The 144,179-nt window shown below is 38.1% G+C and overlaps 4 protein-coding genes and 1 long non-coding RNA gene across 12 annotated transcripts; 2 read left to right on the top strand and 3 right to left on the bottom strand.

The window, feature by feature from the left end:
• Positions 1-40,232: 40,232 nt before the first annotated feature.
• On the bottom strand, positions 40,233-56,601 carry MAT2B (methionine adenosyltransferase 2 non-catalytic beta subunit). Of its 2 annotated transcripts, none has more exons than XM_003810910.6 (7): positions 56,131-56,601; positions 47,353-47,547; positions 45,880-45,994; positions 45,555-45,707; positions 42,851-43,044; positions 41,885-41,998; positions 40,233-41,363 (listed from the first exon to the last, which is right to left on the bottom strand). In XM_003810910.6, exons 1-7 carry the CDS (start codon positions 56,158-56,160, stop codon positions 41,193-41,195), a joined length of 972 nt encoding a protein of 323 aa, XP_003810958.1. In that variant the 5' UTR covers positions 56,161-56,601; the 3' UTR covers positions 40,233-41,192. The 2 variants fall into 2 exon arrangements, with proteins under 2 accessions (XP_003810958.1, XP_003810957.1); XM_003810909.5 differs by lacking the exon at positions 56,131-56,601 and adding an exon at positions 53,805-54,025.
• A 10,506-nt stretch (positions 56,602-67,107) lies between these two features.
• Positions 67,108-98,858, bottom strand: HMMR (hyaluronan mediated motility receptor). Of its 5 annotated transcripts, none has more exons than XM_055112848.1 (18): positions 98,614-98,858; positions 95,034-95,132; positions 94,185-94,264; positions 91,243-91,290; positions 89,166-89,354; positions 87,756-87,842; positions 87,559-87,659; positions 85,751-85,825; positions 85,446-85,624; positions 84,798-84,946; positions 83,333-83,547; positions 80,207-80,323; positions 76,218-76,364; positions 75,834-75,986; positions 75,639-75,738; positions 74,766-74,942; positions 68,497-68,659; positions 67,108-67,937 (listed from the first exon to the last, which is right to left on the bottom strand). In XM_055112848.1, exons 1-18 carry the CDS (start codon positions 98,618-98,620, stop codon positions 67,885-67,887), a joined length of 2,139 nt encoding a protein of 712 aa, XP_054968823.1. In that variant the 5' UTR covers positions 98,621-98,858; the 3' UTR covers positions 67,108-67,884. The 5 variants fall into 5 exon arrangements, with proteins under 5 accessions (XP_054968823.1, XP_003810951.1, XP_054968824.1 ...); XM_003810903.4 differs by having other exon boundaries at positions 98,259-98,853; XM_055112849.1 differs by having other exon boundaries at positions 91,243-91,287; positions 98,614-98,715.
• An 89-nt stretch (positions 98,859-98,947) lies between these two features.
• On the top strand, positions 98,948-109,849 carry NUDCD2 (NudC domain containing 2). Its single transcript, XM_003810907.7, has 4 exons — positions 98,948-99,143; positions 101,395-101,443; positions 101,943-102,094; positions 105,014-109,849. Exons 1-4 carry the CDS (start codon positions 98,955-98,957, stop codon positions 105,095-105,097), a joined length of 474 nt encoding a protein of 157 aa, XP_003810955.3. The 5' UTR covers positions 98,948-98,954; the 3' UTR covers positions 105,098-109,849.
• On the bottom strand, positions 107,760-121,661 carry CCNG1 (cyclin G1). 3 transcript variants are annotated; one of them, XR_010112242.1, is made up of 9 exons: positions 121,127-121,654; positions 119,399-119,662; positions 117,582-117,835; positions 116,948-117,026; positions 116,769-116,867; positions 116,348-116,542; positions 115,000-115,251; positions 113,061-113,138; positions 107,760-112,373 (listed from the first exon to the last, which is right to left on the bottom strand). XR_010112242.1 is itself a non-coding variant. In XM_034960923.4 (8 exons), the coding sequence occupies exons 2-8, from the start codon at positions 119,660-119,662 to the stop codon at positions 115,185-115,187; spliced, it is 909 nt and encodes a 302-aa protein (XP_034816814.1). In that variant the 5' UTR covers positions 121,127-121,361; the 3' UTR covers positions 113,900-115,184. The 3 variants fall into 3 exon arrangements, 1 of the variants encoding a protein (XP_034816814.1); XR_010112241.1 differs by lacking the exons at positions 107,760-112,373; positions 113,061-113,138 and adding an exon at positions 113,900-114,582 and having other exon boundaries at positions 121,127-121,661; XM_034960923.4 differs by lacking the exons at positions 107,760-112,373; positions 113,061-113,138 and having other exon boundaries at positions 113,900-115,251; positions 116,348-116,368; positions 116,418-116,542; positions 121,127-121,361.
• Positions 121,655-138,597, top strand: LOC129397828 (uncharacterized). Its single transcript, XR_008625471.2, has 3 exons — positions 121,655-121,746; positions 130,260-130,352; positions 133,370-138,597. It is a non-coding gene; the product is annotated as an uncharacterized LOC129397828 (long non-coding RNA).
• The last annotated feature ends 5,582 nt before the right edge of the window (positions 138,598-144,179 follow it).

Here is a 144,179-nt window from a genome sequence, read left to right as displayed (position 1 = left end):
CCACTGCTTGGTAGATAACAAATAGAATTGAAAACATATGGTCACACAAAATTTTGTATATAAAAGTTTATAAAAGCACTATTCATAATAGTCAAAGTGGAGAAACAACCCAATCTTCCATCAACAGGTAAATGGATAAAGAAAATGCTGTATGTCCATATAATGGAATATTATTCAGCCATAAAAAGTAATGAAGTACCAGCCAGGCATGGTGGCTCACACCTGTAATCCTAGCACTTTGGGAGGCCAAGGCGGGTGGATCACCTGAGGTCAGGAGTTCAAGACCAGCCTGGCCAACATGGCAAAACCCTGTCTCTACTAAAAATACAAAAAATAGCTGGGCGAGTTGGTGGGCACCTGTAATCCCAGCTACTTGGGAGGTGGAGACAGGAGAATCTCTTGAACCCAGGAGGTGGAGGTAGCAGTAAGCCGAGATCATGCACCATTGCACTCCAGCCTGGGCAACACAGTGAGACTCTGTCCAAAAAAAAAAAAAAAAAGATGATAAAGTACCTACACATGCCTCAACATGGATGGACCTTAAAAACAATTTTTTAAGCAAAAGAAGACCACATATTATATGATTCAATTTGTATAAAATGTCCAAAATAGGTAAATCTACACATACAGAAAGTAGGTTAATGATTGCCTAGGGCCAGAGGGTAGGTGGTGTAGGAGGATAGGAGGTGACAGCTAAAGGGCATGGAATTTCTCTTTGCGCTGAGGAAAATATTCTGGAATGACATAGTGGTTGTAACTGCACAACTTTTTGACTATACTAACAAACCACTGGATTGTATACTTTAAAAGGGTATGTGAATCGTATCTCCACAAAAAATAAGTAAGGCTTGGTCACCATAGACCCAGTTCAAACAACACAGAAGTACGTAAAGGGTGAGAGCAGGTGTCTATATCTCTTTCCCTGATACAACCATGATTAAGTTCTTGTCTCCCTACTTCAAAGCTACTCTTGCATATTCTTCTTTGTGATGCTTCGACTGGGACTTCACACCTCACATTTCTTTTTTTTTTTTTTCCCCAACTTTTATTTTAGGTTCAGGGGGTACATATGCAGGTTTGTTACATGGGTAAATTGTGTGTTGCTAGAGTTTGGTGTGCAAATGACTTCGTCACCCAGGTAGTGAGCGTAGTACCTGATAGGTAGTTTTTCAGTCTTCATGCTCCTCTTACCCTCCACCCTCAAGTAAGCTCCAGTGTTTATTGCTCCCCTCTTTGTGTCACTTACCCCTCCCATTTCTGACTAGAGGGAGATTGGAGGACAGGAAGGGAGAGGAACATTTCACCTGCAGTTTGCTTGCTGTTTCTGTCAGTATCACCCCAGCAATGGTACTGAGCCTGAGGAGTGCAGTTAGTTTCACTTCCAGCCTCCAGGTTTTTTAAGCACTCCCAGAACCATTTCTGTGGAGCTCCTTCGAAAGGTACCAGCCAAAACTAGGCAATGCTCTCTCCTCAGAGAGCTGAGCCCTCCTCTGAGGCACTGATGACCCCTGGCCACATCCTTTGCTTCTCGTTCTTAGGTGAAGTAGCTGTGTCCCACAGTTACTGTCTCTGTGATACCTCAGTATTCCCTTCTTGCTTTTTCAGCAATCTAACCTTGTAAGCAATTCTCCATGTTAGATTCCTCACATTGAGATTTTTATATGGTTTCTTTTTGCTTAATTGCATCCTGACTAATAAAGCCCATCTCACACACACACACACACACACACACTCCCTCACACAAAACATTCTTCTTTTTAAATTCATATTGAAATATTACCTACCATTTTTCTTTATCTAATGGGATACTATGTTACAACATAACCTTTTTATATTGTAAGCATCTTTATCAATGTACTTCCACATAATTTTGAATGCAGTTAGTATATCCTTTTTATGGTAATTGGATCCATTCTATCTTCTCACGTGATGTTCATTGCTCTAAATTTGTCTAAAGTATATTGGTCTTTTGAGGAACTTTAATTGCATTGAATTCTAATTAAATTCATTTATTTATTGAGCACCTACTCTGTGAAAACATTAAACTGAGTGTTTGGGGGATATAATGATAAGTTAGACATGGCCGTGTTCTAGAGGAGCTTGAATTTAGTAAGGAGAGAGGAAACAAAGCTAAGAGGATACAATTGGATTTTCCAAGATAGTTACAATTTTAAGTAATCTGTCCTTTTCCCTCGCATACACTAATTCTCATAACCAAGTTTTTGTTTTTGAAGACAAAGTTGCAATAATCACAAATCTCCACCCAGTTGCTACTGCGCAATTCTTTATCCTGCTGCTCATTGGCCCCATGAAAAGAAGGATTCTATTCAGAGTTCATAACGGTTTTGAGATAGGAAGAATTTCTGGCAATACATCAAAGTTTAATTCTCTTCCAGGTAAAATGGTCACAGTTCCAAGGAGATATAAAATTTATCAAACTGAAGAATAAATAGTAAAATAATTATACCCAATATTATACTGGTATTCAGAGAATTACCTCAACCAAACTCAACTTTGACCTCATTGGAACTTAGGTAGACACTCACTGAGGCACCAGAAGGCATTTTCTTAGACATCCTAACAAGGTCATTTTCCTTGCATATATTTTACTCAAGGGAAATATACAAACCCTACATTTCATGTACAACTGCGCCCAGGGGCCCAGAATAATTTATTAATGACATTTCCTTTAAATAAGGAAATGTCTTATTTCCTTTGTAAGTCCATAATATATTCAAAAGGGAAAGAAAGGAAAGACAGGAAAAACAAATAAATTCAGTGGACATCCCTGAAGGTTGCTAGAGCACCAACTTATTACTTTGAAATTTTATAATAAAAAGAAAAAAAACAGTGAGCATATACTATGCCTATCTAGGGTAAATAAACTTCAAGGCAATGAAAATAACCTTAGTGAAGGATAGAAACATTTACATTCAGAGGAATTCCAGCTAATAAATGGAGAAAAAATTGATAGAAAACAAAAATCACTATTTCTCAACCTTTAATAAAATAACCAGACCAGGCAATGGCCACTGTATTTGTTTCCTGGGACTGCTATAACAAACCAACACAAACTGGGTGGCTTAAAACAACACAGATGCATTCTGTCGCAGCTCTGGAGGCTGGATGTCCAAAATCAAGGTGTCAGCAGGGCTGTGCTCCTTCTGAGACTCTAGATAGAATCCTGTCTTGTCTCTCTCGGCCCTGTCGATGGTCCCATCAATCCTTGGTATTCCTTGGCTTTTGTCTGTGTCATCCCAGCCCTGCCTCTGTCATCATGTGATCCTCTCCCCATGTGTTTCCATCTCCACCTGGTGTTCCCCTCTTCTTATAAGGATGCCAGTTATATTAGATTCAGGCCCACCATAATAACTTCATCTTAACTTGATTATATATGCAACAATCTTATTTCTAAATAAAATCAGATTCTCAGTTACCAGGGTTTAGAATTTCAATCTATCTATTTAGAGGGGATACAATTCAACTCATAACAATCATCCAGTCATCAAGAGATGATAAAAATAAATAAATAAAATGTTGATGGGAAACTTTACATTGAAAGGATAAGAACACCACCACCTGAATCCTGATTGATATTACTATTACAAAAAGCTTAACAGTGAAACATTACATATTACGTGATGTGATGAAACATAAACTACATGGCACACTATATTTTCTCTAAAAACAAAAAATGAAATGATGCAGAAACTAATGTGCCTTTAGTTCTACCTTCTTACTTACAAAGACTAAAGAACAAGTCAATGAACTAAAAGAACAAGTCAATCCTCACCTTGAGGAAGCATTGACCAAGTTTAGAATGTAAGACTTTTCTATGGGATAATTACCTTGTTTCTTCAATAAGCAAATACACAGAGGAAAAAAAGGAAGAGGGAGTGATCTAGGAGTAAAAAAGCTAAAAGAAAATTGAGATTTCAGAATCAAAAAACAATAAATAGATCACATCTGGAAACCAAGGCAATAAACAGAGGAATTATTTAGAAAAAAATGTGTAATAATGAAAACAATTTCAATATTCATTGAATATTAGATAATACGAAGAACATGTTAATTCTTTTATTTTTTATTTATTTATTTATTTTTTTTGAGACAGAGTCTCGCTCTTGCTGTCCAGGCTGGAGTGCAATGGTACGACCTAGGCTCACTGCAACCTCTGCCCTCCAGGTTCAAGCGATTCTCCTGCCTCAGCCTCCCAAGTAGCTGGGATTACAGGCACGCATCACCAAGCCTGACTAACTTTTTGTATTTTTAGTAGAGACGGGGTTTCACCATGTTGGCCCGGCTGGTCTCGAACTCCTGACATCAGGTGATCCCACCTCAGCCTCCCAAACTGCTGAGATTACAGGCATGAGCCACCATGCCTGGCTAGAACATGTTAATTCTACAAAGTCTTACTATGAAAGAATGTCCCTTTTTGAGATCCTGAAGTATTCAGTTATTTGCTGACAGGATATATAATATTTACTTTAAAATGCCCCATACAATGGGCACTCATTACTGCATGAGTGAATGAATGAATGGATAAATGCACCAGGACTGCTATGCCCCTCACCTGTGGATTGGATCACTCTGCTTTGAATGTCAAAAGGCCACGTCCAGGTGACACCTACAGATTCCCTCTCACAAAAATCAGCATTTCAGAAACAGGCTCAATTCCTGAAAATGTCACAACTCTTTGACCATTTTGTGTCCACATCTTAAACTGGCAGAAGGATGAGCAGGAGGTGAAGGGCAGCCATTTCCCAAGCACCTGCTTTATGGCAGCCACCATGATGGCACATTAGCACCTATTGTCTCAGATAATCTTAAAACATTCATATGAGACAAGTACCAGTTTAATCTTCATTTTACAAGAGAGGAAATTAAAGCTTGAAGGATGAAGTGACTTGACCAGGTGCACAAAGATAATACTGGCTGAGCAGTTGTTTGAACAGAAATCTGTCTCCCTTCTGACCCTATAATTGTATGAATGATGCAGGAAGATGAACTAGGGGGCTTCTTGGTCAAGAATGTGCTTCATTATCATAAGAATAAAAACATAACACCAAAAAAGTGTCAGGAAACTTTCAATAAAATTCAGCACATAGAACACACACATTATCTCCTCTCTCTTCTAAAATCTCATATATCAATAGTAAAGGAATTGAAAAAGAAAAAGGTGCAAATTCAGGAAAAGGAACAGAAGAGAAAATGAAAATAAAATTTTGGGATCTGGAAAACAGATTAAGTGGAAATTGATTTAGCAGACCTAGAAAACAGAATTTTCTAAACTGGCAGTAGTGAGATTAAAGAAGAAATGCATTGACACATCAGAACCCAAAATGCACAGGAGCCTGTGGCATTTGATACCTCATGGAACATAGAGTAATAATGAGACTAAAAAACTAGAAAAGTAAATTAGCCAGGTGTGGTGGCGCACACGTTTAGTCCCAGCTACTAGGGAGGCTGAGATATGAGAATCATTTCAACCCAGGAGGCGAAGGTTACAGTGAGCCAAGATTGCACCACTGCACTCCAGCCTAGGCAACAGTGCGAGACCCTGTCTCAAAAAAAAAAAAAAAACAGAAAACTAGAAAAGTGATAGAGTCTATTTCATAAGTAGTTAGATACACAGATTCCCTCCTCCACTCTGCACAGAGGGCCAGGGAAGACAAAACAGAACCTAAGGCAATGATCCTCAACCAAAAACAGGGAAATTCAGAGAAAGCTTACATACCAAAACTTGAGATATCCAGCCTTTCTTCCCTGCCTGACCCCAGAATGTTGACACTCCAAATTATATCCTCTGGGTAGAACATGGCAAAAGACTTCTCTGACTAGCTAAAGTTGAAAAACCCAACAATACTGATATTTGGGGTACCCTAATAAGATTGCTGATGAAGTCACCCTGGAGTGATGCTCACACTTGACAATACCCACTCTCTCTCTCAGTTTCTAATCTTTTATGCCGTGTACTTGAAAATGAGCAGACTTGTATGATTCCAGCCATGTAACATTCTGGAAAAGGCAAAATCATACAGATAGACAGTAAAAAGATCAATGGTCACCAGGGGCCGGGGGAAGGGATGGATAATGCATGGAGCACAGACAATTTTGAGAGCAGGGAAACCATTCTTTTTTCTTGCTGGTTTTTTTGAGACAGGGGTCTCACTCTGTCACTCAGTCTGGAGTGCAGTGGCGCAATCTTGGCTCACTGCAACCTCCGCCTCCCAGGTTCAAGCTATTCTCCTACCTCAGCCTCCTGAGTTGCTGGGATTACAGGCACCCGCCACCATGCCCAGCTAATTTTTGTGTTTTTAGCAGAGACTGGGTTTCACCATGTTGGCTCGACTGGTCTTGAACTCCTGACCTCAAGTGATCTGCCCACCTCAGCCTCCCAAACTGCTGGGATTACAGGCATGAGCCACCGCACCTGGCAATTCTTTATGATACTATGATAGTGGATATATGTCATTACGCATTTTACAAAATTGTACAATATCAAGAGTGAATCCTAATGTAAACTTTGTGTGACAATGATGTTTCAATGTAAGTTCATCAACTGTAACAAATGTACCACCCTGCTGCCTGTCAATAGTAGGGGAGGCTGTGTGTGGATGGAAGGGCTGGATATCATTGTACTTTCTGCTCCATTTTGCTATGAACTTGAAACTGCTCTAAAAAATAATCTATTTTTTAAAAATGAACAGAAAGCCAAGGATCACCAGATATTTGAGGGAATCTAACAAGAAAGAAGAAAATAAGCAGACCAACAGAACACACTCACAATGTGCACACACACATATGCAACATGAAAAAAGACTATATAGAAAATGAAAATTTCAAGTGAAACAGTTTCATGAATATCTTCAGCAAGCTAATGGGAATGAAGCACAAGCAGGATATCGTTTTTAATTTAAAGTTAATAGATAAGGCTGTTAAGAACATGACAGCAGAAATAAAAATCTAAACAGCAGAATTGAAAGAGCTGAGGAAATCTCTCAGAAATCAGAGAAAAAAGACAAAGAAATGAAAATAAAGTGAAGATAAGAAAATTAGAAAGCCCATTCAAGTGAAAACTGATAATTATTTTAATATTTTTCAGAACAAAAGGACTTAAGTTTCCAGATGGAAGAGCTCATGAAATACCAGGCATGATGAATAAAAATAGAACTATACCAAAGGCCTCTCTGACTTTCTACCAAAATGTAAACTCCACAAGAACTTACAACATGTAGAAGTACTTACAACATGTTGGGGACCTGCCAAGAAAACACAGAAGCCAGCCTGCTGGATTCCTACTGGCCAAATCTGGGCATAATTTGAGCATCAAAAAAAAAATTGATAGTAATGGATTATAAACCAGCAAATAAAATAAGAATCCATGAGCCTATACCAATATTAATAAATGTTTATAGGTGAGCGATTAAATGAAGGTCCCAGGAATGAGGGCTTTGGTGCCAGAATTTTGTTAAATAAAGGAAAATGAAAAGCTTTTTCTTATAGTAGAATGCCAGCTAATAAATGGGTATGAATTATGAAGTTAGAAAATCACCATTCTGCAGCTGTCCAAGCAATAGGAGATGCTAAAACTAGTGGGTAGAAGGTCAAGGAGGAATAGGATACATACATATTCTCAAACACTGCCTGACAAATTGTCAATTACAAAGGGCAAAATAATAACTTTACAGTAGAGAAACTTGGCAGACACACCCTCAACTTTAACTAAGGGATCAAAGTTAACATCAGCAGTAATGGAACCAACGGATAGCATGAGTCTCCAGATACGATACACAGAAAGGGCAAACACCAACTGGTATTCCTGCCAAAAATGAATAACCTGAATCTAATTTTGAGGAAGCACTGGAGAAACCCAAACTGAAGGACATTCTACAAAATAATGGCCTATGCTCCTCATGTTGATACCAAGAAAGATATAGAAAAGTAGCTGATCAGATTAAAGAATAAAGATACATGACAAATAAATACAGTGCAATATCCTACAAGTATTTTCAAAGCTTATAATTTTATCAAAATAAAGTTACCCACGCCTGAAAAAACTTGTGTATGGAATTAATGGAGGCGTCAAGAGGGAGAAAGGGTTATGGTGTGACTTGGCTCTGGATTCCAAGGTGGGCTTTCAACCCTTTAGAGTTGTTCTAATCCCCCTTTCCTCTTTCTAGAAGTGTTCATATTCAAAGTCTGTGTATTTATAACCTGTTTGTAACCTCATATAAGAGACAGTTTGCAGGCAGTCAAAAAGTGGGCTTAACTCTTATTGGAAATATTCAAGCCTCAGAAAATAGATATTTTGGTTCTGATTTGGTGGAATAAACAAGTGTGCTGAAAACAGCAGCAACAATCCAAAAAGCAAACAACTGGGAAGTGACTAAGTAGATTGTGATATATCCACAGCTTGAAATAGTATGCCTTAACAAAAGGTATGTTCAAAGATTAACTATTTTCATGGTTAAATGTTTATGACAGCATGTTGAGTAAAATAAGGTACAGAGAAACCGATACACAGGAACCCAATATGCATGCATGTTTGTATATGTGTCTGTTGATTATGGTGTGTAGATGGGCAAGAACATAATGTACATTGCCCTCTAGTCTGTATGTGACATAGTGGTTTCTAGGAAGTTAGGATAACACTACCTATTTCTTAATGGGTGCAAAGTACTCAGTACACGGCAGATGCTCTATCGATATTATTACTAAAACAAAGACCAGAGGAAAGTAAGCCAAAATGTTAATAATAACTATTTCTGCATGATAAAATCATGAGTTTGTGTGTGACGTGTGTGTGATTTGCTTTGTAATTTTTTTCCTGTTTTCTACAATGAGTATCCATGAGATTATTATTATTATCATTATTATTATTATTATTAGGAAAAACTAAATTTTTATCTCCTGCCCCTACTAGTTTCACCTGGAAGCTAAAGGAACAATAACTGACTGGACATAAATATTCAATTCTAGGCATCCAGAGAGAGTTCTTTCTTTTCCTTCTTTTTTTTTCTTTTTCTTTTCTTTTTTTTTTTTTTTCTATTTTTGAGACAAGGTCTCTGTTGCCTAGGCTAAAGCACAGTGGCACAATCATAGCTCACTGCAGCCTCAACCTCCTCGGCCTTGGCTCAAGGGATCCTCCTGCCACCATTTCCAACTAATTCTTTTAATTTTTGTAGAGAAAAGGTCTCCCTATATTAGCCAGGCTGATCTCGAACTCCTGGGCTCAAGTGATCCTCCTGCCTCAGCTTCCCAAAGTGTTGGCATTACAGGTGTGAGCAACCTCAGAGAAAATTCCATAACTGAACAAATAGACTTGAATTCACTGACAGCAATAACATTTATATCCAGAGAGAGCACAGTTGTTCCCTTACGAAGGCTGAAACATTTGACATATATAGTAAAGAGTGAGGCAGGCTATAAAAAATATGTGTGGACTTGCCTAAGTTTCTCAAAGAGCACAAGGAAGACAGAGTAAATCCTTGACAAAACTGGTCTTTAGATATGCATTAAATACAAAGTTCGGAAACATGTGTTTAACGTGGCTGGGGATTAACGCTGAGGAACAGGAGGTTTGGTTGTTAAAGAATATACTTCTTGCTTAACCTGCTAAAGGAAGCTTCTGGGAACCCAAACAGCCACACTATGCTGTGGAAACCCTCCAGGTTTGACTCCAGACATCTCACATATCTAGATGGAAAGGTATCAAAAAGCTCCTGAATGGAGACCACGGTCCTGTTTTAATATGGATGGTCAGGTCTGAGGCTCTGTTAGCACTTCTGAAAGGTCTCATCTCAGTTTATCATTTCCCTCCTTACCCATTTCAGGGACATTACCTAGAAAGATTTTTATACTTACAAAGACCTCTTCCAGAAAGACTCCACACACAAAATCCCTCAGAATTGATCCAATCTTTTTTTTTAACCCACAAAAAATTTAAACATGCCACACTAAGGAAATAAATTCTACAGCGGTCAGACTTACCAAGTTTTGAACTTGCACTTCCTAAGTCCTTTTCCATAAAGATAGGGCTGAAAGGATATTTACCTCTAACATGGGTATATTCATAACGCCTGATAGTTCACTTTATTCTGACTTTACTCTGGCTGAGGAACTGGTTACATAAGAATCAAAATAACTTCTTCTGATTACTAAATAAATGTGTAATGAAAATAGGCAAAAGCCATCTGGGTCTACACAAGCCAATCCTAGGTATCATTATTGTTCCCTTTAAGCTTGCATAGGTTTGAATTACAGAAAAATAATGAGAAAATTCTTTGAGATGTTTAGCTATGCTGCTTAGAAACATATAAAGGATCATGGAGATTTCATCTTTGGTACTAATAGAAAAGAACTTCCATTGGAAAGCGAAATGCTTTTATGTTTTAATGCTCTCTAAAATGACCAGAAAGTCACTCCAAAATGTACTTCTGAAAAAGTGTCAGATTTTTATTGACCTCGTGGGAGACAGATTTCTGGTTAATTAGAAGCTCATCTGTGAACAGATATCTGAAAGTCCAGTGAGAAACCATAACAACTTTTTGGAGGGGTTTCTCTTCATCTGTTGTCTGACAGAGCAGTCAGATAGCAGTGGGATCCATCCGTTTTTCTTAAGAGATAAAATTTCAGCTTTTGCCACTCACATTCAGTGAGCCCGAGCCTCCGGAAGGGTTGGCTTTTGCTGGCCTCCTTTATTGATTAGCTTGAAACCAGAAATGCGTAATAAATATCATTGTGCTCAATTCGAAAAAAGAAACTAAATACTCAACACTGCCCGTCCCGATATAAACCCTTCATCGATTAAAAAAAAAAAAGGAAAGGAAAAGGATAAGATTACAACAAAAGAAAAACCACAAAAACGATCAGCACCAAGGCAAAGGCAGGGCCATTGTAAACAAAATGACCCCTTTAGAAAGGAAGCCTGATGTTCTCCACCTAACTTAGAAATTATCAGGCATCAAATTATAATCAGATAATCTTTTCATGTGGTAGATAAAAGAGGAAACCAGAAAGACCATCAGTGACTGACGGAGATGCGTGCAGGGATTGAAGGTGAAGAGGGGCCCTCAAGCTCCTCCCCTTGGTCTACCATGCGTGACCTCAGCCTGTGACCCAGATTTTGCTGACAGTTATAACGTTTGTAATATAACGAATATCCTTCCAGTTAATAGTAATAAGTCTAGACCTATTTAACTGATTCTTATCTCCACTTGCTATTGTATTATATATTTATTTTTATTTGTATATTGCCCATGGGCTCCATCAGAATAAAACCCATGGAAGACAAGGTTTGTGTCTCAATCACCTCCACTTCTTCAATATTTGCCAAAGACAAGAATTAATGAATAGAATACAAGGGGTTGGGATTGCTGCATTTGCTTTCAGCGAGCCCCTAAATATGAAATGAGAACTTAATTGGTCTGGAGGGAGGAAAATGTAACAACTACTATAATCAGAACATTATCCCTTAATTGTCAGGCAAGAGCTAGGAAATGCCATCTGGTATAAGATAAAGAAATCTTGTTGGAAACCATCAAAGGATACTACATTCTATCATCAATGACCACAGATATAAACCATAACATCGATACAATAAGAAGCTATTCAGTCATTTTAAAAAATCAGATCACAGAATATAGTTTAAGGTAGAAAAATAGTGACTGTATATTAGGTGAACATGGCAGGTAGAAAATGCGGAGTTTGGTTCTGTTTATTTAATAATCTGAAATCCCACACTGATATATACTCAGTAACTATCATCAGATTAATTTGGTGTGATTACATATCTTTGCACTCAGCGGTGATTTTAGAGGTGTCTGCATTAGATATGTATTAATTTCATAACTAGAAAGGAGCTCAATGAAGTTCTAGAAAAAAGACTGCCCCACCCCAAAGCTCACAATTGGGCCACAGGACTACATTTACTGCCCATATTTATGTCACCTACCCTTTAGAGAGAGTAAGAGTAAATTTAAGACTAATTATTTTTAGAAAACAGATTCTTTAAAAAAACAAGTCTGGCTGGGCACAGTAGCTCACGCCTGTAATCCCAACATTTTGGGAGGCTGAGGCAGGCAGATCACGAGGTCAAGAGATCAAGACCATCCTGGCCAACAAGGTGAAACTCTGCCTCTACTAAAAATACAAAAATTAACTGGGTGTGGTGGTGCACACCTGTAGTCCCAGCTACTTGGGAGGCTGAGGCAGGAGAATTGCTTGAACCTGGGAGGCGGAGGTTGCAGTGAGCCAAGACCACACCACCACACTCCAGCCTGGCGACAGAGCGAGACTCCATCAAAAGAAAAAAAACCAACAACAAAAAACCAACAAGCAAACAAAAAAACATCTGGGCACAGTGGCTCACACTTATAATCCCACCACTTTGGGAGGCCGAGGCAGGCGGATCACTTGAGGTCAGGAGTTCGAGACCAGCCTGACCAACATGGTGAAACCCCATCTCTACTAAAACTAAAAAAATTAGCTGGGTGTGATAGCGCATTCCTGTAATCCCAGCTACTCCAGAGGCTGAGGCGAGGGAATTACTTGAACCCAGGAAGCAGAGGTTGCAGTGAGCGAAGATCACACCACTGCACTCCAGCCTGGGCAACAGAGCAAGACTCCATCTAAAAACAACAATAACAAGAAAAAGAAAGATTAATTCAGGCCGGGTGCAGTGGCTCATGCCTGTAATCCCAGCACTTTGGGAGGCCGAGGTGGGTGGATCACCTGAGGTCAGGAGTTCAAGACCAGCCTGGTCAACATGGTGAAACCCTGGGTCTACTAAAAATACAAAAATTAGCCAGGTATGGTGGCGGGCGACTGTAATCCCAGTTACTAGGGAGGCTGAAGCAGGAGAATCACCTGAACCCGGGAGGTGAAAGTAGAGGTTGCAGTGAGCGGAGATAGCGCCACTGCACTCCAGCCTGGGCGACAGAGCGAGACTCTGTGTCACACACACAGAACAAAAAGCAAGTTTACCTCTTAACCTAGACTGTCAAGCTCCCTAGGAACCAACCAAAAGCAGCCTGGCTGTTCATCCTCAGACCCTGATCGTTTTCTCTCCCTTTGGATTCCTCTCCTCTTTTGCATGTAGCAGAGTCTTTCTTCCCTGGCTCCCATCTGTCCAGCATGGAGCTCTGTGCTCCTCTCAGGTGCAAAAGGAAGGCTCCTATCACAGGCAGGATAAAGTCCCTGTTAGGACCTTGGAGCTCCCCAGAAACTGAGGTTCAAACTGAAAATTAAACATCTCTGGACAGCTGCCACTTATGAATGCATGATACACAGGGTTACCTCAAGGACAGTGTGATCATCTCAAACTTTGATGTGCTGGGTGGGGTTGGGGAGAAGCTTCTGGAGCATGTCCTCTCAAACTAAACAAACATAAGATTTATCTGCAGAGCTGGCTGAATGAGAAGTTTCCAAGACCTTGCTCCCAAGTTTCTATTTCAGTAGACCATTTTTAATATGCTCATTGAATAGGTTTCTAAGGCAATTCTGCTGCAGATGGTTCACAGATCACACCCTGAGAATACAATTTTCAAACTTTATCTAATTACACAGTGCAGACACTGAGGCCTAAGCTTCACCCCATCTCTGGTTGAACTGAAGTCAGGAGGTTTGCCTCTAGCTGGCTATATAAAAAAAAAAAAATGAAGTGATAAAGTAGATTTTCTGAGCATTTGGAATTTAAATCCCGATTTCTGCTTTTAGGAATGTGACTGCGTTCTCACCTGGGAACTTTAGGCAACGCTGTTTTGCATTTATAGTTTATTTTGCTCAGTAATTATTCACAAAGTGTTTTATAGGGTCTATTTGGTCTCAGCAGCTTGATCATAAACTCCTGGGATAGTTGGAAGGCTTTAAATATTTCTTCAAACACATGGAAAGAAAGAAATTGTGCTTAGCACAGTGTTTTTTTATACAAGTGCATCCAAGGTCACAGGTGCATATTTTCTACTGCCTCACTCAGCTCTAAACCTAGAATATGACTCTTCCTACATTGGTCACCAGGAGTAGGAATTTCAGCTGGAGGATATGCACTTTTCAAGTAAGGAAGCTTATATTTTATTACCAGGGGAAGTGTTGTTTATTATCCGGGGAAGCAGTAGTTTTCAACATGTGGTCCACAACCAGCATAATTAAGAAAGTCACCTTGTCAAAAATGCAAATTCTCAGGCCTCTCTTGGACCTATTGCATGAGGAACTCTGAGGAAGAGGCCAGCCAGATGGGTTTTAACAAGTTCCAGGTGATTCCAGTGCACGCTAGAGTTTAAGCGATTCTTCTGCCTCAGCTTCCTGAGTAGCTGGGATTACAGGCACACACCACCATGGCCCGCTAATTTTTGTATTTTTAATAGAGACAGGGTTTCACCATGTTGGCCAGGCTGGTCTCGAACTCTGGACCTCAAATGATCCGCCTGCCTCAGCCTCCCAAAGTGCTGGAATTACAGGCGTGAGCCACCACAACTGGCCGTATGTTGCCTTTTACAAGGTGTTTTGTCTCATTTGATGTCATGGCATCCCCTAACTTCCCTGAAATGAAAATTAAGTATTGTTATCTTTCTATTTCACAGCTAAAGTTAGTAAGTTCTGAGATGACCTAGGGCAAATCATGTGAGTACCAAAAGCTGCCTCAATTCTGTATCCCTTCCCTCTAACAAACAGCAATTCCTTCTTTCATTAAAATAATTTTCCCTGTTCCCCCACCTTGCTTTGCAAAGATTGGAGTCAATGTTACCTTACAGAGGCCCTTGCTAGTTTGCTTGTTGTCTGCGTATCTCTTTTTTCATTCACAAATTAACAGCTTGTCCTCATATTAACCAGATGGATGGCTGCACCTGGTTAATTGGAATTCTAAGATGGATAAATAGATTAAAGAGCAGGCGGCCGGAGTGCTCCACTGCTGGCCAGACATAATTAAGAAAGGGGAGTGAACAAGTTCTACTGGGACGTCAGTGAGGAACAGGCCCAGTTGACTGATTTCTTAGAACTGCTTCAATTGCTAAATTATGAAAAGCACTTGCCACGGCATTGGGACAATGTTGGCACTCAGCTGCTGAGAGGGCTCAGATGCTGCTCTTTTCCTATGATGTCCATCACTTGAATCAAGTTTCTCAGAGTGTGTCTATTGACCACCTGTCTCAGAATCATCTGGATGTTTATTAAAAATGCAGATTTCAGGACCTCATTCAGGACCCACTAACTTGAAGTTAGTGGGTCTTTCTTTCTTTTATCTCTCTCTTTCTTTCTCTCTTTCTTTCTTTTTCCTTCCTTCCTTCCCTCTCTCCCTCCCTCCCTTCTTTCTTTTCTCTTTTCTTTTCTTTCTTTCTTTCTTTTCTTTCTCTCTTTTTCAGTGGTGATAGTAACTAGGAATCTGTACTGTTAACAACCTCTCTCTAAAATTGGGAACTACTGACTTATTGCTATCCTCAAATATGCAGAATTTCCAGAATCATCTTTAGAAACTGCACAAGTCCACACTCTGTGAACAACAACTCTGGTAGAGTCCTTAGCTACCAAAACTTCCAGCAATCAAATTTCCAACACCCCCAAAATCCTAGATAAAGCAGAGTCTATGACAGAAGCATTGAAGATTTTGTCTTGGAAGCCTCTGGAGACACTTATAGACATGTAAATTCTCGGCCTCAGCTCAGACCTACAGAACCAGAAACTCTGGGGATGAGGTACCCGCCAGATGAATTCAAGGACACATACTACAATTTGAGGACCACTGCTTGAGACCCATGCTGCTCAAACTTCTGTGCACATATGAATTACCTGGGGATCTTGTTTAAATGCAAATTCTGTTCCTATAGGTTTGGGGAGCAAATATCTCCCAAGTGATATTGATGCTGCTGATTCACAGACCACACTTTAAGTAGCAAAACTGTAGGTTATTTTTTACCTAATGCTATGAGCAAATATTCATATTTTTAAAACAAGAAGGCGACAAAGCCAATCCACGGGCCCGGGCCAAAATAGTTGGCTAATCAGCATGCTCTAGGCATAGAAAGTGAAGCTGCTAAAATACCAGCTGTTGGCTTTGAGTTTTGAATACTAAGGATGCATTTGTACTGATTGTCTCACATGCCATCCTCCAAAACTCTGATAACTAAGATCACAAACTTTTATGTGGCTGGGAAAGGAAATAAAAAAATGGCTTAGCAGGGATTGAACTCTGTCTTTTGCTCAACTTAGAAACATTGTTACCAGCCAGCTACCAGGCCCTGATAAATTGAGCTAAACTGTCTCTAGAGTGGCACTGTCTTGTGTAGACAGCTCTGGTTGGGAATTAGGGAGTCCTACTTGTACTCACAGCTCTGCCAAGGAATGTCAAACCTTGAGCATGTCACATCATATCAGTTCACTGGGTTTGATTTCCTTATTTATTGAGTGATGGTTTGTGCCTCTCCCTAAAAGTCTATGGTTCTAGGACCCATTCAGTCCTTCCCACTATTATATTTGCTGTATTGCTTCTGGTGCCTTAAGACTGCTTACCCTTTGTGAGTTCAGTAAAAGCACCATTTTGTTTCTTTGAATCAGCCTCAATTGCAAGTCCAGGGATCACAAGCCTTGACAACATGTGTATGAATTCAGGTGCTACATGGTTTCTGAGCTTGTACTTTTCACCTTTACCTTGGTATGTTTTCAATTATTCATCATTGATGGTACATCTCACTAAAATTACTAATTTGAAATACGGTCACATACAGGATTAGTTTGCCTGGCTGTCAAGGGTTTACTAAGTAGACCATGTCTGCTGAGATGAGGTACGTATAAATTAGAGAGTGAGGATTTGCTTAGAATAGGGACCTGCCAGAATAATTTGTGCAATAAAGACTTCGAATAGCTAGTAGGGTTATAGAATTTCTCTAGTGTAATTAGGAGAGGCATTGTTGTGTAATGAAGAAAATTAATTAGAACTAAATGTTTAGGGAATGTGTGGTTAGGTAACCAAAGGCATATTTGCAGCCTAATTGTTTTTTGGCAGCTGGAGGCATTTTATACCCTTTCATGATGTTTAGTTAATGGATATTTTAACATGCCCTACTGTTTGCTTTTCCTTAAATTTAAACTACTTCAATATAGAAAAACAGTTCATCAAAGATTTAAACCAAGTACATATCCCATTGGAAAAATGCCTCTGTTGTCTGGTTTATTTGATCATACTGTCTGTCAAATGTTAATTATTTTTACAGGAAGTGCATATTGAGGCTAATTGCAGTGCCCTGCTGTACCATATAATTACTGAGTCCTACTTGTATGCTTATAAAACACAAATACTGAAACATTTCCTAATATTGTGCCATTATTTCTCCTAGCCTGGACCCAGCTTTCAAGTATTCTGCCTCAAGTCTTCTCCAGAACCAGGTAAAGATTTGAAAATATGGTAAATTTCAAAATAAGGATTACTTATCCAGTTGTTTGTTTTTACAATACGCATAAGATTTTGAAGTCATGCAGATATTTGTTCAAATCCTTGCTCTTTTATTGATTGTGTGATTCTGGAAAAGTTATTTAAGCTACCTAAGACTTAGTTTCATGCCTGACACTATAGCATTGTTGTAAAATAACAAGGTAAGTGTGTTTATTAAATTAGGGCTTTTTTTTGTTTCAGATGAGAGAAATCCAACCTAAAATAACTAAAAATGACAAGACAGGGAAATAACTTTATATTTGGAATAATTTAAATCTCAGAAAAACTGCAAAAATATCATACAGAACTTTAAATACCCTTCATCCAGATTTCCCAAATATAATCAACTTGGTAACTGTCATAAAATGATTAAAGCCAAGGAATTAACATTGATAAAATACTCTTAATCTACAGACTGGATTCAGATTTTGGCAATTGTCCTAATAATGTCTTTTTACTTTTCTTTTATTTCTTTTATTTATTTATTTATTTATTTGATACAGGGTCTCCCTCTGTTGCCCAGGCTGGAGTGCAATGATGCAATCTCAGCTTACTGCAACCTCCACATCCCGGGCTCAAATGATCCTCCTGCCTCAGCCTCCCAAGTAGCTGGGACTACAGGCATGTGCCACCATGCTTGGCTAATGTTTGTATTTTTTGTAGGGACGGGGTTTTGCCATATTGCCCAGGCTGGTCTTGAACTCCCAGACTCAAGCGATCCACCTGCCTCAGCCTCCCAAAGTGCTAGGATTACAGGCATGAGCCACTGTGCCCAGCCAACAATGTCTTTTTTTCAAGTGCAGAATTCTACATTGCATTTAAGCTTAGTATCTCTTTAGTCTTTTTCAATCTGGAATAGTTCCTCAGTCTTTGTGTTTCTTAACCTTGAAACGCTTGAAGAATACTAACCAGCTATTGTATAGAAGTATCTCAATTTGAGTTTGTCTGATATTTTCTCATGATAAAGATTGAGATTATTCATTTTTAGGAAGAATACCACGGAAGTTACGTTGCAACCTCAGTGCATTATATCAATAGACACACGTCAATATGTCTCATTGCTCGGGACGTGAGCTTTGATCACTCAGTCAAGGTGATATTTACAAGGTTTCTCTACTGAAGAATTACTTTTCCTTTGTAAATAGTATTTTGTGGGATGATATGTTGAAACCATGCAAATATGCTATTTCTCATCATACTTCCACCCACTAATTTTAGCGTCTATCAATAATTATTGCCTGCAATAATTATTACTGTGGTGTTTAGCAAATGGTGAGTTTCTATTTCCACCATGCATCCTACATGTATTTACTGGAATTCTACAGTAAGGAAGAGCTGTTCCATCTCTCTGATTTGTTCAATTATTTCTCTATATCACTATGGACTCACACATATTTATTCTATGTACTATAATCCATTATTATTATTTTATATTTTTTACTAAACTTATTCCAGATTTGGCCATTGGGAGATCCTTCAAGTTAATTCCTGTGTCCCTCTGACACGCCTCCATTATTTTTTGAATAACTTCCTCATTCTCTGGCACCTATGCTCATCTTGTAACTCCAGCCCTGGAATGAGCCCTTTCTCCAAGGAGACTCATGTGATTGGAAAGTTCAAGGCAGTGAATCAAAGGGTTCAAGTGATTTCATTAAGAGTTCAAATCTTTTTCTCAAACTCTTGACTCTGCTTGTCTCAGCTTCATTCTTAGGCAAAAGCCTGCATATGGTGGCTAAGATGGCAACTAATCATTGCCCTTACTACTATTTTTCCTAAGAAAATAAAGAGAAAATGCCTTTCCTTTTGCAAAAGTCTCAAGGAAAAGTCAAATTTACACAACTTGGGTCATATGCCTGTCCTGATTCAATTATTTTGGCCAGGAAACTTGGGTATTCTGCCCCTAGGTGAGTATAATATGACCACCCTTGGACAGGGCACAGAAGAGGAGTTCAGTCTATAGGAACCACATGGCACAGGTTTTCCTCAAGAAAAGTGGGCTTTAATATGATATAGATGGGCTTCCACGTGTATATCTTACAAAGTCCTTTGCTTAGTATAGCACATAGTGAACACTAAGCAATGACTTTTCCACCTACTCATCACATCGCCACCAACCCAAGGCAGACAATACAAGGGTGAAATAAAATTCATATAACTGAAATTGGTTACTTGTTGGCAATGCTGCCAAAAGGTTTTTGAAGTAAAAAGACCAGTATAGCATTATAGTGTGGGTGTCTAAACCCTTATCTACAACAAAAGTTTACCTCAAATGTCCCAGAACTACTATTCTAGTAATTGTATGTGGGTGGATGTGCACGTATATGTGTGCATGCATATGTATAACATTCAGATCCACAGTTTTCAAAGACTTAGAGGTAGTGTGGCAGAACAAAAATAATATGGGCTTTGGATACAACCAGATCTCAGTTCCATCTTTGCTACTTACTGTGTAACTAGGGTGTTATTTAGTTTCCCTGAGTTTGTTTCACCAGTGAAATATAGAATACCTACGTCACGTACATGAGGATTCAATGACATAATGCATAGATAGCACTTGACACAATAGTTAAATGCATTAAAAATTTTTAGAATAAAATATAGGTAACTAAACTGGCATGGATTTTGTTTTTCTTCAACAATAATACAGGCATCTCAGAATTTCTAAAACAGCATTATAAGCATCAGCTCTTATGGTATTAAAAATGGAAATTGCCAGTTAAAGTTTGCTGAGCATGTTATTTTCTTTTTTATGATGCTTTTAAACATACAAGCAAAGAAACAATAACAACAGTAAAAACAAGAGTGAAGAAAAGGAAAAAAACAACAGACTGAAAAGGTAATTACAGAATGGGAGAAAATGTTTGTAAAGCATACATCAGATAAGGGGTTAATTTCCAAAATATACAAAGAATTATTATAAGTTGATAGCAAAAAAAAAAAAAACTAGTCATGATTTTTAGATGGGTTTAAAACTTGAATAGATAGTTCTCCAAATAAGACATGCAAATGGCCAATAGGTATATGAAAAGATGCTCAAGATCACTAATCATCAGGGAAATACAAAGAAAACCCATCACGAGATATCACCTCACACCTATTAGAATAGCTAAGCTCAAAAAACAAAAGACAACTGATGTTGGATAAGATGTGGAAAAATTGGAACCCTTGTACATTATTAGCAAGAAAGCAAAATGATGCAACCACCATGAAAAACAGTATAGAGATTCCTCAAAAAATTAAAAATAGAACTACCATATGATCCAGCAATTCAACTTTGGATATTTATCCAAAAGAATTGAAATCAGGATCTCAAATAGATATTAGCACTCCCATGTTCATTGCAGCACTATTCACAATAGCTAAGCCAGGGAAACGATCTAACTGTCCATCAACAGAAGAATGGATAAAGAAAATGTGGTATATACATACAGTCAATTATTATTCAGCTTAAAAAAGAGGAAATCCTGCAATATGAGGTAACATGGATAGATCCTGAGGACATTTTGCTAAGTGAAATAAGCCAGTCACAGAAAAACAAATCTGCATGATTCCATTTATAAGAGCAATCTAAAGTAGTGCAACTCATGTAACAGAGAGTAGAATGACAGCTGCCAGAGGCTAGAAGGAAGGGGAAATAGGAGTTGCTTATCAATGGCCATAAAGTCTGTTATACAGGATGAATAAGTTCTAGATATCTGCTGTACAACATTATCCCTATAATTAATAATACTGAATTGTACACTCAGAAATTTATGAAGAGGTTAGACTTCATGCCAAGTATTCTTACCACAATAAAATAAAATAAAATCAGCAAGTAGACTAAGGAAGCCAAAGCCCCAGTTTCACATGTGAATGGAGCAGTGGGGCAGGGATTACATCTACTGTTATGGCAGCCACGACACAAAAGGGCACCACTTTATTAAAAATCACTCCCACAATTGCTCCATACTCAGAACACTTTCAGTGCTTTCTTAGCACTTGTTTATGTTGTTATGACTGTGACTTCATAAGGCTGCTTTTTAAAATAAATAAGCCAGAATATAAATCCAACTAAATGTCATCTCCTTCAAAATAGTCACAGAGAAAAGACCTATACTTGTTTCAATGATATCCCAAACATCTATGTCAAAATCTTCAGTTACTAACACTTTCTCCCTTAAGAGCCATTTTTTTAATGAATTAAAATTCATTTAAGTCAAGATTGAGAAGGTGAATGATCAGATTCAATGTACCTGTTTGGGCTGACAACAATAAGGTAATAATAAAAGAAAATAACTGATTTTCACATGACATACTATGAGGCTATTAAAAAGAATGGAGCAAAAACATTCCATGCTCATGAATAGGAAGAATCAATATTGTGAAAATGGCCATACTGCCCAAAGCAATTTATAGATTCAGTGCTATTCCCATTAAACTACCATTGACGTTCTTCATAGAATTAGAAAAAAACTACTTTAAAATTCATATGGAACCAAAAAAGAGCCTGTATAGCCAAGACAATCCTAAGCAAAAAGAACAAAGCTGGAGGCAACACACTACCCAACTTCACACTATACTACAAGGCTACAGTAACCAAAACAGCATAGTACTGGTACAAAAACAGACACATAGACAAATGGAACAGAATAGAGAACTCGGAAATAAAACTGCACATCTACAACCATCTGATCCTTGACAAAGCTGACAAAAACAAGCAATGAGGAAAGGATTTCTTATTTAATAAATGGTGCTGGGAGGACTGACTAGCCATATGCAGAAAATTGAAACTGGACCCCTTTCTTACACCTTACACAAAAATTAACTCAAGATGGATTAAAGGCCAGGTGCAGTGGCTCACACCTATAATCCCATCACTTGGGGAGGCTGAGGCAAGCAGATCACTTGAGGTCAGGAGTTCGAGACCAGCTGGAGCAACATGGCAAAACCTCTTCTCTACAAAAATACAAAAATTAGCTGGGTGAGGTGACACACACCTGTAGTTCTAGCTACTTGAGGCAGGAGAATCACTTGAATCCAGGAGGCAGATGTTTCAGTGAGCCAAGATTGCACTGCTACACTCTAGCCTGGGCAACAGAGCGACTCCGTCTCAAAAAAAAAAAAAAAAAAAAAAAAACCTGGGAAGAAATCTAGATAATACCATTCAGGACATAGGCACGGGCAAAGATTTCATGACTAAAACACCAAAAGCAATTGCAACAAAAGCCAAAATTGACAAATGGGATCTAATTAAACTAAAGAGCTTCTGCACAGCAAAAGAAACTATCATCAGAGCGAACAGACAACCTACAGAATGGGAGATAATTTACAAGAAAAAAACATTAAATAGTGGGCAAAGGACATGATCAGACACTCCTCAAAAAAAGACATTTATGCAGCCAACAGACATATTAAAAAAAAAAGCTCATCACTGATCAGAAATGCAAATCAAAACCACAATGAGATAACACCTCACACCAGTCAGAATGGTGATTATCAAAAAGTCAAGAAACAACAGATGGCTGGCAAGACTATGGAGAAATAGAAACGTTTTTACACTGTTGGTGGGAATGTAAATTAGTTCAACCTTGGTGGAAGACAGTGTGGTGATTTCTCAAAGACCTAGAAACAGAAATATCATTTGACCCAGCAATCCCATTATTGGGTATATACCCAAAGGAATATAAATATTCTACTATAAAGATACATGCACATGTATGTTCATTATAACACTCTTCACAGTTGCAAAGACATAGAATCAACTGAAATGCCCATCAATGATAGACTGGATAAAGAAAAATGTGGTACATATACACCATGGAATACTATGCAGCCATAAAAAGGAACAAGATCATGTCCTCTGCAGGAACATAGATGGAGCTGGAGCCATTACCCTCAACAAACTAACACAAGAACAGAAAACCAAATACCATGTTTCCACTTATAAGTAGGAGCTGAACAATGAGAATACATGGACACAGGAAGAGGAACAACACATACTGGGGCCTGTGGGGGGTGGGGGAGGTGCGGCAGGGGGAGGGAGAGCATCAGGATAAAGAGCTAATGCATGCTGGGCTTAATATCTGGGTGATGGGTTGATAGGTGCAGCAAACCACCATGACACATGTTTACCTATGTGACAAACCTGCACATCCTGCACATGTATCCCAGAGCTAAAATAAAATAATAATGGAGCAGATACATATGTACAGCTATAAAATGACCTACAAAACATACTATCCAATGAAAAAGGCAAGGAATACAACAGTATGTACAACATCCTTTCAACTGTATTTTTAAAATGGAATATGTACATAAATACATGCTTAATTTATGCATCGACTATATCTATAAAAAAACTAAATAACTGGTAGTTTGCAAATAGCCATTCCAAAAATATTAATATGTTTGTATAGCATTTGTGTATGTTTTATTCTTAGCTCTTATTCGATTTCAAGATCCTTAAGGATGAAGATCAGACTTGATTTTTTCTTGATATTTCCAAATGCACAGGAAAGCACACAGAGTAGATAATAAATAAATGCCTGTGTATTAACATGCCCAAATTTACATGGGGAAAAGTCAAGTAAAGTAGGGGGTGTAGAGCAAAAATATTAGTTCAAGCTGATGATAAAAATGATGTGAGGGCTTATTCGAGGAAGGGCTCATTTGTTGAATACAACAAACTTTTCATATCCTTCTCATCACATATCAATAAGTGTACCTGAAACTTGGCAATACCTTGTGATTCTAATTGCTGTTGAGATAAGTGTAACAGAAAAGATAAAGCTTTCCATTTTGTCCCCAGAAAGTGGGTACCTCATCATGTTTATCCTGCAGCCCAATCTTGCACACAGCCATCTGCAGTTATATTTGCCATTGTAAAATTAACAGCCCATGTGGTTCCTAGAAAACATCCAGGTTGAAAAGGGAACTTCTCACTACGTGGTGTGCAGTCAGAAACAGCTGGCTCCATGGCCAGGGAGGATTCTACTGCCACCACTGCCGAGGCATTTGCCATGGGTCATTGCCATTCTTGGAGCACCAGACTGGCCCATCAGCTCTTCGTGATACGATACAAACCCACAAGCAGGTGGTTGCTGCTCCACTTCATTTCTTCATTCAAAACATTTCCTGAAGATCATTTCACTTACAAGAACATGTAAGTGAAATATAAAAGATCCAGATCAAAAATAAGTACACCCAAGAACATGTGACTTGGTCCAATTTCAGAGATGTAACTCTTCCTAGATGGACTGTAGTACTGAAAAGTCCACCAACCTGAAAAGTCACGATATCTGAGATTACCTTAGAAGCAACATATTAAATATCTTCTTCAACACACAAAAATTAGTTAATTTCATTTGCAAATTATGAAGCTGAGAACATTGAGGGAGAGAAAGAATTATCTGACACTTTTTTCTTTTTTTAGAGACAGGCTAGAGTGCAGTGGCAGTTGGCAGGCAACACCACACCGGCTAATTATTTTGTAGAGACCGAGTCTCACTTTGTTGCCAAGGCTGGTGTCAAACTTAGCCTCCAAAAGTGCTGGGATTACAGGTGTGAGTTACCACACCCTGCCTTAGCTGACATTTTAAATTTTATCAAGCACCTACCATGGTCATGGACTTTGACAGGGGTTATCTCAGTTTTCTTCACAGAAATATCTCTGTTTTACTGTTGAGGAAACTAAAGCTCAGTCAAGTTGCTAAACTTGCCCAAGCTCAAACTTCCAGGGTGTTTATATGTAAATGTCAGGATTTGCATTCAAACTCAGATCTCTGTGACCTTAAAGCTGATACTCTCCCAATTACAAGAGCCAGTGAAAAACAGGGGTAAGCAGTGTGAACTCTGGAGCCAGGTCACCTGGGCATGAATCCTGACTCCACCACCTGACATCAAGGAGCCATTTATCATCACTGTGTCTCATGTCTTCCACCTGTGAAATGGGCACAGTAATAATATGCAATAGGGTTATTTTTATCACAAATGTATCACAATTTATACAAGTACAGCACTTAGAAATGTACTTAGTAGGCACTATTATTATATCAAATGATAACTGAGCAAATCAAGAAAAACATACTTTGGTGAGAGATAAAAAGGAATATGATCAAGTTATAAAGCAGAGGAAGGTAGATGGACATAACAGAAATAATCGGGAGGTTTCAGAGTATGTACCTGTGATGATATTTGTGGATGAAAATTGGAAAAAGCTCACCAAGAGAGAACACGGACTGATGAAAGTGGAAGAGAACATTAATGAAGACTAACTTAGAAATCGGAGTCATCCATCGAAGGCACACCTCCCGAGGAAATCTCAACTGCACAATCCCTACTACACCCCAATTCAGCAGGAAGCAGTGAGAGCAGTTGTCGGCCAACCTCCCCAACAACAATTGGGTTTTCCTGTTGAGAGAGAGGACTGAGAGACAGGACTAGCTGGATTTCCTAGGCCAACTAAGAATCCCTAAGCCTAGCTGGGAAGGTGACCGCTTCCACCTTTAAACACGGGGCTTGCAACTTAGCTCACACCCGACCAATCAGAGAGCTCACTAAAATGCTAATTAGGCAAAAACAGGAGGTAAAGAAATAGGCAATCATCTATTGCCTGAGAGCACAGCGGAAGGGACAAGGATCGGGATATAAACCCAGGCATTCCAGCCGGCAACGGCAACCCTCTTTGGGTCTCCTCCCTTTGTATGGGAGCTCTGTTTTCACTCTATTTCACTCTATTAAATCTTGCAAGCTGAAAAAAAAAAACAACAACAACAAACGGAGTCATCCTGTGGATAGGAATACTCTGAAGTTTGCTTTTTTACTGGCTTTGTTGTTGTTGTTGTTCCCCAGTCTTTAAACAGAAAAGACATCACTTTGTTAAACTGTCTCAAAAGGAATTGTTTTGAGAATTTGTGTTTAAAGTCAAGTCTATACAATTTGAACTCCTGTGAGGGATTTATTCCACCTTCCTCAGCTCAGGCAAAGGCTTCAGGAAACAAAGCACCAACTTTGATTCCTAAATGAGCATCAGTCCCCGTGGTTCAGTTACTCAAAGCTTCCCGCAGCACTGGGCCTAATAGTTCATGCTGCACAGCTGGGTTCTGAGCCTGGGGCTCCCAATGACTTTTAAGAGAGCTTCATGATTGGTTTGCTTCCATGGGATTTGAATCAAGATAAAAAATGAGCCCAAGGTTATTTGGAAACAGTTCATATTTAAGAGACCTTCAAACACTTCACAAATAAAAAGTGGTCCATAAATATTGTATAATAACCCTATAATAACTTCCCACTTGCTAATGTTTATCATGGGGGAGAAAATTAGCAATGAGCTCATCCATACTTCAAAAGTTAGGAAATTGAGGAAAAAAATCCAAGTAGTTTAGAAGAGTTGAAATCAGTTTACTCACAGGGGAGTAGTAGTTCATAAGGGAAGGAAATTGCATTTGAACTTTCCAGCAATGTGATAAAAGTACTCTATCTAGATGATACCTCATTCTGACTAAGTATCTCCAGCCTCCAGCACCCAATCCACCAACCCCTGCCCTGAGAAACTTATTATCTGTGATCCATGGAGCCTGCATTGTTCTGTAGTTACAGGGATGGGGTTATGCAGATAGAAGATTATCTGTCTATCTTTAATACATAAAGTAGAAACAAACGCAACACTCTCAGTGACACTTAACAACTAGAATGTCTTTCCAATTACCATCCATCACCATCTTTTTGTGGCATTTGTGCTAACCCTTACCCTTCATCCTGGCGCAGAGATGCCCTTTAGGACACACTCTACATCAGCCAGCCAAATCGGCCATTTTTCATTGCAGACCTGCTGGCTGAAAAATCAGCATTTACAAAGCAGCTTGTGATGCAGTGAAGAGCCCAGACAGAAATGTAATAAACAATGTTTTGAATTACATTTTGGACATTTAAAAATGCTCTGGGCTCAATTTCAAAAGGCATTTGCATTTGTAATGAAAAAAAAAAATCCATCAGTGAGCTTCCAGTCTCAGGTTAACAGGCCCTTTTATGTTGTAAATTTTTTGCAGGAGCAATTACAAATTGTACACAGATTCATTATTTCTTGAGTACTTTATCAGGACATTTTCCCATACATCTAATTTGTCCTGTCTGAAATGTAACTTGACATAAGGGATTTTCTTAATTGCTTTTGAAGCCCTTCCAAGATAATCAACTGCTTTTTGGAGCATGATAAAAGACAGTAGACAATATTGCCAGTCTGTCTTTGGATCATAAGCTGAAGTTTTTGGGTAAGAGATAGCAAAGAAAGGCAACATTTGCCTTTTAAACTATTCAGTAGCTCCATTTTAATTTGCTTTTCATTTGAATGACTTGTCAGTGTCTAAGAATAGCAAAAAGAAGTTGCTCCATTTTTATCTGCCCTATTGTAATGGCTGTCACCTTGGGGGTAGATGCAGTCAATATTTACAAAAGGATTAAAGTATAATCTTTATTATTTTGAATAATCTTAACCAAAGATTAAGTAAGTAAAGATAAAACCAAAACTAAAATAACCCAATTTTTGGAGGAGAAGGTGTACTATACAAAGCCAGTTGTGTTTCTACTATCTTCCTTTAAGAGATTTAAGCAAATAATACGTATTCATTTTGGGAGAATGCTTTTACCTTGAATTTTCAAGCTGCCAATTCTAAATAACTTCATTTTTTAGTTACAGAACAAACTGCATTTACTGCACATGTAGGCAGGATGATGTTCCCCCACAGATGTTCATACTCTAATCCCCAGAACCTTTCATGGCAAAATGGACTTTGTAGATGTGATTAAGGTAATGGACCTTGAAATAGGGAAATTGTTCTGGATTATCAGGAAGTACCCAATCTAATCACAAGCATCCTTACGATTAGAGACTATATCCACGCTGTTTTCAGAGTGGTATGGGATAGAAAAGTTGGAGAGATTTGATGTAAGGACCTGACCTGCTGCTGCTGGCTTTTAAGGTTGAGGACAGGGCCGCAAGCCAAGGAAGGTGATTACCTCCAAAAGGTGGGAAGAGCCTTCAGTTTATAATCTGCATGAAAACAATGACCTCAGTCCCACAGACTCAAGGAACTGAATTCCACCAACAATCCAAATAAGCTGAAAACTTATGCTCCCCTAGATGCTCTAGAAAGAAGTGCAGCCTACAGATACCTTGATTTTAGCCCACTAAGACCTGTGTCAGATTTCAATCTTTATTTACAAATTAATAAAGATTGTACTTTAATCCTTTGGTAAATATTAACTGCATCTACCCCCTTACACTTACTGACCTACAGAACTGTAAGATATTTGAGTTGTTTAAACCACTCCATTTGTGGCAATTTATTAAAGCCACACAAAAAATTAATACACTGTCTACAGCATAATGTCCTATTTTCATGCCCAGATCATCCTTAAAGTGCCCAAATACTAGAGATCTAATACCAATTTTACTACACTTAGCATTTAGTCAGCACCACCTTATGGAATGGAAATTCAAATACTGCTTGCTAAAATCCAATTAAACTATATCTTACAAATGGAAAATATAAAGACTGCAGGCTCGCTTCAGGAAGCTAACATTATTAACTTAAGAACACTGATTGGAACATTGGGTAAAGGATGAAAATTACTAGCTTTGTTTTAGGTCAACAATGTTAATATGCCATGCTGATCCTTAATCATCCCCCAAGAATTGCTGTTGGCAGGAATCAGAAAATTGATTTTTCTCAATTTTAAAGCTTAGATTTGAGAGTCTGTAATAAGAAGTCCACAGGAGTTCAAGGAATATTTAGATCTTTTCAACTAAAAGATACTCCAAAAATGATAGGAATTATTACTAATAACAGCATCATTTTTTCCAGGCGAAGGCAGCCAGTATTAGTAGCCAAAAATGAAATGGCTAGTTTTGTGCTTCATTTGTATTAAATGATGACCATATCTAAGATACTTGTGTTCCAGTTGTAGTTAATTAACTTTCCCAAAGACATAATGGCAAAGAGCAGCAATTCAAGTAAGCCAGAAGATCACACACTGCTATGTAAGGTGTCAAACTAAAGAAAACTGAGAGTTTCAGCTCATAAAGTGGGTTAGGAGGTTCAAGATCCAAGCCTGTAAAGTCAATAATGGTATGGGGTTCTATAATAAGATAGTGCATTGAATACATGTATCAAATTTTGTTTTCCTCTCAAAATCCCAAGGAAAAATTTTTTTTAAAAAAAGACCTAACACAACAAGGACAGAGAGAACAAGAAAGGTGACAACAGAACAAAATTTTGGAAGCTGAAAAGCAAGGGAACTAATGGTAAGAGATTTAACCTACCCAAAAGAGCTGAATTTTGGCTAGAAGTGGATTGAGAACTAAACTAACTTACTCTGAAAATCCTCAAAAGGCTTGGGATCAGATACCTCTGAAATCTTGGGTAAAGGGGAAGGGACAGAGTAAAGAAGAAAAAGTGAAGTTAGATTCCCAGACACCCTCCCCAACAGCTCCTGATGACTGGACATCTGTTCCCTGGAGAGACCAACACAGATAGGTTCTATTTTCTCCCCTCCCTGCCCCTCCTTTTTTTCCCCAGACAGGGTCTTGGTCTGTTGCCCAGGCTGGAATGCAGTGGCGCCATCTTTACTCACTGCAGCCTCGACCTCGACCTCCCAGGCTCAAGCGATCCTCCCCACTTCAGCTTCCTGAGTAGCTGGGACTACACAGCACCACCGCACTTGGGTAATTTTTAATTTTTTTGTAGAGACAGCGTCTCACTATGTTGCCTAGGTTAGTTTCAAACTCCTGGGCTCAAGTGATCCTCCTGCCTCAGCCTCCGAATGTGCTCAGATTACAGATGTGAGCCACTGAGCCTGGACAGAGGTGGGTTCTAGACTGAGGTGTGTGTGTTGGGGAGTAAATGGGCAGGTACTATGCTGAAAATAGGAGGATTAAGTGAACATATGAAGGCTGAATGCTAATTGCAGCAACTTCAAACTGTGTGGGAACTCTAATATAATCTAGCAAGGAGTTCAAAATTGTTTGCCCTATTATCATGGGACTAGGCCTCTACTGGATGAATATCACACTCTTAAGAAAGCCTATTTTATAACAGGTAAACTTGATTCTAACAATGAGCCTCTACATTACTAATTATGTGATCACCCTAAGTAGGAAGTGGATGGTATGAGAGGAGCCCTGAGTGCTAGCTCAGATGGCTTAAAGACATGATAGTGATGTGGTGAGCTCTCTGTTTCCCCTAGCATCACTTCTCTGTGATAAAACTTTCACATGTCCGGGTGCAGTGGTTCACACCTGTAATCCCAGCACTTTGGGAGGCCGAGGCAGGTGGATCACCTGAGGTCAGGAGTTCCAGACCAGCCTGGCCAATATGGTGAAACCTCATCTCTACTAAAAATACAAAAATTAGCTGGGCATGGTGGCAGGCACCTGTAATCTCAGCTACTCGGGAGGCTGAGGCAGGAGAATTACTTGAACCCAGGAGGCGGAGGTTGCAGTGAGCTGAGATCGTGCCATTGCACTCCAGCCTGAGTGACCGAGTGAAACTCCGTCTCAAAAAAAAAAAAGTTCACCTTGATGCACTCTCATTTAATAGCTTAACAGTAGGGATCTCAGCCTGCTTCTTCCATGCACTTACCAGGCCATGGGCAGTCAGACTTTTGCCCTCCACTCAGAAGACTGGAAGAAGCCCTAGAAGTCTAATCTCCCAGGAAGAAAAACCTAAAAATATAATGACAATAGGAGTTTCCCAACTAAAGGAAACCACTTACATTGGTACCAGAATAGTGGTTTTCCACTGGGGTGAAAAAACAGACCAAAAAGAAAGCAGTATGGAGGAAACAGATATCCCGAAGACAAAAATAAAAAACAACAAAAAACTCCACGTAACGAAAACAAAATTACCATTGATATTTCTGAGATATATGAGAACCCATACATCCATGAAACATGATAATGATGCAATTTTTTTTTTAAAAAAAGGAAGCATACAGAGAACAAAGAAAAGCTATTAGGAATTAAGAAGATTGTAGCAAAAAAGAATTTAGTAGAAGAATTTGTAGGGGTATTAAAAAGTCAAAGCAGCCAGGCGGGGTGGCTCACACCTGTAATCCCAGCACTTTGGGAGGCCAAGGCAAGTGGATCACGATGTCAGAACTTCAAGACCAGCCTGGCCAATATGACGAAACCCCGTCTCTACTAAAAATACAAAAATTAGCTGGGCGTGGTGGCGCACGCCTATAGTCCCAACTGCTCGGGAGGCTGAGGCAGGAGAATTGCTTGAACCCGGGAAGTGGAGGTTGCAGTGAGCTGAGATCACGCCACCGCACTCCATCCTGGGCGACCAAGCGAGACTCCATCTCAAAAAAAAAAAAAAAAGTCAAAGCAACCTCTCAGAATGTAAAAAGACAAAGCTGAAAAATTGTGAAGAAAATATGAAAATCAAAGAATCCATGTATTAGTTTCTTATTGATGCTATCTCATATTGCGTAAATAACATGAGTTTACTGTCTTACTGTTCTGGAGGTCATTAGCCTGAAATGGGTTTCACTGGGCCAAACCCAAGGTGTTGCCGGGGTCATGCCCTCTCCAGAGGATCTAGGGGTGAATCTGTTTTCTTGCCTTTCTAGCTTCTAGAGGAGGCCCAAATTCCTTGGCTTGTGACTGCTTCCTTGCATCACTCTGACCTCTTGCTTCCATCATCACATCTCCTACTTCTTTGAATTCCTGCCTCCTTCTTAAAAGGACTCTTGTTACATTGGACACACCAGGATAACCTCCTCATCTCAAGATTTTTAAATTTAATCACATGCTGTAAGAGTCACAGGTTCTAGGGATTTGGACATGGACATCTTGGGGAAGGGGAGGGGGTCATTATTCAGCCTACTACAGTCAGAATAGGAGATGTGATATCTATAAAGTAGAATGAAAAAGAAAATAGGAGAAAAATAGCAGTGAAATAGTGAAGGATTTAAGTTTAAAGATTGAAGGAACCTACCAAGTACAAGGCAAAACGAATGAAAAGAGAACTACAACAAGGGGCACCACTGTAAAATTTCAGAACACTAGAGACACAGAGAAGATCTGACAAGCTTCCAGAGAAGAGAGGAAAACATACAAAGGACAAGGAATCATGATGTCTTTGAACTTCACAAAATCAACAGTGGAAGCACAAACAAAATGGAACAATGCATTCAAAATTCCAGGGAAAAATGATTTCCCAGCTAAAATTATATACCCAGGCACTCACAGTCGAGCCTTCACATTTGTATCTGTTATTGAACCTTTCTCAGGAAGCTACTGAAAGATGTGCAGCCAAAACTAGAAAGCACAACAAAGTGAAAGAAATGAAACACAGGTAACAGGAGACCCAACCCAGAAGAGACAAAGGAAATTCTGGAACAATAGTGAAGAGAGATGGGAAATATAAGACAAGAGGTCCAGAATGGCAAAATGACTTACAAGAGTAAGTTGAGGGCTGTTATCACTAAGAGGGTTTCTGCAATTGTACCACCTTTTTTCCTTAAGTCTTAGAATGCCAGGATGAGCCTGGACCAGCTTCTTATTTTTTCCTTCTCTGCTCTCCATGCTGTGATGACTGGAATATATGAGGAATACATCCTTATTTTACCTTCCAAGCATAAGCCTGAGAGTCAAACGTGGGGATGATTAGCTCAGAAACCGAAAATACTGGGTAACTCCATTCCCCTTACCACATTCTTACTGACCACCCCATCCCTGGCTCAAAGTACCATCCTGTGGTAGATCTAATTTTCCCAAGACTTACTCATGCCTTTGCCCACTGGATCCTAAGGAGCTCTGTAAACTCTCTGGAAAACTGAAGCCAAAGACATTCAGTTAATCATCTCCCGGGAACTGTCACTTAGCAGTAGAAATAGTGTGCTTTTCCCCTAGCTAGATGTGTGCTTGTGCCTATTTTTCAAACTAAATAATGTATAGGAGATACATACAGAGATTGTAAATAACCATAAGGATAATCAAGAGTCTGATACAAAAGTTAGGATACCAGCCAGGCGTGGTGGCTTACGCCTGTAATCCCAGCACTTTGAGAGGCTGAGATGGGTGGATCACCTGAGGTCAGGAGTTCAAGACCAGCCTGGCCAACATGGTGAAACCCCTTCTCTACTAAAAATACAAAAATTAGCCAGGTGTGGTGGTGCACACCTGTAGTCCTGGCTACTCAGAAGGCTGAGGCAGGAGAATTGCTTGAACCCATGAGGCGGAGGTTGCAGTGAGCCAAGGTAGTGCCACTGCACTCCAGCCTGGGTGAGCCTCCATCTCAAAAAAAAAAAAAAAAACCAAAAAAAAAAAAACCCCCAAAAAAACACATCACACCCATTAGGATGGCACTATCAGAAAAACAGATCAAAAATAGAATTACCGTGTGATCCAACAATTCCACTTCTGGGTATATATCCAAAAGCACTAAAAGCAGAATCTCTTGAAGAGAGATTTGCCACCTATGTTCATTGCAGCATTATTCACAATAGCCAAGAGGTGAAAGCAAACCAAATGTCCACCAACAGATGAATGGATAAGCAAAATGTGATATTTACATACAATGGAATATTGTTCAGCCTTAAAAAAATCCGACATATGCTACAACATAGATGAACCTTAAGAACGTTACTGCTAATTGAAATAAACCAGTCACAAGTCAAATACTGTATGAAATACTGTAAGATTCCACTCAAATGAGTTATCTAGTGTAGTCAAATTCACAGAGAAGAATGCTAGTTAGAGATGCAGGGGGAGAGAAAAGGGGCAGTTGTTAATGGCTACAAAGTTTTAATTTTGCAAGATGAAGAGTTCTGGAAATGGGATGCATAACAATGTGAATGTACTTAATGCTACTGAACCGTGTGCTTCAAAGTGGTTAAGGTGGTAAAGTTTATGATATGTATATTTTACTACAATTTTTTTAAAGTAGAAAAAAGTCAGGATAATTGTTACCTCTGGGGAAAAAGTGATACTATTATGGTTAATGTTATGTATTAACTTGGCTGGGCCATGGGCTGCCCAGATATTTTGTCAATCATTCTGGGTGTCTGTGAAGATGTTTTGGATATGATTCATACTTAAATTGGTGAATTCTGACTAAAGCATATTGCCTTCTGATATGGTTTGTGTCCCCACCCACACCTCATCTTGTAGTTCCCATAATCCCCATGTGTCATTGGAGTGACCCAGTGGGAGGTAATTGAATCTTGGGGGTGGTCACCCTCATGCTGTTTTCATGATAGTGAGTTCTCATGACATCTGATGGTTTTATAAGGGGCTTTTCCCCTTTGCTTACCGTTTTTCCTTCCTGCCACCATGTGAAGAAGAACATATTTGCTTCCCCTTCTGCCATGATTGTAAGTTTCCTGAGGCCTCCCCAGCCATGCTGAACTATGAGTCAATTAAACCTCTTTTCTTTATAAATTACCCAGTCTTGGGTATGTCTTTATTAGCAGCATGAGAATGGACTAATACATCTTTCATAATGTCAGTGGGCCTCATCTAATCAGTTGAATGCCTGAGTAGAATAAAAAGATTGATCTTCCCCAAGCAACAGAGAATTCTCTAGCAGTCTTCAGACCACCTGCAACATCAACTCTTCCTGGTTCTGCAGCAGATTGCCTTTCAACTCAAACTGGAACATTGGCTCTCCTGGGTCTTCAGTCTACCGGCCACAAGCTGAGCACAGTGGTGGATGTCTCTAGTCCTATCTACTTAAGAGGCTGAGATGAGAAGGTTGCTTGAGGCTACGAGTTCCAGGATGTAGTGGCTATGACTGCACCCATGAATAGCCACTGCACTCGAGCCTGGGCAACATACCAAGAGCCCCATCTCTTAAAAAAGAAAAATATAACACAGACACACACGCACACACATATCCTATTGTTTCTTTTCTCTAGAGAAAAAATTACGCCTAATACAGAAACAATAGGGGGAAAGCATTTGCAGAGCTTCTAAGGTACTTGTAATGTTCTTAACCTGAGTGGCAGGTACACAGGACTTTATCATTATTCTTCAAACTGCACATACATTTAATGTACTTTGTTGTATGCACTATTCTTTTCACAATTAAAAACATTTTTTAAAAAATCTAAGGTTGGGATGCAACCAGTCTATTCACCAAAGTTCACATCTTTTTCACAAGTCTTCAAGATTTTAAATAAAATAAATAATCTGGGTCTGATAACACTGTCTGTAGGCAGAGAGTGTGTTAAATTGGTTTGGCAGACTTAAGTGGGTCATAGATCATAGATCTGTAATGGGTCATTAAGAAAAATTCAGAATGTTTTGGGGTTAACATTATGAAAGATGACTGTCCCTCATGCTGCTTAGAGAAATGTTATCCAACTACATAGACATTGGTGTCATCTTATTTGGTGTCATATCATATGGCATCTATTTTTTCCTCTTCCTTTCTTGACCTCTAGTTTCAGGGTGAATTGTAACTATAGACGAACACTTCTGAAGGCCAGAACCATCATCCCTCTTTCAACTTTCCAAGGACCTTATGTGTTCTAAGCACACAAAGCCTGGGGGTGACACTGTATAAGGAAAATAAAAAATTATTTCCAGCCCTCCTATATGCCAAAGTGTTTGACTTATCCTGAATAATTTTTAGCATCTCACATTAAAACATTTTAAAGGCCATATATCAATTTTTCATTTCAAAGGGAATATTTTTTAAATCTATAACAAACTGGGGGGAAACTGAAATTGTTCAATAATATGTAGCATGTATATATGTCAAAAATTAGAATTGAAATGGGGACCATGGATAGCAAAGTAACTGTAGACACAGCTGGGAAATTTCATGGCCATCTTTCAATGTAAATCACTTGCAAGTAAATACATGGAGTGAATGTATTCAATTTCCAGAGATACATTTATATGTATACAAATTCAAGTATTCTGGCTATTTCTGTAGCAAAATACAGAAAAGAACTTTCAGAAGTCCTTAGGTAAAACAAGTTACAAAAATAATTTTCTTTGAAATATTTTTAAATGCATTTACAATCTAGAAAATACTTAAAAATCACAAAGAAAAACCACTGGTAATCTTATTTATGAGAGAAAACTCCTAATATCTTACAGCTGAAAGTGAAGGTAATATTACAAGACCACCATTTCTCCCCCATACCCCAACCCTTAGGCATTTGTTAAGTCCACAGCTACATGTGCTAGTATCTCTGTTCCAAGTATTTCCATGACAGACCTGTGAAATAGGTGGTATTCTTTTCATTTAACCCTAAAAATTACTTCAAGCTCCGAAAGGAAAAGCAACTTGCTGCTAGCAAGTGGAAAAATCACGTTTGAATCTAGAGTTGTTTCTTTGCACTAAACATAATACTTCCTTCAAGTAAAAAAATTATCTTGACTAGCCTACCCTTGAATTAAAACCTACTGCACAAAAAAAATTACAAAAAAGCCTACTGCTATATTTAATGTTGATGAGATGATTTGGCTGCCAAAGGGGTATAATTAGCTTATATTCCAATACAGATACCTAACTTACAATGGGGTTACATCCTGATGAATCCTTCGTAAATTTAAAATATCCTGAGTCAAAAATGCATTTAATACACATAAACCCACTGAATATCACAGCTTAGCCTAGCCTACCTTAAATATGCTCAGAACACTTACATTAGCCTACAGTTGGGCAACATCTAACACAAAGCCTATCTTATAGCAAAGTGTTAAATATCTCATGTAATTTATTAAATACTATACTGAAAGTGAAAAATGGAATGGTTGTATGGGTACTTGAAGTATGGTTTCTATTGAATGTGATTACTTTCACACCATTGCAGTCAAAAAATCTGCTGAACCATTGTAAGTCAGGGACCATCTATTCACCAATAAATTGTGATTTCCCTCATTGATACAATGGAATAAATGCAGCCAAAAAAAGAACTAGTTCCTTCTCTTTGGTGCTCTGCTGGTACATAGTGGCACATGTGATTCTTGGTGCAGTGCTCCATGGGTCGGGAGGATCCTTGACCAGGTACAGTGGTCCCTGCAGTCACTGGCATCAGGGCCAGGTCACATGGGTCTGGGAATGCTCAGCTGGCTTGGAGGCCTATGTAAAGTGGAGAACAGAGGAAGGCTTGGCTAGTGTCATCAGAATGATTCTTATGGATGAATGAAGCAAATGAATAAATAGAATAATGAGGGCTGAGGCTGGGTGCAGTGGCTCACGCCTGTAACCCCAGCACTTTGGGAGGCCGAGGCGGACTGATCACGAGGTCAGGAGATCGAGATCATCCTGGCTAACACAGTGAAACGTCATCTCTACTAAAAATACAAAAAAAAAAATTAGCTGGGTGTGGTGGCGGGTGCCTGTGGTCCCAGCCACTTGGGAGGCTGAAGCAGGAGAATGGCACGAACCTGGGAGGCGGAGCTTGCAGTGAGCTGAGATCATGCCACTGCACCTCCAGCCTGGGTGACAGAGAGAGACTCCATCTCAAAAAAAAAAAAAAAAAAAATTCGGGCTGAGCACTGTGGCTCATGTCTGTAGTCCCAGCACTTTGGGAGACCAAGGTGAGTGGATTGCTTGAGCTCAAGACTTTGAGAGCAGCCTGGGCAACATAGCAAAACTAAAAATACAAAAATTAGCTGGGTATGGTGGTACATGCCTGTAGTCCCAGCTACTCAGGAGGCTGAGGTGGGAGAATCACTTGAACCCGGGAGGTGGAGGCTGCAGTGAGCTGAGATTGTGCCACTGCACTCCAGCCTGGGTAAGAGTGACACCCTGTCTCAAAAAAAAGAACTGAGAACTCGGTTGCTGTCAGAGAAAGGTGCTTCAAACATGGGAAGAGCCAAAATAAACCCTGTGGAACAAGACTGTAACTGGAGCTATCGATGTCAACTTATGGTTTCTTATACAGAGAAATGTCAAAAATGTCAAGCTCATGAAAGACAAACACTGAGGAACTGTTCCATATTGAAGCTAAAGCAACATGGCGACACACACAAGTAATCTTGGACTGCATAGACCTATAAAGGACAACTGGAACAACTGATGAAATCTGAATGGGATCTTATGAAATTGAATGGTAATTTCTTTATTGTGATTACATTACAGGGTATATAGGCATGTATCCTTATTTTTAGAAAATATACACTGAGGTTTATATACTAAGTGGGTGATGAAGCATCGTATCTTCAACCTACTCTTCAATAGTTCAGGAAATAAAAATAGTATACATATGTAGTGTGCATGAAAATGATAGGGTAAATGTGCTAAATGCTGACAACTGGGGAATCTGGAAAGGGAAATACAGGCATTATTTATGCTATCATGGCAAATAATGAAATTTTTAAATGAAGTTTTTAAAAAAGGACATTTTTGGCCAGGCACGGTGGCTCATACCTGAAATCCCAGCACTTTGGGAGACTGAGGTGGGCGGCTCACGAGGTCAGGAGATCGAGACCATCCTGGCCAACATGGTGAAACCCCCATCTCTACTAAACATACAAAAATTAGCTGGGTGTAGTGGCGCTGCCTATAATCCTAGCTACTTGGGAGGCTGAGGCAGGGAGTCGGAGGTTGCAGCGAGCCGAGATCGCACCACTGCACTCCAGCCTGAAGACAGCGCAAGACTCCGTCTCAAAAAAAAAAAAAAAGGACATTCTTTATATTATACAACAAATTCCAAATGAAAAAAAGGTCAGAGAATTTTATGTTATTCTTTGTGAGGGCGGATGGTGAGAGTATGGACACGTGAGTTTTTTGATTATATTCTCCTATATGCAGAGTGCCTCTAGAAACATATGCAAGGAACTGATCTACATCCATTTCTTTCACAGTTGAAAAACGGGTGGCTAGAGAAGAATAACACTTTTTACTCTCCGAAACTTAATTATGCACTATATGAAATGTAGTAACTTAAAATATAAAACAAAATGCTTTAATTTAGTGGTTGCCAAATGCAATGCCAGACTGGCAACCTTAGAACCACCTGGGAAACATTTAAAAATAAATTAATAGGCCTCAATTCCCAAAATTTATTTCAGTAAGCCCAGGGTAGGACTCAGGTATCAGTAAAATTTCCCCAGTTAATTTCCTCAGCCTACTCAACATGAAGATAAGAATAAAGAACTTGATTATGATCCAGGCCAGGTGCAGTGGCTCACGCCTGTAGTGCCAGCACTTTGGGAGGCCGAGGAGGGTGGACTGCTTGAGGGCAGGAGTTTGAGACCAGCCTAGCCAACATGACAAAACCTCATTTCTACTAAAAATACAAAACTCAGCTGGGCGTGGTGGCGGGTGCCTGTAATCCCAGCTACTCGAGTGGCTGAGGGAGGAGAATTGCTTGAACCCAGGAGGCGGAGGTTGCAGTGAGCTGAGAATGCACCACTGTACTCCAGCCTATGCGACAGAGCGAGACCTTGTCTAACAACAACAACAAAAAACTTTATGATAATCTACTTCCACTTAATGAGTAGTAAATACATTTTCCCTTCCTTGAGATTTTCTTAATAACATTCTTTTCTCTAGGCTACTTTAAGAATACAGTATGTAATACACAGAAGATAGAAATATGTTAAATGACTATGTTTATCAGTAAGGCTTTGGTCAACAGCAGGTTTTTACTAATTAAGTATTTGGGGAGTCCAGAGTTATAGTGGATTTTAGACTGTGCAAGGTTGATACCCCAAACCCACACCGTTCAAGGGTCAACTGTATAATGTAACAAGATTATATAGCTATTAATTTTTAGTTAAAAACAAATCCATTCGCACAAATAGATACAGTAACTGTAACATTCTAGGATGGGGTGGTAAGTTAACATTCTGGATCAAGTGTTAATTTTATTGTGTTTTATTTCAATACATATTAAACTATATTCTTTTGTATGTATCAGATGTTACATCAGAAGAATGTAATTTTTAAAAATTAAAGCAACAAAAGAACAATTAGTTTAGAAGTTTGGTCCTTACATTTAAAAAAAGAAGTAAGTACAAGAAAACTAAGCATTACATGCCAGCAGTACATATTTATTATTATTCATGAATGGTGAAAAGACTTACAAGGCCCATTATTATGAGTATAACCACACATATGAAATATCACTTAGCGGCAACATGGGATGAAAAGGACAGTTATATATTTATATTAAAAAAATACACGTTTGCATTCAATGTTTGCCTAGAAAAAAAATACATGTACACACGCTCTTTCAAGTGCTCCCCATAAACTGCTATAAAAGCAGGAGGCATCAAGCTGTAGAAGTTCCAATATACATAACATGTTGAAATATCTCAAGCATAAAAACTGTACGTAACTTGCAAAAATAAAGTTCCTTTCTTCAAACATTTTGATCTGAGCTCAGGCAAAGCAAATAATGAACACCAATGATTTTTATACTATTTCACACAATTTAAAATAATCAACATGAAAAGGTCAACAGCTTCAAAAATCCTGAAAATATGGAGGTTACGAGAATGAACAATTTCATCTGAAAAGTCTACAGCAGATCTGCTTCATCCTGACTCTCAAATATTTAAGGATCATAATTTACTATACTCAAACTCCAAGTTTAGCCAGGACAAACAAAATGATAAAAAGAAAAATTACTGCAAACAGGGCATGACTGCCCTTTAGTTTCTTTAGACAATTTCACTAGTGCAAGAGCATCATTTACCTGAAAGATCCTAAGAGTCACAATTAAAGTACTCATACAAAACTATTTCCTTTGTTCTTTAAAAAGTGCCACATACTATACTTTTCATTTAAAAAAAAAAAAAGAACCCAACACAAATAAACTAATGAAAGACCGTTTGTCTCCATCTCTTGTCAATGAGGAAAGGCCAAAGTGATTCTTTGATTCCAATTCGAAATGGTGTTCGTTGGCCAATGCCCAAGGTCTCCAATTTGGAGCAGTCAAGCTGAGCATTTCTTGGACGTTGTGCTCCTAGGACAGGGCTGTCAGTAATCTTTAAAGAAAGATAAACACAAGAAAATCAAAAGTAAGTGAAAGGCTATATTTTGAGGGCTTTGTTCCCCCTGACCTTTTTTTAAATATGTATATATTTTTAAACAGAGATGAGATCTCCCTCCATTGCCCAGGCTAGTCTCAAATTCCTGGGCTCAAGGGATCCTCCTGCGTCAGCCTCCCAAAGTGTTGGGATTACAGGCATGAGCCATTGTGCCTGGCCATTTTGAGGTTTTATATTTGCTACTTATTTTTGCTCTTAGTGTAAGAAATCTGATTTGATCATCCCTGGAAAAATAAACCAAATGCCTGTCATGATCAAGACAATAATACATTTTCTACAAACTTCAATACTCATGATCTTCTCTACAGATGATAATCTAGAGAAAAGTAGCACTATGAACAGCCAGCATACAAGCAAAGTTCACTTTGATTAGTACTGAGAAATGAAGTTACCCAACACAGCAATAATATATACCATAGCAATGGATCTAAAGAAGGTTTTTACAGCCATGTACTTACAGGTCTTAAGTGACTGCTGGGGAGGTTGAAGGCATCTGCAATTGCACATGCCATTTCATACTTAGTCATCTGTTCATTGCCAGACCAGTGAAAGGTTCCCTTAATTGATGGATCCTAAGAACGATGACACAATAAATTCAATAGTTTCAACTTTTTGAGCTGAGTAGAATAATAGGTTTGACCAAAAAGCTTACTTAAAATAAGGTCCAGGAACTAAAAGGCAACCCTCTTTTTCTGGAAAGGTCTCCACAAGATATCTAAAATCAAATTCCTACTAATACTCTTAGCAAAACACTTAAAAGAGCAATTTCTAGAATTTAAACCTTAAGAATTTTTAAAATCAAAAAAAGCCTCCAATTTTACTTAATTAGTGGGAATGTAAAAAAGCATTACAAATTTTTATGAAAACAGTACAATTTAATGAGTATTTTTAATTATCCCAAGCTACAACAAAAACTTAATAGAACCATTTTTCAAGTTGAGCTAAACTTTCTTAAATATTGTCATGTTATATATTACAAAATATAATTCTCATATATTAAAAAACTGTGGTCATCCTATTAATATTCTAAACTAAATCAGTCTCATCTTTCTTTGTATGGATATTATATTTAATACCAACTTTTTCAAATGTGCTGGGATTACAGGTGTGAGCCATCACGCCCAGCCCTCAAAGAGTACCTTCTTAAAAGACCTTAGATGATTATTTTGAAGTTTCCTAACACTTTGCAATAAAAGAAATGATGGGATCTATAGTACATAAGAAATAAATTCAAACAGAAGAGCATAATATTTTTATTCTTCATGAATACAGTGTATATGTAAACTACTTTTGTTTGGTCTCCTAGTTTTAAAAAAGCACTTTTGGCTTTCACTCAGTAACACTCCAAGTACAGCTATGAAAGTTCAAGCATGGAAAAGACAAAGCGGACCTTCGCTAAGACAGGACTCAGGAATCCTTCTTACCAGCATTCTCTTCTCTGCCAGCTGCCGGCACACAGTGGCCACATCTTTGACATGTGTGGGGAACCTCTGCTGCCAGTGATCCATGTTTGCTGACTTGTTGCTGAACTGCACTTTATCAAACATAACAGTCACAGCACTTTCTTCAAGCTTTTCAACTTCTCCATACAGAATAGGAATCCTCAAAACAGCAGCTCCTAGAGAAGAATAAAAGCAAATAATTTAAAGCTGACTGATTCTTAAATTTTGATGTAAGATACAAGGGTGTGGATTTAAATAATATCAAAGTAGAAACCTTGCCTTTTAATTAAAATATACCAAAATGACACAGCTCACTTGTGACAATGCAATGTAAAAATATTCAAGGCCAGGCACAGTGACTCATGCCTAGAATGCTAGCACTTTGGGAGGCCAAGGCAGAAGGATCGCTTGAAGCCAGGAGTTCAAGATCAGCCCGGGCATCATAGCAAAACTCCGTCTCTACAAAAAATTAAAATGAAAATTAGCTGGGCATGGTGGCACATGCCTGTAGTCCCAGCTACTTGGGAGGCTGAGTAAGGCAAAAGGATCTCTTGAGCCTGAAGTTCAAGGTTGCAATGAGCTATGACTGCACCACTGTACTCCAGCCTGGGCAACAGAGTGAGACCCTGCCTCAAAAATAAAATTAAAAACAGTCAAAGGCTGAGTGCGGTGGGGCTCATGACTGTAATTCCAGCACTTGGGAGTCCAAGGCAGGAGGACTACTTGAGCCCAGGAGTTCGAGACCAGCGTGGACAACACAGTGAGACCTCGTCTCTACAAAATGTAAAAAAATTAGCCGTTCGTGGTGGGAGGACTGCTTAAGCCAAGGAGGTCAAGGCTATAGTGAGCTGTGTTCACCCTACTGCACTCCAGCCCAGGCGACTGAGACCCTGTCTCAAAAAAAAAAAAAAAAGAAAAAGGCAAAACCACATTTGTTAAGTATCTTCTGTCATTTGGACTAGTTTTTTTAATATATATAAATCCTACATTAATATGATCATTAAAAATAAAACTTATCATGACAACTGAATGCAATGAATAGTCTTTGACTGGATGCTAGATTAAAAAATAAAAGCAATAAAGGACATTTTTGGCATAAATGAGAAAATTCCTAAATAGATTTGTATTTGATTACAGTACCATATTAATGTTAAGTTTCCAAATGTATGATAACTGCACTGTAATTATGTGAAGAACATTCTTCTTGTTAGAAGATAAAGGTGAAGTATTTGGAGATGAAATTCAACTAATTATCAATGTGTCTGGCAAAAGCAAACATATAAAACAAATGTGACAAAACATTAACAATTTGTGAATCTATGTGAAGGGTATATGAGTGTTCACATTAGTTTTACAACCACTCATTAATATTTAGATTTTATAATGGTCCCTGCTGATGGTATACAATAGTTAACACTTTAACTGCAAATCAAACATTTTCTTTGAAATTATATGACAAGAGAACTTAGATACTGCCATGGTTTGAATGTTTTTGTCCTCTCCAAAAATTCATGTTGAAACTTAATCCACGAAGCAACAGTGTTGGGAGGTGGGGCATTTTGGGAGGTGTTTAGGTGGTCATCAGCACTCTGCTCTTATGAATGGATTAATGCCATTATAAAAGGGCTTGAAGGAAGGAGCACATCCCTTTCTGCTCTTCTGCCGTGAGAACACAGCATTCCTCCCCTCCAGAGGACCAGAAAGACCCTCACCTTGATCTTGGACTTCTCAGCCTCTAGAACTGTGTGAAAGAAATTTCTGTTCTTTATAAATTACTGAGTTGTTGGTATTCTGTTATAGCAGCACGAAATAAACTAAGACAAATGTATTCAAGGATGATTTCAACAGAATAATTTATAATACAAGAAAACTTTTTAAAAAACTAAACGTCCATTAGTAAGGTATTCTATGCTAGGGCTGCTTCTCAAGGCCATAGTGCAGTCTAAGGCAGTAGTTTCAGTGCAGGGGACCATTAAATTCAGTACTATGCAGCCACCGATAGGAGTAAGACATCCCAGAGTAGGCTCCACGTGTACTGAAATGCAAAGATGTTGAGGGAAAAAAAAACAGGTTGTGAAACAACATGCATACATTTTTCGAAAATATATAAAAATGCTTCCACACTTAACCATATTTGGTGTTTATCTCCCTGAGGCAGCATTTATGAGAACTTTTGTTCTTAGTAATTTTACATTTTTTCTAAGGAGTGTATACTTTTTATATATGGAGATGTGTGTTATACACAAACTCACATACAGGAAAAAAGAAACACCATAATAGAATGTTAATACATACAACATACATATAACAGAATACATAAAAACAAAATACATACACATATAACACAGTAACATACATATAACAGAATACATAAACAGAATATCTCACTCTAAGAGAAATTATACTGCCCTGTTTTTTGAAAATGAGTTACAAAAGCTTGTATTACCTGACTTGTTTTCTATGTGTAAAGATGAATATGTAAACACTGATAGTGGAAACTGTCTTGAAGGATTCACAAAGTAGTTATCTCTTAGAATTTTTTATTTTCTTTATTAACTATATTCTAATTTTTCTCTAATGATTCATATTCATTGACTTTTTAAATTTAAAAACATATATATGTGTATGTATAAATGATTTTTAAAGTCTTCAAAAACAATCAGGGGCTAAAGAGATTAGGTCTTACCTAGATTGTTCTCTAGGACAGCCTTTTCTCCATCTAATTTTGTTTTGCCATACAAATTTAGGGGAGCTGGTATGTCTTCCTCTCTGTAAGGTGGATTTGTTCCATCAAATACATAATCTGAGCTAATGTAGATGAGAAATGCTCCAACAGCAGCTACAAAAAAAGAAGCCAAATCTATTAAATGTTTACATGACATTACTCTTTCATGGAATTTAGAATGGTTTTTCATGATACATAAAAACAAATAACCATCTACAAAACTTTAATTTCTACAAACTCAGCAATCACTTAATATTTTATGAAAATTTTATAAAGTCATCATTACCTGCTTCCTTTGCTAAATTCCCAGAAGCATCCACATTAAGTTGAGAGGCAGCATCTGGCTGATTTTCTACAACATCTGGTCTTCTCTCTGCTGCACAATGTACTATAACATGGGGCTAGAAGTTAAGCATTGATGTATTTTTAACTCAAAATAAAATGAAAGAGGTATTACAGCCTTCTTAAAGTTAATTCAGAGAAAAATGTGCAGTAAGTCAATATTCTTTCAACTAAGAATAAATCATTGTAATTTCTAATATAGTTTTGTCATGCTGCTTCTTTTCCCCGCAAGGTTCAAACTTAAAATATTTATAGGCACTGAAAAGAGTATTTCATAATATGCAGACACAAACCAGGAAAAAAACTGTCAACAACTGTATTTCTACTCTGGTGTGATGGTTCATGCATGTAATCCCAACACTTTGGGAGGCTGAGGTGAGACAATGCTTGAGGCCAGGAGTTCAAGATAAGACTAGGCAACATAGTGGTTGGTACTCAATCTCTACAAAAAAATTTAAAAATCAGCCAGTCGTGGTGGCATGAGCCTGTAGTTCTAACTGTTGTGGAGGCCGAGGCAGAAGGATCACTTGAGCCAAGGAATTCAAGGCTACAGTGGGCTGTGATCGATCTACCGTACTTCACCCTGGGCTACAGAGTGAGACCCTGTCTGAAAATAAAACAACCATGTTTCTAGGCTGGGCGCGGTGGCTCAAATCTGTAATCCCAGCACTTTGGAAGGCTGAGGTGGGTGGATCACGTGAGGTCAGGAGTTCAAGACCAGCCTGGCCAACATGGTGAAACCCCATCTCTACTAGAAATACAACAATTAGCCAGGTGTGGTTGCGCACGCCTGTAGTCTCAGGTACTCAGGAAGCTTAGGCAGGAGAATTGCTTGAACCCTGGGAGGCGGAGGCTGCAGTGAGCTCAACTGCACCACTGCACTCCAGCCTGGGCAACAAACCAAGATTAAGTCTCAAAAACAAGAACAAAACAGAAGTGTTTCTAAATCAAAACAAGTTTTATCCCCCAATTTGGACAAGAGGAAAGAGCTGTCATTTATGCAATTAACATGATTTAAATATCTAATAAATCCATGTCAAAGGGAGAATAGTATCAATGATACCGAAAACCTCTCTGAGCCTGCTTCCTCAGCTCTGAAATGAAAATAACTATTTTGCAGTGTTGTGAGGTTTACAGTAACATTTGAAAACCATTTGCAGAGAAAGTATTACTTAGAAGGCAATCTATAAACATAAGCATTTTATAAAATGTCTCATATTTGTCTTTGTCAGCGTGTCAAAATTTAACTTTAAGGTTTACATATACCACGTCATGCTAAATGAAAAAAATGCTACTGCATAATACAGCTTTAGAGCTTTCAAACATAGTAATTTCCTTGAGAGCAAGGATAGTTTCTGTATCATCCAGACAATTCTTAGTATTGTTCATGTATATCTTAAAATAACCTAAATCATACCTGAAAATCATGAATGATGTGATGAACTGCATTAGAATCCAATAGATTAACCTGTTCAAATTTTGGTCTTGCTCTTCTGAAACCACAGCCAACAGCATGCCAATTATTCTGCTGAAATTCTTTGTGTACAGCTCTGCCAAGAAGCCCAGTGGCACCAGTAACCAGAACCCTCCTATTAGGGATGTTAACTTCCTCCTAAAAGGTGAAGTCGGAAAGAAAGAGTTACTAACTTTGAAAACAGTTCTCTTAAATATATTAGGCACCATCGTTGTTCCCTAAATGTCTTAATTCTACGTATTTTGACTCATGTCCCATATCTGCAAGCCAATTCTAAAGTTAAGTTAGGGTCGGGCACCAGGCTCACGCCTGTAATTCCAACACTTTGGGAATGCGAGGCAGGCAGCTCCGCTGAGCCCAGGAACTTGAGACCAGCCTGGGTAACATAATGAGACCCATCTCAATACAAAAAAAAAGTAAAAATATACTTTGTATTTATAAAAATAAATTTTTAAAATAAGAAAAGCAGAAAACACAACTTAAAAATGTAATAAATAAAGTTAGAACAATGATTAATCAAACCATATAAAAAACTGTATCACTTAAGAAAAAGCTTTTGCCAGGCATGGTGGCCCATGCCTTTAATCCCAGCACTTTGCGAGGCCAAGGCAGGTGGATCACTTGAGCCCAGGAGTTCGAGACCAGCCTAGGCAACATGGTGAAACCCCGTCCTTCCAAAAACAAAAAACAAAAAACAAAAAAGCAAAAATTAGCTGAGCTACAGGTGGTGCATGCCTGTAGTCCTAGCTACTTGGGAGGCTGGGGTGGGAGGATCATGAGCCTGGGAGGCCAAGGTTGTAATAAGCAGAGATCATGACATGCACTCCAGTCTGGGGGACAGAGTGAGACCCTGTTTCAAAAAAAAAATTTTTTTAATTAAAAAAGTTATAATAATCTTACCCAAGGAAAGGAACACAAGATGATATGCAAGGAATTATGTAGATTTATATTTCCTATGTTAACAGAAAATCCTATTTTTATGATTGATAATACCCAAATGAGTTAGTAAACAGCAACTTTTTTTATACTTTTGCTCCAAGTACCTAAATAGTAAATAACAACATTACATTCTTCAGTTTATAAGACTTTACAATTTGTCTTGCTCCTATAGATACAACTGAGGGTGCTCTTTGGGTCTCTAGAGAGAAATGTGTTTTAAGTTTACCTATTTTAAGGCCTGATTAGTATTTGCGTCAAATCTGCCAATATATTTACAAGCTGACATTTCTGGTCTTCAGATTTTAATCCCAAATGTTCTTTCAAGTCTCAATGATTTATCATATTTTGATGGACCCAAGGTAGAGAATTAATCAACATTTCAAAGGAATATATGAGGAGGAAAAAAAACTTGGTCCTTACAACACTTAAATGCTTTCTAAGTTTAACCAAATTGGTAAATGTTCCTTAGTTAACCCAAAATTTACCTACATAGAAGAGTTAAAATTGGCCAAGTGCAGTGATTCATGCCTGTAATCGCAGCACTTTGGGAGGCCGAGCTGGGCAGATCACCTGAGGTCAGGAGTTCAAGACCAGCCTGGCCAACATGGTGAAACCCCATCTCTTCTAAAAATACAAAAAAATTAGCCAGGCGTGGTTGCGGGTGCCTATAATCCCAGCTACTCGGGAGGCGAGGCGGGAGAATTGCTTGAACCCAGGAGGCGGAGGTTGCAATGAGCCAAGATGGCACCACTGCACTCCAGCCTGGGTAACAAGAGCAAGACTACATCTCAAAAAAAAAAAAAAAAAAGCTAAAACTAATAAACACAAAGGATAAGAAAAAATATTTTAAGCTCATCTGTGTTGCTACTGTGAAACAAATAAATTCTTACACACAGAAATGAAAAAGAACCACTATTTAGGAAAAAATTTAAATTCTATGTTTCCAAGCATAGTTCCAAAAATGTCCCTTCTTCCCAAGATGGGTAACACCAAGTTTCCAACCAGGATCTTGAATAAAGTCAACTTTTACTATTAAAAACAAACCAGTTATTTTATCTCAAGAGTTGTTATAATCACCTAATTCTGGGCTGTCAAAATCTTTAAATACATATACAATAACCAAAGACCTTTTAAAGCCCTTAGCTCAATTAAATTACTTAGCCGAATACATACATTTTTTTTAAAAGACACCAAAATCAAGTATTTCTAGCAATCAAAAACGTAAAATGAAAAGACTAACAGGGAAAGATAGTATAAAGGTAAATTCTTAGGATTATTTTTCCTTAGTTCAACCAATTTCAAGACATTTTAAAAGTTGAAAGCAATTTCATTCAGGCTGTGTTGCAAAACTTGGCTCTAAACCAACTGATCTATGAAAACAAGGATTTCAGCCAACAAAATATTTTCTTTGAAATTTGGCAAGAAAACAGCTCTACAAAGATTGAACTGTAAAGAGAAAACATGCCAAGTCTAGTACAGATACAATCAGAGAAAACAATTTACACAGGATAAATACGGTAAAGATTCCTGAAAAAATACTCTAAAAGAGAGATAATTTGGTTTCTTCTGAGTTTCTCACTTTTTACTTCACTCTACGGAAGCAAAGGAACAGGTAACAGTTCCTAAGGTCAGTGGTTCTCAAGCTTCAGCGTGGATCAGAATCACCTGGAGGGCTTTTAGATCACAAAGGTCTGGGCTGGGGCTGGATAATTTGCATTCCCAACAAGTTCCAACAAGTGATGCTGATCATCGTGATTTGGAGACCGCACTTAGAGGACCAGTGTACTCTTGAACTCCAGGAAAGTTCAAAGCTTTCATAAAAATCCGTTTCTCTTACACAAGCAAAACAAAAAGTGCCATCTACCTTTCTCAAAATGACAACAGTATCTTTCCCCCTTAAAAAAGAAAACTTGAAATAGAAGCCAAAGCATTATACAATCCACAAAAGTTACTAAACAATGAATTAAGATCTGTGTACTTCACTGATTCTGTGAAGTACACTTGTTTCATTTTAACATCTGTTAAATGAATTTAAAAAAAAATCTTATGAATCGTCACAGTTTTGCAGTATTTTCTGCTAACTTAATGCAACTTAAGTAAGAGCCCAGATGATCTTCTTATAATTAAGAGCTTCTTGGAGTTGATGCAGTATTAAGTATAGAGAAGAACAAGGCTCTTTAGGGAATATAATACCTTAACGTAAAAAAGGAAGTGGAGTTGTATGAGAAAATGCAACTTTATATCCTTATACCCCTGGGTTACTATGTAAGGCCTCCAGTACGCCCGGCCTATAACATGTTAATTTTCAAATAGAATGTTGCGCAGTATCATTTCCATTTCAGTAAATGCTTGCACTTCAGATCGTCACTCTTAATAAAAATCTTGAGCACTGACACCTGACTGCTGGGTACTGTACACTGTTTCATATTTTTTTCTAGCTAATTTTAGGTAATCTCAGCTACTCGGGAGGCTGAGGCAGGAGAATCGCTAGAACCCAGGAGGCGGAGGTTGTAGTGAGCCGAGATCGCACAACTGCACTCCAGCCTGGGGGACACGAGCTAGACTTCATCTCAAAACAAACAAACAAACAAAAAACCAAAAAAAAGAAAACTAACATGTTATATAAGTATACAATCATAGTTGTTTTTGTTTTTTTAATAGCAGTTTGAGGCCGGGTGCCAGGGCTCACGCCTGTAATCCCAGCACTTTGGGAGGCCAAGGTGGACCAACCACTTGAGGTCAGGGGTTCAAAACCAGCCTGGCCAACATGGTGAAACGCTGTCTCTACCAAAAATAGAAAAACTAGTCGGGCATGGTGGTGGGCGCCTATAATCTCAGCTACTTGGGAGGCTGAGGCAGGAGAATCGCTTGAACCCTGGAGGCAGAGGTTGCAGTGAGCAGAGATTGAGCCACTGCACTTCAGACTGGGTGAAAGAGCAAGAGGAAAAAAAAGAAAACAAAAAAACCCAGCAGCTTGTTAGAAGAGATATTATTTCCCAAGAGAGTAACAAGAAGTCCAGTGTTAATTGTTTTGTCTATAGTAAAAGAGAAAAAGCTGGAACCAGAACCTGAGTCTTGCTTCTCTGGTCAAGTCAAATACACTGCATTTTGTCTCAATCCTGTGAACTAATATTTGGTTTCATGAATGATTAAAGTTTTATCTGTTCTGCCACAAATTGGTGTTTAGAAGTTATTCTATCTCTATTGATCTAATTCCTCATTGGTAAATGGGGAAGGCATTTAGACAAAATGACTAAGGCTCTTTCAGCTTTAAAGTTCTACATTTCTAACATTTTCCATATTATCCCTACCACGAGGAGTCCGAATAGTTCCGTTTACTTAAATAAGGTAACTTTTCCTCTGAATATGCATTACTCCGAAATTTAAAATATGCCAAACAAATATCTCTGTTTTTGAGCTTCTATATAAGCAATACTCTGCCTTTTACACTGTTTTGTTGAGGCTTTTTGGCTCGTTCTTTAGAAAAAGAAATATCCCTCTAAAAACTACTTTGGACCTGCACTCCATAAATTATTTTAGTTGTGCACAAGGAAGAAATGTCTAAACACTTTAAGAAAGTCAGAATGAAAGAATAAAATGCTATCTAGTTCACTCAAGGCACAATAAAGAGTTGATAATACTTTGCCTGAAGTCTACTTTTTCTCAATTTTTATTATATGGGGGAAAGTAGATCTAATATCAGTTGAAGTTACTCTAAACGTATCTGCCTCTTATTGTCTAAACTCTGAAGTACGGAATTCAATCACTCCAAGGGACCAGATTTATGGACACCAAAAAAACATTTCTTGAAAAATTAAGTACATATAAATAAATGTTCTTATTATCCTATCTAATCGAATGATACCAAACTGTATAGGTAATGGGAGATATATGGCTCCTTCCAAATGGTCCAACACAGTACTCTGGGACAGTGATTTCTACTTTAGCACACCTGCATTAATGTCTACTAAAAATGTTCTAGAAAAGTAAAGAATGGAATACTATTAGTATGTGGTTTTCCTAAATTTCAGTGGTAAATACCTTGTCGTTTTTGGAAACTTTAAAACTTGGCACAGTTCCATGTTTAATTTTTTAATTCCCCAGAAACAGACCCTTAAGTAAACATTACTGGGCTTTACTTTTTAAGATTCTCTGACTACTTAGGTGGGATTGGTCTAACTCCTACTGCGACGCTACTGTGCTCCACAGACAGTATTACTAACAAGAACCACTCCAGGCTGCTTCTCTAACATTAACTATGAGACAGTTCTCGTTCTCATGAGTCGGTAAGCTTTAATTCTACAGGTTTTGAGAGCAGTAAGTCTGTGCCAAGCTCTTCGTTGTTTCATTTTTAATGAAGGAAAACACGAAAAGCTATTTTCATTTTTATACTGAACTTCTTTTTGTGAAAGTAGATTAAGCTTTATATGCACACGTACACATACAAATGCATACATATAAATGTAAACGTATGTAACATGCACTCAGCACGGTCTGGAGGACCTAGGAACATAGAGGTTTAATAGACCATTTATCCTAACTTTACCCTCAAAGAACCAAAGTGATTTGAAAACCCTAAGTAAATTTGGAAGCATGAAAACTTTGCATTAACAGAAACAGCCATCTCCTATATTCTCTACTCTCTCCAAAAGACATGGTCTGGGCATTAGTAGTGTTCTTATCCCCAGGGTTGGATATGTTCTGTGGACAGATTAATGCTGGAGGCCCTTAAGTGGAATGGAGCAGGATGGGACGGGGGCGCGGGGGGCACCAGAGATGGATCTTCCAATCATCACCATAATCTTCCTTCAGGGAAACTCCGTAGTGGTTCAAAGCCCAAGACAGTCACACAAACCTGTATCTGAATTCCAGGCTCCAACCTTACGGAATGAACCTGGGCCAATGTCTCACCCTCTATGCCCGTTTTCTCGTCTACAAAATGAGGCAATAACAAGTATCTCACAGTGGAGGATTAAAGTAATGCCCGTCAAGTGCATAACATAGTGCTGAGAACGTAAGAGTTCAATAAGTTGTCATCTCCAGCACTGTTATTTGTGAGAAGTCACCTTTTCCTGTTCTTTCTCAAACCTACGAACTTGTAAGATCGAGAAATACGAACCAAAGATGAATAAACGGGGAAAACCAAAATCAAAACAAACAATTCTGAAAAACCTCTTCGTCCTCAGGAGCAGAGACAGAACTCGAAAGTAAAACCTCCACCTACTTGCTTCCTGCCGCAGTGGCTGGAAGAAAAAAACACTGACCCGTGTGCGCTGAGATAAACAAACTCGGTGGCGCCCCCCTCGGATCCGGGGCTGGGAGGGTGGCGGTGAGACCACTCCCGGCCGGAGGCTCTGACCCGGGTGGAATACGCCTGGAAAGCCGCCCGAGCCCCGGTGGCTCGTCCCCCTCGGCGCCCCCGCTCCCACCGGAGACGCCCAGGCCGACTCCCTCACCTCCACCAGCCGGCAGCTCCCGGGAACAAAGTGTATAGAGAGCTCTTTCTCCCGCCCCACCATGCCCGCCGTCTTCAAGCCGCAGCCTCAGCGGCCGCCACCTCCTCCAACCCAGGATCGACGCGGGCCTCAGCTCAGACGCCCTCGGCCCGCCTCCCCTAGGCCCAGAACGACCCCGCTCGCCGCTTCCGGCTTCCGCTGCCATAGCCGCGCCCGTTGATTGGCCACGCTCCGCCGACGCCCCAAAAAGAGGGCGGGTACGCGCGATCCGCCCCCAGCCCACGCGCCGATGCTTAAAGCGACACACAAAAGAAAGGCCCTGACCTTAGGCAGTGAATTCAGGTTTTGTTTCGGAGATTTTATTTGTGTGCTTTTTATTCTACTTTTTTTCTTTTTTTTCTTGACTCGGGAAAAGATTGAAGTGGATCGCCTTGAGTTTCAAGTTTGCAGACTGCGCAGTGTATGAGGATCGACTGAGCAATATAAAAAGTCGAATAAAAAGCATTTTAAAGTCATGGGGGCGGGGGCGGAGGTGGGTAGAGCATAATGGACACATCTCTAGAGCCCTAGGTGGGAATTTTGAAAGATTTAGAAAAAGACAAGGAATAAAAATAAAAGGGTTGGCGTCTGAGCCATTTGTCTTCCTGGGATGCTTAAAAAAAGAAAAAACCTGTGTGTGAGATTTCAAAAATGTAGAACTATTTTTAACTAATTAAAAATAAAAAGTTGTGGGGGGAAGGAAGATGAACTACTTAGGTACCTCTTCAAAACGCAGATCCTTGGACTTTACCCATAATTACAGAACAAGAAACGAGCCCGGGGTCCGACTTCTTAATGGGTTTAACCAGAATCAAGCCCACCCTTTAAGAAACACCGCCTCGGGGATTGCAGGATTGGGCCACACGAGCCCAGCCTTGGTGAGCACCGAGAATTTAAGCAGCAGCGTGTAAGGCTGGGCGTTCTACCACCTTTTAAAAGTTAATCAGCCCTAAGTGCTGATGCCGACTTACTTCCCCTTCCAGTTAAAAACCGCAAAAAGTCCTCAGCCAGGCTGGACGCCTGTGAAATTGATGCAGAAAGTAAACCCTGGCACAGGCCGTGTAGGATTTGCCAACTTTGCACCGAACAGTCCAAGGGTTCTTGTGTGCCCAGGATAGCAAGCTCTAAACGTCGTCCACAAACGTGACCACTGTCTGGATTTTCCTAGGGCCTTTCCCCGACTCCTAAACCTTTTTGGTTTATTTTCAAACTAAAGACTAAGCAGCCTTTTAAAGAAGTTTTCCACGTCAGAACACCATGACTTTCCTTCCTCCCCAACCCCCAACAAAAACTCATTTCCTTATTCGTGTAAACATAAAGTTTCTCTAGAACAGTAATCGAAGACAGCCTGAGGTTTCTTATGTTCCGATTTTTTTTTTTTTAAACACAGGCTACTACTGTTCATCAGTTTGGCTTTATTTAGGGAATCCTTGAGGACTGCCCCAGCGCTAAACAAGCATAATCAGGGGACAACAAAGAAGAGGGCGGGAAGAGGGCCGGGGGAGCAGCCAAGATCATCTTACTACTTCTCTCTTAAAAACTGGGAATTCGGTTTAAAGTTTCTAGTCGCAACACGTGATGTAATCTTACCTTTCTATGGGAGAAAAGAAAATTAATTCTTCATTCTTCAACGTGAAGCAGGTTTAAGGGCAAGCATATGCAATTAGCATTCTGATTCTCAGAGCAGCCTAGTCTTGAGGAACAGAAAGAATTTAACTTGGCTACTTTTGAAAATCTGACTTGTACTTTCCCCGTAAAAGTTGGGTACAGTTCTAGGGGCATATGTTTGGATATGGTTTTTAATCATTTTCTTTAATGATGGTAGGGTCTATGCGAATCAAACGCCATTCTTAACATAGACAATATACAACTTGGTGTGGTGGCTAAGTCTATACATTTAAAGAGAGCAGCCTGAAACTAAAAGTTATGTTAGCAGATTCAATTCATACAAAGACAAAGAACATCTGGAAAGGAACACACTACAGATAAAATCCTTATTTATGTAGAAACTTTATATACATAATTGCATTTAAAATGGTAAATGAAGCTGCAATTCTCTATTGTCAGCCAGTGAGACTTAGCTGAGCCCTTCATAACCAGGTTCTCCGGGTCAGTAACTAAAGTTGGCTTATTCTTCCATGTCCCGAGGTTATGTTTTAAGGAAATGAATGACACCCGCTTCTGTTTTCTTTACACAACGATTCTGGTTTTAGCAGGCGTTCACTGGAATGCTTTTAAAGCATCTCTTACTCTAGAATGCTTCATTTCTTGAATTGCTAGTTCTTACCTGCTCCATGTCCTCTGGCATTTCAGGCATGACTCCAGAATTATTTCAGGAGAGCAGATACGGGATGGGTCTTAGCCTCTGCCTTCTCTTGCTGGGTCTTTGTTCGCTTCTGCCTGCAGAGAGCGCAGGCACGCCAAAACGTGAGGAGCAGCTTCACTTGACCTTTTAAATTAGCATTTTGATTCCAATCCCGGAATCTCGTGCAGTTTTCCACATGGCAGTAAGCTGGTAGCTGATTCCCCGTGGTAGTCTCGAAAATACCCAATGAGAAGTTTCATGTTTAATTGCCAGTCAAGCCTGGGTCTATTTGCAAAACTATTTGGTAGAACTAACTACTTAACAAAAACAAAAACAAAAACCCAACAACTTCCTGTCAAGATTCCTTGTAGTTTTCTTTTGCAAAAGAAGAGTGAGCCACACTTTTGGAAAGCACACAGATGATGCAGTTGATTCCTGTTCTAAAAGGCACAGTTTTCTATCATTTTATTTAGTTACACCTTATTGCAACAGATTATGTTTAGTAAAATTCTCCAGTGCTTTCCCTTCCCAGTGCTTTTAATTATTTCAAAGGAGAGTAAAAGGCAGTGGTGGTAACAGCACGCAAGAAGTAAAATGCAACGGATCATTTCCGTTAATACTATGCTGCCCTCTGAGAAAATGGTAGATGGAGTGAGCGGCCTTAAGTTTCACAAAGCATTAAGGACTTCTAGATAAGTGATTTCCAAACCTGCCTGCACCACAGAACCTAAGGAACGAAATCATTCTCTGGGAGCGAAGCCCAGTAATCTGTTTTCGAAGACTTTCAAGGGTGATGAATGTGCTCAGTGAGCTTTGCACCGCTATTCTGAATTATGGCTCCGTACCAATTTAAGAACATCAAAAATTGCCATTCAAATTGAACTAAAAAAATCATCTAACTTTTAATGTTACATTCATTTAGAGCACACAGCGCATGGTAAACTCTAAGAGGCATTCAGAGAAATCTATTAATATAAATTATGAAGAATTGTTGTGTGTGTGTTTGCATTTGTGAACAAATGTGAACCTGAAAAAGCCAGTCCTTCAAGATGGATCCCAAGTGGCTAACTGGGCATAATTTATTTATTTTTATTATTTCAAGACAGGGTCTCCCTCTGTCACCCACGTTGGAGAGCAGTGGTGCCATCACAGCTCACTGCAGCCTCGAACTCCTGGGCCCCACGTAATTCTACAGCCTCAGCCTCCCAAGCAGCTCCATAGATAAGGAGTGAATATTCGCCTTGGCCATTCCTGGATTCCTTAGCTCCAGACTCCAAGCACACATTCTTTAGATGTCCTCCATAGATAGAAGTGAATATTCGCCTTGGCCATTCCCGGATTCCTTAGCTCCAAGCACACATTCTTCTTAGACCACAGGGTATTCTCAGGGTATGCTTAAAGTTATTGCTGTCAGGTGCATCTGCCATACAACGCTATTTATTTATTATTTTTAAGACAGACTCTCGCTCTGCTGCCCAGGCTGGAATGTAGTGACATGATCTCGGCTCACTGCAACCTCCGCCTCCTGGGTTCAAGCAATTCTCCTTCCTCAGCCTCCTGAGTAGCTAGGATTACAGGTGTATGCCACCACACCCGGCTAATTTTTGTATTTTTAGTAGAGACGGTGTTTCACCATGTTGGTCAGGCTGGTCTCGAACTCCTGACCTCAAGTGATCCGCCTGCCTCAGCCTCCCAAGGTGCTGGGATTACAGGCATGAGCCACAGCGCCCAGTTCAGACAACACTTTAAAAAGGAAGATATAAGAATAGCCGATAAGTACATAAAAAGATGCTCAACATTAGAGAAGCAAATTAAAACCACATCAAGATACCATTACATACCTAACAGAATGGCCAAAGTTAAAGACTGAAAGCATCAAATGATAATATAAGGCAGGCAAATTTTACTTCCACCTTTTCAGGGTTTTCTGGCTAGACTTAAGAATTAAATTAAGGTAGATCAACATACAAGACTATTTTATACAAACTTAATGTGGCATGGGCCCTTCCAAAGGAAGTGAAGACCCAAAGATGGAGTTAGAGTTGCAATTAAATACCAAATTAGACAGAATACTAAATTGTGAAAAAGTAAATTTTTGAGGCTAGAAGATCAGTTATTTTAATAAGGTTGGTACAGAATTATCTTGGCATTAACTTCCTGTCTTTGGTGATAGGAATGTTACTTTACTTCTGGTACGGGAGGGCATCACTCATGTGAGAATTTCATCTGCTTTTAAGAAACAGAAGAAAGGTCACAGTGATCTTCTTGTGCCTGCTGTTTTTTAAGCATCTTCAACTTAAAATAGTCAAAATGCCAGTATGGCATATTTTGGAGTAGTATATTCTCAACTCCTTCACTAACAAGCATTTTGAATGACTAGAATGCTCTTTTATTGCTAGAGGGAGTATAAAATGATACAACCACTTTAGAAAACTGGCAGTTTTTATAAGGTTACATGTATGCCTCAGAGAAATAAGAACAATAAGAAAAAAAAAGGAAGAAAATAAAATAAAAAGTTAAACATACACCTATTCTGGCCAGGCGCAGTGGCTCATGCCTGTAATCCCAGCACTTTGGGAGGCTGGGACAGGTGGATCATGAGGTCAGGAGTGAGAGACCAGCCTGACCAACATGAAGAAACCCCGTCTCTACTGAAAAAAATACAAAAATTAGTGGGTGTGGTGGCGTGTGCCTGTAATCCCAGCTACTCAGGAGGCTGAGGCAGGAGAATCGCTTGAACCCGGGAGGCGTAGGTTGCAGTGAGCCGAGATCGTGCCACTGCACTCACGCCTGGGTGACAGAGAGAGACTCCATCTCAAAAACAAACAAACAAACAAACAAACAAAAAACATACACCTATTCCATGACCCAGTAATTCTACTTCTAGGTGCTTACCCAAGAGAAATAAAACATATATTTATAAAGACTCACACAAGAATATTCATAGCAGCTTAATTCAACACAGATTAAAACTGGAAACAACATAAACATCCATCAGCAGATGAATGGGTAAACAAATAGTGGTGTATCTATACTGTGGAATATTACTTAGCTATACAAAGAAATGAACTATGTAAATGAATCTCAAAGTCATTATGATGAGTAAAAGAAACTAAATACAAAAGAGTATGATTTTACTTATGTGAAATTCTAAAATAGATTAAATTAATTTATTGTTATCTTGTCTCCCAAACCTAATCTTCCTCTTAACCTCCCAAGTTTGTCTGAAAGATACTATTACACTAATTAACTCAGCTAGATTCAAGTATGCATATGAAAATTTATTAGGGGATAAAGATAGTAAATTTAAAATGGATCATTAAAAAAATAAGGCTGTCAATGCTTTGTGTGGAAACTGAAAAAAAATAAGGCTGGATTCTAATTCACTTATACTAAAATAAGTACTTTACAAATTTAAAAAGTTGAACTATTATTGTTTCATTTATCATGGTTAAACAAAAGTTAAACTAAAAAAGTGGAACAAAAGCATTAGAAGAGTATATATAAAATAATCTTGATGTGAGGAAACCTTTTATAACCATATTATGGCATTTAGAAACCAAAAGGGAAAATATCAATAAATTAAACTGCATAGATTTTTGTAAAAAGCTGCACAACAACAATAATGATAATTAACAAAGCCAAAAGACAAACTGAAGGAAAATAAGATCAAACGTAAAAAGCAATTCGTTGTTAATAAAAGTCAAAAGGCAAAAACACACAGGACAACATGCTGGAACTTACCAGTAGTCAAGAAAATGAAAATTAAACTTGACAATATTTTAAATTAACAGATTGAAAAATATTTAAAGACTAAAGCTTTTTATTAAAAATTAATATTTTTTGTCTGCTTTGTTAACTATGGTATTTATTTGTCAAGATTGGCTAGTTTTACACTAAGGTAACAAATCCAAGATCACCGTGCTTAACCTTAGAAAGTTTTTACTTCCCACTCAGGCTATACATCAGAGAAGTCAGCCAGATCTCTGCATCACAATTTCCCAGAGAGCAGGTCCAAGGAGCTTCCTCCCTTCAGTGGTTTCAAAAATATATGATAAGAGAACATTCCAGGCAGATGAATCAAGTGCACAGAAGATAGGCCTACTCAGCCTGATGTGCTCAAGCATCTGCAAGGACTCCAGTGTGGCTAAAAAGAATAAAATAGGGAAAGCTGGGCCAGGTGGCTCACACCTGTAATCCCAACACTTTGGGAGGCTGAGGCATGTAGATTGCTTGAGCCCAGGAGTTTGAGACCAGCCTGGGCAACATGATGAAACCCCATCTTCATAAAAAAAAAAAAAAAATGCAAAAGAATTAGCCGAGCATAGTGGCACATAGCTGTAGTCCCAGCTGCTTGGGAGGCTGAAGTGGGAGGATCACTTGAGCTTGGGAGGTTGAGGCTGCAGTGAGCCAAGAAGTGTACCACTGCACTTCGGTCTGGGTGACAGAGCAAGACCCTGTCTCAAATAAATAAATAAATAAATAAAAGGAGAAGGAGAAGGAGAAGGAAAAAAGCCAGAGAGGGAAGCGAGTGGAAGTGTGAGATTGTAGATCTGTTAGGACCATTAGGGCCACTGGAAAGACTTACTTCGGCTTTCACTTTTGGCATATCCAGACATCTGCTTGCACTACCACAGACTGAATAATCCTTTAAAGACAGATCAGGTTATTTTACTACTTGCTTACAACCTTTCAGTAACTTCCCATCTACAAGGCCCTGCAGGATCTGTGCCGCATCTTTGACTCTACCTTCCTTGTCTGCCTTTCTCCTCAAATAGTATACACCCCAATCTTATTTAAACCGTCATGTTTTCCTCTCTCACAGTATCCTATACCTTTATTTTTTTACCATTAAAAAAGTGTGTGTGACCATTATTTACTTCACATCTATCACCTTTCACTTAAAAACGCAAGGGGCAAAGTCTTGTTCTCCTCTGTGTATCAGCACCAAATTCAGTCCCTGGCACTGGATGAATATTTTATAAATATTTTTGAATATATAAATGAATGAATAAATGAAATGCAGTATAATCAAAATCAAAAGCATGACTTATAAGTGAATCTATTTTATCCTCAGACCACTAAATTCTTAAGTGTGTAAATACATGAAGATAATACTTTTTAAAATTGTTTCTCCCAGAAAAGAGAATTGATTTTAAACAATTTAAATCAGTGGGCTATGTGTATATAATTATTCACTTGTTAAAGATAATTAGTTTGGCTTTCACTCTTTTTCTTGAAAACTACAAAGTCCTAATGGATGAAGAGACAATAGGTTGGAAAATGGATGAATGTTACTGTGGCTAGAGATGAAGAGACAAGGTGTTGACCCCACCCTCTTTGTTGTAACAGTTTCTGGAAAATCTATTTGTCGAAATTTGCTTTGTGATGGGAGCTTAGATGACTCCTAATTTAAAGGACTAATGAATAAGCTAGTGTTGGAGTCTCAAGTAAAACCTTCATAAGGATAGATGTCTTGGGGTCCAGCTTCACCCACAAATAGGTTCTGGGGCCTAGTTTCATATTTTCACCACCTCTGTCATCCTTCTCACCCTGTTTTAGGGGGTGTTCACATAGAAGTCATGAACAGCAGCAAGAAGAGGATCTGAAAGAATGATACTGAGGAAGGAGGCAGGGCATCCTGTCCTCTGTCCTCTCTTGTCAACAGTGTGAAACACGAACAAGTATTCAAGGTTAAAAGTTATTGTAGATCAATAGGGCATGAGTTAGACTAGACAGGGTGTTCAGTTCCCAAACCCAGTGTGATGTTTAATTGTTATGTTTCATTTTATACATCAACTTGACTAGATCATAGGTTGACCGTGGGCACTACTTCAGGGGCTGTCTGTGAGGGTGTTTCTGAATGAGGTTAATATTTGAATTAGTGGATGCACTAAAGCTGATTGAGGGTCCATTGAAGGCTGAGTAGAACAAAAAACAAAGGAAGGGAGAATTAATCCCTTCTTCCTGACTGTTTGAGCTGGAACATCAGTCTTTTGCTGACTTTGGACTGAGACTTACACCTTCTGCTATGATGGTTCTCAGGCTTTCAAGCTTGTACTGAACAACACCTGCTTTCCTGGGTCTCCAGCCTGCAAATGGCAGGTTGCAAGCCTTCTCAGCCTTCATAATCATGTCAGCCAATTCCTCATAGTAAATCAACTTTTCTATGTATCTCTTACTGGTTCTATTTCTCTGGAGAACTGTGACTAATACAGATTTTGGTACCAAGAGTTGTTCTGGAGGGACAGAATGTTAAGGATGAGTTTCCTGATGGTTCCAGGGTTTTGGGGATTGGTACTCTGATCTTATTAAATGTGTTAATGATTCTTTCCAGTTAGTAAAGTGAGCACCTGAGTGCATAGCATGATCTGGCAATAGAAATACACAAAATAATTGCATTGGCCACTTCTAATCAGCCAGTTATAAGAGGCAAGGAGCTGGCTAACTGTGTATATGATTTTTTTTTTTTGATTTTTGGAAAACTAATTGTTGATGGCTGTTATGAAACCTTTGTTCTTGTCTTCTTAGTCTAAAAGAACTTAAGAGACACAGAGTGGAGAAGTTGCAGCATTAAACAATTCATTGCAAAGGAAAAAGAATATTTTGAAAGTTAAGTGCACAATAGATAGTACATCCTTAGAGAGTGGATTCAGTACAGGCCGCTGGTAAGGATGAGATCACAAAGACTGGCACTAGGGAGACTCCCTTTCTGGGAGTCTTACATGATTAATCATAAGGGGGTGGGAAGAGGTGTTACTAGTAAGCATGTTCTGGGTGGTCCTCTGGGTGCACAAGAGCAGTAGCTGTACATGCTTGTTCATATATCGCATGTCTCATTAGCATCTTAAATCTCCACCCAGCAGTGGGTTTTTTACTATTATAATGAACAAAGGGTCAGGCTGAGGATAGGTAAAATCAAAATGTATATGCTATCTACAGGGAAATTTCCTACTGAAGATAGCTTTGCTTGAATTAGCTTGACTACAATGTGAATGCTGGGGCTTATTTTGTTGAAGTATGTGGTGCAGTAAGCCACAGTTGCTGCATACCAAGGGCATGTTTACTTCCTTGACTACCTATTCTGCCTCATAATGAGTATAATGAGGACAGTTGGTTGTTTCTAATGTCACTGGATAAAGTGGTGCAAAAAAAGGTGAGTGTAGGGATTTTTATTCCCAGCTCAAGTGCTCCATAAATAATCTGAAAGCTTCTATGTGCACCCTGAAGAAAACCCTATCTCCTGTAGCCCCAGAGCTGAGACTGTTGAAAATCAAACACAGCATCTCATCCTGTGACTGGCTGAATTACAACACAAATTAGAATTCCAGCCTTGCAGAGTGACTATTGTTAAAATGAGGGCACTTACTGAAAAAAAAAATGGGATTCTGTAAATTAGGATTGGGACATATGGGAAGACCTTGATGAAGCTGGGGACATTAAGCCCCTAAATTCTGATGAGTCTTCTTTGCTAGTGGAGAGGCTTCTCAACCCCATTGGAAGCAGCTTCTCCATTTCCAGTGATAGTACCCTCCAACCTGTCTGTGATGATTAACACTGCATTGCCTGAGGAAATTGTAATGGCCTCCTTTGAGGCAGTTGATATGCAAGACAATGTCGGTTCTCCTCCAGACCCAACTCCACCACCCTTCTTTGCTTCTAGACCTGAAACTAGACAGGAACAAAGTGTTACCCATGAAGAGATGTGCTATACTCCAAAGAGTTACTCAAAGTCTCTAATTTATACAGACAAAAACCTGGGAACATATGTCGGAATGGATAACAAAGGTGTTGGAAAATGATGGAAGGAACATAAAGTTGGATCAGGTCAAATTTATTGACATGGGCTCACTAAGCCAAGATTCTGCATTTAACATTGCAGCTTGGGGAGTTAGAAAGGGTGCTCACAGTTTGATTGGCTTACTAAAACATGGAAAAGATGAATTGGAAGTGCTGGACATGCCTTGGTTTAATCTAGAGGATGGGATTAAAAGGTTTAGGAATATTGGGAAATTAGATTTTTCACTTAAGAACTACTCATCCACACTGGGAAGGTCAAGAAAGCATACCTTTCACCAATACTATGAGAAAGAAATTTGCGAGGAGAGCTCCAGCATCTTTTTCAGAACTCTGTGATGGCTCTTCTCTGTAGGCCAGAGCTCACTGAAGTCACTGAACTGGAAAACCTAAATATAATGGAAGTAAAGGATCCCAGGGTGGCACGGGTCAAGTAATGGGACTCAACCACCAAAGGCAAGGTGAAGTGGTTATCATAATGACAGAGCCAAAGGAACAATTAGAATAATCTCACTTGTAGACCTATGCTTTGACTAGTTGATCATGGTTTTCCTAGACGTGAAATAGATAGGAAGCCTACTGAAGTCTTACTTGATCTGTATAAGCAGAAAACTTCTAAGTCAAGTGACGAAAGTTGAACTCGAATCATAAAAACAGAATCGTGGTCCCTTAATTCCCAAACTTGAGCCACTTTATAGAGCCCAAAACCCTTTGATTGAAGGGGAGGACCTCAAGGGGACCCTGGTCCATAACCAAATGTTTATACTGTTAGTCTTTCTCCTAGTCCTCCGCAAAGGGATGTACAACCTTTACCAACGTAACTGTGCATTAGAAAAAGGGAATAATCAGATCTTTTGTGAACTAGTGGACACTGGCTCTCTGAAGTGACACTAATTTCAGGAGATCCAAAGTGCTACTGTCAGGGTAGCAGCTTATGGAGGTCAGGTGATCAGCAGAGTTTTAGCTTAGTTCCATCTCACAATGGGCCCAGTGAATTCCTGAACCTATCCTGTGGTTATCCCCTAGTTCTAGAATGTATAATTAGAATACAGTCAGCAGCTGACAGAATCCACACATTGGTTTCCTTACCTATGGAGTGAGGGCTATTATGGTGGAAAGGGCCAAGTAGAAGCCACTAGAACTATCTGTACTTAGGAAAATAGTAAACCAAAAGCAATGCTCAATTCCTATAGGGACTGAAGAGATTAGTGCCACCATAAGTACTTGAAGGAAGGCGGGGTGGTGATTCCTACCATATCTCCATTCAACTCGCCTATTTAGCCTGGGCAGAAGACAGATGGATTATCACAAACTTAACTAGGTGGTGACTCCAATTGCAGCTACAGTACCAGATGTATTGCTTGAGCAAATTAACACAACTCCTGGTTCCTGGTATGCAGCTACCTGGTATGATCTGGCAAATGCCTTTTTCTCCATCCCTGTCTATAAGGCCGACCAGAAGCAGTTTGCTTTTAGCTAGCAAGGCTAGAAATGCACCTTCATGTCCTACCTCAGGGCATATCAACTCACCAGCCCTGTCCTAATTTTGTTCACAGGAATCTTGATTGCCTTTTCTTTCCACATCACATTGGTCCATTACATTGACGATATTATGCTCACTGGACCTAATGAGTGAGACATAGCAACTACTCCAGACCTATTGGTAAGACATTTGCATGTCAGAAGTGGGAAGTAAATCCAACAAAAATTCAAAGGCTTTTTCATGTCTCAGTAAAATTTCTAGGGGTCCAGTGGTATGAGGCATGTTGAGATACCCCTTCTAAGGTAAGTTTTTGCATCTGCCCCCTCCTACAACCAGAAGAGGCATGACATGCGGCAGGCCTCTTTGGATTTTGAAGACGTTTCCTCATTTGAGTTTGTTACTCTGGCCCATTTACTGAGTGACTTGAAAAGCTGCTAGTTTGGAGAAGGACTCAGAATAGGAAAAGGTTCTGCAATAGGTCCAGGCTATTGTGTAAGCTGCTTTGTTGCTTGGGACATATGAACTTGCAGATCCAATGGTATTTGAAGTGTCAGTGGCAGATAGAGATGCTGTTGGAACCTTTGGCAGGCCCACATAGATGAATCTCAGTGCAGACCCTTAGTATTTTGAAGAAAGACCTGTTATCCTATGCAGATAACTACTCTTTTGAGAAACAGCTCTGGGCCTACTGCTGGGCTTCAGTAGGGACTGAATGCTTACCGTGGTCAATTAAGTTACCATGCGACCTGAGCTGCCCATCATGAGCTGGGTGTTATCTGACCCACAAGCCATAATGCTGGGTGTGGACAGCAGGAGTACATCATCAAAGAACGTGTTATGTATGTGACTGGGCCCAGGCAGGACCTGAAGGCAAAAGCAAGTTACATGAAGAAGTGACCCAAATGCCCATGGTCCCCGTTCCTGCTACCTTGCCTTTTTTCTCCCAAGCTCATGGAGAGTTCCCTATGATGAGTTGACAGGAAGAAACAACATGGGCCTAGTTTATAGATGGTTCTGTGTGATATGTAGGCATCACCTGAAAGTGGATAGCCACAGTACACCAGCCCTTCTCTGGGACATCCCTGAAGGATAGTGGTAAAAAGAAATCCTCCCAGTGGGCAGAACTTTGGGCAGTGCACCTGGTTGTTCATCTTGTTACCCCATGTTGGCTAAAAGTAGGAGTCCTGAAGCATTTTATTATTTATTTATATATTTTTTAGAGGTGAGGTATCACTATGTTGCTCAGGCTGGTCTTGAATTCCTCCCGCCTCAGCCTCCCAAAGTGTTGGGATTATAGGCGTGAGCCACTGGGCCCAGCCCATTAAACCATTTTATTTTATTAGACAATTTTTCTAATTTCTACGTTTCTTCTGAACTTAATTTAAAATACTGTATTTTAAAATTCAACCATGTATTAAGATCTAATAAAATAATAAAAAGCAATTCTGACTGATAGTCCCTGTTGGGCCATCAGTGAGAACACATTATAAAAAAGGTAGCTTATAAATATCATACCAATGATATGTGCAAAACAGGCATTTTAGAGAGAGATTTACCACTTTCTAAACAGTATCTTTTGTGATTCTGGGGACAAGGTGGTGTGGGTAGGGTAGAGATGATAAATGCATCTTACATAGAAGCATGAATGTAACTTCATAAAATACAAGCTGAAAAATTAATTGGTTAAATGACTTACTGTGTAATTTTATTTCATATTACACAAATGTTAATCAAATGCTGAGTAGACATGCAGATGACAAGCAGTATATGACAAACTCTGAAGAAACAGTTACATGTAGAGTTTCTCAGATTTTTAGTGTATCTAAGAATTAACTGAAGAGTTTGTTAAGAATGCAGGCTTAAAGGCCAATCCACAGATTATAATTTCATACAAATAGGATGGAGCCTAAGAACCTGTAAGTTATTAAACAACTGATTAAAAATAGAGAGGTTTCTATGAAGTTAGGCTTGTCCTTATTTCTTATTTGAACTGGACAAGTAGAAGGATAATAGGTAGGACCAAGTGAGCATTATCAGAATCAAAGTAGAGGCAATAACAAGCCAAGGTGTTTTAGCCTAGCTAAAGAAGCTCAGACTAGAAAAGACCTCCAGGATCAAGCTGAAGAATCTGGGGTTTAGACTCTTGAAACTAAGGTTTCAGAACAGGAGGATAATAATATGATACTGACTTTTAAGTTGATGAGATGTATTCTAAGCTGGAAAGCCAGCGAAAGGGTTCAGAATGAGGTGATAAAGGTGAGCATTAGGGAGGAGGTATTTGCAAGAAAAAATAAAATGTCAAAAGACACTTTGGTAAAAAATGTTCCTTTCACATATTTAAGGATTGGCAGTTAAAATTAAATACAACATTATAAAATACCCATGTCAAATATAATAACAGCAACATCAATAACAACAAGACGAATGAAATAATCTTCAACAGGTTTTTCAGATGTTTACTCCCATGATTCTTGACACTCCATAGGAGTTCGGTAACAGTTTGTATTGCCTAGAAGAATTATTGAAAAGAAGGATTAGTAATCTAGATTAAAATGAATTTATCCATCATTATAAACTAAAAACAGGCCTTGTATCTTCTTTAAGGCAGATGAAGCAATATATTCTGTAAGATAATTTTTAGATTTATCATTTCAACCAACTTTAATTTATTGTGAAAGACAAACATTCACAGTCAAGAAATAAGAAATTTACTTCTCTAAAACTACAAATCAGAAAATGATTAAGGACCTAAGAGACATTTAGGTTACAATGCTAAGGGTATTATAGAGGGAGTAATTTGGGGTGTGTGGACAGGGACAAAATAGTCATGCAAAGCTTCAAGGAAGATTTGAGATTTGCCTTGAAGAACAGGCAGAATCCAGGTATACAGAAAAGAAAGCATAGAAGGAGGAAAAAAACAGTCATTGTACACAACAATCTCAGTAAGAACTGCTTTTATCAGAAGGTGTCAACAAATTTTCACAGTTCATAAAATGGATGACTTGTTAAATGCTATAAAAGCAAATCCAAAGGAAGAGGACACTTTTATACATTTATTCATGTCTTACCTTCTTTTAATGGGGTCTTCAGGGCAAAATTTTCTTTACTTTCATGATGAAAAGCCTTTGAAGGATCAAAGTGTTTGATACCTAGGACTTTATTCAATTCCTCTTGAAGTTTTGTCTCACTTTGTTTTTTTTTAGCAAGCTGACAGCGGAGTTTTGATACTTCCTAGGTAAAAAGAAATAATAGGTAATAAACAATGATTAAAGAGTATGTCAGTGAAATGTGTTACCAATGTTGCGGGCAAATTCCAAAGTTGTTTATGTATTATCACACTCAACAGCAAAAATCACTACTAGACACAGGCTTTAAGACTGAATTACAAAATGACATGAAACAGCTGTGACAAAGGAGATACAGTCTTTTAAATCTCCTCAGCTACAAAGCTATTTTTCTGATAAAAGTTCAACTCAAAAGTAATTGCTGAGATGGACTTCTGGCATGACAGCATGAAAGTTCTGCTGACCTGCTCCCTAGTGAAACTAAAAGTTATAAAATGTTAACCAGTTGAAGCCTCTGAAAATTGACCTAAGGGAAAAACAGCAAATGAAGAAACATCTATTCAAGAAAATCTGCAAAAATTTGGTGAAAAAGAGAGTCTGCAGTATTTAAGCCAAAACTCCTTCCCCTCTTCCCACTCCCAGCTTAGCAAGGCAAAGTCCACGCCAGACGGCTACAGCCAAAAGCACAGGGCCCTCTTTTCCCCCAACTCCGAGTCAGAAGCTTCCCTCCCAGGAGGACCAGGACATCAGAGTTTCTCATTTTGTCCCCAGCTCCCTGTGGCTGCGGTTATATCCTGGACAAATGCAATTGTGAGGTGGGGGATCCCTTCCTCCACTCAGCCCCATTCATGGAACAGGGGCTCACCTTGGGCACAGTGTGTTGAAAATGCTGGGCCCCGATGACTCTTTCTCTGGCTCATGAGGGGGATGGTTCTACACCAGGAGGTTACTCAAGAGGGCCTGAGGCTATTCCTCATCTCTTCCCCACAAGTCCACTGAAAACTCAGCTCCTAGGGCAGAGGATGTCACTCAGAGAGAAAACTGCCATTGTCCCCAATTTCAGCTCTAGTCCTGGCTCAGGGATATTGTCGGGGGAGGGGGAAAGGAGGGCGGAAAAGACAAGTAGGCCATAAAACAGGTAGCTCCTCATTTCTTTTCAAAGGAACTGACTTCACCTGCAACAGAGCTTGGAGAAGCTGAAGCCTAAGGGTGCTCTAAAGCAGGGGTCCCCAACCTCCGGGCTATAGACCAATACCCATCCAAGGCCTGTTAGGAACCCGGCTGCAGAGCAGGAGGTAAGTGGTGAGCCAGGAAGCATAAGCATTACCCCCTGAGCTCCCCCTCCTGGCAGATCAGCTGCGGCATTAGATTCTCACAGCAGTGTGAACCCTATTGTGAAATGCACATGTGAGGGATCTAGGTTGCATGCTCCTTATGAGAATCTAATGCCTCATGATCTGAGGTGGAACACTTTAATCCTGAAACCATCCACATAAACCCATCACAAGCTGGGTGATCCGGTCTGTGGAAAAACTGCCTTCCACAAAACTGGTCCCTGGTGCCAAAAAGGTTGGGGAACCATTAAAGAACAGTGGTGGTTATAGTGAGAGAGAATTGGGAGGAGATTTAAGATACAGGCTGAACAGTAGACTAGTTAGTTTGCAGGAGAAAACTAGGGAATATGACAGCTGGGACGAGCCCTTCTGTAGTCAGAATAAATATCCAGCACTGCTCTCGTATGCAATCCCTACAAAGGAGCCAGAATTTGATTGGATTAGTTTATAGAGCAATTTATGCCCTAAGGCATTGTTGCAAATAATCAAGCAAGGAGCCAGCATCTACTGGAGTTTACAGCCACTATGTTCACGGAAAGAGAGGAAGGCAGCCCTACCAAAGCAAGTGTCATCCCAGGGTAATTGTAGGCACACCTAAAACTGTACCTCCCTGAACAGCAACATCAGAGGCACAATACTGTTGGGGTCTGGGGAGGTAGTGGGATATGTTTCACTAAAATAATTGAGCCACTCATTAAGCAAACAAGCAAATAAAAAGCCCCAAAAAGGAGGGGGAGCTGTACCCAGAAATGCTACAATATATGATCTAAAAATTTACTTTCCAATGAAAAATTACAAGGCATGCCAATAAACAGAAAAGTATAACCTATACATTTGGACACAAGGAGAAAAAATATCTGAGAGTAATCGGATGTTGGATTTTCCAGCCATTAAACAAGGGCTGAAAAACCACCTATTGAGTACTATCCTTACTGCCTGGCTGACGGGACCTGTCATACCCTAAACCTCAGTATCATGCAATGCACCCATGTAACAAATCTGCATATGTACCCCCACATCTAAAATAAAAGATGAAATTATAAAAAAGAAAAGTTCTTGGCCAGGTGCAGTGGCTCAAGCCTATAATCCCAGCATTTTGAGGCCAAAGCTGGTAGATTCCTTGAGCCCAGGAGCTCCAGACCAGCCTGGGCAACATGGCAAAACTCTGTCTCTACAAAAAGTAGAAAAATTAGCCGGGTGTGGTGGCGCACGCCTGTAGTCCCAGCTACTTGGGAGGCTGAGGTGGGAGGATCACCTGAGCCCAGGGAGGTTGAGGCTGCAGTGAGCCGTGATTGCATCACTGCACTCCAGCCTGGTGACAGAGTGAGATCCTGTCTCTAAAAAAACCCAAAAACCAAACAAAAAAATAAAGTTCTTTCTCCACTAAAAATTTAAAAAAAGAAAGAAACTTAAAAAAAAAAAGACTCAAATTACTAGAACCAGAAATAAAGAGAAGCCATTACTACTGACCTTACAGAAATAAAAAAAAGATTACAAAGGAATACTATGAACAATTATATACCAACAAATTAGGCACATTTATAGAAAGACATAAACTACTCAAGAAGAAAACCGAATCAAGAAGAAAGAGATAATCTGAATAAGCCTATATCAAGTAAAGATATTGAATTAGTAACCAAAAAATATTCACAAGAAAAACCAAGGTCCAGATGGCTTCACCAATAAATTCTACCACACATTCAATGAAGAATTAATACCAATTATTCAAAAACCATTCCACATAGAAAAGAGGGAACATTTCTCACTCATTTTATGATGTCACCATTACCCTGATACCAAAATGAGACAGACATTAAAAAAACAAAAACAAAGCAAAGAAAACCTACAGACCAGTATCTCTTAGCAACCCCTCAGCAACATATAAAAATAATTATATGCCATAACCAAGTGAGATTTATCTCAGAAGGTTAGATTAATATCTAAAAATCAATTAATAAAATACATCATATCAACAGAATAAAAAAATTACATGATAATCTCAATAGAAATAGAAGAAGCACTCGATAGAATTCATTACCCTTTCATATAAAAATGCTCAACAAACTAGGAAACAGAAGGGAACTTCCTCAACTTGATAAAGAGCATCTATGACAAATCGACATCTTTGTTTTTTTTAGATTGTTTTGCTGTTGTCTCCCAGGCTCAATGGCTCCATCTCGGTTCACTGCAACCTCTGTCTTCTGGGTTCAAGCGATTCTCCTACCCAAGTAGCTGGGATTACAGGCGCCCGCCGCCACACCTAGCTAACTTTTGTATTTTTAGTAGAGACGAGGTTTCACCATGTTGGCCAGGCTGGTCTCATACTCCTGACCTCAGGTGATCCACCTGCCTTGGCCTCCCAGAGTGCTGGGACTACAGGCGTAAGCCACCTCGGCTGGCCAACAAATCAACATCTAATAATGTCACGCTATATACATCATACAGGTAACATCATATATCATGGAGAAAGACTGAATGCTTTCCCCCTAGATCAGGAACAAAGCAAGGCTGTCCATCCATTTTCATTACTTCTAAATTCAACACTGTATTATACTACAGGTTTTAGCCAGAGATATTAGACAAGAAAAAGAAATAAAAGGCATCCAGATTGGAAAATAAGTAAAACTATCTCTATTTGCAAAAGACATGATCTATAAGAACATCCTAAGGAATCCACTAAAAAACTATTAGAACTAAAATGAGTTTAGCAAGGGTGCAGGATACAAGATAAATATATTAAAATCAATTGTATTTCTATACATTGGCAATCAACAATCCAAAAATGAAATTAACAATTTCATTTACAAAACATCAAAAAGAATAAAATAGCAATAAATTTAACAAAAGAAGTGGAAAACTTATACTCTGAAAACTATAAAACATTGTTGAAAGAAATTAAATGAGATCTAAATAATTGGAAAAATATCCCATATTCATATATTAGAAGACTTAACCTAGTGAAGATAATAATATGTCCCAAACTGATCTATAGATTCAATGCAATTCCCATCAGAATCCTAGCTGGTTTCTTTGTAGAAAAACTGATTCCAAAATTAATATAGAATTGCAAGAGGTCCAGAATAGACAAAACCATATTGAAAAATACAAAGAGGACTCACACTTCCTGATTTCAAAACTTACTACAAAACAACAGTAATCAAGACAGTGTGGTGGCACAAGGATAGACGTATAGATCAATGGAAGACAGTTGAGAGTCTAGAAATAAATCCATACATGTACAGTCTAAATGATTTTTTAATTGGATGCTAACTCTATTAACTGGAGGCAAGAATATTCTCTTTAAAAAATAGTGTGGGGACTATTGCATGTCCACATGCTAAAGAATGAAGCTGGACCCTTACCTCACACCACATACAAAAATTAACTCAAAATCAATCAATAATCTAAATGTAAGAGCTAAAACTATAAATCTCTTAGAAGAAAACACAGGGGTAAATCTTCCTGACCTTGAATTTGGCAGAGGAGATAGATACCAAGGAACGAACAAACAAAAAAATAGACACACTGGATGTCATAAAAGTTTTTTGGGTCAAAGGACATCATCAAGAAAGTGAAAAGACAATGCACAGAATGGGAGAAGATATTTGCAAATAATACATAAGAGACTTGTGTCCAGAATAGATGAAGAATTCTCACAATAATAAAAAGACTAATAATCCAATTTAAAAATGAGCAGAGTATAAACAGACATTTCTTTCATGAAGATATACAAATGGCCAGTAAGCACACGAAAAGATGACCAACATCATTACCAATTAAGAAAATGCAAGTTAAGTTAATGAGATACCACTTCATACCCACTACAATGGCTAGGATAAAGAAGTCAGATAATAACAAATGTTGGTAAGAATGTGGAGAAATTGGAACCCTCGTACACTGCCTGTAGAATATAGATTGGTATGAGCCACTTTTGAATACAGCCTGACCTTTCTATGGCCATACCACCCTGAACGCACCCGATCTCATCTGAATGTAGTCTGATACTTCCTGAAATGATTAAATGTAGAGTTATCAAATGATCTGGCAATTTCCCTCCTATTATTTCCCAGGGAAATAAAAACAAATGTCCATACAAAAACTTGTACATGAATGTTTATGGTAGCATTATTCATAATAGCCAAAAATGTGCAAACAAGTGTTTATCAACTGACAAACGAATAAATAAAATGTGGTATACCCACATAATGAATTATTAGGCTATAAAAAAAATAAAGTACTCTCCATGCTACAACACAGGTGAATCTCGAAAATATTATGCTAATTGACTGAAAGAAGCCAGTAACAAAAGGCCACATATTATTTGAATCCATGAATATGCCAGGTCCACAACAGGGAAATCAACAGAGACAGAAAGTAGATTAGTGGTTTCTTAGGGCTGAAGGGTGGGGTGGGGTGAGGAGATAGGAGAGTGTTAGGGAAAGGATAACAAGGTTTCATTTTGAGGTGATGAAAATGTCCTAAAATTGACTATGGTGATGGTTGCACAAATCTGTGAGTATACTAAAAAACACTGAATTGTCCACTTTCAGCGGGTGGATTGTATGGGTTGTCAATTATATCTCAATACATATGTTAAAAAATTTAAATGCCCAAATATTTTTGAACACTGCTTCTCTTTATGGTTTTACATCAAGGAGTTTGCAGTTTTGCAAATGGAAATAGATATGTAAAGCTTAATGAATTCATCCAATTACTCAAGTAATTTTCAATATATTAAGAAAGTAGCTAGAAAACTTTAGAACATTGAATGCCCATCTGGTCAACACTCTAAAATAAATCCACTAAATCACAGCTCAATTTTCCTCTATAAACAGTTATTTTTTTCTGATACCAAAGATATTCATTTTATTTAAGTATTATAGTTAGAATAACCCCCACTCCAATATCTTTAATAAAATGAAAAGTCATTTTACAAACCGATTTGAGTTGGCTATTTTCATCTTTCAACTTCACAACATGCTTGATTTTTTGTTTCAAATTCTGATGACCCAATAATTTAGCATATGAATCTCTTATTTTATTTAGCTGTTCCTGAGCTGCACCATGTTCATTCAACAATGCCTGTTTTTCTGCTTCAAAAGCATCTAGTTGTAGCTGAAAAAGATTTTTTAAATAAAGACTTAAAACAGTTTGATCTTACTAGTTTCATATAAACCATAAACACTAAAGAAAATTAAAAACACAAATGAAAATAAGGTATGTTCACATATTCTCAGGGCTCTCCATAGATTCTCTACGAAAATCTTTTAAACTTTGTATTTTTCATTTTAAAGATCATTAAAACAGAGGAAAAGAAACAAGGTAAAAAAGCCAGCTGGCCAGTTTTATCTGTATCAGTTAGATTACCACATTATAACCAATACTGTACTTCTAAGTTCCAAAATCAGCATTTATTCTTTTTTCTTTTAAAAGATCAGTATATTGAGAAACAATGAGTATTTGCAATAAGTCATATCACAAATTAAAATAGGTTAATTATCAAAAGCTCATACCAGGCAAGCCCTCTGAGCCAAACTTTTAAGTTCCACATTACAAAGTTTTTTTTTAAACCACAAAGGGTCCATTGAAAAAATTATGTCAATTAAATTTGTCAATTATACTTCAATAATGTGGGAAAAAATTATGCATAATTTAATAAAATGTATAAACCTTTAATAGTGAGCTAAATTGGCACTGTAAGTGCAGAGCAAAATGATCTTGCAGAAAACCTGAGTCACTGTCCTCACTATAATAGGGAACAATGTGAGTCCCTAAAATAAACACAAGTAAGTTTACTCCTAACTGACAAACCTGAAAAGGTTTTGTTTTATTATATAGTTCTTCATAGAGGAGACGCCACTTGTTAATTTCTTCAGTTAATTCTGCTGTTGTATTTTCTTTTTCAGCTTTTCTGCATGGAAGAATTAAATTGAGAAAAACATAGTTATTTAAAAAATAACATCGTAACTGAGTTAACAAGGCACTCAGGTTCTAATCATAGATTACCTTCCTTCTTCATCTTCCAGCTGTTTTCTAAAGTCTTCCTCCTGTTGCTTGAGTTGGTTCTGCAAATCAGTTATTTTTTGAAGAAAAGAAACTGTGATTTCTTTAATTTCTGTTTCCTTTAGTGCTGACTTGGTCTGCAGATCTAGAAGCATCCTTTGGTTTGAGAGAGAAGAGGTCACTAAACATTTTATAGCCACTTTCATTAATTTTTCCTTTTTTTTTTTTTAAACCTCAAGGAACTCTTCAAGAAGTGTCATTTTTTAACTGAGTAAATTCTTAATTTGCAGTATAAGATGGCCAAAAGCAAGTCAAGGGACAGTTACTAGCTGGCTTTCAACATTAAATTGTCTTAATGGTTCTAAGGCCATTATTTGCTCTATATACCTTACATATTCTTGATTTGAGCTCTCAGTTGCCAAAATCTGATGCTGAACATCCTCTGCATTTTTTCCAGCCTTGGCCACTTTTTCCTGTAATGATGAGTTCTCCAGCTTAAGATCTTCTATCTCACTGGCTGTTAACGCTTTATAGCTTATTAAAAAGAAAAAAAGTCAAAGTAGTTTTCTAACTATTGCGTATGACAATCATAACTGATTAGTTTACACTTTATATACTTCTAAGTAAAACTAAAAAGTTTTTAATGTATTCATGCATTTAACACAGGTAAGAATTCAGTGTTCTGAGGCAAGTACTAATGAGTTTACATGGCATCTGCTGTGTATTCAAAGAAAAAAAAATCAAGTGCCTACTAGGTGCAGGAAGTATGCATACAGAGATGGAAAAGAAATCAACTACCAAGCATGAAAATTACTCACAATTCAAAAAATAAGAAGTGAGACTAGAGCCTAATGAGTAAGAAAGGCTGGAGCAGAAGCTGGTGGCATGAGGGTCATCACCGCAGGGCACAGTGGGCTTACCTGGCGGACAGACGGGAACCATTAAAGGTGTCCAAGTAGGCTAGGCATGGTGGCTCATGCCTGTAATCCCAGCACTCTGGGAGGCCGAGACGGGTGGATCACCTGAGGTCAGGAGTTCGAGACCAGCATGACCAACATGGTTAAACCCCATCACTACTAAAAACACAAAAAATTAGCCAAGCGTGGTGGTGGACACCTGTAATCTCAGCTACTCGGGAGGCTGAGGCAGGAGAATCACTTGAACCTGGGAGGGGGAGGTTGCAGTGACCTGAGATAGTGCCATTGCACTCCAGCCTGGGCAACAAGAGCGAAACTCCGACTCAAAATAAACAAATAAATAAAATAAAAAGGTGTTTAATTAAATGTGTAGCTCACTCTAGAGCTATGAGGAAGATGGATTAGGGCAGGGGAAAGAATGGAAAATTGAAGGATCAACTTGAAAACAAATTTATCAGCCCAGGTTGAGTGATAAAGGAGGCTTAGACTAAGGAGCTGGCAATGGAAAGACACAAGATCTCTTTTGGAAGCAGAGTAGAAAAATTCAAGAGATAGACTGAATATTGGGGGTAAGGAAGAGAGAATGATGAAGGATGACTCTAAGATTTATAGAATGAAAAGCTGGGAAGATGATGTCACTGATTACAATAAAAACAATGAGAGACTAGTGGTAGAAAGCAATGGAAGGATCAAGAGTTGGTTTGGACAGGTTAATATTAAAAGACAGTGTGATATCTACTTGAAGATGTCAAGTGGGTAACTGGATATGTGAATATGGAGCTGTAAAGAAAGGTCTGGTTTGATGAAATAAATTTTAATGCCACGAGTATATGGATAGTGACTAAAATCACAGAATAGACAAAAACCTCCTGAAGCACTATTCTTCAAACTAACGAGAAGGGAAATTCCTTTACAGGATTGATATTAGCAATAAATATATATATATATATATAATTTACATATATTTATATAATTTATATGTTCTGATACAATAAAAATTATAAATAAAACATATACACTTATAAATTATTTATCTATGTGTCTGTCATAATGTATCACATGTGGGAACAGATCACTGGGGAAACAAGGTACAATTTAATGAATTAAATTAAACTAGGCAGTTGGTTGTCCATAGGGAAAACAAAAAATGAATTTGATCCCTATATTGCTACACACACAGAAATCAGTTCTAGGTGGAAAAATGGAAAGTGAAATTTTAAGACTTTTAGAAGAAAACTGGTTGAATATCTTTACACCTTGAGATAGAAAGAAGTTCTTAAATGAGAAGCAAAAGTACCCACATACAGATAAATATTTTAACCATATTGAAATCAAGAATTTCCACTCATCAGAAGAAACCAAAAAGAAAATAAAAAAATAAGCTAAACTGGCAGAAGATACCTGTAACCCATATGGCTGATAAAGGAAACCTCTACAAATCAATGAGGAAAAGATGATAACCCTATAGACAAATAAACAAAAGTCATAAACAAGCATTTTATGGAAAAGGAAAGATGAATTATCCACAATAAGAAGCCATTTTACACCAAGTACACTGTCAAAGTTTAAGAAGTCTAACAAGCTTTGGCAAAGAAGATAAATGGAAACTTATACAACACTAGTGGGAGTGTAGATTCTTACTCCCACATTGGAAAGTGATTTGATATTAAGTTTTAGAGTTGAACATTCATATACCTTTGGCTTTAGAGAAATTCTTACATACATGTATTCTTATAGTCACAAAATAACTAATAATAACTAACCAAATGGGAAACAACTCAAAGTCCAAAGAATGAATAAATAAGTTGTGGTATATTCATACAATAAAATACTCATAGCAGTGACTATCAACAAACCATAGCCTCAGACAACACAATTCAATCCTGAAAACACACATAATGCAGAATGAAAAAATAAGTCCCAGGAAACGGCATATACTATGATGACATTTTTTGGTAAAGTTCAAGGAGAAGGAAAATTACATAATGCATTATTTGTATGGATATACGTGTCATAAAATTATAATACACAGGGGGAAAAAAGCAAGGAAATAATTAGTGTAGACTTCGGGACAGTGTTATCTGTCCCATTTTCATGGGATGGCAGAGGAACTTACATATGGATACTAAGTTGTTGAAAATCTTTTGGCTTACTGGTTGTCTTTTATAGGTTCATGCATGTCAGTTTTATCTTCAAGCTCTACAGTTTATGTACATGTTATGCATTCTTTTGTATTTATTAAATAAAAGAAAGGAAACTCTCCCCCAAAATGAGCTAAAGTAAATGTGATAAATAAAAATGTTAACATTAATATATAGGTATTCATTATATTGGCCTTTGTAATTTGTAGTTCCACCCAAAATAAACTTTTTATTTAAGGAGAAAATAAGTAGAAGGCATGGGAGGTGAGGAAGTGGATATAGAGACAATCTTCTCTGTCAAGAGAAGAAAAAGGAGGAGAAGGAAAAGGACTGAAAAGGAGTAGAATTTGGGGTTAAGAAGGGAATGACTGGTGGTGTTAGACAGCTACAAAAGGAAGTTAGGGTGAGAGAAGTATTTAAAACAATTTATGTATTTTATTTATTTTTCGTTTGTTTTTGAGACAGTCTTGCTCTGTCACCCAGGCTGGAGTGCAGTGGTGTGATCTTAGCTCAGTGCAGCCTGGAACTCCTGGGCTCAGGTGATCCTCCTGCCCTCAGCCTCCCAAGTAGCATGTGCCACAATGCCTGGCTAATTCTTAATATTTTTTTTTGTAGAAACAAGGTCTTACTCTATTGCCCAGGCTGGTCTCAAACTCCTGACCTCAAGCAATCCTCCTGCCTTGGTCTCCCAAAGCACTGGGATTACTGGTATGAGCCACAGTGGCCAGCTAATTAATATATTTTACAGACAGATGTACATTAACATGTTTTAATATTGATTGGAAAAATTCCAGTAAAAAGGTTTCAAATTATGAGAAAACAAAATGATAGAATTAGGTCACTGAAGATTAAAAGACTAGGACATTTCATCTGTAATAGGTGGGAAGATAGGATGAGTATAAATGTGGGTCTCTTTATAGGTTTAGCAAGAGATAAAAACTTCTGAATTCTTTATGAAAATGATAACATCAAGAGAGTAGGGCAGAAGCACCAAATGCTTCTAAGTGCATGACTTGATCCTCCCACCTCAGCTTATGCAGTGGCTAGGACTACAGGCATATGCTGCCGCACCTGGCTCAGCGCATAAAAGTTGAAGTGGATGGTGAGAAAGGGGAATTTCTATAAATTATAAAGGGGAATTATATAAATATAATAAGATTACCAGATAATGCTAAATGCCCACTTATGGTTGGTGATTATGGAATTTAAACTAATATGAATCATCCTTTGTGTGACTGCTTTGCTCACATATTTCCTGGGGTAAACACCCCTTTCTGCACACATCATATTTAAGAGTGCAGGCTCCCAAGAAAAATACCTTTCAAATTGAGCAGTAACATCTTCAAGGCTTTGCACCATAGTGTCATACTTTTCCTGCAAAAGCAGGGTGGCCTGGGTATGAGCAGCACTACTTTTCTCCAGTTCAGCCTCCTTCCTAAGAAAAAGAAATAATTGAAAGATAAAATGCCACCTACAATTACTACCCTAAGAAAGAAAATAGTATTTACCTTTGAAACTGTGAATCATATAGCTCATATCTTCACCACTGCATTACCTGCTAAATAGCTCAGATCCTAATTTATGACTTACCTCGAAAGCATGCTTTTTATGCATTTTTCTACTAGCTTCAACTTATCTTTCCTGCTTATTTTACTTTAAAAATTTGGGTGAAGAAGGTAGTAGGATATAAAAGACTATAAAACCAAATCTTAAGATACTAGCCAGGACTAAAGACTGCAAAAGATTACCAGTCAAAAAACATCTGGATTGAATAAAGTTTCATTCCCTCCATTTAGATACTTGAGAAATACCATGAACAATTAAAGCCACTTCATTTTAAATTACAGAGTTACAAGACTTTGTGGATTTATTCTGATTATATGAATAACCCACATAATACTCTATTACTGAAAGACTTAATAACTTCTTTAATGGATTATTTTGCATAGATAGAATGGGTTTTAAGTCATTTTTATATACATATGCTATTAAATCTCAGGGATATTTTGGAAATAATATATTTCCAAAGTGGTGATAAAATTTTTAGATATGCATATGAGCTTATGAGAGATCTTTTAAAGAATATAAAGAACTAAAAATTGTAAATAAGCATTGTGTACTTATAGACTAAGTTGGACACTGAGATAAGAAAAATAGCTGATCAAATTCATTCTGTAACAAGTGTCGGATTTCAAAAATATACACACCACAGCAAGAGCAATCAAATATGACTAAAGAGTTTATAATAAAAATATTTTCTTCCCTGTCCCCTAGAGGAATTATTTTCAATTCTTAGTTTGTTTTTCTCTTAAGCTTGAAATTTCCAGGCTAGAAGGGATCTTAGAGACCATCTAATAAAACTCTTTTATATCTAATGAAGTAGAAAATCAAAGAAACTAAGATTGTTTTGCTCAGAATCAACCAGCTAGCTAACAGAATTAGTAATAAAAATCCTTATCTCTTGACCATTGGACCACAGTTTTTTTGAGTTGGAATAAAAAATTATCTCAATTTTCTTTCCTCTCTGAAAATGACATTATCTTATTTTCCCAAGATTCCTGTTCCCTGAGATTGGCTGTAGTATAGAACAACACCCCTAATTACAATTTTGTATTGTTCCCCCAAAAGCAGGGATATGAAAAACCTTGCTGTTCATTTGCATCACTAATCATAAGAAAACAGAAAAGATTAATAACAAAAGTATCCACTGAGACAGATACACAGGTGTGAGATATATTACAATAATACAAACTCATATCTAGCCCACAGTCCTTTGACAACAAGTGTTTTAATGATCAGATCCCAAGGATTTAAATATTTGCAATTTGAACTCAAGAATCAAACCAGACTTTTTAATTTAAATAAATGTAGTAGTGTTTGTCACTAACCTGTGTTTCTGAACTATGAAATATGAATATGTAGGCTAAGGAATAGTTTCTCTTAATAAATAAAAAATTAGCAATTACTATGGACAAAACAAAACAAAATGAAATAAATAAGTGTATGGGAGAAGGAAACATAATGTGGCAGAAATTATAAGGAACTAGAGTCCGGGAAAAAAGTGAGATTTCAGTTTTTCTTTTGTTTTTGGGACACAGTCTCTCTCTGTCGCCCAGGCTGGAGTGCAGTGGTGCGATGTCAGCTCACCACAACCTCCGCCTCCTGGGTTCAAGCAATTCTCCTGCCTCAGCCTCCTGAATAGCTGGGATTACAGGCGTGCGCCACGATGCCAGGCTAATTTACTATGTATTTTTAGTAGAGATGGGGTTTCACCATGTTGGCCAGGCTGGTCTCCAACTCCTGACCTTGTGATCTCGCTGCCTTGGCCTCCCAAAGTGGTGGGATTACAGGTGTGAGCCACCGCACCCAGCCAAGATTTCAGTCTTTCTACTGTAAATAAGAGATTTCTTACTTTTGAATGTTTCCCAGTTATAATTATTTTTTCTCATTTGCTTTTTATCAGTTATTGATTGAGGTGGCATCTTGTGCTACGCTGCCCAGGCTAGAGTGCCATGGCTATTAACAGGTATAATCATTGAGCATTACAGCCTCAAACTCCTGGGCTCTAAAGATCCTCCCATCTCAGCCTCCTGAGTAGCTGGGACTTTAGGCATGTGCCATTGTGCCAGCCTGCTTTGCATTTCGATTGCTATTTCTGAAGTGTTTGTGCTCCCTGAAAAATGTAATTAAAGGTATAACTTACACTATGTAAGTGCATAGACAAAAATGGGAATGCTATTTATTAATGGGAGGGATTCTTTATTTTTTCCCCCAAGTTCATTATTGTGTTTTGTTTGTTTTTGAGACAGAGTCTCGCTCTGTTGCTCAGGCTAGAGTGCAGTGACGTGATCACGGCTAACTGCAGCCTTAATCTCGTGGGCTCAAGTGATTCTCCTCCCACAACTTTCTAAGTAGCTGGGACTACAGGCACACACCACCGTGCCCAGCTAGTTTTTTTTTTAATTTTTAGTAGAGACGAGGTCTCACTATATTGCACAGGCTGGTCTCAAACTCCTGAGCTCAAGCAGTCCTCTCACCTTGGCATCCCAAAGTACGGGAATTGCAGGCATGAGCCACCACATCCAGCCCTGAGTTCATTATTGTTCTAATGCTGATGTTCAATAAATTTCAGAAATTATCAGAGTAGTAAAGAAGTGTAAAACTTTTGTCATTTGTTTATTTAAACTCTCTTTGGCCTTAAAAAACGGGGGCAAAACCTTTAACTTTTAACTTAAAAGAGGGGGCTGTCTTACTTGTTTGCATGTACGTTTTGTGTTCACATTCTGTGTCTACTACTTAATTGTAAAATAATTAATAATTACTACTTAATTATAAAATAATTCCAACCTAACACGCTCACGATTGATAAGAGAATACTAAAAAAAGTACTCAAAATAAATACATCTGAAGTCATATATAAACATGAGATCCTATTAATACAAACCCTTTCAGCTTTTCTTCTAGGAGTTTTAATTCTTCAGCCCTAGATTTTGCTTCCTCTTCCAATTGCTTGACCAGCCTTTCAGCTTGTTCCTCCTTTTGCTGTAATTTATCAAGCTCATCCAGTGCTTGCTTTAATTCTTCCTCAAACAGATTCTTCTCTTTAACCATTTCCTCTTGAAAAGAACAGAGCTTCTGATGAAGACTCAAAGATAATTCCTATATCCAAACAGAAAACCACCAAAATAATTTGGAATGGCATTGTGAGGTTGTACTAGGAGACAAAAAAAAGTACAGATAAAGAAGGATGAAACCTAAATTCAACAGATTCAAGGAAACTTAAAACAATATAGAAATAGCATATTTGTTTTCATAGATTATTTCCTATACGTTGTTAACATTGTGGCAAATATCATCTTAGGCTTTTTTCTATGCAACGCACATGCAGAAACTTCTTAAACTAAAATTATATTTTATATATATATATCTGTTTTACAACTGGCTTTGATATTAACATAATTTTTCACATATTATGTAAAAAGTGTGTGGTGATTTCCATATTACATAAAATTATTTTTTAAGCTATACAATATACAAATACATCACCATTGTGAAATAATTCTAACATTACAAATGATGTTAATATTATCTTTGACGACTTCCCCCCCTAATTTTAGTTTTCCCATTGCAGAGACAGCTACTAGTTTGGAATATATATGCCTTCTGGTATTTTTCTTTACACTTATATATACATAAACATCTGGGGAGGGATATAAATGATATATACTCTGTTGCTGAAATCTTTCCAGGTCAGTGTATATAGATCTACTCAATTCCTTTAGCTGTTGTAGGTTGTCCAACACTATAATATTTCACATCAGTGCATGTAAGTACCTGTTGGCTTAACTCTCACCAGTATTTTGTGTTATCAAATGTTTTAATTTGTGCCAATTTTGTAAGTGAAAAAAATATTATTTCTACTTCCTTGGTTACTACTAAGGTGGAGTATCTTTCTATATTTACAGGCCAGAATTTCTCCTTCTCTGTTTCCATCCTATGCCCATAATTTTTCAGTGGACTTTCTTTCTTCTCACTGATATGTAAAATGTTCTATAAATAATCTGGATTTTAAAAATTGCTTTGTTTCTTCTGTAATTAGACAGTCTTTTACAAGGTAAGTGTAAATGTTTATATAGCCTAAATAACACAAGAATGAGCCAGAAAATTTTTTAAAAATTCCCTATTTTGCTGTATCTGTTGTCATTTTCCCACATTATTCATAACCCTAGGGTGAACATGTAGTGAAAATACGTAGCTAAATCCTCAGCATATCCATGATTATGTCCTCAGGATAAGACTCTAAAGATAGAATTGGTAGATCAAAGGATATACACAATTTAAAGGTGTTCAGAGACAGGGAAATGTATGACACAAAATGAACAGTTTAAAAAAATATGGTGGTAAATTACTTTCTCTTGTTGCAGAAGTGAATCAATTTGTAATTCTTTTTGTTGAAGCTTTTCACGTTCCTGTTGTTCAAGAATAAACTTCTGTTTTAAGTTTTGCATCTCTGCATTTAGATTTTCGTTGTGTTCTCTATTCCTGTTGACATGGTCTTCTAGAAAACGCAAAACATCAAGAATACTGGAATTAGATAAGAACATTAAGACTGACAAACCTGGACTCCCATAATATTCCATTACGCTGCTTTTAGCATGGTATTTCCAAAGAAGAAAACAAAACTGTGAACTTTGTATCATTACTCTATGTAATATATACTATGTGCTAAATAATAAAACCCACAAATCTTGTTCTGTGTTATCTACTGATTGTTAAATAGCCACCTAGTGGAAAAGTCAAGAATTATATGACTGTATATATTTCAATCAAGACAGGTAATATGCTGTATTGAAATAAACAGAAAACAAACATTATAAGAGTAAAATATTCTAAAATGCAGTACAGGTTTTTGCTGTTGTATAGCTATATAGCTAATTATATTTAAAATGTTAGTATAGCTAATTATATTTAAAAGGTTGTTTTAGCATAGTAGTATTTTTCCTAAATGTTGTATGTAACACTTATCTAAACAAAGTAACTATAAAACACTGTAATACCTTTTTCTTTTTCAAGCAGCTGACATTTCGCATTTAGATCTTCTACTTGTTTAGATAATATAACAATATTCTCCTCAAGAGACTGCTTAAGGCTTAAAATTTCATCATTCTTCTCCTTCAAATTTTCTTCTAACTGGGCAATATCTAGCTTGTATTTTTCCACTTGATCTGAAGCACAACTGCATTAAAACAAATTATCTTAAAAAGCACATCTATTTAGGCACAGGGGAAAATAACAGAAAAATGATGAAAATGACTCAGTATTAAAAAAATAAGGTTCAATTTAAAGCTACTGCTCATATTACCTAATTTCTTCGATGTATTCCAAGAGTTTTTCTGTTTCAGATTTTTCATCAATCTTTTCTTTCTCTATTGAAACACTAAAACAAAAATTGCATATGTTAATACATTCTAGTTTCGTTATTTAATAATCTTACATAATGCTTATGTACCAGATACTGCTGTATCAGGCAGGCTGACTACAGAGTCCTAACTCTTAACTATTATTTTATGTAATTTCTCAAATTCACAATTTACATCAAAATAGAAGACTAAAATTTTTATTTAAGTGAGAAAGTTTTCTGAATATATACTGACAAAAAAACCTATGATGACGAGAACCGTCATTACAGTATCCCAAGTGTTAGAAATAATATTTTTTTTGTGGTCTTCCTGGTTTCCTCACCCACCCAACATACTAAATAGCATTTTGTGCGCCCATAAAGCTTTTGTCCCAGACTACCTGGTCTTCAATTACGTATCTGTTTACCTCCACCAAACTGTCCAATGCAAGAAATGGACAAAAGACTTCAATAGACACCTTGCAAAAGGTGATATGCACATAAAATGGTCAATAAGCACATAAAAATATGGTCAACATTCATGGTAACAAATTAAAATCACAAAGGAGATACCACTTCCTACCTAGTAGAAAGGCTAAAATCAAACAGACTGACAACATTAAATGTTGGTGAGAATCTGGAACAACTGAAACTATCATACATTGCCAGGGGGTGTATAAAAATGGCAAAAACACTTCTGAGTTTTAAAAAACATTATATATACACTACCCTATTACCCAAGAATTCTACTCCTAGAAATTTCTCTGAGAAATAAAAAGGTGTCCATAAAAAAACATAAAACATGTTCACAGCAGTCTTTTTAATGGCAGAAACTGGCAACAGCCCAAATAATGATCAAAAGGAGAAGAGTAAAGAGATGGAGGTATATTCATAAGGTGAACCACTACTCAGAAATAAAATAGGAAAAATTACAGTATACAGAACAGTTTGGATGAATCTTGAAAAATTACATCAAACAAAAGAAGCAACACACACACATGCTCTTTCTCTTTTGCATGTCCTAAAAAAAGGCAAAACTGGCCAGGTATAGTGGCCCATGTCTATAACTCCAGCACTCTGGAAGGCCAGGGTGGTATCACTTGAGTCCAGGAGTATGAGACCAGCCTGAGTAACAAAGCAATGCCCCATCTCTAAAAAAAAAAAAAAAAAAAAAAAAAAAAAAAAAAAAGATAATAATAAATAAAAAAAGGCAAAGCTAATTTATGATGATGTAAGTGAGAAAGTAGTTATGGGGATGGGGACATGACATAGGCAGTAGTGGGGGGACAAGAAGGGGTATGAAGGAACTTTCTGAAGGGATGAAAATGTTCTCTATCTTGTTTGGTAGTGGTTACGTAGGTGTATACAATTGATAAAGTCACCAAACTGAATACTTACTATCCACACATTTTATTATATGTATATTAAAGCTCAAAATCAAAGGCTAGGATTGTGCATAAATCACAACTTCCTATACCAGTGTTTCTCAATTTCAATCTAATGACCACTTTCATAAGATCATGAAATCTTTCCTCATCATTAATAATACAGAAGATGTACAAAAGTAATGCACTCATACAACTTTGTAGCACAACATGTTTGAGAATGATTAGGGATCATTCTAGTTTAAAAAGAGAAATAGGGCAACTGGAGGGAGGCAATGAGATAAGTACTAAGAGAAGGTTGAAGTCTCAGTAAACAATAATTTGTGAAGAGACTCAAATCAAGAATTGCTTCCACTTAACAATTTCTCTTCACATTTACTCACTTACAGTTTTCCCTCCAGTTGGGCTATTTTCCCTTGAGACTCTTCGAGACTCCTTTGGGTGACCTGCAGCTTCATCTCCATGCCTTCTTGCTTAGCCATCATACCCTACACAACAAAGATACCTGTTTTAGGAAATGAGAAAGTTATACTGATCCCCAGATCCAGACACAGCAAACCTGCCAAAGGCAGGTTTCCACTCACCCTCATCTTTGTTTCTCTTTTGTTTCTAAGTTTCATCAACTCCAAGCTTAGAATTCTCAAATTCTTCTGGTTACCATTTTCAGAAAACTAAATACAACAAACACGTAAAAAATTCAGAAATATTTTCTGCTAAGACATATTTAAAATACACAAATATTGATTTTTCTACCTATCACTGGGGTTATGTTTTTGACTTTAATATACTTTGGTAGAGAGAACAGTCTTTGACCTACACCATAATTACTGATTGATTTAATTTTTTTTCCCTTTTCTTTTTAAGAGATCAAGTCTCGCTCTGCTGTCCAGGCTAGAGTGGAGTGGCATGATCATAGCTCGCTATAATCTCAAACTCCTGGGCTCAATCAATCCTCCTGCCTCATCTTCCTGAGTAGCTGGGATTACCGGTGTGCACCACCACCATGCCTAGCTAATTTTTCAATTTGTTTATAGAGATGGGGTCTTGATATGTTGCCCAGGCTGGTCTCAAACTCCTGGCCTCAAGAAATTCTCCAGCCCTCAGCCTTCCAAAATGCTGGAAATACAGGCATGAGCCACTGTACCAGTCTACGGTTCTTATCCCTCTTTTCCTTAATGTGACTTGCTGGTTTATTTTTATTTTATTTTTATAAGACAGAGTCTCACTCTGTCACCCAGGCTGGAGTGCCGTGTTGCTCACTGCAACTTCCACCTACTGAGTTCAAGCGATTCTCATGCCTCAGCCTCCTGAGTAGCTGGAATTACGGGTGTACGCCACCATACCTGACTAATTTTTGTATTTTTAGTAAAGATGGGGTTTCGCCATGTTAGGCTAGACTAGTCTCAAAATCCTGACCTCAGGTGATCCATCCGTCTCAGCTTCCCAAAGCGCTGGAATTACAGGTGTGAGCCACTGTGCCTGGCCTGTTGGTTCATTTTTGAAAGGCTGTTTGGGTGGTCACTTACCTCTATATGCTGGAAAGTCCATTGCAAGACTCTAAAGCAAGTCCCTGAGAAAGGATTTCTTGAAACATGTTTGCTTAACAAAATGAATCTGAATCGCCTGGTGTACGTTGTTTTGTTTTGTTTTGTTTTTTGAGACGGAGTTTCACTCTCTTGCCTAGGCTGAAGTGCAATGGCGCCATCTCAGCTCACTGCAACCTCCACCTCCTGGGTTCAGCGATTCTTCTGCCTCAGCCTCCCGAGTAGCTGAGATAACAGGCGCCCGCCAATACGCCTAGCTAATTTTTCTATTTTTAGTAGAGACAGGGTTTCTCCATGTTGGTCAGACTGGTCTCGAACTCCCGACCTCAGGTGATCCACCCGCCTTGGCCTCCCAAAATGCTGGGATTACAGGCGTGAGCCACCATGCCCGGCCCTAAAAAACGTGTTTATATTTATTCAATTGTAAATGTTATCATGAGGCTCAGATACCTTAGATTTTAGTAGTTCATTAGTCCTGGTCAATTCAATAAGTTGTTTTTCCAGTGTAGCATTATTTGCAGAGAGAGATGTTTTTTCCCTGAATGCAGCATTTAGCCTTGCTTCCATCTTTTCCAACTCAGTTTCCAGATCCTGGATCCGCCTGTCCTGGGCGCCACGTTCCTGTAGAAGAACACGAATCTGGACAAAAACAAGGTGATAATAAATGATTCACTGATAGAATGCCAACATAAGGAGATGCTACCAATAATCACCCCTAAAGTTTCTGGAAAAATCTCTGATTTTGACATTATGCTTGTAGATATTCTAATGTTACTAGCTATTTGAATAATCATATTTACCTATGATACATCTTAAAAGTCTTAATGCATTTTAAGAACATAAGAACTTTAGTTGCCATAAGTTCCAAGTACAATTAAGCTATCTATTCACTTTTTTTTTTTTTTTTTTGAGATGGAGTCTTGCTCTGTGCTCTGTTGCCCAGGCTGGAGTGCAGTGGCACGATCTCGGCTTACTGCAAGCTCCGCCTCCTGGGTTCAAGCGATTCTCCTGCCTCAGCCTCCCGAGTAGCTGGGACTACCGGCACGGGCCACCACACCCGGCTAATTTTTTGTATTTTTAATAGAGTCGGGGTTTCACCATATTAGCCAGGATGGTCTCGATCTCCTGACCTCGTGATCCACCCGCCTCGGCCTCCCAAAGTGCTGGGATTACAGGTGTAAGCCACCACACCCGGCTGCTATTTATTCACTTTTAAGGTATTTCCACCTATAATAGTTATTTTCTCTAGCTTCAATTACACAAATTCAAATTAGCTTAAAATGCTAAATGTTTTTTATTTCAAGAAGGCAGAGCTGGGCTTCTGAGGAGAATGCACTAGGCATTGGCAAGCCATCATTCTTGCTGCTATTACCAGATTAAAAAAACAAAAAACAAAAAAAAACCCAAACCAATATTTGTCAACAGAAAATGTGGAAGCCAAAAGACAATGAAATGATATTTTTAATATAATGGGGGCGAACCTGCCACCCTAAAATTCTATACCCAATGAAGTCACTGGTGTAAATTATTAGTTCTAATCCTGGCTCTACCACTCACTTACCAGCTATCTCACTGAGACTCAGTGATTATTCCTGTAAGTATCAACCCCTACATGTACCCTCAGTAAAATGATAGCTAACATTATTAGAATAAATAAAAAAGAATCAGAGCAACTGAGCAGACATTTACAGTTACTCTGACATACTCTTGGTCGAAAGCCAACATTCGACTGTAATCAAATGAAAGATTTTAATATATTGAAAGAATATATCCATGAGGAAAAGAGTTGGTCAGCAATGGAAACAGAAAAAAAAGACTGCAGAGAAGCAAAGTTCACAGTGAGCTGCTTAGCATTGCTAGGAAAGTAAATGGGTTCTTTAGGTTAGTACTGTTCAATAGAAATTTCTGTCATGGTGGAAATGCCCTGTCCAGTATGGTAGCTGCCAATCACATGTGGCTATTGAGCACTTGAAATGTGATTATTGCAACTGAGGAATTGAGTTCTTATTTAATTTAGATCGTCACATGTGGTGAGTAGCTACCATATCAAACAGCACAGTTCTATGTTATTTCACCCATGAGGAAGGCCTGTACCTATTGTGCAGAGCAATGCATCGAGTTAGCCTAACTTCATCACAGTCTAACCAGCTAGGATTGCATGCTCACTAAGAAATCCTCTAGCTATGTTGTGTTAACATAAGTTAGCATACAGGAAGACTGTGAACGATGGATAGATATAAATATTTGATCCACATATATAATTGTAATCAACTGACATAATGATTTTTCAGTTATCAGTTTTTCATTAAGTGGGTTATCTTTAATCTTGGCGTTGCCAGCATACCACATTAACATAGCCCGGATAGAGCTGTGAAATACTTTAAGAACTGTTTTCCTGTAGGCACTGTTCTGGATGGCATGTTTGCCTCACTGCAGGACTCCTCACACTGCAACAGAATCCTTATCTCTTAAATCTGTGTAACTCTCTATCATGTGTACTTTTCACTAAGTTTAAAGCACTGCTTACCTCTTTCTCTAATATCTTCAAATCTTTATCATTCTTTTGAGATTCCTTCTGTTTAAAAGCCAAAAAAACTTATAAGCAAATTTAGATGTCACAGATATCACAGCCAAATTTGTTTTTCAGTTACCAGAAAAGATGAAGGGATCCAAACAGTTAGTTTCTATTTTAAACATTACACTGAGACTGTTAAAAATTGTGTAGGCCACTCATCTGATAAATAAAAGATTCTAAAAATCTCAAGACATTTTAGGTTTAGAAGTTTTCAACCCAATAAATCAGGATTTTCCTAATCAGCCCAGTGAAAAGAACAGGTGGAACTTTATGAATAAAGCTACTGACTGCCTCCCTCTAATGTTAAACAGCAACACATCTTGAATATTTAATTATGCTATCTCAGAAAGAATCTTACAAAGAGAAATCGACTTAAACTTTGATACCCGAAGAGGAAAATATACAGATGCAAAGAAATAAAAACTGAAACAGCATAAGCTCTGATTCTAATTTTCTCATTGGCTTTATTCTAAATAAGACATATAATTTTCACACTATATCTTTTTATATCCAACAGACTTTCTGACACAATGGCTAGAAAAAGAATATCTTTTCCATCTAAAAATGGAAGAAAGGCATCAACGCCTTGAATGAAATCTGTTTCAGATGTTTCTAAGTGGGGCAGGAGGTGGGGGTGACATCAGTGTCATGTTTATTAATTTCACACTCCATGAAATTTTTTATGGGGAAGGACTATTATTTTGGGGCTCCATACAAACTTGTATGTAATTTAGTTTTCTAAGGGGCTTTATAAATTACAAAATTACAGAACAGTTTCTTCAAGAAATTTAAGTCAAACCGCTTACATCAATTTCTAAGAAAAGAGTGTCTATAATAGTCCTGCCCAATAAAAATAATGCAAGCCACCTATGCATTTAAATTTTTCTAGTAGTGTGTTTAAAAAGTAAAAATCTTAATATATTTTATTTAACCCAACATATCAAATATATTTTTTCAGCATGTCATTGGTATAAAATTATCAATGAGATGTTTTATATTTTTGTACTAAGTCTTTAAAGTTTTCTTTGTATTCTACACTTATAGCACGTCTTAATTCAATGCTAAATTTTCATCAGAAACGTTTATGTATATTTAATTTCATAAAACATCGAGAGGAGAAAGTAAATTCACATACTCAAGTTGTTCCAAAAATATTTAAAAGCGTTCCACTAACAAAATCGAGTATGTCTTTAAATATGTATTAATTAAAATTAAATATTAAAAACTTAGTTCTTTAATAGCACTAGCCACATTTCAGTAGCTCAACAGACACACGTGGCTATGCTTCCATACTGAACAACATAGCTCTATATTACCGAATATGAGGCTTAGGCAACTGCCAAATGAATGAACAACCTAAGCCTTTTTCCAACTCTGAATATTTTTCACATCAAAAAACCTATTAATTTGTACAACTTTTTTACTTTATTTTTATCTTTGAGATAGGTCTCGCTCTGCTGCCCAGGCTGGAGTGCAGTGGTGCAATCTTGGCTCACTGCAACCTCTGCCTCCCTAGGTTCAAGCAGTTCTCCTGCCTCAGCCTCCCGAGTAGCTGGGATTACAGGTACGTGCCACCACACACGGCTAATTTTCTTGTATTTTTAGTAGAGACGGGGTTTCACCATGTGGGTCAGGCTGGTCTCGAACTCTTGACCTCAAGCAATCCACCTGCTTCAGCCTCCCAAAGTGCTGGGCTTACAAGCGTGAGCCACTGTGCCCAGCTGTCTTTTTTTTTGGGGGGTGGAGACTGAGTCTCATTCTGTTGCCCAGGCTGGAGTACAGTGGCACCACCTTGGCTGACTGCAACCTCTGCCTCCCAGGTTCAAGCAATTCTCCTGCCTCAGCTTCACAAGTAGCTGGGACTACAGGCACGTGCCACCATGTCCAGCACATTCTTGTATTTTTTAGTAGAGATGGGGTTTCACTACATGTTGGCCAGGCTGGTCTCAAACTCCTGACATCAAGTGATCCACCTGCCTTGCCTCCCAAAGTGCTGGGATTATAGGCATGAACCACTGTGAGCCCCCCGGCTGTCTTTTAAAAAGTATTATATGGCGGCTGGGTGTGGTGGCCAGCACCTGTAATCCCAGCACTTTGGGAGGCCAAAGTGGGCTGATCACCTGAGGTCAGGAATTCAAGACCAGCCTGCCCAACTGGCTAATATGGTTAAACCTCATCTTTAGTAAAAACACAAAAAGTAACTGGGCGTGGTGGGGCGTGCCTGTAATCCCAGCTACTGGGGAGGCTGAGGCAGGAGAATCGCTTGAGCCTGTGGGGACAGAGGCTGCAGTAAGCTGAGATGGCACCACTGCACTTTAGCCTGGGTGACAGAGTGAGACTCCATCTCAAAAAAATAAAATAAAATAAAATAAAAAAGTATTATGCAGCTTGCCTGTTTATAAACTTATGAAAAGAGTAATAGTAGCTCTTGCACAAGCCACAAGACTATTAAGAATTTAATCTCTCACCACTCCTTAACAGTTTCTCAGTAGCAAACCTCTCTTAGATATTGGCATTTTTTCCCCCTTTTCTTCAAAAACACTTACCCTTCCCCACAAACAAATACACAAAAACAAAACAACTCAAATGGTGGTACTTAATAAATCAAAGCATCACATAATTTTGAAATGTTTACTAGGTAATAAACAATTTAAACATAGAAGTGATTGAGAATTGAAGACCATTATAACTGTGAACTAAGGGCACATTTAAACATAATGACCTAGGCAGAAATGTAAAACTTGCTAGAGTTCTAATGATAACTCATTTCATTAATTTACAGATTTACTTATAACCTTGATTCATACACTTAACCCATTCTAATCAAATACAATACTTTCAGATGTTTTTGATGATACACTTGATAAACCAGGTGGCATATAAAAGCTCCTCACCTTTGATTCTGAAGACTTAACTTTTCTAGCTGAAGCAGGCAAGGTAGTATCTTTGTCAACATTAAGATTTTGTTTAGATTCTACAGAAAAATGAATTGTACAGATCATGGTTGATGTCAATGTGTTTTAACTACACACAAAACACAATTTCCACATTTTTTTGTTTTTCTCTTTTTGTTTGTTTTTGTTTTTTGAGACAGTCTCACTGTCACCCAGCCTGGACTGCAGTTGGTGTCATCTCAGCCCACTGCAACCTCTGCCTCCCAGTTTCAAGCAATTCTCCCACTTCCCTCCCTAGTAGCTGGAACCACAGGCGCACCCCACCACACCTGGCTAATTTCTGTATTTTTAGTAGAGATGGGGTTTCACCATGTTGGCCAGGCTTGTCTCGAACTCCTGAACTCACGTGATCCACCCACCTTGGCCTCACAGAGTGCCAGGATTACGAGCACGAGCCACCTTGCCCGGCCCCAAATTTCTAACTACAACTTTTGATGAAACAATATATTCTTTCCTTAGTTGTACATTTTCAAATAATTACTCATACAATTTTTTTACACATCTAACACCTTTCTGATTTTCCTAATATTCCCTGACAAGTCAAGGTAATTACCAAAAGGGAAGCTACATATCAATATGAGTATCTTGCTTAATTTTCCTGGTTATATAACAATGTAATGACGACAGCATTATTCTGTACTTGACCCTTTCATAAATCCATCAAATAAAATTTAAATATAGTTCTAGCTTCACATTTTAAAAAATGCTATAACATCTTTAAATATTGTTATACATAACTTTAAAACTTATAAGATCACATAACCATTGTTCTTTGGTGATCTATATTACCTTTTTGTTGTTTAAATCTTTGTGATTTCTGAAAGGATACTGGTCCTTTCAATACTTCTAAAGTTTTAACATCATAAGCACCTGGAGATGGTGCACAACCTAGAGGAAATGGAAAACATTAATATATTATCTAATGTTACTTATGATCTTAAGTTAAAACATGTCATAATAAAGTGAATATAAATGTAAAAATGTCATTAACAAACTGCTTTTTTTTAAATGTAAAAAATTGCATCCATTTGATATTATAAAGAAGGCCTCTCTATGAAGAACAATATCATCTTGCCCTTTATATCAACCGGGTCAAAGGAACACAGGCAACTGAGCAAACAACAGTTTTGAGATGAACTTCATATATTACAGGCAATATATGGCTTTCTCACTAAGGATTGAATATAGCAAATAAAACACTTGGTGTCAACTCTACTCGAAGAGAGTCACAAAGATAACTACTATCAGTTTCTAGAAATAAAGTAATTAAAATTGTCTATCCCTCAATGTTTAGCCTAGAATAAAAATTTATAGTGATAATCCATCTCTGGCTAATATCAATACATCAGACCTATTAAAGATGTCAACTGCAATTCAAACACACGGAAGAAAAGCAACCACACTAGAGCAACTAGAATTTTTTGAGCACTTACTAAATGCCAGGCATTATGCTAAGCATTTTACAGATGTTATTTTATTTAATCCTCACAAGAACCCTGTGTGATAATTTATAGATAAACAATGTGAGGCTTAGGAAATTCAAAAAGCCAATGTTACGCAAAGTACAAATTGTACTAGACTATATTTGTATGTTCCAGAAGTTTATACTGCATAATTTCACTTAACTAAAGTCCCAGATTTGAAGGCATTTCTGAGTAAATACACATAGCAGACTTGAGATGGGGCCTTTAGGACTTAAAGTAATTAAAATACTATTAGCCTAAAGCTTTAGCTGATTGGGAACAAATAGATTAATACTATTCTCTGAAAAGCTATTTACTTCAGTCTAGAGTCTCATGCAAATAAATAGGAAGAGCAAGGAGCTTGGACCATTCCCAGGCAACTACTGCTGTCCCCTAAATGTTTGTCAAACAGTAGACAGGAACTCATGATTTTTTTTTTTTTTTTTTTTTTTTTGAGACGGAGTCTTGCTCTGTTGTCTAGGCTGGAGTGTAGTGGCGCCATCTTGGCTCACTGAAACCTTTGCCTCCTGGGTTCAAGCGATTCTCCTGCCTCAGCCTCCCGAGTAGCTGGATTACAGGCTCCCACCACCACGCCCAGCTAGTTTTTTGTATTTTTACTAGAGACAGGGTTTCACCATGTTGGCCAGGCTGGTCTTGAACTCCTGACCTCAGTTGATCTCTCTGCCTCGGCCTCCCAAAGTGCTGGGATTACAGGTGTGAACCACCAGGCCCAGCCCCATGAGTAGATCTTGATTAGCATTATTTAAAAAGTAAAAACAATAGAAAAAGTCAGCATGACTCATATGCTGCAAAGTTAAGCATTGTTTTGTGAAACTTTTCTTTCATATCTATGTGTAGAGATATAAAAATACATCTTAGGTTGAAATATAAATTTTGGGGTTTTTTTTGCTTTTTTTTTTTGAAACAGAGTCTCGCACTGTCACCCAGGCTGGAGTACTGGAATATGAAAAATCACCACAGTGCCTCATACACATTAAGCATCAAATGAATAATTAGTATTATTCCTGTAACTGTGAGCCTGAAATACTATATCTTTGATAAAGCCAGTTTAACCTACTATAATGCAAACAACAACAAAAACAAAAAAACCTTAAAGCCACTCTACTGACAAAACTTAAGAGTAGGTCCTTTGATTACTCAGGAAATCATATGGTCCTTGAATCTTTTAACTAAGAAAATAAGTTTGTGCTGATTCACTTGCTCATTTGGCCTTCCTTTGTGAGTAGTTGTGAGTATTTTCATTCACACGTTGGCTGACAGAACTTAGAGATGTAATGAGTAACCACGAAATAGTGTATGATAGTGAATAAATCATGAGCTTTAATATTTAGCTCTACCACTTACTGATTGTGCAAGTTACAAAACCTCTGTTTTCTCATCTGTAAAATGAGGTCAATATCAGTACCTTCCTCACTTGGCTTTTGGAAGGAATAAACAAGATCTAGTAGCACAGTCCCAGCATACAGCATTTTTTTTTTCTGTAAGACAGAGTCTTGCTCTGTCGCCCAGGCTGGAGTGCAGTGGCGCGATCTCGGCTCACCGCAAGCTCCGCCTCCCGGGTTCACGCCATTCTCCTGCCTCAGCCTGTAGTCAGCTGGGACTACAGGCGCCCGCCACCGCACCCGGCTAATTTTTTTTTTGTATTTTTAGTACAGACGGGGTTTCACGGTGGTCTCGATCTCCTGACCTCGTGATCCACCTGCCTCGGCCTCCCAAAGTGCTGGGATTACAGGCGTGAGCCGCCGCGCCCGGCCGCATACAGCATCTTAAATGATGAGTGCCTACCAAACACAGCTAAGGCTTCCTGGTTACTGTGCTGTGCATTGCGGTGTTAAGAGCACACGATGGCGGCTGGGTTCATATTCCAGTCCGGTCACTTTGGTAATGTAGCACTGAGCAAATTTTAGTCTCAGTCTTTTTATCAATAAAATAATAATAGGATTACCCCTTAGAGTTGGTGGGAAATTAACATAACTAATAATCGATGTAAAGCCTTAGTACGGTGCTTGAGGTATAAGTGGTCAATATCACCCATAACTTCATTGTTTGTTTTCAATAAGTGCTGCTGCTCTAATTTTACACCCATAAACTGCCTTTACTAATCTTCCTTCTTTTATGCCCAAATGGAATACACAAAAGAAATGCACAAGTTCAGACTAAATGTAATACTCCAGTGTTCTTATCAGTGAGGCCCTCTCGGACTTGAAACTCAAATAGCTACCAACGTCTCGGGTCCATTCCCTACGCCCTGCTGTAGTTTCTCCATTACCGCTGTTTATTGACGGTATTCCCCGCCTGAATGTAAGCCCCACGGGGCGGAGACTGTTTCACTCACTGCGGTATCCTTAGCATCCTGATTAGTGCTTGGCATGTAACAGATGCTTAGAGCATATTTGAGAAAAATCAATCAACTGAATCAGCCCCAGCCCGACCCTAAAATCGCCTCCTGCTTGCCTCCCAAGAAGGGAGCTGAAAGAGGCAAAGGGCATTAGGGCGTCTCCCGTCCCCCAGCTCTTTCCCCCTTACGCACCAGAAGGGTCATTGAATCGTTTCAGGGGCGCCTTAGGAAAGGACATGTTGACGGTCAGCTCCAGAAACTGAAGGTGACTGGCACTCCTCGACAACTGAATGCGGATTATCATTCCCTACCGGTTTCAAATTCAAATCTCCCCACATTCCCCACCCACCCCGGCGTTAGCCAATTGGAAAGCCAAACCCCTGGGCACACCAATCCCGCACATGAACACGAAGAAAGAATGCTGGGTTCTGATTGCGTCCAATTAGCTGGCCTGTGAGTTTAGGCTGCCATCCAATAGGAGACCGTTACTGTTCCCCGCCCCACCCACCCACCCACCCAGTCATTCCCGGAGTTACTCAATTGTAACCTAGCATTTGCGCAAGCGCACTTCACTCCGGAGACGTTAGAAAGTGCATTTTGGCGTCACTTAGGTGACGGTGTAGTGAGTTCCGGCTTCACTGGTTCCAATTCTGTCCCATTGTTCGTTGCATGTGAACTTTTCTGGATTTCAATTCTTTCATCCGGGGCCTGCCGGTGCCGTAAATGGCCATTCAAAGGGAAAAACGAACACGCACACCAAGGCGCCAGCTTGCGTTCCTGCGCATGCGCAGTGACCCGAGCGGAGAGGCCGAGGCGTAGCCTAAGCGTGGGATTCCGCGCGTGCGCTCGGCTCCGCCTGGTGCGGCTGCGGCCGGGAGGGACTACACTATGTCGGCCCCGTTTGAGGAGCGGAGTGGGGTGGTACCGTGCGGGACCCCGTGGGGCCAGTGGTACCAGACCCTGGAGGAAGTGTTCATTGAAGTTCAGGTGCCGCCAGGCACGCGCGCCCAGGATATCCAGTGCGGCCTCCAGAGCCGGCATGTGGCGCTGTCGGTGGGCGGCCGCGAGATCCTCAAGGTAGCGGCAGCTCGGGGCTTGTGTTCAGTTTCCTCTTCCCAGACGCCCCCAGCCCCGTTTACCTGAACGACTGTTGGGTGTCCCGACGGCTCCTGTGGCTGGCAGAAAGAGAAAGAGGATAACATTGACCAGGTTTGGGTCTGGTCAGAGCCCCCGCCTCCTCAGGGCAGGTGCTGAGTTGTGGAAATTTGAGGGGCCCATTTTCCTGTTGAGTTTTCAAACTAAGTCAGACTGCTGCTTCTGCTTCTCTGACGGGCTTCAGCTGGGAACAGATTAACTAGGTTGCTAAAGGAACAAATATTTCTTCCGTGCACTGAAGACAGGCAGGAAGACAACAGATAACGTACCTGCAGTGGAGAGGTTAAGCTCCTGTACGGAGGCGTAATTCATAAATAGATAAATATAGGAAAGGACAACAAAGAAAATAGGGATAGAATAACGGGCAGAGAATTAAGAGATGATGTCAGGTGATTAGTTTTCTCATCTAAAAGCTTGAAAATCCTGCATGTTTGTGGAGTGGTCAAGCAGGTGGTGAAGAGGTGTGTGCATAAAATAAGTAGTACTTGTATTTCTTTTCACCAATGCTCTTTGGATCTGGACCCGCTTTTTCTTTGTTAAGTGTATAGTTAAATTAACAGGTTGAAATTAGGTTTAGTTCTCAGGTTAGATGCCCAAGATGTTTGATGGCAGTGTAATATGGTGAAGGGAGACTACTTGTTTCCTAGTTTTGGTAAACTTGGGCGAGAGATTGTTCAGTGTCTCTATACCTTCCTTATCCGCAAGATAAGGTAGTTATAGTACCCTTCACATAGGATTGTTTTGAGCATAACATGGTATTCATGTGTATGAAGAGCTTGGAGTATTCACTGGTATGTAATAAGTTCATACTATACGTTAGCTATTAGCTATTATATATATTACAGTATATGGAGGTGCTTTGAGTGCCTCAAGATTCGTGTGAAAGACATTATGTCAGCTTGGATCTCAGTTACTTTTCTGAATTGTACAATTCATAGTTTCCTCAACAATGGTTTTAGATTACGATTTAAATTTATTTTAGTAAATCCAGTAACTTTCTGAATTTAGCAGTAACTGCTGAATTTGGGATTTCTGGTGTGCGTATAGACCAGTGGGATTTTTTTCCCACTAATTTTGACATATTTTAAAATGTGGGCTTTTCCTAGTGACATTTAATTTCACTTTCTATAACTTAAATTTGGCAACAAATTAAAATGGATTTGAGTTTAGGCATTCTCTCTTTAAAAAAAAAAAAAATTATTTATTGAGACAGGGTCCCTGTCTCCCATGCTGGGGTGCAGGGGTGAGATTGTAGCTCACAGCAGCCACAAACCCATGGGGTCAAGCAATCCACGTTGGCCTCCAAAGTCCTGGGATTACAGGCCTGAGCCACTGGGCCTGGTGCAGTCTCTTTTAAATTTATATTTTGTTTATTTTTTTTAAAAACATGAGTTTGTGAACAGTTAGTCACAACTAATCTATCAAATCTGGAATACATAAAGTTTTTTTAATGCCGATTGCCCAACAAAAAGATTAAAACGTTTTTAAAAGTTTACTTTAAAAACAACATTTTGCCGGGTGCGGTAGCTCATGCCTGTAATCCTGGCACTTTGGAAGGCCTAGGCGGGCGGATCACAAGGTCAGGAGTTCGAGACCAGCCTGGCTAACACGGGGAAACCCCATCTCTACTAAAAATACAAAAATTAGCCGGGCGTGGTGGCGGGCGCCTGTAGTCCTAGCTACTAGGGAGGTTGAGGCAGGAGAATCGCTTGAACCCTGGAGGTGGAGGTTGCAGTGAGCCAGATCGTGCCACTGCAGCCTGGGCGACAGAGCGAAACTCTGTCTCAACAACAACAACAACAAAAAAAACCCACAGCATTTTTTAGTTTTAGCAGATCCCTTCTTGTGGTTAATTTAAATTGGTAGAATTAAAGCATTTCAGATATTAATTTCACATTTGGCCAGTGGTATTACTGTATCTTCTAAAAATTAAGGAGCCCTCATCTTTCTTTAGAGAGCTCTGTGTTCTTTGCCATAGTAAATATCCCTTGCAGTGTAAACTAGTTTCCATTTTACCTGCTGGGAGAAAATTTAGGGTTGTGCACCTATAAATGTCATGGTGAAGTGGTGGTATAAGATGTGGATTAGGTAGGAAAGTAGGTAAATCTTAATCATGAAAACTTTATAAAAATTAAATTCTGTATTTTTAGCACCTTATATTTTTATTTTTCAGGGCAAACTATTTGATTCTACAATAGCTGATGAGGGAACATGGACTTTGGGTAAGGGTAATTACTATAATTCATCAAATTAAAATAATTTTGTCTTGATATATTTTCCCCTTTTGTATTAGGTCTTTTTTTGTCTTTGCAGCTTTGAAAGATAAAGCAATAGAAATGTGTTGAAAACCGTTGTATGTCAAAGTTACCTAGTAGGGGGAGAAAAGATTAGTTAGTTGTTTTTGGAAATATAAAATTTAATGAAGAACTTCTTGAGACCACCCTGGCCAACATGGCAAAACCCCGTTTATACTAAAAATACAAAAGTTAGCCAGGCATGGTGGTGCATGCCTGTATTCCCAGCTAGTCGGGAGGCTGAGGCAGGAGAATCACTTGAACCCGGGGGGCGGAGGTTTCAGTGAGCCGAGATCAAGCCGCTGCACTCCAGCCTGGTGAGAGTGATACTGTCTCAAAAAAAAAAAAAAAACCCAACTTGATGAAGAACTCTAATTTATTTGTGCGTGTGTGTGTGTGTGTGTGTGTGTGTGTGTGTGTTTTTTAGAGGACAGAAAAATGGTTCGTATTGTTCTTACAAAGACAAAGAGAGATGCAGCAAATTGTTGGACTTCTCTACTAGAATCTGAATATGCAGCGGATCCTTGGGTGCAAGACCAAATGCAGAGAAAGCTTACATTAGAGAGATTCCAAAAAGAAGTAAGTCAGATGAAGTGTATGAGTATGTGTAATTAAATATATAAAAATCATCAAATAAATATTATTTGAAATTAAAACTCAAATGTCATTATGAAAAGTTACAAACATTTTCTAGAAGAATTTTTAAAGTGAATTGTTAGAAAAATGGCCTTTCTTGTATGGATTTGATTTTTCGAAAGATTTTCTTGAGAGGAATTTATTTGTATTGCTGTGATTTGTGAGTTTAAGCTTACTTTTATGTACATCAGTAATGCATGAATAAACTCTTACTATAGTTGAATCAATATAGACTTACCTAGTGTAAAAAGTGAAAGGCCCCTTCACCACCATTCTCCCCATTCCATGCATCTATCTCATTTTCATCTCATATGTTGGCTATTGCTTGTTTTGTTTTTTAGCATAAATGGAGGATCACACTGTGTGTATTGTTCTTCTTGTTGCTTTTTTATTTAATAATATGCTGTGGGTCTCTTTCTCTACTAATACATAGGTATAAAACTCACTCTTTTTAACTGCTTCAGAGGATTCTGTAGTTTGGATGTGTCATCATTATTTGGCTGTTTGCCTTTGATATGATTTAGATTTGTTCATTTTTCTCTATTTTAAACAAAGCTGTGCTTTCATCTCTGTGAAACTACTCAAGTGTTCTAAGATATCTTTAAGATAAATATCTAGGAGAGGAATTGCTAGATTGCAACACTTGATAATGTACGTCTTTATGATAATGATTTCCAGATGTATACCTCTAGCCTAGACTTTTTTTCTGAATTTAGGACCTGCATACCCAGTTGCCTATTCAACATCTCCACCTGGCTATCTAATGTATATTAAGCTCAACATGTCCAAGTTGAACACCCTAACATCCTTCCATATTTGTTTTTACCTGTAGCCTTCTCATCTCAGTTGATGAAAACTAGTAGTTCAGGTCAAAAAAAATTGGGACTCATCTTTGATTCTTACATCTTTCTCATACCCTATCCAATGTATTAGGAAATCTTACTGATGCTACCTTCCAAATATATTTAGAATTTGGCCACTTTCACCACCAACTCTACCACCATTCTGATCTGGACCACCTCTAATGTCTTGCCTGGATTACTCTAATAAGGTTCTAATTGGTCTTCTCACTTTTACTCTTGCCATAGTCTTCTCAAAATAGCAGTTAGAGCAGTTCTTTTTTTTTTTTTTTTTTCTGAGATGGAGTCTCACTGTCGCCTGGCTGGAGTGCGTGGTGCGATCTCTGCTGACTGCAAGCTCCGCCTCCCGGGTTCCCGCCAGTCTCCTGCCTCAGCCTCCCGAGTAGCTGGGACTGTAGGCTCCCGCCACCACGCACGGCTAATTTTTTTGTATTTTTAGTAGAGGTGGGGTTTCACCGTGTTGGCCAGGATGGTCTCAATTTCTTGACCTCGTGATCCGCCCGCCTCGGCCTCCCAAAGTGCTGGGATTACAGGCGTGAACCACCGCGCCCAGCCAGTTAGAGCAGTTCTTTTAAAATCCAAGTCACATCATGCCACTTCTCAGAACTCTGCAAGTCATTTCTCTATCTCTTAAAGGGCCCTTTCTGATCAGTTATTCCATCATCTCCCTGATTACCTGCTCCCTTACAGCTATCCCTCTTAGTGATTCTGCTTTTGCCATACTGGCCTGTTTGCTGTTCCTTAAAGAACATGTCAGCCCATCCCTTTGCTATCCTGACTGCAATGCTCTTCTCCCACAGTTTGGCTGACTTTTATGTTTTCATATCATTGCTCAATGAAGCATACTTTGATCATCCCATTTAAATATAATTTTATTTCCCTTATCCTGTTTTTTTTTTTTTTTCTGTGTCACTTACCAACTTTTAACACTACATCAGCGGTTGGCAAACTACAGCCCTTGGGCCAAATTTGGCCCACTACCTGTTTTATAGCTTTTCTACGATACATATATGCTCATTTGTTTGTATATTGTCTTTCAGACAGTTGAGTATTTGTGACAGAGACTATGTGGACTGCAAAGCCTAACATATTTACTACCTAGTTTTTAAAAAGTCTGCCAGCCCCTGTACTGGTTGATTTATGGTTTGTCTCCTCCTGCTAGAATGTTAAGTTCTACTAGAGCAGGGATTTTTGTTTTTTTTCGCTCTTGAATTCTACATACCTCTAATGGTCTCCCAAACAAGTAGGAGCTCAACAAATGTTTGTTGGATAAACAAAATAGCCCACCAAAAAGACTAAGGCCTGACATAGTACTTCACGGGACTGTTGTGAGGGTTAAATATCTTATATATGTATAGCTCTTAGAAATTTGTGTGGCATATAGAAAGCTCTCAAAAAATGCTAGCTATAGGCTGGGCGCCTGGCTCACGCCTGTAATCCCAGCACTTTGGGAGGCTGAGGCAGGCGGATCACCGGAGGTTGGGAGTTCAAGACGAGCCTGACCAACATGGAGAAACCCCGTGTCTACTAAAAATACAAAATTAGCTGGGCGTGGTGGTGCATGCCTGTAATCCCAGCTACTTGGGAGGCTGAGGCAGGAGAATCGCTTGAACCTGGGAGGCAGAGATTATGGTGAGCTGAGGTCGCACCATTGCACTCCCACCTGGGCAACAAGAGTGAAACTCCGTCTCAAAAAAAAAAAAATAAATAAATAAAATAAAAATGCTAGCTATTAAATATAACTACAGACTTTTATTGAAGTATATGTTTCCCCATACACTTGCCAACATTGTAGTATACATATGATGTCTAAATATTTGTAACTGGGAGAGTTGAAAAATGCCTCATAATTTTAAATATTACTTTGGTGGTAACAGTGAAGTCTGTTATATTTTCATGTATTTATTGGTCATTTATATATCCTTTTTTATCAATTGCCAGTTTGTACTTGTATTTTTCCTTATAAGTTTTATTTCATTATATATATGTTTGTATCTTTTAGAATCCTGGTTTTGACTTCAGTGGAGCAGAAATCTCAGGAAACTACACTAAAGGTGGACCAGATTTCTCAAACCTTGAGAAATAACTGCTTTTTTTCCTGCATTCTGTGGATCCTAGCAGATATTGCCAACTTAATCAGATAAACAGATTATGTAATGGAAGAAAAATGTGGATGCCTACAGTTAACAGATTGCAAAATGTATCTTAAAATGGTTCTAAAAATTGCATTCAAACATAATTTACATAGGAAACGTACTGTGGGAACTATTCTATGGATATATGGTAAAGTTGTTTTGGACTTGTTTTTGCTCAGCATGAAGTTGTATATGCTGCATTTTACTAATTCCATATTCAACCATATTTTTAATACAAAAGAACATTAGAGTATAGATCATGTGAAATGAAGGGTGCCTTTGGGGAAAATTAACTTTTTCTTTTGATAAGTATGATATTCAATAAAGTTTTCTAAATAGGAATTGTATACCCCTTTGTCTAAGTATAACAATTCACACAAAATTATAGTGCTGAAAACAATTTTAATAAAGGAAAAAGTCCATAAATGTATTTTAAGTAAATTAAGAGTTAATGTAAATTTCTTAATTAGAATATTATTACTTGAGGGATTACTTTATGTCAAGAAGTTTAAAAATAGTTAAAACCCTAACAATAGAAGTGGATTAACACAAAAGAGAAGTGTGATCATGGTAATTAGGTGAGTCCTTTGTGGCAGAAAGCGAAGTAAGGTCACTAATTGTATATCAGTGGCATCATTTTGATTGTAAGTGATTTAGGCATATAGGTAGGAATTGTCTATAGACATTTTATTCAATATCCTATTTATGTCCTTTTTATTTTTTGCCCTTTTTAACTCTTGAAAAAATTTTAAATCTCATGCATAGAAAAGTTACAGATAATTTTTTTTTTGAACCATTTGTGATTTAGTTGAAGACATGATTCCTCATTACTGATTACTATCTGCTTCAAATTATCTTACATGACTACAATGCAACCATTAGAATCAGGAAATTTACGTTGACACATTACTACCCTCTAATCCTCAGATCTTCACTTCATTCACATTGAACTGATTGTCCCAATAATGTCCATATAGCAAGAGGATCCAGTCAGAATCATGCCTTTCATTTAGATGTCAGCTGTCTTTAGTTTACTTCATTCTGGAACAAATTCTCATTTGTTTCCTTTTACAACTTAGTACTTTTGACAATTATGGGCTAGTTTTGTAGAACATCCCTTATTTTGAGTTCTGTCTGATACTTCATGATTAGATTGAGGTTATTCATCTTTGGCAGGAATGTGATAGAAGTGCATCCTGTCATGGTTTAATAATTTCAGTTTGTCTCATTTCTGATGGTGTTTCTTAGATGACTGATTAAGGTAGTGTCTGCCAGACTTCTCCACTGTAGTTATTTTTATAATTATTTCTTGAGAAGATAGTTGCAAAATACTACCTTGTTTCTCATCAGACTTTAAATTTATCGTATCTCTATAAACTCATTATTTTCTATTTTATTCAGCAGGTTAAAAAACCTATTATCATTACATTGATGCTCAAAATTATTGTACATTTGGCTGGTAGAAGTCCATTCTGGGTGGCCTCTGTCCTTCTGACACATTCCCATCATTATTCAATGAATTTGTTACTCTCTGGCATAAGATATACCAGGCTTCTCATGCTGTCCTCAACCTAACCCAAGAATCAGCCATTTTTCCGTAGAGCCTGGGTTCTCTTTAGTGAGTAATATTTAAAAGCTAAGATCTGTGCTAGTGTGCAATTGCCGTTGGTGTGTATATATAATGCATGTCTTTACATCTATATTTCTGCATCTATGTATATTGAAAACCATGAATTCACATATAAATTCTGATCCCATGGGCTTCATTTTCATTTTTTCCTTCTCCATATTTATAACCCTTTTCAGTACCAGTGAGAAACCTGATTCCTATTTGATTATTTGTGGGGTTTTTTTTTTTTTTTGAGGTGGAGTTTCACTCTTGTTGCCCAGACTGGAGTGCAGTCGCGCGATCTCGGCTTACTGCAACCTCCGCCTCCTGGGTTCAAGCGATTCTCCTGCCTCAGCCTCCCGAGTAGCTGGGATTACAGGCATGCGCTGCCACACCTGGCTAATTTATAATTTTTAGTAGAGACGGGGTTTCTCCATGTTGGTCAGGCTGGTCTCGAACTCCGGACATCAGGTGATCCGCCCGCCTGGGCCTCCCAAATTGCTGGGATTACAGGTGTGAGCCACTGCGCCTGGCCTGATTGTCTGTTGTAGGACATCTCCCCACATGAATGTCTTCCTCACCCTGCTTAGGCTTCGCATCCTATGCTGAGCAGGAATGTCCTCCTCATCCTGCCTGGACCCTAATACCTCACTCCAGGCCATGGCAGTCCTTTCACCCTGTGATTCCTATCTTGCTCATTTTAGGAATGAATTGTCGGGGGAAGAGGCTATTTTTCTTTTAATTTTATTCTCTTTGACATTTAACAAAATTTTTTGAGTAAAGTAAAATTAACTTTTTTGGTGTATGGTTTGGTGAATTTTAAGTATAGATATGTGTAAACACCTCCACAGTCAGAGTATTGAAGAGTTCAATCACCGTAAAAACTCTCGTGCTCTCTTTGTACTCTACACACCCTACTCCCAGCCCCTAAACCTTGGAAACCACTGATCTAATCCCCATCTCCATATTTTTGTCTTCAAGCATGTTATAAATGGGATCATATATAATTAAGAAAAACGCTTTATTGTAACAACATACATTTCACCCATTTAAAGTGTGTAATTCAGTAGCTTTTAGTATATACACAGATAAATGCAACCATTCCAATAATCAATTTTAGAATGTTTTCATCACCTCAGATAGAAACCTTGTGTAGTTTAGCTTTTATCCTTCTCCCGTCATCCCCCGCCATCCATACTACCTCTTTTCATCTCATAGATTTCCTTATTTTGGACATTTCATGTACATGGAATCATAATACGTGGTCTTTGGTTACTGGCTTCCTTCACTTTACATGTCTTAAGAGGTTCATCTATATTCTAGCATGTATCAGCACATTCATTAGTATGTCTGAAAATACTTCATTGTATGGCTGTATCACTTTGTTTATACATTTGTAAGTTGGACATTTTGGGTATTTCCACCCTTTGGCTGTCCTGACTAAAGCTGCTATAAACGTGTACAAGTCTTTATGTGCATATGTGTTTTCATTTCTTACCTAGGAGTAGAATTTTTAGGTTATATGATAACTATGTTAATCATTTGAGGAGCTGTCATTGTTTCCCAAAGCAGCTACATCTTTTTACTTTCCCACCAGCAGTGTATGCAGGTTCCAGTTTCTCTGCATCCTTGCCAATACTTGTTTACCTGACATTTTGATTTTAGTCATTCTAGTGGATATGAAATGGGATCTCTATCTAGTTTTGGTTTGCTATTCTCTGATGACTATGTTGAGCATTCTTTCTTGTGCTTATTGGCTATTTGTGTATCTTCCTTAAAGCAGTGTTTATTCAAATTCTTTACCCATTTTTTTAGTTGTCTTATTGGGTAGTAAGAGTCTTTATATATTCTGGGTACAAGTCTATTACCAGGTATATGATTTGTAATTTCTTCTATTCTCTTTTTACTTTGTTGATAGTGTCTTTTGAAGCACAGACTTAATTTTGATGAAGTCTTATCCATCATGCCATTGGTGGATCATGTTTTTGGTGTCATGTCTAGGAACCTTAACCCCAGGTCATGAGGAATTTTTCTTTTTTCTTTTTTTGACTCACATTCTCACTCTGTCACCCAGGCTGGAGTGCAGTGGCACAATCTCCACTCACTGCAACCTCTGCCTGCTGGGTTCAAGTGATTCTTGTGCTTCAGCCTCCCAAGTAGCTGGGACTACAGGTGTGCACCACCACTCCCAGCCCATTTTATTTTTTATTTTTAGTAGAGTTGGGATTTCACCATATAGGCTAGGCTGGTCTTGAACTGACCTCAAGGGATCTGCCCGCCTCAGCCTCCGAAGTGCTGGGATTACAGGCATGAGCCACCGTGCCCGGCCTATGGATTTTTTTCTTCTAAAAATTTTATAAATTTAGTTCTACATTTAGATCCGTGATCCATTTTAGATTAATTTTTGTATAAGCTGTGAAATTTAGGTAGGTTTATTTTTTTGCATATGGATGTTCAGTTGTTTTAAAATCATCTGTTGAAAAACTGTCCATTCCCCATTGAGTTGTCTTTTCACCTTTGTCAGAAATCAATTGCTATTTATGTGAGTCTGGTTTTGGACTTTATTCCATTGATCTATGTGTTTATCCTTTCATAAATACCAGATTGCCTTGATTATCACAGCTTTATAGTAAGTCTTAAAACTGGGCAGCATGATTCCTTCAAAATTTTTTTGAAATCTTTTTCAAAATTGTTTTGGCTAATTTAGTTTCTTTGCCTTCCATATGAATTTTAGAATTAGCTACTCTGTATCTACAAAAAATCCTACTGGGGTTTTGAATGCAATTTTGTGTCTTCCAATCCATGAACATGAGGTATCTATTTAGGACCTCTTTGATTTCAGTTATCAGCATTTTATGTCATTTTTCAGCATATATTCCACAGTGTTCATTTTGGGGGAACTATTGTTAAGTTGTATTATTTTTGAAACATGGGTTTCCAATTGCACATTGCTAGTATGTACAAATGTGTTTTATTTTTGTTTGTTGACCTTGTATCCTGTGACCTTGCTAAACTTCATTAGTTTTGGGAGTTATTTTGTTGTTAACTCATTAAGTTTTCTACATAAACTACGAATAGAAACAGTTTTATTTTATTCTTTTTAGTCTATGATTTTTCTTGCCTGATTTTGTTGTTAACTCATTAAGTTTTCTACATAAACTATGAATAGGAAGTTTTATTTTATTCTTTTTAGTCTATGATTTTTCTTGCCTTTGATTTTTCTTGCCTGATTGCAGTGGCCAGAACAATAACATGGAGAAAGTGGCCATCTCAGTCTTATTCTGGATCTTAGGATTTTGAAAGCATTGTTTTTGACCATTATGTATGCAAGCTGTAGGCTTTTCTTAAATTCCCTTTGTCATGTTGAGCAAGTTCCCATCTATTAATTTGTTGTTAGCAGAGTTTCATGAGTGGATGCTGAATTTTCTATGCTCTTTCTGTATCAGTTTGGTCATTCTTTTTCTTTAGACTGTTAAAATCATGGATTTTACTGATTGATTCCAGAATTTTGAAACAGCTTATATTTCCTCCCAACCCCAAACTTGGTCATGGTACATTATTCAGCTTATGTATCTAGATTTTTATTTTTTGAGGATTTTTATGTCTGTGTTCATTTTGGATATTGCGCAATTGTTTTTGTTTGTTTTTTCCTTGTATTATCTTTATCTTGGTATGGTATCATGTTAATTCTGGTCTTGTAAAATGAATTGCAAAGTGATTATTCTTTCTGGAAGAGATTTGTAGAATTTGTTATATCTTTAAATGTTTTATGAATTTGCTAGTAAGGTTTTAAACAATGGTTCAATTTTTAAAAATAGAGAATTTATTGAGGTTTATTTAAGTTTTGGTACTGTATGCCTTTCAAGGAATTGGTTCATCTAATCCTGTGCATAGAGTTGTTCATGGTATTTTCTTTGTGTCGTTCTAATGAGGATCTATACTGTTATCTTTTCTTTGATTCCTAAGATTGGCAGCTTCTCTTTTTTTGTCAATTTTGCCAGAGGTTTATCAATTTTACTGCTCTTTTCAAAAATTAGTTTTTTGATTGTTTTCTGTTAATTTGTTTACAATTGCATTTATTTTCTGCCTCTTTTTTTTTTTCTTCTTCTTTCTGCTTGCTTTAGGTTTAGTTTGGGCTTCTTTTTTTTGTAGACAGGTCTCACTTCATCACCCAGACTGGAGTAGTGTTATGATCATAGCTCACTGCAGCCTCAAACTCATGGGGTCATGATCCTCCTACCTCAGCCTTCTGAGTGGCTGGGACTATAGTGGTGTGCCACCACACCCAGTTAGATTTTCCTACTTTCTTAAAGTGGGAGCTTAGAGTATTAATTTGAGAACTTTTTCTTGTTTAGTAAAAAGCAGTCGATTGTTATAAATTGCAGCACCAGCATGGCTGCATTCCAAGCACGGTGATATTTTCATTTATTTTAAGACTTCCCTGTAGTATCATGAATTATTTAGAAATGTGTTGTTTAATTTCCAAGTGTTTGGAGATTTTCTTGCTGTTACTGATTTCTAGATTATGGTAAAAAAACATACTTTATATGATTTCATCTCTTTTAAATTTGTTAAGGTTTAAGACCCATGATGTGGTTTATCTTGGTGAGTGTTCCATGTGTACTTGAAAAGAATGCTTATTCTGCTGTTTTAGGTAGAAGGGTTTTATGTCAATTAAATCTAGCTGGTTATTAGTATTATTCCATTTTTCTACATCTTTGCTAATTTTCTGTTAATTCTATGTACTACTGAGAGAGGAATGTTTAAGTTTCCAACTGTAAATGAAGATTTGTCCAGTCCTCCTTTTAATGCTACCACTTTTTGCTTCATGTTTTTTTTTTTTTTTTTTGAGTCTTACCCTGTCACTCAGGCTGGAGCATAGCAACTCTGTCATGCTTCACTGCAGCCTCAAACTCCTGGGCTCAGACAGTCTTCCCACCTCAGGCTCCTCAGTACCTAGGACTACAGATGTATATCACTATGCCTAGCTAATTTTTAATTTTTTGTAGAGATAGGGTCTCCCTATGTTGAGTAGGCTGGTCTTGAACTCTTGGCCTCAAGCAATCCTCCCACCTTGGCTTCCCAAAGCATTGGAATTACAGGAATGAATGAGTCTCTGCACCTGGTTTCTTCATGTATTTTTAAGATCTGATAATAAGTGCTTACACTTTTAGCACTGTCTTGGTGAATTTTATCATTATATAATGTCCCTAATTATCCTTGGCAATTTTGGTTGTTCCTAACTCTACTTTGATGAATATAAAAATGGCTTTTTAATTTATTTTTTGAGACAAGAGCCTCACTCTGTTGCCCAGGTTGGAGAGCAGTGGTGTGATCTTGTCTCACTGCCTCACAGGTTCAAGCAATTCTCCTGCCTCAGTCTCTGGAGTAACTGGTACTACAGGCATGCGCCACCACACCCAGCTGATTTTTGTATTTTTAGTAGAGATGGGGTTTCACCATGTTGGCCATGCTGGTCTCGAACTCCTGGCCTCAAGTGATCCGTCCACCTTGGCCTCCCAAAGTGCTGGGATTACAGGTGTGAGCCACTGCGCTCGGCCTTAAAAATTGGCTTATCTTTTAATTCATCTTGACTCATGTTTACTGTTTTTTGGTTTCTGAAAAATAGATTTAATAATAACATATTTTATCAGTTATTAGTATAGAGAAATAAATTGAGTGTTGTTATTATTCTATGATCATGATTACAGCACAGAAGTTAATGTGGCCAGCATATAGTTTTGATTAAAAATTATACAAGCAATTTCACTTGAGTCCAGTTAATCTTCTATTTTGAGAGGTAATGTATAGAGTGGTTAAGAGCACAGCCTCTGGAGTCAGAACTGCCTGGCTTTGAATCCTACCTCCAAGTACCAGGTATAGACCAGGGGCAAATCATTAGGTTCTCTCTCTTTCATTTGCAAATTGGGATAATGTCATTCAGTTGAGAGGATTTTAATGAGATGATTCATAGTACCAGAGAGTAAAAATTATCACTGCCAGCCACAAATGTTAAATCAAAAATATAAATTTTTAGATAGGATGTCTCATAATTGTAAATATGTACAAGGTTCAGATACTTTTTTAAAAAATACTATGAAACATTATTAAATAAGTCTAAGGCAAGTCAATTATAAAAGGAGGCTTCTTTTATGAACAACTTTTCTTTCATCAGTAACTCCTTGCAGTGTCTACTTTACAGGATGTTAGTTTGAACATGAACTGTTCAAAATCATATTAATTAATTCAATTCCAGTAATAATTACAATTGATCCAAGCAGGCTAACATAACACATGGTGGTTACCTGGCATTAGCAACCACGCTGCTGAAGTGCTGTTTAATTAGGTAAGAAGGCTGGCACAAAACTTCAAGTGGGCTGAAACTAAAAGTAAATATGTATTAAGGATAGCATCCGTAGCAGTGATGAATCTAAGTGATAAAAGGGATTAATAATGCATAAACACCAACTTTTAATACACATTAAACAATTATTTGTCATCATTCTATGTCTATTAAAAAAACATTAGAGGCTAGGCATGGTGGCTTATGCCTGTAATCTCAGCACTTTGGGAGAACGAGGTGGGCAGATCACTTGAGCCCAAGAGTTTGAGATCCGCCTGGGCAACACAGTGACAACACTGCCTCTACAAAAAAAAAAAAAAAAAAAAAATTAGCTGGGTGCGGTGGCATGTGCCTATAATCCTAGCTATTTCGGAAGCTGAGGTGGGAGGATCTCTTGAGCCTGGGCTGCCAAGGCTGCAATGAGCCAAGATCGCGCCACTGCACTCCAGCCTGAGTGACAAGAGTGACCCTGTCTCAGAAAAAACAAAAAGTAAAGTGTCAGCTAATAGTCATACTATTAATAGGGATTTTATTGTTTCTGGTACTATGCATCTAACTTTAGTACTAAATTTAAATATACTGAGTAGAGAGAGCTTTTTATAATGTTTCAGAAAAAACAAAATAAAGTGTCAGCTAATAGTCATATTATTAATAGGGATTTTATTGTTTCTGGTACTATGCATCTAACTTTAGTACTAAATTTAAATATACTGAGTAGAGAGAGCTTTTTATAATGTTCTGTTACCACATTGCTAAAAGAGTTAATTAAATCAGAGGAGAAAAAAGCCACCCAGCAAAGGATTGAATTTCATTAACTTTATTGAAAGGTATATCCCTTAGTACTAAAACATAATGGTAGTTGGTTAGTTTACCTCTGCCAACTCAAAATTAACAATGATGTATTCAAAATATTGAAATTTATCAGCCTTTTGGGAAAACTAAAAAGTTACCCATAAAACATGGTTTACAAAAGTTAAGAATAAGACATACTGTGGTTCTTTGGTTTTTCATTGTGTATTGATCCATAACGTGATGTCAAATTGGATATAGCCATCATGGATAGACTCAGGCTATACATTGCACTGAGTAACTGTTTACAACACTTTAACACTGTACTTCTTACATTCACTAACTGACATGGAGGATCCTAAACACTACCTCAGCAGCTTCATTCATAGTTATGAAGGTGTCTACTTGCTTTTCTTAAGATTTTTGTTTTGGCACAGTAAGGGCATCAGTGGAAGTATATTCTCTATTTATAAAATTGCCATCACTTCTAACTTAAAAACAGTCTGTAGTAGAAAAAACTTCTGGAGTGTTCAATCTAGTCTGAACTTACCTTAGTGTGGGAAAGCAAGTTTTCGAAGTGATAATTTATTTTGAGTTACTAATACAATAGAAACTAGTTTTCTTGATGGGATTCAGTTTGAGGCAGTAGGTTCTGTATAAAAATTTTTATCGTAGATACAAATGTCACCTGTTTTCTAGAAAAAATATTAAAAGATAACTTAATGAATATGCCAAACTTTATAGGTCTGTATTTTTCTTTATATAAAATGCCCTCAAATTTAAATGTAATTCCCATATAGCAATAAAGTCCACATCTCTAGATTACCTATTACTTGCATTATGGGGTGTGTTTATACTGCCTAGAATGTTAACCCTTATTATGCCTTAAAAGTACATTTGTGAAATGTTGCTTTTGACATAAACCTCATAACTTAAAATTTAATATTTAAGTAGGAGTAGGATTAGAATAATGAGAGTGATTGAAGCTGTGGGAAGACTGATAGTTGATAGTATTAGTGTGACTCCTCCAATAGCATTTTCAATACCACCTAAATATATTGATCCAATATCTAATGTTAGATCAATGATAGAAATGAAGATTCACAGTTTACCTTCTCAGGCTTGTCATTAGCATTTCACATTTAGGTTTTTAGCTTTGATTTGAATGCTTCACAGATGAATTCAAATCTAAACATAATTCCACTACAGCATAATATTAGGCAGTTTTCCCAAGTCTGAGACCATCATGCTTATCTCGTGATGTTTTGAGGCTTCATAGCTTAAATCCATTGTAACATTATGGAATCCATAGAACAAGGTTGTGGAGAAAGGCTTCAGAGAAGTTTTTTGGTGCTGTAATAATCCTATTTAAATAAAGAAAACAAACGAAATCCAACTTAACAGAAGCCAGTCTGCCTAAATACTACTAAGAAAATTGAAATGTTCATATCTAATATTCATAATCACATGTAGATGTATTAAATGTTAACATTTAGTTTTGAGTAGAATAAATCATCACTGAGTTAGGAAATTTATATGGCAAGAATGTATATCACATATGCAGAAAGCAAGTTTACATTTTTTATGCATATAACTACTTTGCAGTAGTCCAGCTGCTATAGCGATGATAGGTTACTATAGTGTTGACACACTCTGGCAGTTTCCAGATACCCAATGTAGAGACCATCTATCATATCCTACTTTTTTTCTTTTTTTTTGTGGCGGAGTCTTGCTCTGTCGCCCAGGCTGGAGTGCAGTGGCGCGATCTCAGCTCACTGCAAACTCCGCCTCCTGGGTTCCCGCCATTCTCCTGCCTCAGCCTCCCAAGTAGCTGGGACTACAGGCGCCCGCCACCGCGCCTGGCTAAATTTTTTTGTATTTTTTAGTAGAGACGGGGTTTCATCGTGTTAGCCAGGATGGTCTCGATCTCCTGACCTCGTGATCCACCCGCCTTGGCCTCCCAAAGTGCTGGGATTACAGGCGTGAGCCACTGCATCCGGCCTACTTTTTTTCTTTTAAGTACAATATCCAAGTTCATATTGATTTTGCTTATAAGCTAACAGTCTCAAATTAGTTCATACTTGGTTCAGACTTTTGGTGCTGTTGTCCTGCTCAGCTTATGTAATTTTAAATCAGTCAGATACATACAGCAAGATCATGTGCAATTAAAAAAAAGCATGATTTTAGTGCTACAAGGAGGATGCTGTTCTCTAAGCTGAAAATTTAATGAAATGGCTAACGTATGTATCAGAGGTTGGATAATTCCTTACTCCTAAGATGTTGTACCTTGTATATAGTAAAGGCCTTCAAATATTAGCTGACTAGATCAGTGATGTCATCTCCCCCTTTACTATTCCAGCTCCATTTTGTTTATTTTGAAGATAATTACTCTTCTTTAGTTGAAAATTATGGCACTGGAAAATGTTCTCTATCTGGAGAATAATAACGGACCAAATTTACCAGTTAAGGGACCATTTCAGGAATTGTTGGAAGGTGAGTTATTCTGTAGTAGCTATGCTTCAATTGCCGTGCAGTACGCCCAGAAACAATCCATTTCAACTTCTGAACATTTGGTTTGGAACACTTATTTGATGAATATTCTGTTAAACACTTGGATACAAGCTCTTGCCAGAAGGTCAGATCTCTGCCATTTATCTGTACATAAATTTTAAAAAATTATTACTCAAAGTAAGTCCCACCTTATTTAACTACATTAATAAATGCAATCCTATGAACATGTGTCTTTGCTCATTAAAAACATTTGAGGATAGCTACTTAAGTTTCAGATAAACATATGACATCTCATTTTACTTCAGGAGATAGAAGGGGTTTAGTTTCTTTTACAGCTGTTAATAGGATTTAGGCTATGTCCTTGACATACCTTGGAATGTTTCTGAAGACATTCTATTCCTTCTGTTAACTCTACACACTTCTGTGCTTGGATCTCTAATGCAATGATAGACAATGCCAACACAGAAGGCTAAAAGAGATAAATTTAAAGTAAATGCCAAATATAAAAACAGATCATATCAATAGGCATAATCTTTATAAAATATTTACCTTTGCTTTAGAAAATATGATCCTGCAATGACATGCCTTCAGTTGAGCTTCTAGTCTTTCAAAATTAATGCTATTTCTCCTTTAAAAAGAAAATGGTATTACTTTTATTAGGTAATACTACATCTAGTCAAAAGATGTTTTTAGAAAAACATTGAAGTCAATTTTTAAAGTAAAGCTTATGCACACTTATCATAGCAAGTGAACTATTGAAAGGAATTCCCCTTCCATCAGAGATACTAACTTCTAAAGGCACCATATGGGAGTTTTAGATGATTTGGGCCAAAAAATTAAAATGAATAGTACTATGCCACAAATATCAAGATTTATTTTCTTTTAGTTTTAATAAATATTTCAACATCCACTGAAGGTCCTTTTTTTCCATAAATTTGTGTTAGATGCTTTCCTACTAGGTTCTATAAAGTCAAAATGTACTTTAATCCCAAGAATTAGCTTTAATGAAGCTATTGACAATGGAACATTTTCTCACTTATGATGGACATTAAAGTTCAAGGAGCCACAGCTGTCATTTCACTTATTTTTATTAGAATTCTGTGAGGATACTGATTTTATGCAATATCCATACAATACCATTCTGATTTCCAAATCTCTCTTGTTCAAAACAAAGGTCACTTACCTTTCAAGTGGCAAGTTCTCTTGAAGGAGTGAATAATACAGTTGCAGAAATTGAAAGGCAGTAGTAGCTTTGACTTTCCAACACACTTTCTCCAATACAATCTTTTCCATTCTCATCAAGTCTGAAACCGTAAACCTGTATTGACTTATTCGGATCAAGTCAGTTGCCAATGGGACATTCCTTTCCTCTTCTATTGATTTTACAGCCAAATAAAAGCAGCTCAGTCCAACACACCCAAGGTGCTTGGGCTGTACCTAAAAAATCAAAAACAAAACCAGTAAGCCCATGACTCTACCTTATTTCAATTAAAACATAAAGGATAATCTAGAACTCCAACCCAACATTTTGAAAATGTATATTTGAGGTTTATTTCTCAGCTGTGATGGACTTAACACAATCCACTCATACCTAAACTATAGCCTGTCAACACTATGGACCCCACTTAGAACCAATTTTTGAGTAACTGGACTGAGTTTCAGTATAATGTTTGGCTCAGCATAGAAAAATTGTGTTTTTATTAATCACTGTAGAACTATAAGTAAACATTGTTCTAGTTTGATCAAATAAGTTAACTAGTCAAAGATATATGAGGACTGAAATACTTTATGGCTTATTTACAAAATAAGCCATTTCTTTGCAGGATGTTGTATTTTTTCCAGGCTCTTGTCTTTGTGGGAACACATATAAAACAGTTTTTAAATACTATGGCATATACTGTCTACTCTGCCTCTAAGAGTTCTATCCACTACTAATCTTTATCATTTAATTTTCTGAATGTCTGCCGTATAAGACACAGTCAAAACTTTATCTAGTTGTTTACTTCCAGCTCACATGAAACTAAGCTTTTACCAGTATTAATATCTCTGTGCTCTCTCTCTTCTTGTAACCTCTTCAGCAGTACACTTATGCCTCTTTAAAGGCATAATGTAGTTATTTTTCTTATTATGACTTGTACATAAGAGCAACGATCTTATTCTCACATAAGACTGAATTATACCCGAGGAACAGCTGTATATTATTCATTTGTGCAACATTTACAGATTCAAAGGTAATGACTACACGTGAAATGTCTAGAGCTTAATTAGTCTGTTGAAGCAAATTTCTTGAACCTTCAACAAATATTGAAGTCCTTTTTTATGATGCACTGTGTTAGATACCAAGGACTAAAATATGAGTTTCCTTCCAATTGTCACATCATCTTATTTTCCTCCAGTGACCATGGGTGTACAGGAAAGGCAGATGCATTTGTAACAGTTAAGCTCTGAAAGTGACATAGTCTTGTTTATCCAGTATAGGAAAATAGTTGCTCCTCCTTCAGACACACTCTCCGCCCTACTGCATGTACACTGAAGCTGGAAATGCCAAGCATAAGCAAGTCTTGACTAGGTCTAAGGCTAAAACATTTACAATTTTATATATGGGTAGTGATTAACAAATATATCTTAATTCTTAGCCACAATGTAGCCTCTAATAAATTTCTGCCACTAATAAATTTGTTTATATCTAAAAATAGTAAATAAATGGACAAATGCAACCTATCAAGAAGGGTTTTTAAAAAACAGCCAATTTTCTTACTAGGAAACTGCAATTTGTTACTTGATATTAGACTATTTTTCATTTCAGAATTTAAGTCTAATACCTGATGTACTACTCTTGATTATGATAAGAAATATTAATGCTGTAGTAGACAAAATTAATGTTTTGGCTACATGCTGAAAAAAAAAAAAAGGTCAAGTTTATGAATACCAGCCAAAAGGTAACAATTCCATCTCCAAAACACACTGAGCAAAATTACGAAAATGTAGCTTCAAACATACCTTCATTTTAGACAGGAATCTGTCCAGTAAATTCACAGCTAGAGAAAATGTCTCTGTGTCGAAGCCAAAGAACTGAGTTAGACTAAGAAGATCTTTTACTTCAAAGTCCCTTAGTCTTGCAGTCATTCTGAGGCCATTATCGTGTGCAGACTCAATTAGTCTCAAACCACAGACCTTTGGCTGACATCTAGACTCCTGTTCCAACAGGGCATTCAGCTGGTGTAGCAGTTTCTGAGAGTCAGTTGTTGTCAGTACCTCTATCATCTATATATAGAAAAAAAAAGACCAGAAAGGAGTGTAAGAGTAGTCCTTCCTGCTTTCCTTGGCCATATTTGCACTGGGCCAAGAAATGATTTATAAGCCTCCCATCCCCCAATGCGGCTAGTGCATCTAAGTCATTGCAAAGTGCCATCTGTTATTTATTTCCCTTCTACAAGTTGGTCACATCCTAAATTGAGTTCCTAGAGGGAAGGAACCATGCTTTTTTTTTTTTTTTTTTTTTTTTGAGACGGAGTCTCGCTCTGTTGCCAGGCTGGAGTGCAGTGGCACGATCTTGGCTCACTGCAACCTCCGACTCCCTGGTTCAAGCGATTCTCCTGCCTCAGCCTCCCGAGGAGCTGGGATTACAGGCATGCGCCACCACGCCCAGCTAATTTTTGTATTTTCAGTAGAGACGGGGTTTCACTATGTTGGCCAGGATGGTCTCGGTCTCCTGGCCTTGTGATCTGCCCGCCTCGGCCTTCCAAAGTGCCAGGATTACAGGCGTGAGCCACCGCGCCCGGCCGGAACCATGCTTTTTAGAAAAATAAAATGCAAATCTTCAAGAAATACTCGTTCAAGTTATTCACTGTCAATAGATAACCACGAATAAACACCGTAAGACAGGATACCGAAAGTGAAAAGCAGATGGTAGTTAAGTATTCTGCCACATATTAACAAAATGAACTGTTCAAGTTACTTAATTGTACTTAGTTCCTCATTTATAAAGTAGGGATAAGGTTTATGACCTACCTCACAGATTTATGTGAGTTAAACTGAAATCACATAAAGAGCTTAGCACATACAGTAGACGCTTAAAAAACACTGAACAATAATAATGAGCTTGAGCTTCTTTCTAGATTTATAAAATGAGGGTAACAATATCTGTCGCTGAATGTGAAGACTGAACAAGATGATTCACCACTTAAAGAGTATAGCACAGTGCTTGGCACACAATACTCAATATTACTTGACTTTTATTGTTGTTAGGAAAGGAAACTTAAAAGGTGACATTAGGAGCACGTATTGGGGCGGGGGGGTGGGGTGGGTTGTTGCTAACCTAGTCTGAAAGATGAACCTGGGAATTCCATTGATTTAAGTGTGCATAACACAACCATGTCCCGGGCACAAGCTAAGCCCTGGATACATGGAAGGTCCCTCCCACACCAACCTAAAGACAGGAAGGCAGGAGGTCTTCAGAGCTAGTCATGTGAGGAACCTCTCACTGCAGGGGTTCCATTCTTCCTCCCCAGGCTAGTCCCTGGGACTGGGTCGGCAGACACTAAAGGCACCTCAGGAGGCCGGATCCGGCTCCGCCCCTCCAGCCTCGGACTAGCCTGGGCTTGTGCTCACAACAGCGGTAGAGTTTAGTGTGGAAAAGGGCGCGAGCCAGACCTACTCCTCGCCCCGCGCCCCCAACCCCGCTCCCCACCCGCACCTGGCGGTCAACTCCCGCGCAGTCCCACTCACCTTGACAGAGACTGCAGCTCCTCAGCGGTAATCACCCTCCCCGGGCCTGCGCACCTCACCCCACGATATCAGATCCGAGAGGCCTACGAGGACAGGGGACTCGTAGGCAAGAGGAGAGAGGCCCGGGGAGGGGGACTGTCCTAGGTGGAGGTCTCCGCAGCGCCGCCGAGACAACTCGGCCCTGATCAGGGTCAGCTCGGAGCCGAAGGGGCCGCGCCTGCCCTGACGAGGAATATATTGGAGGGCGGGGCTTTCTCGCGAGAAGGGGGCATTTTCGCCGCTGATTGGTGTTATTCTTTTGATGGATGGCCTCCGCGATCCGTAAACGGCTGGGCCGTGGAGTGAGAAGTCCGGCCAATCGGCTCACACTTCCCGTTATCTGGCCTCAAATTCCCCGGCCCCCTTCCACGCCCCTACCTCTAAGCGTCTCTCATTGGAGAATTTAACAAAGTGTCTTCATTCAGTAGGGGGCCGAACTAAATACTCTGCAGCAACCCTTGCCTGGGTCAGGTCAATCGGCTGCCAGCCGGATTGGCCAGCGTATCATTCCAGAATGTACTGTTTGTTCTGTGGGGTTTAGGAGTTCTACAGTGGTTCTGCCCCATCTTTCTAAAAATACAGTGAGTAGTTAAAAAAAAAAAAAAGTCAACCTTTGATTTTTGATTACAGATAAAGAGGTGGTGGAATTTATATGGTGTGGTGGTTTATCAACTTCCAGAGTGCTCTCTTCGTGAACTTTGGAAGTCAGTTGATTCTTGCCTTAGTTTGCTTTTTATACAATTTATCAAATAATGGAGTTGGACTGTGTAATTTCTTGACCCTCTACCAATTTTCTGAATTTGCTTTTAAAGCAAATTTAAAGAGAAAAGTTGGTAAAATTTTTCAGTTGCTTAAAATGAAAGGTATGTGGCAGACTGTTAACAGGAATAATTGTGGTGAGTGTGAATGTCAGTCTATAGACCCGAGTGTAAGGCAGTATTACTCTTTGTATTTACCATAATGAATTTAATCTCTATGAGCCTCTCCTATGCCAGATTAGTGGGAAAATAATTAGCCTGAACTCTTCTTAGACTCTCCTCACTCACTCTCCCAGATCATCACAAGTGAGAAAAGTCCATTAGTAAAAGGGCCTGAAAAAGGGTGCACAAGGAGTCAGTTCTAAACTCTTATGAATTACACAGTAGTTGGATGTCTCTGTTCTCATGGCCCCAGTTCGGTCTCTCTTACTTTGAAAAAGTGAAAATCTGAAAGATTTGCTGTCACTCTGCTATTTGCCCTGCCGTGTACTTACCCAAGGCAATGCCACAGAACAAAACTCTGGAAAGGGGGAAAAGGGGTGGGGAGGAAGGGGAAGGAAAAACAAGAGAAAATATCAATACCTCACAATAATACCTTAGCCACATAATCAGGTCAGTTTAAGAAACTGGGGCTCAAATGGGGAAGAGGCCTTTGTTCCTTTTGAAAATAAAAGCTTACCTAGTGAATATAAATTGGCAATTTATAACCTTTAACAAGTGATTTTATTTAAAAATACTTTTTGCTGTAATGTGTGAGTTTATAAATGTAGTTTCTCCTTTTGGCTTTTAGTTCCTATTATTCCTAATTCCTAAAATTAGGAATGTATATGCACAATTTTTAAAAAAATGGCTAAAAAATCATAAAATCTTTATGGCAGGCTGGGCGCAGTGGCCCACACCTATAATCCCAGCACTTTGGGAGGCAGAGGCGGGTGGATTACCTGAGGTCAGGAGTTTGAGACCAACCTGGCCAACATGGTGAAACCCCGTCTCTACTGAAAATACAAAAATTAGCTGGGCATGGTGGCACGTGCCTGTAATCCCAGCTACTCAGGAGGCTGAGGCAGGAGAATCGCTTGAACCTGGGAGGCAGAGGTTGCAGTGAGCCGAGATGGTGCCACTGCACTCCAGCCTGGGCAACAGAGCAAGACTTGGTCTAAAAAAAAAAATTCTTTATAGCAATCAAAAGCATGAATAAATTAACTAATATTTATTGAACACATAGCATAGGCCAGTGGAGAACAAATTAGACTGGTACCCGTCCTTGTAGAACATGTAACCTGTGGGCAATATAAACACATAGACTTTAGAATAAAATAAACTTATATTCATATCCAGGAATAGCTCATAACTTGTTATGTGACTTTCAGCAAGTTATTTAATCACATTTTCTTTTCTCAACAATGAGAAGTAAAAAATACATTATTCATGGGGTTATGAAGAGGATTAAATAATAGAAAGTGCATAAAGAGGTAGTCACTATTCCCAGATCACAGTAGATTTCTTGATAAATGGTAGCCCTTAGTATTAAATTACTATTTCTTTTTAAATATCTTGCTTAAACACACTTTGATGTGTTTTCTCTGTTATCAGACTAGTCTTCTGTTTTCAGCCTAGGAGGATAATCAGAGTATTAGAACTGTTTATTTAACACAGATAAAAATATCTAAATTGCATGTATTAATTTCTATACGTTTTTATACTTGAAATTTTCACTTGAGGGCTTTTAGGTAATATATCATTGTTTATATAATACAATATTTTCTCATACATTAGAATATTTTTACTTTTTATTAAAATCTCTCACATAAAAATATTTCAGTAGTACTGGAGAGACATTAATTAAATATAAATCAAGTCAAATTGAAATTCTTTACTTTTCTTCCTCCCTTAACCCCCTCTGCCATTTTCACTTCAAAATGTTAGAATATAGACCATCATTTAAATAATTGAAAGACCTAATTAGCAAAATGTGGAAATGTAATACTCAGTTATCCACTCTTGTAAAATAAAGATAATGAGCCCTTCGTTAACTATGATTTTATTTTTAAAGAAGTGTGGATTTAATCATGAATTCCTATTAAAAATTTGTTAAATGACTGACTTCTGGGGTATATTCTAGGCTCAATGATGTATTCAATTCCTATCCTCATACCTTCTTCTCCATTAACAGTTAAGTACAACAAGAACTAATGGTCAGAATAATGGCCTTGAGGCTGGGCAAGAATCCAGGCAGTAACGGGAAGATGTAATCATATTCTCCGCATGGTAGGCTATAGACATGCCTTTCAACAACAAAGATTATAACAAGCAGGTATAAAACAGTGGTGGTGTGTCAAATACTGCCCTGACTCACAGGGAAATTCCCGGTTGGCTTTGTTTGTTTCCATCTTGGAGATGTGGGAGTCTGTGCCTTCCCTCCCGCACACAATGTCCAATCACCTTACCCTCTTTTCAGGCTCCCTAATAAATGTCCGGTACTTTTGTGTGTAGCCTTGTCCAACTATGATAAGGGCCAAGGAAGTGAGGGTCAAAAAGATCTCAGCTGAGTTCCCTTCTGCTTTCTGATCCTTCCTGTAACTATGCATTACAGCCTCCTCCACTTCTCTAGCTGTTCTCTAGTGCATCTAGTCTATCTTATTCATTTGAAGTTAACTTGCTTGTCAGTGGCTTCTTTAATTCTTTATTAGTTTATGGGACACCAGTGAAATTAAATATGGTTGGGAGGAGAAAGAGAGAGAAGGATACATAAAAAACATAGATTAACAATTCCATGAATATCCTTCTACTTAGAGGTTCTAGCTACCACTTCTATACTCAGATAAAGTAACCCCTTCCAATTAATTGAGGTTTTACTATATATTTCATGAAAAACTAAATTTTTGACTCATTAAGTAACCACTGCTATATAAAGGCACTGGGTCACATTAGAGGGGGATCCTCTGTTCTCTAATGGCTTTAGACTCTGTTGAGTACAAAGCTTAAAGCCAAGACCAGCCAAAAACATACTATATACGGTTTGCATTTATTATATATTTCCCATGTGCCAGGTCATCGTGCTGAACTTAAACACACCTGCCTTTGACAACTCCGATATTTTTATTCTCTTCAGAAATGTGGGATATTTTATATATCTCATGTTTAGTAACTGTTTACTATTTACTAAATATACTTTACACAAAACTTGAATTTGGATTTTTCTGCAGTTTTTTAAAAAGTTTCTATTTCAGAACATTTAAGTCTCATTACCCAGCTTCAATAATCAACATTTTGCCCATGTTGACTGTTTACTTTGTTTGTCTATCAACAAGTATTTCTTGAGAACTTTGTAAGTGCCAGACCATTGTATTTTGTAATCCCAGATAAAAAATGCTGCTACAGCTTTTGAGCCACAGGATGTGTTGGCTACTGTTCTCTGTGAACGTAAGACGTCAGAAGGTTCAGCTGGGTCATTGTCCTCCAGTCAGAAGCCAGCACTGCAGGTGTCTCTGTTTTCTCCTGCTTTGGAAGGAGAAGGAATGGGAAGGCGAGAACAATTTCATTTCTTATCCAGGTTTCTGCCTAGATTGCTAACCTTCCTCCCCCAAAAGCAAACACACACACACACCCAAACACACACACACACACACACACACACCCCATGTACACAAAACGTTTTGGCGAAGTTGAGAATTGGACTTAAGGCCTTCCTTGTTTCACGTTACTACCTTCCTTATCTTTCTAGCCTTTTAACTCTTTTATCCCCCTCTCTAATTTTGCCAACCCTTTTCTCTTTTCTCTCCCCAAACCTCAGTTTTCTAATAATTAGTACATCCCAAGGTTGTTTTTCACTGCCTGTACTGTTGGTAGGGTCAGAGCCTCTTCGTGGCTTTCAGGTTCTATGGCTGGTAGAGGGCAGTGAGGAGCCCTCCTTTGGCATTCCAAGGGTTGGTGGGTGAGTGTGGAGGAAAAACACCCAAGTTAGGGTAATGTATTCCACATTACAGTTTGTCTTCAAATCAAACAAAACAAAGCAAAACAAATAAAAAACTTTCCAGGGAAATGCATGAATAACCATAAAAATAAGTGCTATGACAGAGCCATGCATAGGGTATCAGGGGAACACACAAGAAGACTTAAACAAAATCAGGGGGGTCAGGGAAGGAGTGAAGGGAAGGGATCTTTGTAGAAGTCTTCCAAGATACCGTGACTCCTGATCTGAGTTTTTTAGGGATTTAGCCAAGTGAAGAGGCTGGTGCAAAGGGCATTGCAGACAAAATCAACAGTATGTGCAAAGGCACAACAGAAAGAGAGAATAAACTGATTTCTGCAAATGAAATAGAGATTACTCTGGCTAAAGTACAGAGGCTGTGGAGGAGGTGGTTTAGCAGTGAAACTGGGGAGAGAAGCAGTTGCTCATGTTGAGGGGCCATGTATACCGTGTATACCATTCTTGAAATGTTGGACTTTGCAGACTTTGGGGAACCAACCATGGAATTTAAAAAGAACACCACAATTGGGTATGTGATTTGGGATGACCACTTGGCATCAGGGTGAAGATTGGAGAGATGGGCCAAGACTGGAGGCAGGAAGAACAGTTTAAAGGTCATTGCCTTAACCTAGGAAAAAACAGAAGGTTGCATTGAACTTTAGCAAAAGTTTGAATTGGGGTTCTATTCATGTATTTATCAGAGAATACAGAAAACAGACCGGGTTTGCTGGAGGAAAACTTTAAGTTCAAGATGTCTGAGGGACTTCCAGGTGGAGGTGTTGAAAAGGCAGCTAGAGAAACATTTGTTGCTGCAGGTATCTTTGGGATTCATCAGAAATAGGGGGTGATTTGAGTCATGGAAATAGATCAGTTCAGGAGAGTTGAAGATGATAAATCTGAAGAGAGAATCTAGGGAAAAGGAGTCTCCAAAGGGAATCTAAGAGAAGAGAGAGACAGAAGAGGGAAATAAGAAGAGAGGATGTTACAGGAATCAGGAGACAGTGTTTCAAGGAGAGAGTGAGCACCAGTATCTGATGCTGCAGAGAGGATAAAACAGTATGAACAAGAAAGAGAGAATATGAAACCAATGAGTATATAAGCCATTCTTGCAATGAACTTGACTATAAGGGGTAGAGGCAATGGCCAGAGGGTGGGCATGGTGATGAGAAAGAGAGTTTGCTTTTCAAAGATGAGCTAGATATGTGCCTGTTTAAATGATGTCAGGAAGGAACCAGCAGGTTAAAGATGTATCTGACTGCTGGAACAATCTGAAGCCTCATATGACACTGGTCAATTTAATTGACACTAGTCGATTTACACTCAGTCAGCTGTATTGTTATAGAAGCTTCTATTCAAATACAGACTACAATGGAAGCAAACAACACAAAAGAGTAGAAATTCTATGTATTTAGCATGCTTAAAATTCTCTGAGTAGATGTTAAGAATGATCACAAAATGTTTTATAAATGTTTTTGTTTTCTATAGTGATTTTTTATGCCTGATTTTTAGTTTCAAATTATTCAAAGGTCTCTTCCTGATTTAAAATATTCTCACTTGTCAAGTTTAGGAGCTTTACATCAGTATTGAAGTAAGACTAATAAATAAAAACATGAATTTTATGTACCCTTATGTAGTGAAAATATGATGGAACAGCACATCAGTTTGTTCAAGCCCCCTTAAAATATCTAGCTTTTGTTGGAAGTCACCCATGCATAGATTTAGGTCAAATAGAATAAAATCTTTAGGTACCTTATGAATGTTTCTATTTTTAATGGAAATATATATTTCCATCATGTAATGATAAACACAGTATGTGTGGGTGCGAAAATACTTGGAAGTGGTAATAGTGCCAAATCACATTGGTGCAGATTTTTATATGAAATTTTCTGTAATTCCTGGCCTTATAGAAGAACTTCTAATAACTAATAGCAGCGATTTGGCTGAGGCGCTAAGGGACCGACTACAGTCTGGGTCCCAGTTTCTCTACTTACAAGCTTTTAGCCTCAAGATCTTCATATTTTGAATAACAGTACTACCCAAAAGGTTGTTGTAAGGATTAATTGAGCTAATAGGTGGAAAAAAGTACATGTAAGTGCTCAACAAATGTTAGATATTATTATTTTCTGTAGAAATAAGTCATCTTCTGAGAGAGAAATAAATTACAACCCATGGCACTGCTGACATCAATAAATGGGCAATTTTATCAGGGTCTTTGTCCTTACAATAACATTAGTCTTCCCGTTGTTCTGACCATAAAGTGGACTTCATCTCCTAAGACCACATAAACTGGGAAAAGTTGACCTAATACAAATCAGCTAATAAACATAAACCAATATTTTTGTTTTTTCTTTGGTCTTCTGTTTTCCTTAAGTGGATTGTCCCTTATGCATGAAGGCAAATGATGATCCCATGAGAGATAACGGTACCTTCTCTTTTTGGTAAATTTTGTAGTTTACAAAGGACTTTCACATTTATTTTGTCATGCAATCTTTCCAGAATCCTTGCCAGATTTTCAGGACGGGGTTTATGTATTAGTTGGCTAGGGTTGCCAAACAAAATTCCATAGACTGAGTGGCTTAAACAACAGAAATTTATTTTGTTGCCGATCTGGAGGCGGGAAGACCAAGACCAAGGTGTCATTAAGTGTGGTTTCTTCTGAGGTCTCTTCTTGGCTTGCAGATGGCCACCTTCTTACTCTGTCTTCACATGGTCTGTGGGTGTCTCTTCTTGTAAGGATGCCAGTTATATGGGATTTATCTCAATTATGTGTTTAAAGGCCCTGGTTTCAAATAGAGTCACATTGGAAGTCAGGGCTTCAACATATGAATTTTAGGGGGATACAGTTCAGTCTATAACAGATTGTGACGCATATCTTTTTGGGAGAGAACAATAAAGCCAGAGAGGTTCAATAATTTACTCAAGGTCGCTTGGCTTGTGGATCATGAGTTAGGACTAAGCTCAAGACTTTTCATTCTCCTGTTGTTTCCCATTGCACGTCTCACATTCCCTTCCGGAATTACTTCTCCAGAAATGTTTTCTTAATGGCATGTGTTTATGAAATGATTTCAAGTTCATGAACAAAGAAGTGCTATTTTATCTACCTATGAAAACTAAGCTCAGAATTTTATTGCTTAGTTGCACTTTGCTCTGCTCAACTGAATTCACTGCCTTAGACTTCACTATTGATATATATGTATATATATAATATACATATATATAATACACATATATTATATATATTATATATAATATACATATATAATATATAATACACATATATGTGTTATATATAATATACATATATAATATGCATATTATATATTATATACATATATTATATATAAAATATATATTATATTATATATATTTTATATATAATATATAATACGTATATTATATATTATATATGTGTATAATATATAATATGTGTATTATATATAACATATATGTATATTATATATAGTATATATAACATATATACTATATATGATATACATGTATTATATATAATACATGTATATTATATAGTATATAATATAATATATTATATAATATAATATATATTATATATAATATATATTATTATATAATATATTATATAATATATAACATAATATATAACATATAATATATTATATAATATATAACATAATATATATAACATATATGTTATATATAACATATAATATATATTATATATAACATATGATATATATTATATATAACATATAATATATATTATATATAACATATTATATTTATATATAACATTATATATTATATATAACATATAATATATATTATATATAACATAATATATATTATATATAACATATTATATATTATATATAACATAATATATATTATATATAACATATAATATATATTATATATAACATATAATATATATTATATATAACATATAATATATATTATATATAACATATAATATATATTATATATAACATAATATATATTATATATATAACATATAATATATATTATATATAACATATAATATATATTATATATAACATATAATATATGTTATATATATAACATATTATATATTATGTATAACATAATATATATTATATATATAACATATAATATATATTATATATAACATATATTGTATGTAACATATATAATATATATATACATGTATATTTTATATATAATATATATATATTCTTTTTGAGACAGGGTCTTGCTCTGTCATCCAGGCTGGAGTGCAGTGGAACAATCATTAACTCACTGTAACCTCAAACTCCTTGTGATCCTTCTGCCTCAGCCTCCCCAGTAGCTAGGACTACAGGCATGCACCATCATGCCTGGCTAATTTTTGTTTTATTTTATTTTGTAGATACAGGGTCTCACTATGTTACCCAGGCTGGTCTTGAACTCCTGGGCTCAAGCAATCCTCCCACTTTGGCCTCTCAAAGCACTGGGATTACAGGTATGAGCCACCGTGCCTGACAACTATTAATTTTTAGACAATCATTTCACAATAAATTTTGAACTATTTTCAGTAATTAAGGGCTAACTTGTTCAAATACTCACTAGCACATCAGTCCCTTAACAATAAGCATTTTAAAAAGGAAAAGGGCCTATTATGAAGTTTCTGGTGAAGGATATGATATTAAAAAGCCCTCTTGGGCCAATAATTAATTATTGCTGCAGTTTCAAATTTTCTTTCTTTTTTTTAAAAAAAAAAAACAGTGGAACTCCTATGGACATCTTGTGAATATCAAAACAAATAAAATGTCCACTGTGGAACAGAGAGTCTCAGTTTCTCTGCCCTCCACCAACCCCCAGTTCATGAGAAGCAGCCCTCTAATTCATCTCTCTCCCATAAGGCTCAAAAATGTTGCGTTATTCATCTTATCACTGAAAGTTTGTACGCTTTAATATCTCCCCATTTCCCCCACTCCCAGCCCTAACAATCACCTTTCTACTGTTCAGGGAATCTAATATACAGCATAGTAATGACAGTTAAAATGAGCAGAGAATATGAAGTCTCCATCAGTAAAACTCATAAAATTTTTTTTCTCTATCCAAAAACAAAACCAAAATTTTATTTTTATTTTTTATTTTTCCATAAGTTATTGGGGTACGGGTGGTATTTGGTTACATGAGTAAGTTCTTTCGTTCTTTCATGGTAATTTGTGATATTTTGGTGCACCCATCACCTGAGCAGTATACACTGCACCATATTTGTAGTCTTTTATCCCTCACCCATCTCACACTCTTCCCCCCAAGTCCCCAGAGTCCATTGTATCATTGTATCATTCTTATGCCTTTGTGTCCTCATAGCTTAGCTCCCACATATCAGTGAAGACATACAATATTTGGTTTGCCATTCCTGAGTTACCTCACTTAGAATAATAATCTACAATCTCATCCAGGTCACTGCAAATGCTGTTAATTCATTCCTTTTTATGGCTGAGTAGTATTCCATTGTGTAAATACATATATATGTCACAGTTTCTTTATCCACTCATTGACTGTTGGGCACTTGGGTCGGTTCCACGGTTTTGCAGTTGTGAATTGTGCTGCTATAAACGTGTGTGCAAGTTTCTTTTTCGAATAATGACTTCTTTTCCTCTGGGTAGATACCCAGTAGTGGGATTGCTGGATCAAATGGTAGTTCTACCTTTAGTTCTTTAAGGAATCTCCACACTGTTTTCCATAGTGGCTATACTAGTTTACATTCCCACCAACGCTGTAGAAGCATTCCCTGATAACCGCATCCATGCCAACATCTACTGTTTTTTGATTTTTTGATTATGGTCATTCTTGCAGGAGTAAGGTGGTATTGCATTGTGGTTTTGATTTGCGTTTCCCTGACCATTAGTGATGTTAAGCATTTTTTCTTTTTCATATGTTTGTTGGCCATTTGTATATCTTCTTTTGAGAGTTGTCTATTCATGTCCTTAGCCCACTTTCTGATGAGATTGTTTTTTTCTTACTGATTTGTTTGAGTTCATTGTAGATTCTGGATATTTGTCCTTTGTCAGATGTATAGATTGTGAAGATTTTCTCCCACTCTGTGGGTTGTCTGTTTACTCTGCTGACTGTTCCTTTTGCCGTGCAAAAGCTCTTTAGTTTAATTAGGTCCCAGCTATTTATCTTTGTTTTTATTGCATTTGCGCTTGGGTTCTTGGTCATGAAATCCTTGCCTAAGCCAAAGTCTAGAAGGATTTTTCTAATGTTATCTTCAGAATTTTTATAGCTTCAGGTCTTAGGTTTAAGTCTTTGATCCACCTTGAGTTGATTTTTGTATGAGGTGAGAGATGAGGATCCAGTTTCATTCTCTTACATGTGACTAGCCAATTATCCCAGCATCATTTGTTGAAAAGGGTGTCCTTTCCCCACTTTATGTTTTTGTCTGCTTTGTCAAAGATCAGTTGGCTGTATTTGGGTTTCTGGGTTCTCTATTCTGTTCCATTGGTATATGTGCCTATTTTATACCAGTACCATGCTGTTTTGGTGACTACGGCCTTATGATGTAGTTTGAAATCAGGTAGTGTGATGCCTTCAGATTTGTTCTTTTTGCTTAGTCTTGCTTTGGCTGTGCATGCTCTTTTTTGATTCCATATTAATTTTAGAGTTGTTTTTTCTAATTCTGTGAAGAATTATGGTGGTATTTTGATGGGGATTGCATTGAATTTATAGATTGCTTTTGGCAGTATGGTCATTTTCACAATATTGATTCTACCCATCCATGAGCATGGGATGTGTTTCCATTTGTTTGTGTCGTCTATGATTTCTTTCAGCAGTGTTGTGTAGTTTTTCCTTGTAGGGGTTTTTTGACTCTTTGGTTAGGTATATTCCTAAGTATTTAATTTTTTTTGCAGCTATTGTAAAAGGGGTTAAGTTCTTGATTTGATTCTCAGCTTGGTTGCTGTTGGTGTATAGAAGAGCTACCAATTTGTGTACATTAATCTTGTATCTGGAAACTTTGCTGAATTCTTTTTATCAGTTCTAGCAGCTTTCTGGAGTAGTCTTTAGGGTTTTCAAAGTAAACAGTCATATCGTCAGGAAACAGTGACAGTTTGACTTCCTCTTTACTGATTTGGATGCCCTTTATTTCTTTCTGCTGTCTGAATGTCCTGGCTAGGACTTCCAGTACTGTGTTGAAGAGGAGTGGTGAGAGTGGGTGTCCTTGTCTTGTTCCCGGTCTCAGAGGGAATGCTTTCAACTTCTCCCCATTCAGTATTACAGTATTATGTTAGCTGTGGGTTTGTCATAAATGGCTTTTATTACATTAAAGTATGTCCCTTGTATGCCGATTTTGCTGAGTTTTAATCATAAAGGGATGCTGGATTTTGTCATATGCTTTTTCTGCATCTATCGAGATGATCATGTAATTTTTGTTTTTAATTCTGTTTATGTGGTGTATCACATTTATTGACTTGCATATGTTCTTTTTATCTTATCTTATTTTATTTATTTGTTTATTTTTTGAGATAGGGTCTTACTCTGTCACCCAGGCTGGAGTACAGTGGTGTGATATCGGCTCACTGCAACCTCTGCCTACCTGGTTCAAGTGATTCTCCTGCCTCAGCCTCCCGAGTAGCTGGGACTACAGGTATGTGCCACCATGCCTGGCTAATTTTTTGTATTTTTAGTGGAGACGGGATTTCACCATGTTGGCCAGGCTGGTCTTTAACTCCTGTCCTCAAGTAATCCGCCTGCCTCGGCCTTCCAAACTGCTGGGATTACAGGCATAAGCAACTGCGCCAAGCCCCTTAATTATAATATTTTCATGGCCTCTTTAGAGTTTTCTATATATAAAATCATAAAACTAAGATAATTTTACTTTTTAGTTTCCAGTTTGTTTTTTTGTTTGTTTTTGAGACAGAGTGTTGCCCAGGCTGGAGTGCAGTGGTGCGATTTCAACTCACTGCAGCCTCCGCCTCAGCCTCCTAAGTAGCTGGGATTATAGACATGCACCACCACGCCTGGCTAATTTTTGTATTTTTAGTAGAGATGGGGTTTTGCCATGTTGGCCAGGCTGGTCTCAAACTCCCGACCTCAGGTGACCCACCCACCTTGGCCTCCCAAAGTGCTGGGATTACAGGCATGAACCACTGCGCCTGGCCTTTATTTCTAATTCGAATGCTGTATTAATCAGGGTTCTTTAGAGAAACAGTACTAATAAAATATATATATATAAAAATATGTATTACATATGTATAAAATGTGAATTTACATAATATGTAAAGTGAGAATTGGTTCATATGATTATGGAGGCTGAAAAGTCCCATTATCTTGCAGACAGCAGTCTGCAAGCTGGAGATAAAAGAAAGCCAGTGTTGTAATTCAGTTCATATCTGAAGGTCTGAGAAAGAGGGAAGCTAATGGTGTATCTCCCAATCTGAGTCTGAAGGCCTGAGAACCAAAGATGGGAGGAAAACTGGTGTAAGGCTACAGTCCAAAGACCTGAGAACCAGGAGCTTTGATATTTGAGGGCAAGAGAAAAATGGATGTCCCACCTCAAGAAGAAAGAGTGAATTGTCCCTTCTGCCTTTTTGTTCAGTTCAGTCCCTCAACAGATTAGATGATGCCTACCTACACTGGTAAGGGCAGATCTTCTTTACTCAGTCTACCGGTTCAAATGCTAATCTCTTCCAGAAACACCCCCACAGACACACCAGAAATAATATTTTATCAGCTATCTTTGTATTCCTTAGCTCAGTCAAGTTGACACATTAAATTGACCATCAAAAATGCCTTTTATTTATTTTTCTTGTCTAATTGTTCTTACTAGGACTATGTGGAATATTGAAAGCAGGCAGTTTTTCCTGATAAAAGAGAATAAACTTTTAGTCTTTCAACCACTGAATATGAAGTCAGCTGTGGGCTTTTCATTTATGGTTTGTTATGGGAAAGTAATTTTTTAAATTCCTAGTTTGTTGAGTGATTTCATCATGAGTGTTCAGTTTTGTCAAATGCTCTTTCTGCCTCAATTGAGATGATCATACAGTTTTTTCCCTTTCATTCTGTTAATGTGGTGTATTACACTGGTTTTTGCGTAATGAACCACCTTGGTATTGATTCTTTTTTAAACGCTTGATAGAATTCACCAGTGATGCCATCTCGACATGGACTTTTCTCATGGAAAGTTTTAAAATTACTAAACTTATTATATTTAATTATTGTAAGGTTATTCAGATTTTATATTTCTTTTTGAGTTAATTTTGAAAGTTTGTATGTTTCTAGAAATTTTTCTATTTCATCCAAGTTATCTAACTTGTTAGCGTATAGTTGTGAATATTATTTCTTTGTAATTCTTTTTATTTTATTGAGGTTGGTTGTGATATCCCTCTTTCATTCCTGATTTTTGTGATTTGAATTTTATTTTTTTCTGGCCAATTTAGTTAAGTTTGTGGGTTTTTTTTTTGATGGAGTCTCACTCTGTTGCCCATGCTGGAGTGCGGTGGCATGATCTCAGCTCACTGCAGCCTCCACCTCCTGGGTTCAAGCGATTCTTGTGCCTCAGCCTCCCGAGTAGCTGGGATTACAGGTGCACACCACTATGACAAGCTAATTTTTGTATTTTTTAGTAGAGATGGGGTTTCACCATGTTGGGCAAACTGGTTTCAAACTCCTGACCTCAGGTGATCCTACTGCCTTGGCTTCCCAACGTGCTGGGATTACAGGTGTGAGCCACCATTCCTAGCCAAGGTTTGTCATTTTAGTTCATCTTTGCAACCAATTTTTGTGTTTTTAAAAATCTGCTTAGTGTTTTTCTCTTCTCTATTTTATTTATTTTCATTTTAACCTTATTATTTCCATCCTTGGTTTTGCTTTGATTTTAGTGGAAGGTGACATTGTTGAGTGGAGATTTTTTTTTTTTTTAAAAAAGCATTTAAAGCTATAAATTTCCCTCTGAGCACTTCTTTAGTTGCATCTATAAGCTTTGGTATGTTGTTTTTATTTTCATTCATCACATGGGATTTTCAAATTTAAATTTTTTATCTGTCCCATTGGTTGTTTGAGAGTCTCTTGTTTAATTTTCAATTATTTTGTGGATGTCTCAAACTTTCTCTCATTGTTATTTTCTAATTTTATTTCTTTGTAGTTGGAGAATATATTTTGCATGATTTTAATTCCTTTACATTTATTGAGACCTGGCTTATGACCTAGTCTATGGTTTATTCTTAAAAATGTTCTATTTGTGCCTTAGAAGAATGTGTACTGGCCAGGTACAGTGGGTCACACTTATAATCCCAGCATTTTGAGAGGCTGTGGCAGAGAATCATTTGAGGACAAGAGTTCGAGACCAGCTGAGCAGCACAGCAAGACCACATCTCTATTAAAAAATAATAATAATAAGAAGAAGAATGTGTATTTAGCTGTTGTTGGGTGGAGTATTCTATAGATGTATGTTAGGTCTAATTCACTTATGGTGTTGTTCAAGTCTTCGGTTTCCTGTTAAATCTTCTGCATAATTGTTTTATTCATCATTGAAAGCAGAGTATAAAGTATCCAGCTTTTATTGTGGAATTGTCTATTTTACCTTTCAATTCCATGAGTTTTTGCTTCATGTATTTTTTAGATCATTTTAAGTTTCTCTATAGTAACTTTTCATACAGTTTTTTTTTCTTGTTATGATTTTTTTTGGATGGATTTTGAAACCCCTGCATTTTATAATTGATTTATCTCCAGGGAAATTATGCCATAATGACAGTATTAAACTAAATAGCAATTAGTAAGGTAAATCATTTGCTATATCCATTTGTTTATTATTTTGCAACACTTTATTGTATTCTATCATCACTGAGGTTAAAAATATGTGTGTATGGGATTCTTTTTATATATATAGTTATATACCGAGGTGTGTGTGTGTGTGTGTGTGTGTGTGTGTGTGTGTGTGTGTATTACATAGAAAGAAGTCATAACAGTTTCCTGAGAACAGTAAGTCATATACATCGAAGTCTGTGGATAACTTGAGCTTTCCTGGTGTAGAGGAAAGGGGTTGTAGAAGGTTTTTTTCCTCTGAAATGCTTGTTATATGTGGAAGTGGTATGGCAAACTCTGCTGTAGATAGTTTGGAGTCTTGGCTACCTCATAAAACATGGAATGAAATATTTGTCTTGAAAATTACTGATAATGGTAAGTATAACTAGGCATTGCATGTTTATTTTTAAAAAGTCTTATTGCTCTAAAATATGGAATGCTAATATATACTCCCCATCCAAAGAATTTGTTTTTGGAAATTCTTACTTATATTCTCCTCTTGCCATCCTGCCATCTCTCTTCTCTCCCCCGTTTCCCATCCCTGCCAGGTCGACTCACCATAAGTAGAAAAAGTAGAAAAATCTCACCATAAGTAGAAAAATCTCTTCATTAAATCTTATCTGTACCATGCTATCATCCCCATGGTTCTTATATCTGCTACAAAATAGCTAATCTAAAAAACTAACTTGTACCAATATAATGTGTTAGTCCTGTTTTGGTTATCAATGGCTACATAAAAACAAAACAAAACACCAAAAATTGAGAAAAAAAAAAGCCCCAAAATGAAGTGAACTAAAGATATGATGTCATTTGCTTTACCATCAATTCTGTAACTTGGGAAGACATGTGGACAGCTCATTTCTGCTACACTTGGCTAGAGGCAGCTCAAGTGGCTTGGAGGCTGGGTACCAGAATCTTCTGAAGACTTCACTTGCTTACATGTGTGGCTTTAATGCTGGCTGTGAGCTGGAACTTCAACTTTGGTATGGCCAGAATACTTACATGTGGCCTTTCAGTGTGGCTACTTGGCTTCCTTACATGGTGTCTGGGTTCCAAGGATGAGCACAGAGATAGAGAGAGAAAGATAGAGAAAGAGAGAGACAGAGAGAGGGAGAGAGCATGCCAGGCAGAAGCTTTATTGTCTTTTATGAACTAGTCACAAAAGTCATGCAGCATCTGTTCTGTTGTTTTCTTGTTGGCCAAGGCAGTCCAAACAGCCTACCTCAATTCAAGGAAAATGAAAAGAGGCTCCAAATCTTGATGGGGAGTGGTAACGATCTGGTAGAGTGTATGAAAGCAGAAATATTGCTGTGGCTATTTTTGGAAAATACAATCTGCCACATTTCTCAATGGTAGTATACAAATTTTAATTAGGCAACATTGGGATCTAAAGGAATTAATGTCAAAGTTGGAATTTTAGACAATAAAGCATACCTCTCAGGGAGATATTTAGGCAGCATGTTCAATAACTTTCAAATACTGTGGAGGCAACCACATATGCTGCAATACCTGGGCCAGTTCTGTAAAGAAACAATCAAGTTTTCTTTTCTTTTCTTTTTTTTTTTTTGAGAGGGAGTCTCACTCTGTTGCCCAGGCTGGAGTGCAGTGGCTCCATCTCGGCTCACTGCAAGCTCCACCTCCTGGGTTCACGCCATTCTCCTGCCTCAGCCTCCCAAGTAGCTAGGAATACATGCGCCCGCCACCACACCCGGCTAATTTTTTGTATTTTTAGTAGAGACAGGGTTTCACTGTGTTGGTCAGGATGGTCTCAATCTCCTGACCTTGTGATCCGCCCACCTTGGCCTCCCAAAGTGCTGAGATTACAGATGTGAGCCGCCACACCTGGTGGAAACAATCAACTTTTGTAAGGACCAAGTGAGCCCAGCTTTCCATGCAAAGTAGAATTTATTTTTGTAAATTTAATAATCTCAAAATATGAAGAGAGTGTTTTAAGAAGCCTGTTGTCACCGCTGCTTCAACTTGTACAGACATATTGCCATCCAAAATGATCAAAATATTATCAGTGTGGGTTCTCTTTTAAAACTCTGAAATCACCTAAGTATAAAATTAGTACAGATTAGACAGTTTGTAAGATGTATATCGAAAAAAGTAGTATGTCAAGGAAAGTCAGAAAAGGAAATGGACTTGAAAGTCATCTAAAATTCTATAAAGAAAGAATGATTCTATTGCAACTGAGTGCCAAGATTATCAGCAGTGCCTTCTTCATGCTGTTTTTGAACTTAAAGGCTAAAAGTGATTGACATTTCTATAACCAGGCCTGATAATTTCCATGGTCAATACGTGTCCATTGAGAAAGTTCCATATCTGGTGGGGAAAAGAACTACGCCAAAATTTTTTTGTTTGTCCCTTTGCCAATCAGAAATTTCTAGAAATGGACACATTTTACACTTTTATGCAAATACCGGTCTAATTACTGGCACCAAATACTGAAAATTACTGGAATAGAGCACTAAGTGAATATTGGGTTGTGAGAGTTAGTTATGATTCTGATTTGAGAAGAAAGAGATTGTTGCTTCATACTCTTTTTTTTTAAGATGGAGTCTCACTCTGTCACCAGGCTGGAGTGCAGTGGCAGGATCTCGGCTCACTGCAACCTCCAACTCCCTGGTTCAAGTGATTCTCCTGCCTCAGCCTCCCGAGTAGCTGGGATTACAGGCAGGCACCACCACACCCAGCTAATTTTTGTGTATTTCGTAGAGACGGGGTTTTGACGGCTGTTATAGTCCGTTGTTGTCACTCCCTGTTTACTCCCATGAGTTGAAGGTTAAAGGTTAGGGAAACCCAAAGTTATCAGTTAACCAGAATACTTGACTAATTCTCCTTTACCGTTCCTCTGGACAAAGGGCCTTTATTTTATACGTAATCTCAAGACTATTGTGATAGGTACAGGGAGTTCTTGTTAAGTAAGTGCTCAGGATCCAAGTTACTCCACAGTTAGAATAAATGTGTAAATGAATGTACTCACTAATGAACCAAACACTTATGAAATTAGTCTCATCTAAGTGATTCAATCATTAGCACTTGTTTCTAGCCCACCCATCAGGTCAATTATTGGGGAGCCTGCCCCCAATAGTCAACATAGGTTCTTTTCTGTTTTACCTAAGCGTCAGCCAGGTTGAGAAATAAAGGGACAGAGTACAAAAGAGAGAAATTTTAAAGCTGGGCATTGGGGGGAGGCATCACATGTCGGTAGGTTCCGTGATGCCCCCTGAGCCGTAAAACTGGCAAGTTTTTATTAGTGATTTTCAAAAGGGGAGGGAGTGTACGAATAGGGTGTGGGTCACAGAGATCACGTGCTTCACAAGGTAATAGAATATCACAAGGAAAATGGAGGCAGGGCGAGATCACAGGACCACAGGACCGGGGTGAAATTAAAATTGCTAATGAAGTTTTGGGCACACATTGTCATTGATAACGTCTTATCAGGAGACAGGGTTTGAGAGCAGACAACTGGTCTGACCAAAAATTTATTAGGCGGGAATTTTCTCATCCTAATAAGCCTGGGAGCGCTATGGGAGACTGGGGCTTATTTCATCCCTACAGCTTGACCATAAAAGATGGCTGCCCCCCGAAGCGGCCATTTTAGAGGCCCACCCTCAGGGACGCATTCTCTTTCTCAGGGATGTTCCTTGCTGAGAAAAAGAATTCAGCGATATTTCTCCCATTTGCTTTTGAAAGAAGAGAAATATGGCTCTGTTCCGCCTGGCTCACCAGCGGTCAGAGTTTAACATTATCTCTCTTGTTCCCTGAACATTGCTGTTATCCTGTTCTTTTTTCAAGGTGCCCAGATTTCATATTGTTCAAACACACATGTCCTACAAACAATTTGTGCAGTTAACGCAATCATCACAGGGTCCCGAGGTGACATACATACTCCTCAGCTTATGAGATGACAGGATTAAGAGATTAAAGTAAAGACAGGCATAGGAAATCACAAGGGTATTGATTGGGGAACTGATAAGTGTCCATGAAATCTTCACAATTTATGTTTAGAGATTGCAGTAAAGACAGGCATAAGAAATTATAAAAGTATTAATTTGGGAAACTAATAAGTGTCCATGAAATCTTCACAATCCACGTTCTTCTGCCATGGCTTCAGCCGGTCCCTCCATTCAGGGTCCCTGACTTCCCGCAACAGTCAATGTCAAGCAGAATATGTAATGTAAATAGAACCCAAATATATTACACCATAAATTTGCAAACCTTGTAAAAGGATGATGGCGGCTGGGCGTGGTGGCTCACGCCTGTAATCCCAGCACTTTGGGAGGCTGAGGCGGGCGGATCACAAGGTCAGGAGATCGAGACCATCCTGGTCAACATGGTGAAACCCCATCTCTGCTAAGAATACCAAAAAAAAAAAAAAAAAATAGCTGGGCGTGGTGGCACGTGCCTATAGTCCTGGCTACTCAGGAGGCTGAGGCAGGAGAATGGCGTGAACCCGGGAGGCAGAGGTTGCAGTGAGCTGAGATCGGACCACTGCACTCCAGCCTAGCAAAAGAGCGAGACTCCGTCTGAAAAGAAAAAAAGAAAAAAAGGATGATGGCAACACAGATACTTTAGAAATGAGGGATTTGAATATCAAAGGGTAAGGTAAAGTCCTTGGGAAAATTGATGAAACTCTAGAAGACTTTTCAAAAGTCTGAAAATGGAATATGAAAGAAAGACTGACATAGGAGCTTTCATATAATTTTATCAAAAGGATCATGCCAAAAGCAAAAAGTCAATACTTAATTCTATTTTTGTTTCTTGTAGGAATTAGGACATAATTGTTATTATAAACAAATTTTTAAGTGTAAGATTGATTTTTAAAAAATAATCTTTAGTTTCTCTTTGCAATATGATTGTCCCTATAAAATTTTTCCATTATTTAATAAGAAAGGACATTCCCATTTTTAGTGGATTTAATGTTTCTTTTATGAATTATCTTCAAATAATGACGTTATAAACTGATACTTTTCATCTTGTCAGTTTCTCAAAGGCCTGGATATGAACATATTCTCTCTCCAGGACTGGAACCCTAAAGATACTTCCTAATCCTAAATACTGGTTGATATCACCCTTAACAATTTTTAGAGTTACAGTAGATTCAGTTTAGACATTCCACATTAGATTACAGTTGGACATTCTAGTTAGACATTCCAGTTAGTAACATTCTAGTTAGAGTTTGACATGACCTTGGAGATTTTCCACTGGAGCCCTCCTATCTTCCCGTTGAGGAAACTCAAATCCGACCCTGGTTTCCCTGTTACTGCTCTAGTAACATTGATTCTGTTGTCTCCATATGCTTGGACCTTTCCCAACTTGCGTGTGGGGTCTCATGTAAACAGAATTCTGCCTGAAATGTTTCCCCCGCCCCACACTTCCCTCCACCCTTCTCAATTTTTACCAGCCCTTTAAGATCATTCACTCAATCTCTTAGGAGGAGAGAAAAATAACTTTTTCTGTTTTAAATTTTTTTTTTCCTGGATGCCTTGAATATTATTTATGTCTCTGGCTTAGTAAAATAAAAATATACAATTGAAAATGTTTAGAAAGACCAGGTGTTATGGCCAGCACTTTGGGAGGTGGAAGAAGGAAGATCACTTGAGGCCAGCAGTTCAAAGCCAGCCTGGGAAACAGAATAAGACCCTGTCTCTACCAAAAAAAAAAAAAAAAGAAAAGAAAAAAATTAGCCAGGCATGGTAGTGTACACCTGTAGTCCTAGCTACATGAGAGGCTGAGGTGGGAAGATCACTTGAGCTCATGAGCTTGAGGTTACAGCAAGCTATGATCACAACACTGTACTTCGGCCTGGACAGCAGAGCGAGATCCTGTCTCATCCTCAAACAGCAGAATCTCACAGCATTTATCAACATGTCTAAAGAGAGACAAAGTACAGCACCTAGGCATGTGTTTCTTTTTGGGGATTTGGTGACATCACAGGAATTGGTGTACAAATACATCGACTGGAATATCCAAGGCGCTTCCCTCTCGGTTTATCATGGAGATGAATCCAAATCCCATGCGCACATTGAACCACTTACAGTGGCCAGTTCCTCGCAAAACCTGGGATTCCTCCTCTGCCGGCTCCAGCAGCTTCCCGGGGTCTTCTCCACCACCTTTGCTCGCCCCGCCAATTTAAGAATATGGCACTGTTTTTTCTGTGCCTTCCCCCAAAACTTTTGAGCCTAAAATCCTTTTATAATATAAATTGCCCATAAGCTTTTAAAGCTCCTAGAGTGCTTCTTTCACATAAAGTCGTCCTATGAGTCTTCTAGAATGCTTTCCAATTTGTCACTTTCCTGAAGTCTTCTGGTTTTAATTTTTTTCTCATTTCCTACTTGTTTTTAGTGCCTGAAAGACCTGTGTTTGACTCAAAAGGCGTGTTTTATTCCCTCAAAAGCCAAATACTTTATAGCTTGACTTATAGTTCTTTCGAAATGTCTTTAAAATCAGTTCAAGTAGCTACAAAGAATCGTCAATGTACTGGGGGGAAAAAGCAAGGAAATAAACCTATCATATGCCTGTTGGCTATCACAATCATCCCCATTTAAAAAACAAGGTACACGTTTTCCCAGACTTTTTTTCCAACAGTACAAGGAGCCGAAAGAGGTGCCAGAGCCCACCGTCGTTGTTTTCAGTTATAAGGAATGAGTGACTGCTGTTAAAGCAGAAACAATGCTTCGGTTCTTCTTAAAACTAGGAGGAGGGGCTGTGGCAATGGGGCAAGTGACTCCACCCGTCCTCTCCTCCCCGCAGATAAGGCGGGGTCTGTAGCCCAGCGCTGCCATCGCAACCCGCCTCTCCAGGCAGGTCGCTCCCCAGGCGGCCGAGACCTGAGACCCCAGACCCCGCGCCAGCAGATCTGCGCTTTCCCTCCACCTCCTGCCTCTGCAGCTTCCTCTCACCTTTCTTTCCTCAGTCACTTTTCCCTTTATTCGTCATTTTACCATCTCCTCTCCCTAAGTGGGGTAGATCCAAAGAAGGCTGGTGATTTCTCACTAATTAAGGGACTTTTACATTTGTCATCTTGTCCCCAAGAACACCAAACAAAAGAAATCCGTGCCTTCACTACTATGGCAAAAACACTATGCACAACTTGCTATTTTTACTGAATTTCCAGACGTATATCATTTATAATTTGATCCCTTTTCCTATGAGATGCCAGAATCTCCTAAAGCTAAGCTAAGTGTGGTCCTCTGTTTTAAATTGTTATATCACTTGTCTGTGTACACATTTGGCAGTTATCACCTAATGTTTTCTTAGCACTAATAGTGACAGGTAATTCCATATCTACTGATGTCACTCAAATCATCTCCACATCCCGCTTTTTTTTTTTTTTTTTTTGAGGTGGAGTCTCGCTCTGTTGCCCAGGCTGGAGTGCAGTGGTGCAGTCTCGGCTCACTGCAACCTCTGTCTCCCGGGTTCAAGTGATTCTCCTGCGTCAGCCTCCTGAGTAGCTAGGACTACAGGCATGTGCCACCACACTCAGCTAATTTTTTGTATTTTTAGTAAAGATGGGGTTTCACCATGTTGG

This window comes from Pan paniscus, chromosome 4, assembly GCF_029289425.2.
Source record: "Pan paniscus chromosome 4, NHGRI_mPanPan1-v2.0_pri, whole genome shotgun sequence".
NCBI classification, from domain to species: Eukaryota; Metazoa; Chordata; class Mammalia; order Primates; family Hominidae; genus Pan; species Pan paniscus.
This window is presented reverse-complemented; position numbering and strand designations above follow the sequence as displayed.

Coding starts and splice junctions, on each gene's coding strand:
- MAT2B (XM_003810909.5), bottom strand. CDS start 53,867: ATGGTGGGGCGGGAGAAAGAGCTCTCTATACACTTTGTTCCCGGGAGC. Junction 45,995..47,352: donor ACATCATTCATGATTTTCAG/GTATGATTTAGG, acceptor CTTAACTTCTAG/CCCCATGTTATAGTACATTG. Junction 41,364..41,884: donor CCAGCAGTCACTTAAGACCT/GTAAGTACATGG, acceptor CTTTCTTTAAAG/ATTACTGACAGCCCTGTCCT.
- HMMR (XM_003810903.4), bottom strand. CDS start 98,370: ATGATAATCCGCATTCAGTTGTCGAGGAGTGCCAGTCACCTTCAGTTT. Junction 91,291..94,184: donor TTAAGTCTTCAGAATCAAAG/GTGAGGAGCTTT, acceptor GCTTTTAAACAG/AAGGAATCTCAAAAGAATGA. Junction 85,826..87,558: donor GCCCAACTGGAGGGAAAACT/GTAAGTGAGTAA, acceptor TTTTTGTTTTAG/TGTTTCAATAGAGAAAGAAA.
- NUDCD2 (XM_003810907.7), top strand. CDS start 98,955: ATGTCGGCCCCGTTTGAGGAGCGGAGTGGGGTGGTACCGTGCGGGACC. Junction 99,144..101,394: donor GCGGCCGCGAGATCCTCAAG/GTAGCGGCAGCT, acceptor TTTATTTTTCAG/GGCAAACTATTTGATTCTAC. Junction 101,444..101,942: donor TGAGGGAACATGGACTTTGG/GTAAGGGTAATT, acceptor TGTGTTTTTTAG/AGGACAGAAAAATGGTTCGT.
- CCNG1 (XM_034960923.4), bottom strand. CDS start 119,662: ATGATAGAGGTACTGACAACAACTGACTCTCAGAAACTGCTACACCAG. Junction 117,836..119,398: donor GATTCCTGTCTAAAATGAAG/GTATGTTTGAAG, acceptor TTGATTTTTTAG/GTACAGCCCAAGCACCTTGG. Junction 115,252..116,347: donor CTGAAATGGTCCCTTAACTG/GTAAATTTGGTC, acceptor TTATTTAAATAG/GATTATTACAGCACCAAAAA.